The sequence below is a fragment of the Gambusia affinis genome, linkage group LG19, assembly GCF_019740435.1.
Source record: "Gambusia affinis linkage group LG19, SWU_Gaff_1.0, whole genome shotgun sequence".
NCBI lineage: Eukaryota > Metazoa > Chordata > Actinopteri > Cyprinodontiformes > Poeciliidae > Gambusia > Gambusia affinis.
The window spans coordinates 8,200,265-8,344,443 of NC_057886.1; the positions used below are offsets into that span (position 1 = coordinate 8,200,265).

General features: G+C 37.8%; 4 protein-coding genes and 1 long non-coding RNA gene across 13 annotated transcripts; 4 read left to right on the forward strand and 1 right to left on the reverse strand.

The window, feature by feature from the left end:
- The first annotated feature begins 3,576 nt into the window (after positions 1–3,576).
- On the forward strand, positions 3,577–7,652 carry LOC122822293 (deleted in malignant brain tumors 1 protein-like). Its single transcript, XM_044100850.1, has 6 exons — positions 3,577–3,600; positions 4,310–4,615; positions 5,271–5,564; positions 6,356–6,640; positions 6,721–7,003; positions 7,096–7,652. The coding sequence occupies exons 2-5, from the start codon at positions 4,453–4,455 to the stop codon at positions 6,894–6,896; spliced, it is 918 nt and encodes a 305-aa protein (XP_043956785.1). The 5' UTR covers positions 3,577–3,600; positions 4,310–4,452; the 3' UTR covers positions 6,897–7,003; positions 7,096–7,652.
- A 328-nt stretch (positions 7,653–7,980) lies between these two features.
- On the forward strand, positions 7,981–28,516 carry LOC122822291 (deleted in malignant brain tumors 1 protein-like). Its single transcript, XM_044100847.1, has 7 exons — positions 7,981–8,127; positions 24,204–24,367; positions 24,678–24,710; positions 24,788–25,099; positions 25,389–25,700; positions 25,990–26,301; positions 27,484–28,516. The coding sequence occupies exons 2-7, from the start codon at positions 24,343–24,345 to the stop codon at positions 27,783–27,785; spliced, it is 1,296 nt and encodes a 431-aa protein (XP_043956782.1). The 5' UTR covers positions 7,981–8,127; positions 24,204–24,342; the 3' UTR covers positions 27,786–28,516.
- A 2,823-nt stretch (positions 28,517–31,339) lies between these two features.
- Positions 31,340–36,981, forward strand: LOC122822292 (CD276 antigen-like). Of its 3 annotated transcripts, XM_044100849.1 has the most exons (8): positions 31,340–31,377; positions 34,208–34,240; positions 34,551–34,583; positions 34,661–34,972; positions 35,270–35,563; positions 35,656–35,763; positions 35,883–36,170; positions 36,680–36,981. In XM_044100849.1, the coding sequence occupies exons 2-8, from the start codon at positions 34,216–34,218 to the stop codon at positions 36,979–36,981; spliced, it is 1,362 nt and encodes a 453-aa protein (XP_043956784.1). In that variant the 5' UTR covers positions 31,340–31,377; positions 34,208–34,215. The 3 variants fall into 3 exon arrangements, 2 of the variants coding, with proteins under 2 accessions (XP_043956784.1, XP_043956783.1); XM_044100848.1 differs by lacking the exons at positions 31,340–31,377; positions 35,883–36,170 and adding an exon at positions 36,318–36,599 and having other exon boundaries at positions 34,102–34,240; positions 34,551–34,972; XR_006369126.1 differs by lacking the exons at positions 31,340–31,377; positions 35,883–36,170; positions 36,680–36,981 and adding an exon at positions 36,318–36,446 and having other exon boundaries at positions 34,102–34,240; positions 34,661–35,763.
- LOC122822294 lies at positions 32,900–33,476 on the reverse strand. Its single transcript, XR_006369127.1, has 3 exons — positions 33,352–33,476; positions 33,222–33,281; positions 32,900–33,135 (listed from the first exon to the last, which is right to left on the reverse strand). It is a non-coding gene; the product is annotated as an uncharacterized LOC122822294 (long non-coding RNA).
- A 1,869-nt stretch (positions 36,982–38,850) lies between the features above and the next one.
- On the forward strand, positions 38,851–66,737 carry LOC122822290 (protein NLRC3-like). Of its 7 annotated transcripts, XR_006369124.1 has the most exons (13): positions 38,883–39,455; positions 39,701–40,004; positions 40,651–40,682; positions 40,810–41,043; positions 41,654–43,499; positions 44,300–44,473; positions 45,841–46,008; positions 46,289–46,462; positions 46,886–47,059; positions 47,382–47,555; positions 47,691–47,740; positions 49,105–53,353; positions 53,518–53,779. XR_006369124.1 is itself a non-coding variant. In XM_044100846.1 (12 exons), the coding sequence occupies exons 2-12, from the start codon at positions 39,727–39,729 to the stop codon at positions 66,056–66,058; spliced, it is 3,834 nt and encodes a 1,277-aa protein (XP_043956781.1). In that variant the 5' UTR covers positions 38,851–39,455; positions 39,701–39,726; the 3' UTR covers positions 66,059–66,737. The 7 variants fall into 7 exon arrangements, 5 of the variants coding, with proteins under 5 accessions (XP_043956781.1, XP_043956779.1, XP_043956776.1 ...); XM_044100846.1 differs by lacking the exons at positions 47,691–47,740; positions 49,105–53,353; positions 53,518–53,779 and adding exons at positions 64,807–64,856; positions 65,529–66,737 and having other exon boundaries at positions 38,851–39,455; XR_006369125.1 differs by lacking the exon at positions 44,300–44,473.
- Positions 66,738–144,179: the final 77,442 nt, after the last annotated feature.

Genomic DNA, 144,179 nt, shown 5'->3' on the forward strand with positions numbered 1-144,179 from the left:
TCCTCGGGCTGACTACTGACCAGTTCTCTGTCTAACAGGTCCGGAAAATCTCTAAGACCTGGGTCTTACCCTGAACAAGATCTATAAGAGATAATCTATTTAAACCGGTGGCGAAAGGAACTCGTCTAGCTCTAACTACCTCCTATCCAGAAGTTATGACCCTTTTCAGTTAAGAAACAATCAACTGAGTAGCCGTCACAGCTGCCTAGCTTCAATAACCACTTCTGTTAACGGTAGTTTCCTTGCTGTTGTAACTGCACTTGACCTGGATTTGGTCCCGTGGCTCTAGCACGTAGGACCCGACTCCTTTTCCGAGTAGGCGGTTGACTCCGAGCAAGCAAGAAGCCATCTGATTCTTATCAGACAGCTGCATCCTTTACTCTCACATCTTCAGTCGTTTGGTGCCATCATTACAACCTTTTTCTTTCTTTTTTTAAAATACAGGGATTACACCTCAAGTAAATACAGAGAATACACATTTAATATTCAGCATTAATCAACATACAAGGCTGCGACAGTCTCTTAGGCCTTCTTATGATCGTTTTTCTGCATGAGCCTGGACAGATCTCACACACACATACCAGATTTATTGACAGGTCATGTATCTGGCTCAGAATTCAGTTTATACAAACATCCTTATTTTTGTGTAAATACTGACCAGGAAACAAAACTGTACCCTCTTCCCCCATTGGGTTGACTAAGTAGGCAACCATAAATGGTACCATCTGCCGTTCTGTCCTGCAGTGTTTGCATTATTGAGTAACCAACGTTTCAGGCTGCAAAGATGTTAGATCCGTTGTTGGGACTGATTTCAGGTGAGCAAAATTGATTTAAATTAAATTTATTTCATTTATAATTATTTATTATTAAAATGTTCACTATATGAAAATTTTAGAATGAACAAATGAATGTATTTTTGCTCGAGTTTTTCTGAATTAAGACAAAAGTAACATAGTCAGTTTTTCCAGCAAGACAGTGGAGCTAATTGATAAAAAGAAGTCCAAGTTCTACTGGCAGATTGTGGAAAGCACGTCTTGTAATAAGTCAAATTATCTGCCAGTGGAAATAGTACTTTGATCAATATAAAGGAGTTATTGACGTAAAACAAGCTTTAGTTTTATTTTATTTCAAGTGCACTGAGATGCAGTAGAAACTTGACCAAAAACACTTGGTAAGATTTTGTGCTTTTGCTGTGCAGTTGGACCAAATATTTGACTGGAAGGATAGGACTTTAGATTGTAATGCTGAACAATACATATAACGAGCAATAAATTGTGGTTTGAATAAACGAAATTTAATGGATATTTTAGACTTTTTTTTAACGAATAAAAAACTGCAAAGTGCGGCGTGCAATATTATCTGGCCCCTTTACTTTCAGTGCAGCAAACTCACTCCAGAAGTTCAGGGAGGATCTCTGAATGATCCAATGTTGTCCTAAATGACTGGTGATGATAAATAGAATCCACCCGTGTGTGTAATCAAATCCCCGTATTAATGCAGCTGCTCTGTGACAGTCTCAGGGTTGTGTTTAAAGTGCAGAGAGCATCATGAAGACCAACGTACACGCCAGATACCGTTGTGGAGAAGTTTAAAGCCGGATTTGGATTCGAAAAGATTTCCCAAACTTTAAACATCTCGAGGAGCACTGTGCAAGCGATCATATTGACATGGAAGGAGTCTCAGACCACCGCAAATCTACCAAGACCCGGCCGTCCCTCTAAACTTTCACCTCGAACAAGGAGAAGACTGATCAGAGAAGCAGCCAAGAAAACTTGTTGGAGTCTGCAAAAGACTTGAGACTGGGAGGGAGATTTATCTTCCAACAAGACAACGATCCCAAACGTAAAAGCAAAATCTCCAATGGAATGGTTCACAAATAAAGGTGTCTGGGGGTTAGAATGGCCAAGTCAAAGTCCAGACCTGAATCCAATCGAGAATCTGTGGAAAGAGCTGAAAACTGCTGTTCACAAGCCTTCTCCATCCAACCTCACTGAGCTTGAGATGTGCAAAACTGATAGAGATATACCCCAAGCGACTAGCAGCTGTAATCACAGCAAGTATTAACGCGTATTAACGCGTTAATACGCCACAAAGTATTAACGCATTAATGCGATAATATTACACGCCCCACTTTGCAGTTCTTTATTTGTTAAAGTTTAAAATGTCGAGTAAATTTCGTTTCACCTCACGACTGTGTCCCACTTGTCGTTGATTCTTCACAAATAATAAAAAGTTTAGATCTTTATGTCTGAAGAATGAAAAGCGGCAAAAGGTTGAAAAGTTCAAGTGGGCCGAATACTTTCGCAAGGCACTGTAGCTGTGAACTGTGGTTTTGTTATGGTAATATGTTGAAGAGCAGTTATTCTATATCTTGAAAGATGCTGACATGTGAAGAACTTATCAGAAAAGATATACCAAAACCATGGCCAGTATGTGCTCTAAATTTATCAGTCTTTGTCAAAAATAGTTTTTTTTTTTTTTTATGTTTTCAAAGCTTTTCTGGTGTTTTATTACTTTGTTCTCACATGATGAAGTGTTTTTTTTTCTCTCTCTCTCTCAACTACAGTTTCTGTTCTCCTGTGCTTATCTTCAGCTGCTGCAAGTCAGTCCATATCTCCAACTTTTGTAATTATTGTTTGTATAATACTTATTTAAAAAAAAAAAAAATTATTTCTTGTTTATTTTGTTTCAGGCAACATTGTCAGATTGGTGGGTTCGGGGTCAGATGGATATTGCGTTGGAAGAGTTGAAATCTACCACGATGGAGAATGGGGAACAGTCTGTGATGATTACTGGGATAGTAATGATGCTAATGTAGTCTGCAAACAGTTAGGTTGTGGTCCATCATATACTGTTCATACAGCCACTTACTTTGGTGAAGGCACAGGAAGAATCTGGCTGGATGATATTAACTGTTTAGGAAAGGAAAATTCTCCTTCTGAATGCAACCACAGAGGATTTGGAATCCACAACTGTGACCATCAGGAGGATGCAGGCGTCACGTGTTACTGTAAGTGTATATAGAAATACAATGTTTTAGGTAACACGCAGCACTCAGGATTCCTGATAAAGTCAGATCAGTCCTGTGATAATGATGGATGTGAGATTAGCTTGAGAATAGTAGCCAACTCACAGTTCTCTTTCGTTAAAGTGACGTAGTTATTCAGAAGGGTCTTCCTTAAACAGATATGGCTTGTTCCTGCTTCTTGTTGTAGCCACACCCATCTATGCTGCTGTGAAGTTAGTAAAACAGCATATGCTTACTTCTGTTTTATCTTCCCATAGCTCAACAGATCTTACCATTTCAATCATGCAGTGGAAGTGTCCATTTGTACCACGATGTTGGATGGCACCTACTCGGTTATAACAGCTTTGACATGAATGCTGCAAATGTGGCCTGCAGACAGATGGGCTGCGGTCCAGCAACATCGATCTCTGAATCGGGCCCATACTACAGCTACAGCTACAGCTACAGCTACAGCTACAGTGCCGTGCTGCCTGATTTGAGCTGTTCAGGGAGTGAATTTTCTCTAGAAGAATGTCAGCACAGTAAATCCGGGACATACCAAACTTATTCGTATACTCAAATTTATTGTTCAGGTAGCCTATGGCTCAGTTTTTTTTGTACTTTCCGTAATTTATTATTCATTTCTTCATGTTTATTATATGTCTATATACACATATTTATATTTGCTTTATAAAATACACAACCCTGTTTCAGACTGCCTGACATGAACTCAGACTGAACATTTCCTATTTCGGGTCAATTAGGATTAACAAAATTACTTCTATGTTCTGAATGCTACTATAGTGAGAATTTACTTATTACTTTCTTAACTGCAGTTGCACCTGTGAACTATTTGGGAAAGCCTATATTTATATGTCACACCTTTGTGAGCTTAATTCATCGCCATAATCAGAGGCAAAGAAATCAGGCAGTAAATTGAGAAAAGAACTGTAGTGAGGCACCAGGCAGTGTGCCAACCACACAGGCAACATCTTGCTTTAATTGTATTAATTTATAAAGTAAGATTTTTCTTGTATTTAGACAAAGGAAAATAATTTTGGTAATCTAGACTGACTAATCTAAACTAGACTGAATAAGAAAATTTTTGTTGTCATTTACTCACAGTCATTTTATACACTGCAAACATCTGGTTTCACCTGTACATCTTTTGTTTGTTCTAAGGAATATATGTATATTGTATACATAATGATTCAAAGTTACAATCTGACTTTGAGACCAATCCCTTTTTGCTCACTCTTGGTTCCTTTTCACACTTTGCCCCTCATCTTATGCACTTGACAGATTATCCAGTCCGTCTAACGGGGCCGTCTCGGTGCGCTGGACGAGTTGAAATCTACTATAACGGCTGGCAAACAGTGTGTGATGACGGCTGGGACTTGAACGATGCTCAGGTGGTCTGCAGTCAGTTGAACTGTGGCGTAGCCATGGCTGCTCCTCACTCGGCGTACTTTGGAAAAGGATCAGATAAAACGCTGCTTGACGATGTGGCCTGTACAGGGAATGAATTACATCTGACTCGGTGCTCACACAGAGGATTCTGGGTACAAAACTGCACTCATAATCAGGATGCTGGTGTGATCTGTTCAGGTGAGAAGATGTTCATCACTGCTCTCTAAATCTAGTTTTAGTTCAAAACCAACATGTAAACATGAATTCTGGTAGAACAGTTTTGTTCTCTGGCTAGTCTTTCTAATACAAGCTTCTTGAAGAGAAAGGCTCATCTTTAAGTATTATGTGTTAGCATTGTGTACTCTCATACATATTTGTTTTGTAAACCAGTGACCATCTTTTAAACTGCTCATCTGTAGATTTTACCAAATATTTGTCTTTCACAAACTCTCTTTGTCCCTATTTTAAATAGCATGTGGGATGAATGTTAAAAATATGCAAATATCTGGGGATGCACCGGTTTTCCACAAGCACAGAGGCCAGCTTCCTGTTCAGATGTTTTACTGTGACCAGCAAAATTTTGCTATTTGTTTTGATTAGGGAGCATATTTATTAAACTAATATTCAGTTTAAGCAACTTTTGATTACTCTTCAGTCATTTTGAGCCCCTTTATTGTAGAATTTCCCTAAAATGTGTTCATTTGCTTCATTTTGGTAAAGCTCTACTTTTTAGACAAATTTCAGAACAATGCTATTAAACAAACAAATCAGTCAAATTGCTTGTATATGTTTTATTACGTCCTGTTTTCCCCATTCAGCATTTGCTTATTAATTGTGCCTCATGCTTTCATAGCGGGCCTGAGCAGGTTAATCGGGCCAAGTAGATGCTCTGGAAGAGTTGAAATCTTCAACAATGGATCCTGGGGAACCGTCTGCAATAACAGCTGGGACATAAACGAAGCTCGAGTGATTTGCAGACAGCTGGGATGTGGCACATCTCTGAGTGTCCTTCACTTTGGAGAGGGAATAGGAGAAATTACTGAAGTGACTTGCACAGGGAGCGAAAGATATCTGCCTGAGTGTTCGTACAGTAGCGTTGGAGCTCAGAACTGTAATCACAGTCAGGATGCTGGTGTCATCTGTTCAGGTAATGAAGGTTTTCTACTAAGCGTATTGGTAAAAACTTAGAGTAGTTTAATTTAATTTAAATCCTCATTGGGAGAATTGGAAAAAAGTTCTACTGTAGTCATTATTTTATTAATTCAAATGTTGTTATGCAATCCTCCAAAAAATCCACTGTAAGTGACAATAAATTACACATTGACTGTATGTCTCCATAATTCTGGGAATGATTTAAAGAGATATATGCAGTATTTTAGGAAAAAAATAAAGCACTTGAAGTAACTTTAAAGGGAAAATTTAATGTAATATTGTGTATATTATGTCCAGAAACAGTGCAGTTTGTGCATCCATTGTGTAATACAGTGGTTCCCAAAGTGTGGGGCGTGCACCCTAGGGGGGGCGCAGTGCCATTGCAGGGAGGGGGTGGGGACATGGGAAGCGGTTTCGATGAATGAAAAAAGAAAAATACAGTTACACAAAAGTGTTTCACTGTAAAGATGGTTTGTAGTTTAGGGTTATCACACTTCAGGTGGCAACCGGAAGTATGACAAAATGAACGGTGTGTCTGCCCACAGGATTTTTTTTTTCTTTCTTGGAGTGGATTTTATTGTAATCCATAGGGGGCCCCAGAAAATCTTTGGGAACCACTGGTGTAATAAGTCAATCCCAGGCCTTTTGTTGACAAAAAACTGTATAAAAGTGCTGAAATAAATACAAGAAAATAGAATTGAAGCTTGGCAGTCCTTTATGAAATGTATTTACGATGTTATGGTGACACTATGTGACTCTAACACTATATACTATGTTTTTTGACAGGCCCTATAAGGCCCACTATTGGACTTACTCCTCAAGGTGACATCACCTTGGGTCATAATGTCAGCATCAGTTGTTCAATCACTGATGCACAAGTAAGAGGGATATTTGTCTTGACGAAGACCACAGGCTCATTCAGCCGGGCCGTGAACTCAAGCAGCAGCTCTGCTACTTTCAATATCCTTCAGGCCACATTCAATGATCAGGGATTGTACAAGTGTCAGCTCCAAATCATACTTCCCAATGAAAACTTCACCACTCTCTTTAGTGACACAGTCCAACTAAGAGGTATTACTTTTTTGCATTCATTTACTCTTAAAACCCTAAATAAATGTGTCAAGTTAATAACAACTGTGTCATATCCTTAGTGATCTTTCCAACACCCAGGATCAGTATTGAACCCTCTGGAGTGATTACTTTCAATCAGGATGTGAGAATGGTTTGTTTAGTCACTAATGAGCAAGGAGGAGGATCATTTATCTTCAGGAAGTTTCACCCAGACTGTGAACTCAAGCAGCAACTCGGCTACTCTGTATATTCCTAAAGTTACCTTTACAGATGAGGGAGACTACCAGTGTCAGTTTAAAGTGAGGATTTCTAATGAAGACTTCAGCACAAGCTTCAGCAGCAATGTCCCACTCTATATAAAAGGTATGTTTTTATTTTTAAATTGCATATTAACTGAGTTTACTATAGGGTTGAAAGGATTATAACAAGAGACTAATCTTTGCACCACTTTTCAGGTGAAATTGCAAAACCCAACATCACCTTGCAGCCTGCCGGTCTGGTTTCCTGGGGTCAGAGTGTCAGCATTGTTTGCAACGTTATGGATGGATTGAATGGATCATTTACATTCACAAACCCTCCCGGTTCTGTCATTCAGACTGTGAATGACAGAACCGGGAGTATGCACTGATGGAAGTGCATACTGGAGGTCAAAAAATTCAGTTTTGACCTCCATACAAAAACAGCATTGACTACAAAGGTCTGAATATAAACGCATTCTGCATTTTCGGAGAGAGAAAGAGAGAGAAACGACAAGAGTGTCAATTTATAGCCCAGTTTTTCTCCAAGAGAGGTGGGTAGACTGTGAGATTATTAACCAGTTAGCATAGTCAGCTGAGCTAGAGACTACAGTTTGCCTCCATTTCACTAGCATTTAATGAATGAAGGGAAGAATTTAACATTTTCATATATTTAACTTGCCCCTGTAAAGGGGTGCAACTACATATTTATGAGGTGGATGCGAACATCTCACCGGCGCCCCCCCTAGACATAAACTTGTACAACTGCCTGTGGGCTGCAGGTCTGAGGCTTTTTGTTAGCATGTTTTCTATCATTCTTACAGCTTTATAGCAAGCCTTATCCAAACTGGCAACCCACATTAATAAAATGGTGAAATAATATTGACCGCAAAACTACGGAAGAGGATTAGGGCCACTGAAAAAAAAAATATGGCCCAGAAAAAAAAAAAAAATCACAGAATTTTTATGTAAAAAAAAAAAAAAAAAAAAAAAAAAAAAAATCAGTGACCTCGAGAAAAAAAAAATTTCCGTGGCCGAAAAAAAAAAAAAAAAAAATTGCGTGGCCCAGCAAAAAAAAATCTCTGAAAACAGAATTCTGACTGATGGGCGTCAGCAAGCAACCAGCTTCAGAACCACGGACGTGAGTTGTGGCGGACAGCTAACGTTCTGGAGAAAATGTCTGATTTAAGTGACTTTTTACGTGCCAGAGGAGTCCCCGAAGCTTCTATTGCACTAATGGAAGAACAAAAGGTGAGTAAATCAAATGAGATAGTTTGGTGTCTAAAGCCGAACGGTTATGGCTAGTTGTTAGCATGTTTGTTAGCTTACGTGGTTATAGGAATAAACTGATTTACAAAGTTAAATCACACAGATGAACAAAGGATGTAACAGCTGTTGATTGCTGGAATTGTCCAGTAAATGTTTGGTGCGTTTATTTTATTTTATTGTTCTGTTTGAATGTTTTACAATGAAACTAAGGTCAGCTGAATGTCAGCCACCTTCTAAATAAGATGTCTGCTGTGTTAAATTGTGTAACTTTTAGTTCAGTGGAGGACAGAAACTATGGTATAAAGTGACATCAACGTTTATATATGCAATATTTAAAAGGAAAATGCATGACTTGCACCAATCTGCGGCTGGCTGTAGATCTGATCTAGGATCTCTTCACCAATGTAAAAGGTCACTTTAACTTTGATGTGCAGAGTAAATAATTGTCCTTTCTCATCTGTTTGTGTGCAGATTGACTGTGAAAAATGAGAAATAAAGCTATTAAAAAAACCAAAAAAAAAACCAACTGATTAAAATGAGCAACTACAACTTTGAAGTGCAGGTTAGCTGCTAGCTCAGAGCACGAACTCGAGCACGGACAGATAAGGATCCGTAAGGACAGGCCCCACAGAGAAAACAGACAGTACAGAGATTATTCAGAATGAGAAATAAAGCTATATATATATATTTAAAAAAAAATTACCTCCTGATTAAAATTAGCAACTACAAATTTTAACGGAACCACTGCAGTGGCGCGCTCCCGAGTCCGACACAGATCTTCACAGGTGAACTATATTTTGCTGAAGGCGCTAGCTTATACAGCTGTGTGAAGCTGACACCCCACCCACGTCAAAAAATTCAGCAAATAGTCTGAATGGTTAGTGCTCCGTTTGTGCAGGTTTGTGCCGTTAAAATTTTCGTTTGTGCAGTTTTGGTTTCTGAGATATTAAAAATTATTTTTTAGGTCATCTAGAGTTCACCATCCCCCCATATCGCTCCAAAACAAACCAAAGTGGGCTAGTTCGTTAGTGCTTCGTTTGTGCAGGTTTGTGCCGTTGAAATTTTCATTTGTGCAGTTTTCGTTTTCGTCACAAGTTTGCTGCATAATCAGCAGACAGTACGTCAACAATGTGAATATAATTTGTTGTGGACAGGCGGAGTGCGGGATCACGTGGGGTTATTAGAGATTATAGATCACCTGTTGTGCACCTGGTGACTTGAGTGAGTGGGTGATGGGGGAGGTTTTTCTTTTTGCTGACCGCAGCCGCCGCTGTAACGTCGTATGTTTGTCCTTGATCACTGTTAAAATGTCGGATCCGGTTTTTTATGCCTTTTGGACACCTTTCTGTCTTGGATGTCGATACAATAAAACCATTTTAAACCGCATCCAGGATTTGCGTTTTGATCAGCTGGCGCGTCAACAAAGATTCCCCTATTCAGCCGCTCGGTGACTTTATTTGACAGTCGCTGATATAATTGTTCAAACCACCTCCAAAATCAAAGCACAGTTGAACAGGTTATACACATTATGTTAGGGTCAGGGCTGCATGCCCTTTATTAGCAGGATTCAATTATTGTGGAGAGAACGCTACGTTCGTGAGAAAACATTGCTATCTTGAAACATTACTTGAAATGAGACATATTTTTTCTTGTTCTAAGTCTTTATTGAAGTTCAAAACAAAAGGTACACATTGTACAACAGCTGAAAATCTGAAGAATTAAAAGAAGTAGCCCACTTTGGTTTGTTTTGGCGCAAGATGGGGTGACGGTGACGTCATCGGCCAAAATTATAACTTTTAATATCTCGAAAACTAAAGTTGCACAAACGAAAATTTCAACTGCACAAACCTGCACAAACGGAGCACTAACGAACTGGCCCACTTTGGTTTGTTTTGGAGCGATATGGGGGGATGGTGACGTCATCGGCCAAAATTATAACTTTTAATATCTTGAAAACGAAAGCTGCACAAATCAAAATTTCAACGGCACAAACCTGCACAAACGGAGCACTAACGAACTAGCCCACTTTGGTTTGTTTTGGAGCGATATGGGGGGATGGTGACGTCATCGGCCAAAATTATAACTTTTAATATCTCAAAGACGAAAGCTACACAAACGAAAATTTCAACGGCACAAACGGAGCACTAACGAACTAGCCCACTTTGGTTTGTTTTGGAGCGATATGGGGGGATGGTGACGTCATCGGCCAAAATTATAACTTTTAATATCTCGAAAACGAAAGCTGCACAAATCAAAATTTCAACGGCACAAACCTGCACAAACGGAGCACTAACGAACTAGCCCACTTTGGTTTGTTTTGGAGCGATATGGGGGGATGGTGACGTCATCGGCCAAAATTATAACTTTTAATATCTCAAAGACGAAAGCTGCACAAAGGAAAATTTCAACGGCACAAACCTGCACAAACGGAGCACTAACGAACTAGCCCACTTTGGTTTGTTTTGGAGTGATTTGGGGGGATGGTGACGTCATCGGCCAAAATTATAACTTTTAATATCTCGAAAACGAAAGCTGCACAAATCAAAATTTCAACGGCACAAACCTGCACAAACGGAGCACTAACGAACTAGCCCACTTTGGTTTGTTTTGGAGCGATATGGGGGGATGGTGACGTCATCGGCCAAAATTATAACTTTTAATATCTCAAAGACGAAAGCTGCACAAACGAAAATTTCAACGGCACAAAGGGAGCAATAACGAACTAGCCCACTTTGGTTTGTTTTGGAGCGATATGGGGGGATGGTGACGTCATCGGCCAAAATTATAACTTTTAATATCTCAAAAACGAAAGCTGCACAAATCAAAATTTCAACGGCACAAACCTGCACAAACGGAGCACTAACGAACTAGCCCACTTTGGTTTGTTTTGGAGCGATATGGGGGATGGTGGCGTCATCGGCCAAAATTATAACTTTTAATATCTCAAAGACGAAAGCTACACAAACGAAAATTTCAACGGCACAAACTAAGCACTAACGAACTCTTTGGTTTGTTTTGGAGCGATATGGGGGGATGGTGACGACATCGGCCAAAATTATAACTTTTAATATCTAAAAGACGAAAGCTGCACAAAGGAAAATTTCAACGGCACAAACCTGCACAAACGGAGCACTAACGAACTAGCCCACTTTGGTTTGTTTTGGAGTGATATGGGGGGATGGTGACGTCATCGGCCAAAATTATAACTTTTAATATCTCGAAAGCTGCACAAATCAAAATTTCAACGGCACAAACATGCACAAACGGAGCACTAACGAACTAGCCCACTTTGGTTTGTTTTGGAGCGATATGGGGGGATGGTGACGTCATCGGCCAAAATTATAACTTTTAATATCTTAAAGACGAAAGCTGCACAAACGAAAATTTCAACGGCACAAACGGAGCACTAACGAACTAGCCCACTTTGGTTTGTTTTGGAGCGATATGGGGGGATGGTGACGTCATCGGCCAAAATTATAACTTTTAATATCTCAAAGACGAAAGCTACACAAACGAAAATTTCAACGGCACAAACGGAGCACTAACGAACTAGCCCACTTTGGTTTGTTTTGGAGCGATATGGGGGGATGGTGAACTCTAGATGACCTAAAAAATAATTTTTAATATCTCAAAGACGAAAGCTACACAAACGAAAATTTCAACGGCACAAACCTGCACAAACGGAGCACTAACGAACTAGCCCACTTTGGTTTGTTTTGGAGCGATATGGGGGGATGGTGACGTCATCGGCCAAAATTATAACTTTTAATATCTAAAAGACGAAAGCTGCACAAAGGAAAATTTCAACGGCACAAACCTGCACAAACGGAGCACTAACGAACTAGCCCACTTTGGTTTGTTTTGGAGTGATATGGGGGGATGGTGACGTCATCGGCCAAAATTATAACTTTTAATATCTCGAAAACGAAAGCTGCACAAATCAAAATTTCAACGGCACAAACATGCACAAACGGAGCACTAACGAACTAGCCCACTTTGGTTTGTTTTGGAGCGATATGGGGGGATGGTGACGTCATCGGCCAAAATTATAACTTTTAATATCTTAAAGACGAAAGCTGCACAAACGAAAATTTCAACGGCACAAACGGAGCACTAACGAACTAGCCCACTTTGGTTTGTTTTGGAGCGATATGGGGGGATGGTGACGTCATCGGCCAAAATTATAACTTTTAATATCTCAAAGACGAAAGCTACACAAACGAAAATTTCAACGGCACAAACGGAGCACTAACGAACTAGCCCACTTTGGTTTGTTTTGGAGCGACATGGGGGGATGGTGACGTCATCGGCCAAAATTATAACTTTTAATATCTCGAAAACGAAAGCTGCACAAATCAAAATTTCAATGGCACAAACCTGCACAAACGGAGCACTAACGAACTAGCCCACTTTGGTTTGTTTTGGAGCGATATGGGGGGATGGTGACGTCATCGTCCAAAATTATAACTTTTAATATCTCAAAGACGAAAGCTACACAAACGAAAATTTCAACGGCACAAACGGAGCACTAACGAACTAGCCCACTTTGGTTTGTTTTGGAGCGATATGGGGGGATGGTGACGTCATCGGCCAAAATTATAACTTTTAATATCTCGAAAACGAAAGCTGCACAAATGAAAATTTCAACGGCACAAACCTGCACAAACGGAGCACTAACGAACTAGCCCATTTTGGTTTGTTTTGGAGCGATATGGGGGGATGGTGAACTCTAGATGACCTAAAAAATAATTTTTAATATCTCAAAGACGAAAGCTGCACAAACGAAAATTTCAACAGCACAAACCTGCACAAACGGAGCACTAACGAACTAGCCCACTTTGGTTTGTTTTGGAGCGATATGGGGGGATGGTGACGTCATTGGCCAAAATTATAACTTTTAATATCTCGAAAACGAAAGCTGCACAAATGAAAATTTCAACGGCACAAACCTGCACAAACGGAGCACTAACGAACTAGCCCACTTTGGTTTGTTTTGGAGCGATATGGGGGGATGGTGAACTCTAGATGACCTAAAAAATAATTTTTAATATCTCAGAATCCAAAACTGCACAAACGAAAATTTTAACGGCACAAACCTGCACAAACGGAGCACTAACCATTCAGACTATTTGCTGATTTTTTTGACGTGGGTGGGGTGTCAGCTTCACTATACCAGTGTTTCCCAACCCTGGTCCTCAAGGCACACTGCCCTGCATGTTTTAGGTATTTCCTTGCTTCAGTGCAGCTGATTTCAATTGATGACTGATTAACAGGCGTTTGTTGAACTGCAATCAGTTGAATCAGGCACATTAAAGCAGGGAAACCTCTAAAACATGTAGGACAGTGTGCCTTGAGGACCAGGGTTGGGAAACACTGCACTATACAACTGGTTGTAACGTAGCAGAAGTTTAGCAACTCTTCCAGGCCTTATATTTATTCATATCAGTAGCAGATATTAGAATACCTAGCCTGAACCTACATGATTTCACCGCGGTTATGGCCGTAATTCAGCGTTGTATTTTAACAAAACACCTACACGTACATGTTCTTTATCAAACATATGCAAGAACTTACCTCGACGGAAAAAACTTCTCAGCAATCCGGTGAAACTCCTGGTTGAAACTTCAGATTGAATGAAAACTCGCAAGAGATATTCACTTCAAGGGGGTCTGTGAAAGACTAATTCAAATCTCAGTGCACAGAACGTTCAAGAGGTCAATCAACCAATCAGATTAAAGGGTGAGCAAGGCTTTATCAGAGGGGTCCATATATAGGGTGAACATATTTTCATTTGGGAAAACCAGGACACCTTGAAGCGGGCGGCGAGGGGGGTTGTGATTTCTGTAGCTAGCTAAAATAATGCTAAATTAAAAATAGATTAATTAAATTAATTAATATAACTAGTTAGGTTATAATTCAAAGCTTTCATATGACATAGCCTACTTACATTTCAGTCATTCTAAAACTTAACAATGGTTTTTCACATATTCTCACCACACACATTTCAAGCAAGAGCTGGGAGATATATCCTGGCCAAATGAATAAAACATTACAGGGCAGCATGTGCACTAAAACATGTTAAAAGAATCTGTCTAAAACACGATCTTTCAGCACTAGCATGGCTAATATAATAAACGAGGCACTATGGAGCGGTGTACAACCATTTTTTTTTCCTTTTTAGAAATGTATGACAAGTGCCGCGTCTCATTAGGAAGGTAACACAGCGTAGGTAACACTCCTCAACGGTGTACTCTAAAGCAGCGGGTGTGTTTTGGATCAAGCAGGAACCACATGTCAGCTTAACAAATGAACAGCGGCTACTGCATAGGGCTGCCTTCAGGGACAGTCGGAAATTACAGATTTCCTGGCAAATCTTTGCCGATCTCATAAGTATTATATTTTAAAATTACCATTTCCAGTGGGGTGGCAGTAGGGGTTGCAAGGGCTGCCTGGCATCCCTCTGGCTCCGCCACTGCTTCTCACTATCCCACCTGTTGCGGATGTTGTTGGTCCCTTTCTCTCTTCCAGCTTCTTACAACAACCCGTTCTGGTGTTAGTTCTTTGGGTTGTCCACCATCCATGTTGTTCAACAGTAAATATAGAAACCAACAAAATAAATAAAATCTTCCCTTCCAACTAAGCTCTGTCAAAACCACAAAAGTGTTTTGTGACATCAACATTCATACCAAACTTACTTTAGTCTGTAAATATCCCACTTGGTCCTTCACTCAAACTTTAGCTAAACTTCACATTAAACTACCTTTTACCCTAGATGGGTAATCTTGTTTTATCATGTTACAAAAATGTAAAATGAATCCATTCGCAAATATAGAAAACTTTTCTTTAATAAAACAACTTTAAAAAATGGATGAAATAAAAATGTAACAAATGTGAAGAAAAAGTAAGAACTTGCAAGAAACGAAAATTTTACAAATGTGAAAAAAACTGTAATTAAAGAAAAAAAATTAACTCTCATCCATCCAGCTCATATCTTCTTCTTTCTCTTGTTCCTCCTCCTCGTGCTCCTCAGTCTGAGTGACTGCATCTGCTTTTTCTGAAAGATTTTAGCATAAAAAAACCTATATCAGAACACATATAGCAATTCCAACTGAATATAGTAAAATAAATAAATTCTCAGGATAAACCACACCTTGAACAATAAAAAGAATAAGAAATACTGATACGTTGAATATGAACAGATAGCTAATAGGTGCTCACTAGATGACGGTGAATATTTATACAATAATTATTTCACCTCTAAATGAGTGAATGAATGTCATTATTTTGTACAGCTCAATCTTCATTTTGATATATATTACAGTTTTAGAGATTTTTTTAAATATAAAGTGAATCTCTTTCCTTTTATTCACAATACATTTGTAAAAACAACAAAAATACTAAACCATCCAAGAACCAAAAATACTTTCTGCAAACATTACAGATACGTCATGATATACCATTATACCACGTTAATGAATTTTACAATAAGACAGAAATAAAACTTATAAGCAACATGATATACTATACATTTACCTACCATCAGCACAGAAGGCTGCGACATTTTGAAGTGTCTCAATTTTCATGACAGCCTCCATGTGTTTCCTCCTCTCCTCTTCCAGCTGTTCTTGAAGAAAGGCAACTTTTTTCTCTGAGGCCTTCACCTGCCTCCCCTTTCGCTCCACCGTCAGGAGGCTCAGGCGGAACGCCTCATTAGAACTTTTCAAAATTTCCTCCCGTGAAGCGGCAGGGTCGGAGATGTGGTACTATAAGAAAAAAAAAGTTACATATTTTACAATGAACACTAATACTTTACTGAACAACATAAATAATAAATCATATTAAAAAAATAATATGGAGACAATTCCATCACTAAATACTTCATGTGAAAAATTCTTAGTTTGGGAAAAAAACTTTAAAACAGATAAAACATCTAAAGATAACTTAAAACTTGACACAGAAAATAAATAAATCTTTAAAGAAGAGAGTAACATATGAAACATGTCACAACTGACTCTGCAGTTGTGACGTGTTTAAGAAAAGGAAAATAAGTTTACTCAAAGCAGCGAGAAAATCGCTTTGTTGAATGATATGGAAAAAAACAAAATACTCATCTTGCATGTGACCAAAACAAAAGAGATAAACGGAAACATCACAAGAATCAGAATTACATCTAACAATATTTTCATCATGTGAAACGTACAAGTGATTGAGAAAAACTTTCGTACAAATATCATCTACAATAATTTTTTAAAAATCAATAAACTGCATTTCATAAGATATTGAAAGATAATTTATTTTTCTTCCTTAATTAAAAATTCAGAATTAACATAATTTTTGAATAATGAACAGTAATTTAAGCTTGAAAACACTTCATCCATTGCCACTAAAACCATAAGTAGACTGCAATTATAATATATTGCCTTAAAATCTACAAAATTTTAACCAGCTGAAATTATACCACAGAAATCCAAATCAAGGTAATACATTCATAATGTGCTGTCAAGCAACATTGTAATACATTTAAATTAAACAACATAAAAACGAAGATACCACAATGTGGTGAACAAATATGTATTCTATGAATCCCACCAGGAAAGAAATGCGTATTACTTGAAGAGCTACCCTAAATAAAATGCAAAATAAAAATTCAGTACTAAAAAAATGTTTCGACTTGCATCACTCAAAAAAATTCCATTAATAAGAATTCTTCACCAAAACAACCTATGCAACTTGAACATGAGCAAAATATTAAATAAAATTCTAAAATTAGAAAGTTAAAACAATACAAATTGTTTAGAAATATTATTTAGTAATCTACAACAATTTAATCATTTTAATATTGCTTCTGTAGTTGATAGGTCTTCTCCTTTGCTGAACTTTTTATAACACTTCTACCAAAACTGAAATAATTTATTACATATCAATATTTTGATTACATTTATCATGTTGGTGATGTTTAGGAAGGTAATAGCAGACCAGCAATTGTCTGCTGGTCTTTAATAATATAAAGTATGTTGTACGTCAACAAAAATATTGTAATTATATTTTTATGCAATATCAATAAAGAATTTAAGTACTTCGCTTCAAATGAAATAAGTCTTACATAAAACACAGTTAAAGCTGCCTTGATATCAAACGCATGTGATGCTTAAAGTTCGAAACATATGCACACAAAACACGCTTTGGTCGTCAGGTTTATATTAAAGTATGCAGTGTCGAACGCGCTCGAAGCATTGAACACTCCATACAGTTCGAATCGCGCAACTACAAACGTAATGCACCACAACAATCCTAGATGCAATTCACATAGACTTTCAACATGAAACACATGTGCCTGACAACTAAAACGCAACATTTATATTACCCACATGAATCCACACCGCCCTACTGGAAACCTCCATGATTTATAGCTTTTTAATATTTACCTGTAAGATCTCCGTATTTCCCCCCTTCATATTCGTCCCTGGTCTTGCTTATGTCTCCCTCCCACATTGCGTATTTTCATTATTCTGTCCCCCCGTCTTACATTTATCCCACTCCGTGAACTTACGTTCGTCTGTTGCTTAGTCTAATGGCGGCCCCCCTACCTCTCCACATGTCCCCAGTCCAGGCGAAAGTTACTAACCTAAAACTTCACAGGTATGTTTTTATATCCAAAAAGTATTACTGCAAGTCGAACTACTTAAAACTACAGAACCTCATACACAAATTTCTAAACACAATACTTTTTAAAATTAGTTACCAACTAATACACTTACACAGGCCAGCTGAGCTGCGTCCTGGAGGCCCTTAAGGTCCGCGTCGCTCAATTTCGGTAACTTCAATGGTGAAAAGTTTGCCATTTTCTAGAAAACACAAAATATATAGATAATAACAACTATAAAAAGGAAACACAATAAAAACATTAGCTTATTATTCAAATAATACCATAAAATACCTATATCTCTGTCAGTGACCGCAGAAGAAAAGAAAATGTCCGCGAATCTGAGAATATATAAGACCAAAGCTAAAGTAGGCGGTACTAAGAGAAAGACCGGCCCTTCTTCCCAAATTTAACTGGACAAAAATTTGTGATGGACAACAAGATTTCCTTTATTAATGGACCTTACCAGAGGGGCAGCTTTTCATTGGCTGATATATATGCTAAGTACAGCATAATAGCAGTACTGATACAATTTATACACCTTGAAGTTTGTCTGCTGCACAGTCTTACGTTAGCTAAACAGATCAATATGCAATGTGTATTGTATCTGACATACACTAAAAATTTTATTTTAGCAGAAAAGGCTTTGGACTAAACTGTTACTCATGTTAGCCTCTCTAGCACCAAGTACAGCTAGTCAATCAACCATCGCTGTGTTCAGGGAAGCACTGATTAATAATCTAGAAATAAATATCAAGCCTGGAAACTTGATATAGTAACGGAATGAATGTTATGTTTTTAACATAATCTTTGCTCGTCTTGCGGGACGCAGGCGGTTACCACAGTAACAGGTGTGCTTAAACTACAAAGAGAGACAGTAAAAAGGTATGAGTGGTTTTCAGTTCAGTGGTTATTTTACCTTTATTTAGCTTTGCTGTGGCGCATTACAGCTGCTGTAGTTTCTAAACGTTGGACTAATTACCTCGTTCGTTTATGAGTAGGCTATACGTCATTTACAACAAACATCAAATACAACAAATATATTTAATAAGATTTTAACAAATAAATGGCTTCTTTACCTTAACAGAGCTCTTTGGTTCCTCTTATCAGTCTGTAGCTTCTCATATTGACGTCACCAAATTTCAGATCTTCCATAACTGACTGACACCTGCTGGCCTCAGGTTTGCAACCACCTTGTGACTGAGAAACCAGTAACCTCCTCCCAGATGATGACATGAACTTTTTTGTTCCTCTGTCCATTCTAGTAGCTGATATATTGTGAAAATCCGGTAGAAATGATGCACTAATGGAGTTGTGTTTACATAGAAAGAATGCACTATGAGTCTTTGCAACATAGAATCAACAATCAAAACACAACATCAAGTCAGGTTCCGTCAATAAATTTGCAATTGATTACGTTTCAAATACAACTCTAAACAAGTGGGTTTTTAGTTGAGATTTAAAGAAAGTGAGTGTTTCAGCTGTTTTACAGTTTTCAGGAAGTTTGTTCAAGATTTTTGGTGCATAGATGCTGAATGCCGCTTCTCCTTGTTTGGTTCTGGGGAAGCACAGCAGAGCAGAACCAGAAGAACTGAGAGGTCTGGAAGGTTGATACAACAGCAGCAGATCTTTAATGTATTGTGGTGATAAACCATTCAGTGATTTATAAACTAACAACAGTATTTTAAAGTCCATTCTTTGAGCTACAGGGAGCCAGTGGAGGGACTTTAAAACTGGTGTTATGTGCGCTATCTTCCTGGTTTTAGTGAGAATGCGAGCAGCAGCATTCTGTATCAGCTGTAATAAATGTAATAAAGATGAATGTGCTTCATCTATACTCTCTAGTAGAACAATTTCACACTGATTTTGAGTTAATGGGGCACACGATTTGGAAGCTATTGAAGACATTATATTATTTAATATTAAAATTATTTATCCAACCATTTTCTTACACGAGGGGTGTCAAACTCCAGTCCTCAAGGGCCGCTGTCCTGCAACTTTTAGATGTGCCGCTGCTGCACCACCTGGATAGAATGATTAGGTCATTAGCCCCACCCACTTCCGACAGGAAGTCACCTTTTTTTCCTGCTGTATGTCTTACTTTTCTGTTTTTTATATGGATTTAATCCAGTGCAAACCCACTTAAAATGATAAGGTGATGACATCTGTCAATGCTGGCTGAACAGTGTTGGCGTGGCCAGATGGCAAATGTCAGACCCTCGCCATATTCATACGATTGTCTTTAAATCACACATGGATGATCCGATTGGCACCAAACTTGAAATGTAAGACCTGTGGTAACCTTTCAAGAGCTCAAATGTTTTGAAATGTAATTTGACTCCACTGCGCCCCCTAGGTTAATCCATCCGCTATATCTCCGCCGTAAATGGACTGATCTGCGCCAGATTTTTTTGTGAGTCGTCGGGGAGCGCTGCCGAACGCATTCATGTGTGTCGTCTGGCGGGCGATCGGGCGGGGAAGGTTCGCGACAGCTCCCGCTGCGGCGAGCGGGCGCCGGCTCTGGAAACGGTGCGAGGGCTTCCGCGGCGGCTGGAACTCCGCGGTGGCCAGTGAGCCGGAGCAGCGCTTGCTGCGAGGGCCGCATGAGGCTGCTTGCAGCTTTAATTACACTTATTGTTGATAGGTGTGTGATAGGTATGTCAATCAGACATTTATAGCAATACGGAATAAATCGCGTCAGGTATTGGACAACAACAACCAGCTGTCATTTTAGGCTAGCTTAAGCTAACCTGAATATTTACAACATTCTTGTTGATACACTGACATTACTTACCTATTGTCTTTCAACCACTTTGAAAAGCTTTTCTTCGTCTCTCCAACATCTTTATCCTTCCCCCTCTTCCGTTTTCTGTTTTGTGCCCCGGAGTTTTTTCTGCGCCCAATATTTAGCTCCCTTTTGCATTACAACAAATTTAAAAGAAAAAAAAAAAAACGCGCCTCAGCGCGTTCTCGTAGGGACGCAGCCCAAGCTATTTGTATGGGAGGGGAGAGCAGCTGGCAGGAGGGAGAGCGCCTTATCAGTGCTGTTCCTCTGTTATTGATCATTTCATGCACACACAGCTGTTAAGTACATAAATTGCTGACTAGAAAAAAAATCTCCCTCATCGTTTTTTGCGCCCCTCTAGTGCAGCTGCATACGCTGCATAGCTACCTTTTGCGCCACTGCCCCTGTACCTCTTCACACTTAACAGATGAGCAGCAGCTCTAACCCCGATACCAAAATAACCACTAACCCCTGTTCCAGTGAAAAAGGTGAACAACGTCGTGTTCAGTGCATGTAAAATTCACTTGTGAATATTGTGCTGGTATCAGTATTGGACCAAAGAAAGCAAGGCAGTTGCAAACCAAATTGTGACGCTTTTGATGGGTCAGATTGACTCAAGAAACTCTTAACAGCAGCTGCAAAGAGGGGACATGACTTAATTGTTTAAATTGGCCAAAACAACAGAATGAGTTGTTTTTATTGATTGCCACACACAGTGGGTGTATGCTTGGTATGCATCTCATGCAGGGGGCTGCCTACATTAGAAGCATGTCAACCTTTATGTGTTTATACATACTGGTATTTATGAACCTTTTCCATGAAATGTCCTGTTATTTGGTAGTGATTAAGATGAATTATCTGTGCTTCTTTATTAAAGCTTTTCTGAATGCTTAAACTTATAAGTATCTGCCTTTTGATGTTCTTGGCCAAACTCTAAAATTAAAATATTTATAAAAACAATAAAATATTGAAAATATAGTAACCATGGAAAACCCACCAATTGTTATCCCAATAGTACCTCTACATTTTCCTTCCTCTCATTGCACAGAATTGGGATTTATGCAGTTAATTTAGATTAACTGTGTATTATTTTTATGTTGCTTATGTAAGTTATATCTGACTTCATGAATTGCAGTAAACCAACAGCTGGTCCTGGTGGATGGCTGTGAAATTATTATTGGATTATTCCTTTACAAACACTCATTCATTCACAGCCCAGGACAAATTTACATGATTAGATGTTCATGTGATACTCTTGTTTTGTTTTCTTGCTAAATGCTATGTTGTTCCTGGTTTTCCCCACTCATATGCAGCTTTTGAAACATGAAAAGAATCTTTTGTTTCAAATGGTGATTATACACAGAAACTCACCAAACAAACACTCACAGTTGTGGCCAGAACAAAACTCAAGTGCTGCATGTGTAATGCTCTTAAAATCACTTAGCTATAGACTACAGTTTGTCTAAGTTATAACTGAGTTATAAACAATGTTTCAATCAAGTTTTGATAAACTGAATATACTGAATTCCTGCCACATGGGTCTAGCTCTGGAGACCAGTGATGATGACCTGAAGATTATTGGGACATGGTCCAGCATCAACAACTTGCAATATAATGCATCATGTTAGGAAGTAAAATTTCTCTAAAGGAATGGCAGAACATTGAGTCTTGAACACACCAGTGGTGTTTATACTTTTCCTACATCTATTTATATTCCTGCTGCTCCCTAAAACTTCAAATTGCCTTGTCGTGTGTGTTTAAAATCTTCGGTTTGTCAACAGAATTGCCACAGTAACAAAGATGTTTACTACTTAAACTGGTTTCAAGTCAGTGAAACTTGACGTTGATTATTATATGCAGAGTTAATACAGTTTACTTATATTGAGATATCAACATTTTAACCCGTAAATCAAAACTGACCAAGCTGACTGACAACAGCTTTAAACTAGTTTTTCACTGTTATAGAAATGCATGAATTAGTTCCTAAATGGGAACAAAAGGAAATAAAATATTTTAAAGGATAGAGTCTATTGTAAGTTGATCAAGTGAATGTTTATTGAGTTCTAACATTTTTTCCAGTTGGAAGATTATTAATGAAGCAGTACACTAGGCTTATGGGAAGGCAGGTTTAAAACAGGAACACTGCTCATTACTTTATTTGCAGTGTAAAAGTAGAAAATGTCTTCAGAACCAAAATATGTATGTTGGAAAAAGATCCATTACACATATGTAAATCCATCTGATACACTTGGAAAACAAGGTAGAATGCAATGTTATTCATAAATGTTATTTATTTGATTGGAAATCTTTCAGTAAGTTTTGCTACAAGCTGAATTTAGGATCTCAATGAAATGCTCTAAATCTCCTGGTAGATTGCGACACACTTTCCCCCTATTCTGCTTTCAATTAATACAAAACACTGTACAGCAAGATTCTTCTGCAATTATTTTATGGCTTACCTTCCATGTGGATAGGATCTTCTTGTAAACTGTCAAGGCACCCCCAGTTTCTACCTACGATTCTTATGATGGTCACAAAATCATCACTATATTGCACTACTGTGTTAAAGTTCATTTTTTGTTGTTCCTTTGTAATACTGTTTGTCTGAGAAACAGAACTTTAGGTTTTCATGACCTGTAAATAATAGTTGTCATTACACTTTAAATATCCCTCTCAGAGTAATGAATATATGAGTTTGGCTTTTCCAATAATCAAAACAAATTATCGATTGAACTACATCTTATTTATTGAGAAGACTTCACAGATAACCAAAAAATATGTATAGTAGGCTCTGATAGAGTTCAACAATAATACACAGAAAAAATGCTATTGGATGCTCTACATTATTACAACACAACACCCACATTAATCCAACTCAACTCAAATTTTAGGTGGGTTACTCACTCTGCAGAAAACTTCAGATTCATTCAACATGATCTACCCATCAAGTACCAACTCCTCCACATTCAGATTTCTTGAAGCCAGTAAAAGGCATGAGGGAGATTACTATTGTTATTCTGAGAAGACAGTGAGGAATCAGACCAAATATCTTGTATTGTCCAAATAAAAACTGCTGTTGTAAGAAAGTTTTTTTGTTTTTTTTTTACATTCTAGACAGAATTGAAAAGTTAGTGTGAATTCATATCGCAAGACAACATAGCTTTCAAGTTGTAGTTTGTTGTGATGATATTTATCATCACAAAAATCCAGTTATTTTCACAGAAGAGTGTTTGGCACTTCCAAGCACTTCTGTTTGGAGATCTTTTATTTTGGTAAAATGTAATGTACTGCAACTTTGAATATGCTATCGCTATGCAAATAATTGATTTAAATTAAAAATATACTTATATGAGTAGTCTTAGTAAAAACGTTTTCAAACTGAAGACAGAGAAATATTTTGTTTACATTTAGTAAAATCTCACATCCATAATATAACATAACAGTTAGAGTATGGAAAGTACTCTAAATGAATACACCTATTCATCCAAAGGCAGCTTCATCTACCGGTAATCCTTCACTAATGTTTTGTTTATAGGCAAATTTGTAGGCTAGAAAACCCATTGAAAACACACAGAAAAAATTCCAACACACCTTATTACATCTTACTTCCATGAATTATGCTCTTTGTAGATCTAATTATAATATGCCGAAGAGCCCTAGAGGTTGGTACAGGATACCTGACAACAAGCTCAGATGAAACCAGTTTCAGCACGGACTCTTCTTCGCTGTGCCTCAAGTTAATCTTCTGTTCATATGCTCAGTCAACAGGATGGTGAACAATCTGCTGCTTTTAGGTGAGAAAAATAGATGATTTGTTTATGATTCATGTTTAAAATTTCTACAGCGATCCTCCAAACATTATTGGTTATTCATGCAGATGTGGTTTAACACAGAAGTTGGAAAAAAATAAGGTTATGAAAATGACAATATAATTGTTCATAATATTAAATTAGGTTGAAGTAAATTAGAAATGGTAACAAATTATTTTGAGCAGAATTTCCAAACTTCCATCCCTCATCAAATTTTGTCCTCTGATGATTTATTTATCAAGTATGAAATTAACCACACTGAATGGATCATTTTTGCTTATTTCTTCTACTACAGTCTCTTGTTTCCTGTCTTCATATTCTGCATCAGGTTGGTTCACTTGTCACAAATTGTACAATTTCTGTGGTGGTTCATATTAAATCAAGCTTTGAGTTCTTTCTTTTTAGATAATCTGATCAGATTATCTGGATCAAACGAGCCATGTTCTGGACGAGTTGAAATCTACTACAATGGTGTCTGGGGAACAGTCTGTGATGATCTTTGGGACCTAAATGATGCTGCGGTGGCCTGCAGACAGCTAGGCTGTGGTCCTGCTCTGTATGCTCTACAAACAGCCCAGTTTGGGCAAGGAACTGGACCAATCTGGCTTGATGATCTGGTCTGCTCTGGAAGTGAAACTTCTCTAGCCGTGTGTGGGCACAGAGGATTTGGGATTCACAATTGTGGACACGTAGAAGATGCTGGTGTCATCTGTTCAAGTAAGATTATATTCTTTACATTCATAGATTTTTTTATTTAATTTATTTAATTGTTTCCATTATCAACAAAGTTTATAATAAAAAAAAGAGTAACTACTTTGGACAGATTTAAATTTGATTAGGAATAAAACCTGTGTGGCTTCAAACAGATCCATACTGTTAGGTTTAAAAAAGAAAAAAAAAAAGAAGCAAACTTTTGTCAATGAGTGTTTGAAGTACACTCACAGCAGACATTTCCATATTGTCTTTGTTGAATACTTTTGTTTTTCCATGTTGCAAAAATTTGCAGATCCTTCAATCAGATTATCTGGATCAAACGAGCCATGTTCTGGACGAGTTGAAATCTACTACAGTGGTGTCTGGGGAACAGTCTGTGATGATCTTTGGGACCTAAATGATGCTGCGGTGGCCTGCAGACAGCTAGGCTGTGGTCCTGCTCTGGGTGCTCCATATTCAGCCCAGTTTGGGCAAGGAACTGGAGAAATCTGGCTTGATGATCTGGTCTGCTCTGGAAATGAAACTTCTCTTGCCTTGTGTGGGCACAATGGATTTGGGACCCACAATTGTGGACACGGAGAAGATGCTGGTGTCATCTGTTCAAGTAAGATTATATTCTTTACATTCGTAGATTTTAAAAAAAAATTTATTTAATTGTTTCCATTATCAACAAAGTTTATAATAAAAAAAAAGAGCAACAACTTTGGACAGATTTAAATTTGATTAGGAATAAAACCTGTGTGACTTCAAACATATTCACAGAGTTAGGTTTAAAAAAGAAAAAAAAAAGAAGCAAACTTTTGTCAATGAGTGTCTGAAGTACACACACAGCAGACATTTCCATATTGTCTTTGTTGAATACTTTTGTTTTTCCATGTTGCAAAAATTTGCAGATCATTCAATCAGATTATCTGGATCAAACGAATCATGTTCTGGACGAGTTGAAATCTACTACAATGGTGTCTGGGGAACAGTCTGTGATGATCTTTGGGACCTAAATGATGCTGCGGTGGCCTGCAGACAGCTAGGCTGTGGTCCTGCTCTGAGCGCTCCAATATCAGCCCAGTTTGGGCAAGGAACTGGACCAATCTGGCTTGATGATCTGGTCTGCTCTGGAAGTGAAACTTCTCTTGCTGTGTGTGGGCACAGTGGATTTGGGACTCACAATTGTGGACACTACAAAGATGCTGGTGTCATCTGTTCACGTAAGATTGCATATATTACTGTAAAATTAATCCACCAGAATCACTACTCTGCTTCTACTGATAGAATTTGTGGATAAAAATGTTTTAAGCTCCAGCCTGCTTATAAATACGACAAAAACATCCGTACTTACCATATTTTTTATTTTACATTTTTGTCAGATTCTGTTCCCTTTCTGTGTTTATTTTGAGTTTCTGTGGCTCTGTGTTGTCCCGTCTTCCCTTGATTGTTCCCAGGAGTTTCTTGTCTCCTTGATTACCCTCTGTTTAACCCCACCCGTGTTCTGGGTTTCTCGTCATGTATGTCTTGTCTGCGTGTTGTCACCAGTGTGAGCATTTGCCATGTGCTCCTTTGTGTTGCCTGGTCTTTTGGATTTTGATTTTCATTAAACCATCTTATTTATCTATACCTGGGTCTGCTGCCTCTGCCTCACCACCCAAATCATGACAATTTTGGCGCATTGCAAACAGAAACTTGAATAAAACATAATTGTGAAGTGAAAGGAAAATGGCAAATGTTTTTTAATTCTCAGACATGAACGCCTGAAAAGTATGTCATGTGTTGTTTCTTGCGCTTTGAAATGATTTTGAAATACCACCACATTTTCCTGCATGTTCCTGATTGACACCACCTGCAGGATTATTGGGGTCACCTGGAAAGGGTTGTAGACAAGATATGTTTTCACAACAGTCTCCAGTCTGCCCTTTGTTCCTCTTTTCCATCTTTCTAATTTGACATTGTGTTATTTATCAATGAGCCTTCCCTTTAAGTTTTTAGATTGTTTATATATAGAAAGGAAATAACCTTTGAGTCCTTGCCCAGTAATATTTCCAAAGCCCAGCATCACCATTGAACCCACTGGTGTGGTTACAAGTGGTCAGGTTGTCCACATTTATTGTTCGATCACTGGAGGAGAGGGAGGAGAGTCAATGATCTTCACCAAGACTCCCGGTCCTCATAATGGGTTTGTGACCTCAGGCAGTAACCAGGCTGTTTTACATATTCATAACATTAACTTGGCAGATGAGGGATCATATCATTGTCAAGTTCAAAGAGGAGCTTCTAGCTCCGTCTTTAGTGATTTTGTCCATCTGAATCTGACTGGTAATGTTTTCCTAATTAATTCAAATTAATTAATTAATTGCAAAACTTTGTAATAAATAACATTCTCATTATGTTTTTAGAGATTCCTCCTAAACCAAGCATCACCATGGACCCTGCAGGCATCGTTACCTTTGGTGACCTCATTGCCATCACTTGTTCTGTCTCGACTCAATATCTAGGCGGATCATTCACCCTGCAGAAGACAACTGGATCATTCACTAAGACCCAACAATCAAGTACCAACTCCTCCACTTTCAGATTTCTTGAAGCCAATAATAATCATGAGGGAAATTACTATTGTTATCATCAGAAAACTGTGGACCATCAAACTTTGACCTCGCCTAATAGTGACAGTGTCACAGTTTCTGTTTCTGACAACTAAAGTTATGGCAGGATTAATAAACTTCCTTTGTCAGTTTCCCAAAATGTACCTTTTATTCAAGTTAACTATTTTTACCAATGGCTGCCCTAAACTAATCTAATCTAATGCGTGTTGTATGAGACAAGTGTGTAAGTTGTCACTGTTTTACCAGCAAAGTAAATGTTGGTGCTGATCCAGAGCAGAGGTGGTAGGTTCTATTCTGTGAATAAAAGCAAATTATTTACTATTCTGTAAATAAAAGCAAATAACTGTTTGACAAAATTGATGAGATTAGAATACATAACATAATCCACATTAAAACCTCTATGAGGAACAAACTTTGTGTCTACATCATTTGCCTAAAAAAAAAAAGTGTTTTGTATTATAAAAAAACAAAACAAAAATCAACAACAACAACAACAACAACACTTTGTTTAAATGTATTTTTGTAATTATGGTAGATAGCCCAATGAGAGCAAAAATAAAAAAGAACATTTGTTACATACTGAGTTCAAAAAATCTCCTGCGTAAACTTAAAGCTTTCCTGTGACTTTGTTCAATCATCTCTGTAGCCATTGATACTTAGAATTTTTCTTCATAATTCATTTTATGTAAAATCTTCTATGTGACAAAATATGATTGTTTTATTTTTATATTTTGAGCCTGTTTACATCTCTGACTTCATACTGTAATTACCATTGGTCTAAACTTGATGGCGTTCTTGTCTGGTGGTTCATTTCAATAAATGATGTAGCCCAAAATATGGTTGCTTTTGATTCTGACATTTAAAGAATTGTGTCAATCCTCTAACTTCCTTAAGGTAACTAAAAGAGTAGAATCGGATGAGTAGGAATGACTACATTCCTAGTCATATCTGACTTTATAGGACAGCTTAGTTATTTTGGGGGTACCTCTTCACATCATGCAGAGACTAAAACCTTTGCCAATTTTTGTATAAATTGGCAAAGACAGAGATTTTGTGGACATTCATTTTCAAGTCTTGCCACATATTTACAATGAATTTTGGGGCTTTAATTGTGAATCTGATCGCATGAATCGAGGCTTAATTAAGTCAGGATATGTGGAAAATCCCAGCTCAAACTGCTATCCCAGCTTTGAGAAACACCCCTCTGATTTTGTTCTGGTTGGCCATCATTTCTGGCATGTGTGAGAGACGGACTATACTGCCATCTTCTGGTGAGAGTGGGTAAGCTTCAATAACGGAAGGAAAATTACGTTGGTTGTCTGTACCATTGGTTTCCACGGGTACACAAGTATATAAATTTTCTTTTTATTTTACACGTGTAATCAATAGGTCTCAGCACATAGAAGCAGGGTTGGAGTGAGGTTAGTTTGTTAATGTTATTTTTAATTCAATACTATGATAAAAGCTGTGTGTGCATCCATTACTCCATAAATGCTAATTTTTTTAAGTCAGTTTCTGCACGTCTCTGAACACAACAAAACAATAAAAAGTGTTCAGACAATCACCATTTAGTGAGTCACTAAATGGTGATTCAGACTATCCTTTCACACACATTGTCATTGCACTTGTATACTATAGAAATAACCACTGGTCACTGATCTTTTCATTGTGCAAAAACAATACTACTGTACAGTAATTTTGTGTTATGTAGCTACAACCACGGCTAGTTAATACTTCACTGTGCTCCACCCCGTCGGTACAGTTACTCAGGTATCTAACCAAGTTATCAGACTTGTAGGGCATCGACACATTATATTATCTTCCCTTTATGTACAGTGCTCATCTCTATTCACCTTAGAAAAAAAAAGAAGTCAATTTTTCATGAAAAGGCAATGTGTTGTACACAAATAAATGTTGTGTAAGAAGTACTCTCATCCTCGCTATCCCTCTACAGGACTTTTGATATTATTCATCAAAGAACACCAGGATTTCATGAGCTTTTAGATGTCATAATGAGACTTACTGTTTTACTGTAACAAAAGGGCCCTCTAGTTTATGCTGGTGTCCCTTGTTGGAGAGGAGTCTGTGCAAAACTTTGCCATTATAAGTCGTGAGCATTTAGTTGACACGTTAAATATGACTCTATTAATTGCTTTAAACAGATGATGTGAAGCTCTCTTTTTGATATGAAACCAACAGCTGGCCCTGGTTGATGGCTGTGAAATTATTTTTGGATGATTCAAATTCAAACACTCATTCATTCACAGCCCAGGACAAATTTACATGATGAGATGTTCATTTGCTATTCTTGCTGATATGTAAATCTTGTTTTCTTACGAAATGCAATGTTGTTCCCGGTTTACCCCACTCACACACTGAATTTTAAACATAAAAAGAATCTTTCGATTAGAAATTGTGATTAAAAACTACACAGGAATTCACCAAACAAACGCTCACAGTTGGGAAGAGCAACACAGCAGCTTATCTGGGACCTTGAATGACTTATCGCACAACTCAAGGGCCGACAAAGCTTAATCACTACTTGTGTAATGCTCTGAAAGTCATTTATTTCATAAATTATAAACAATGTTTCAATACGGTTTTGATAAAGTTAAGATCCTCAATTCCTTCCATATTGGTCTAGCTCTGGAGACCAGTGATAATGCCCTGAAGATTAATGAGATGTGGTCCAGCATCCAATGATCCATTGTTATGGCAGCTATTGCTACACCATAGCCAACTTGCTGTGTAATGCAGCATGTCAGGAAGTAAAATTTCTCTAAAAGAATGGCAGAACACTGAATCTCGAACACACCATTAAGTTTTCTATATCAAAATACATCCCTGCTGCTCCCTAAAACGTCAAGAAATATCCAGTGCATTTCATGGCATATTAAGAATGAACTGTGTGAGAGGTGTTCCCAAACAAAGGACTGGAGACGGAAAATAGCCCTGGCAATAATCTGGTGTACTGGGATTATTTAATAAATAGAAGATACAAATATATGGCTAGATTTCCATATTTATCCAAGTTATTTAAAACCTTGTTTAACTCACAACTAACACTGTCAGACATACTGATGTCGGATCTCAACATATTAATATTCAAAATCCCCCCTCAAATTTGCTCAGAGAACAGTGAGATTACTGTATATGTGTATTTATTCAATACATTTCATATATGGACTGCCTTGTTGTATGTGTTTAAATCTTTGGTGTGTCGATAGAATCATCACAGTAACAAAGATGAAGAAGTGTGAAGAGGTACAGGGGCAGTGGCGCAAAAGGTGGCTATGCAGCGTATGCAACGCATAGGGGGGCTGCACTAGAGGGGTGCAAAAAACGATGAGGGAGATTTTTTTTTCTAGTCAGCATTTTATGTACTTAACAGCTGTGTGTGCATGAAATGATCAATAACAGAGGAACAGCACTGATTAGGCGCCCCCCCCCCCCTCCTGCCAGCTGCTCTCCCCTCCCATACAAATAGCTTGGGCTGCGTCCCTACGAGAACGCGCTGAGGCGCGTTTTTTTTTTTCTTTTAAATTTGTCGTAATGCCTCGATAACAGCGAGCTAAATATTGGGCGCAGAAAAAACTCCGGGGCACAAAACAGAAAACGGAAGAGGGGGAGGTATAAAGATGTTGGAGAGACGAAGAAAAGCTTTTCAAAGTGGTTGAAAGACAATAGGTAAGTAATGTCAGTGTATCAACAAGAAAGTTGTAAATATTCAGGTTAGCTTAAGCTAGCCTAAAATGACAGCTGGTTGTTGTTGTCCAATACGGGACGCGATTTATTCCGTATTGCTATAAATGTCTGATAGACATACCTATCACACACTTATCAACAATAAGTGTAATAATAATGACCAAAACAAAACACGGGAAATATTAGGGTCAGTTAAATTGTCGTTGCGGGACCTAAATAGGACCCCACGAACTGACGCTGTTGTCATGGTTACCTAGAGACGGACACTACGCAGCCGCAGTGAGCTGGTATCAACCAGTGTCTTTTTAAAATGTCCACCCGATACTACACCGTCCTTAGAAATAAAACCTCTGGCAAAAATACAGATGGTAGTGGGAAGACACAGGCTAAACATAAATGTGTCGGTGACATTTCAGTGGCACCCAGTGGGTTTGATATCACACAGAATGGATCAGGAGAGGAACCGCAGAGCCGTCAGAACCTAAAGAACCAGACATCAGTCTCTTCATCCCTCCGTCCTTTCCTGAGACCAAAAAATAATATAGATGGCAATTTAAAGAACAAATCAAAGAAATAGATTAATAGTAAATAAATAAATATTGTGAAGAGAACATTAAAAACGTTTGTTAGGATTGTGTAGGAAAAATATTGATATCTTTTATAAATAGTGTTTTGTGGTCAATATTATTTCACCATAACATTAATGTGGGTTGCCAGTTTGGATAAGGCTTCCCATCAAGCTAGAAGAATGATAGAAAACACGCTAACAAAATGCCTCAGACCTGCAGAGTTGCGCCCCTGAATTAAATGATCAATTCAACTACATGTTTATTTATTGAGAATACGTCACAGATAACCAAACAAACTCTGATAGAGTTCAACAATAAGACACAGAAAAATGCCATTGGATGCTCTACATTATTACAACACAACACCCACATTGATCCAACTCAACTCAAATTTTAGGTGGGTTACTCACTCTGCAGAAAACCTCAGATTCATTCAACATGATCTACCCATCAAGTACCAACTCCTCCACATTCAGATTTCTTGAAGCCAGTAAAAGGCATGAGGGAGATTACTATTGTTATTCTGAGAAGACAGTGAGGAATCAGACCAAATATCTTGTATTGTCCAAATAAAAATGGCTGTTGTAAGAAACTGATTTTTTTTTTTACGCTGCAGACAGAATTGAAAGTTAGTGTGATTTCATATTGCAAGAACACAAAGTTTTCAAGTTGTTTGTTGTGATGATTTCTATCATCACAAATATCCAGTTATTTTCACAGAGGAGTTTTTAAGCTATTTAGATCCACTGCACTTCTGTTTTGGAGAGCTTTTATTTTGGTAAAATGTAATGTACTGCAATGTATAATATGCTTTAGCTATGCAATTTTTTTATTGATTTAAATTAAATGTGTTATAGCCTTGACTAGCCAAAGCGCAATAAACAACAACCAGAATTAAGTTAATTATTGATATTTATTGTTGCATAGATAAAAATGATTCCCCGCTAGCTTCATCCGTTCGTTGTCAACCCGACATGGGGATCACACCAAACAGGATATAAATATTCAGGGAAGTGCCCAAAAACAAACAATTAAACAAAACAAACAAAATAAATGAAAGGTTGTTAGCCTGCCCTCACAAGTACTACAAGAAGAAAAACAATCCTAACTGGGCAGACTAACAAAAAATAAAACTCAAACGATAAAAGTACTGCGGGAGGCAGTGCAAAAACTGTAAAACAAAAACAGAAAAATTATTAAATGCTTATTAAATCATTTTAATCAAATCAACCTAATACATATTAAAACACTGCCTACCTGCATTGCATAAATCAACACTCCCAGGTCTAACCTTCGTGTAGCCGATCTGGTGCAACCCTAGCAAATAAAAAACAATATATAAACATACAATTAGTTCTGATTAAAAGAGACCATGTATAAAACCTACCTGCGGTGTCGAACAACCACGCCCAGGTAACGCTACCACCCGAACACCATCAGCAATGCAGTCCACAGCCAGCAAACAACACCCAACACACAGCTGGTCTAACACACAAGAAATTGATACTTCACCACCATCCTTCCAGCTTCCCTTTTATGGAGGCTCAGGCTGTAGAGAGAGCGACACCTAATGGTGCCAACTGTTACAAATGTATACTTACATTTAAAGACTACCAAGACTACTCATCTTTCTACATGAGTAGTCTTGGTAAAAACATGTTAAAACTTTTTTTCATTTTTTTTCTCCTAAGAGTTTTTGCGGTGCTAGTGGCTCATATTTTTGCAAACATGGGGCTTGCGAACCCCCTGTGCCACCACAGCACGCCTCTCATGTATTAAAACTTATGCAAGAGAACTATGAGGGCATAAAGAAAATCCCAAACCAAATTCCAGTGACTGAAATACCATAAAAGTCAAATTAATCCCTTTAAACAGAAACCATTCGTTATAAGAAAGACATTTAGTACAAACTCACATCTGTAATATAACATAGCACTTAGATTATGGAAAGTACTAAAAATGAATACTCCTATTCATCCAAAGGCAGCTTTATATTTGTATAATCCTTTACTAATGTTTTGTTTACAGGCAAATTTGTAGGCAATAAAATGCACAGATATAGGTCCAACACACCTTATTACATCTTATTTCCATGAATTATGCTCTTTGTAGATCTAATTATAATATGCAGAAGAGCCCTAGAGGTTGGTACAGGATACCTGACAACAAGCTCAGATGAAACCAGTTTCAGCACGGACTCTTCTTCGCTGTGCCTCAATTTAATCTTCTGTTCATATGCTCAGTCAACAGGATGGTGAACAATCTGCTGCTTTTAGGTGAGAAAAAGAGACGATTTGTTTATGATTCATGTTTCAAATTTGTACAGCGATCCGCCAAACATTATTGGTTATTCATGCAGATGTGGCTTAACACAGAAGTTGGAAAAACTTAAGTTTATGAAAATGACAATATAATTGTTCATAATATTAAATTAGGTTGAAGTAAATTAGAAATGGGAACAAATTATTTTGAGCAGAATTTCCAAACTTCCATCCCTCATCAAATTTTGTCCTCTGATGATTTATTTATCAGGTATGAAATTAACCACACTGAATGGATCATTTTTGCTTATTTCTTCTACTACAGTCTCTTGTTTCCTGTCTTCATATTCTGCATCAGGTTGGTTCACTTGTCACAAATTGTACAATTTCTGTGGTGGTTCACATTAAATCAAGCTTTGAGTTCTTTCTTTTTAGATAATCTGATCAGATTATCTGGATCAAACGAGCCATGTTCTGGACGAGTTGAAATCTACTACAGTGGTGTCTGGGGAACAGTCTGTGATGATCTTTGGGACCTAAATGATGCTGCGGTGGCCTGCAGACAGCTAGGCTGTGGTCCTGCTCTGTATGCTCTACCGTTAGCCCAGTTTGGGCAAGGAACTGGACCAATCTGGCTTGATAATCTGGGCTGCTCTGGAAGTGAAACTTCTCTTGCCGTGTGTGGGCACAATGGATTTGGGATTCACGATTGTGGACACCATGAAGATGCTGGTGTCATCTGTTCAAGTAAGATTGCATGTATTACTGTAAAATTAAAAAATATTTTAAGCTCCAGCCTGCTTGTAAATACAACAAAAGCATCCATACGTTATTTTTTATTTTACATTTTGCCGCATTGCAAACAAAAACTTGAATAAAACATAACTGTGGAGTGAAAGGAAAATGGCAAATGTTTTTGTGATTGACACCACCTGCAAGATTATTGCAAAGGGTTGTAGCCAAGATATGTTTTCACAACAGTCTCTGGTCTGCCCTTTGTTCCTATTTTAAATCTTTCTAATTTGACATTGTGTAATTTTTCAGTGAGTTTACCAAAGCCCAACATCACCATCCAGCCCATTGGTGTGGTTATGTGGGGCCAGGATGTCCAGATTACTTGTTCAATATCTGGAGGGGAAGTAGAAGGATCATCCATCTTCACAAAGACCCCAGGTCCTTTTACCCAGACTGTGAACTCAAGCAGCAACTCGGCTACTCTGTATATTCCTAAAGTTACCTTTACAGATGAGGGAGACTACCAGTGTCAGTTTAAAGTGAGGATTTCTAGCATAGACTTCAGCACCAACTTCAGCAGCGATGTCCCACTCTATATAAAAGGTGCGTTTTTATTTTTAAATTGCAGGTTAACTGAGTTTACTATAGGGTTGAAAGGATTATAACAGGTGACCAATCTTTGCACCACTTTTCAGGTGAAATTGCAAACTTGAGAGAGGAAGGGTTATACAAGTGTCAGTTTCAAAGGAGAGTTTCTGATAAATACTTCAACACCAGCTTCAGTGATTCTGTCCAACTAACTGGTAATCATGATTTAATTTACCCTTCTTATGAGATCTCTAAAATTTACCGTGTCTTCCATCACTGTCAATTATGTCAAAGGTCTTTGGGCAGTAAAGTTTTTCTTTTGTGTATTTTTCAGTATTTCTTCAAAAGCCCAACATCACTTTGGATCCTGCTGGTCTGGTTTCTATTGGTCAGACTGTCAACATCACTTGCTCTGTCTCTGAGGGCCAAGAAGGAGGATCATTTATTTTCAAGAAGACATCAGGACAAATCATTCATGTTGTAAATTCAAGCAGCAGCTCGGCTTCATTTCAAATCAATCAAGTCAGCTTGGTGGATCATGGATCGTACCAGTGCCAGTTTCAAAGAAAGTCTTTTAATCAAGACTTGAGCACCAACTTGAGTGATTCCATACAGCTAAATGGTAATTTCTTTTCTTTAAGTTTGTAGATTGTTTCTATTTAGAAAGGTGTCCTTGTCCAGTAATATTTATATATATCAATGAGCCTTCCCTTTAAGTTTTTAGATTGTTTATATATAGAAAGGAAATAACCTTTGAGCCCTTGCCCAGTAATATTTCCAAAGCCCAGCATCACCATTGAGCCCACTGGTGTGGTTACAAGTGGTCAGGTTCTCCAAATTTATTGTTTGATCACTGGAGGAGAGGGAGGAGAGTCAATGATCTTCACAAAGACTTCCGGTCCTCATAATGGGTTTGTGACCTCAGGCAGTAACCAGGCTGTTTTACATATTCATAACATTAACTTGGCAGATGAGAGATCATATCATTGTCAAGTTCAAAGAGGAGCTTCTAGCTCCGTCTTTAGTGATTTTGTCCATCTGAATCTGACTGGTAATGTTTTCCTAATTAATTCAAATTAATTAATTAATTGCAAAACTTTGTAATAAATAAAATTCTCATTATGTTTTTAGTGAGTCTTCCAAAACCAAGCATCACCATGGACCCTGCAGGCATCGTTACCTTTGGTGACCTCATTGCCATCACTTGTTCTGTCTTGACTCAATATCTAGGCGGATCATTCACCCTGCAGAAGACAACTGGATCATTCACTAAGACCCAACAATCAAGTACCAACTCCTCCACTTTCAGATTTCTTGAAGCCAATAATAATCATGAGGGAAATTATTATTGTTATTATCAGAAAGATTTGTACCATCAAACTTTGACCTCGCCTAATAGTGACAGTGTCACAGTTTCTGTTTCTGACAACTAAAGTTATGGCAGGATTAATAAACTTCCTTTGTCAGTTTCCCAAAATGTACCTTTTATTCAAGTTAACTATTTTTACCAATGGCTGCCCTAAACTAATCTAATCTAATGCGTGTTGTATGAGACAAGTGTGTAAGTTGTCACTGTTTTACCAGCAAAGTAAATGTTGGTGCTGATCCAGAGCAGAGGTGGTAGGTGCTATTCTGTAAATAAAAGCAAATTATTTTCTATTCTGTAAATAAAAGCAAATAACTGTTTGACAAAATTGATGAGATTAGTATACATAATATAATCCACATTAAAACCTCTATGAGGAACAAACTTTGTGTCTACATCATTTGCCTAAAAAAAATTTGTTTTGTATTATAAAAAAACAAAACAAAAATCAACAACAACAACACTTTGTTTAAATGTATTTTTGTAATTATGGTAGATAGCCCAATGAGAGCAAAAATAAAAAGAACATTTGTTACATACTGAGTTCAAAAAATCTCCTGCGTAAACTTAAAGCTTTCCTGTGACTTTGTTCAATCATCTCTGTAGCCATTGATACTTAGAATTTTTTAGATTTTGAGCCTGTTTAGATCTCTGACTTCATACTGTAATTACCATTGGTCTATACTTGATGGCGTTCTTGTCTGGTGGTTAATTTTAATAAATGATGTAGCCCAAAATATGGTTGCTTTTGATTCTGACATTTAAAGAATTGTGTCAACCCTCTAACTTCCTTAAGGTAACTGAAAGAGTAGAACTGGATGAGTAGGAATGTACAGTGCTCTTCATAATTCAGCATATCTGACTTTATGGGACAGCTTAGTTATTTTGGGGGTACCTCTTCACATCATGCAGAGACTAAAACCTTTGCCAATTTTTGTATAAATTGGCAAAGACAGAGACTTTGTGGACATTCATTTTCAAGTCTTGCCACATATTTACAATGAATTTTGGGGCTTTAATTGTGAATCTGATCGCATGAATCGAGGCTTAATTAAGTCAGGATATGTGGAAAATCCCAGCTCAAACTGCTATCCCAGCTTTGAGAAACACCCCTCTGATTTTGTTCTGGTTGGCCATCACGTCTGGCATGTGTGAGAGACGGACTATACTGCCATCTTCTGGTGAGAGTGGGTAAGCTACAATAACGGAAGGAGTTACGTTGGTTGTCTGTACCAGTGGTTTCCACGGGTACACAAGTATATAAATTTTCTTTTTATTTTACACGTGTAATCAATAGGTCTCAGCACATAGAAGCAGGGTTGGAGTGAGGTTAGTTTGTTAATGTTATTTTTAATCCAATACTATGATAAAAGCTGTGTGTGCATCCATTACTCCATAAATGCTAAATTTTTTAAGTCAGTTTCTGCACGTCTCTGAACACAACAAAACAATAAAAAGTGTTCAGACTATCACCATTTAGTGAATCACTAAATGGTGATTCAGACTATCCTTTCACACACATTGTCATTGCACTTGTATACTATAGAAATAACCACTGGCTTTAATTGTGAATCTGATCGCATGAATCGAGGCTTAATTAAGTCAGGATATGTGGAAAATCCCAGCTCAAACTGCTATCCCAGTTTTACGAAACACCCCTCTGATTTTGTTCTGGTTGGCCATCATTTCTGGCATGTGTGAGAGACGGATTATACTGCCATCTTCTGGTGAGAGTGGGTAAGCTACAATAACGGAAGGAAAATTACGTTGGTTGTCTGTACCAAAACTGACAACCACGGGTACATACAGTACAGACCAAATGTTTGGACACCAGAAAGTGTGTCCAAACATTTGGTCTGTACTGTAAGTATATTAATTTTCTTTTTATTTAACACGTGTAATCAATAGGTCTCAGCACATAGAAGCAGGGTTGGAGTGAGGTTAGTTTGTTAATGTTATTTTTAATCCAATACTATGATTGAAGCCTCAACTGTAGTGATATTTGTGTCTGCATCAATTATTGCATAAATGCTAAATTTTTTAAGTCCGTCTCTGCACGTCTCTAAACACAACAAAACGATAAAAAGTGTTCAGACTATCACCATTTAAGGCTGTAAACATAATTTATTTTGTTTACAGCCTTAAATCTTAAAATGTAACCTGAGAGACATGAGAAGCCAGAGCAAAAAGCTTTATATAAGTTTTATGGAAGCTTTTTTCTATTGTCCTTATGAACAAACGTTCTGTTAAAACCTGTTGTGGCAGAACATTTACAGGAACAGTTCTTATTATGCAATGAATCTATGTGGAATGCCTGAAACATCCCCTCCTCCCACCAGATACACTCACACACACACACACGCACACACACACACACCCACGCACACACACACACACACAGCGACACAAAGTCTTACAGCTGGGTTCGCCCTCAGTGGCTACTTCCTGTCTCCGGAAAAAATAACTGCTCACAGGCTTATAAGACTGAACACGTTATTTGATGTCCAGGTTTTCTGCTCCTGCTTACTACATGATGTCAAGGTAAAGTATTTTACCACATGTCTCAAATGAAACATTAATGTTAATTATTAACAGCTAAAATAAACCGAGTATGGTAAATTATTTATCTTCACTTGTAAAACATGAGACGGTCAAAGATAAGAAAGCAAGACTTTTACTTTTACTTTTAAAGACCTTGGTTAAACCCTTTGTAGACCTTGATAAACTGCATGTAAAGTTTCTTCGTTTGGATTGGTTTTTGCTTTAAAATATTTCATACCTGACAGAACCACCGTGGTGAAGAAATAACATCATGGGGAACCAATGCTGTGCCACCAGGAGGGATAAGGAAATGAGAAAAGGAATCCGTAAAACTGATAAAAGGAATGACGACTCTGACAAAGAGAAAAGTGGAGACACTCACTCAGCTGCACAGCCATCGCATTTAGAGGATGTGAAAGATGAAACGCAAACATCGATGGGAGAGACTTCATGTAGTCAAGCAGGACAGATGTCTATTGAGACAAGGGACTCTACTGAGAAAGTTATCAGTGAGGCAAATGATACATCTTATAAAGTTCACAATCCAAGGTAAGGTTTAATTTATTTTTTATCCTGCTAAGGATTATTCAAGGTGCATTTATCATTATGCATGCAGGGCAAGAGTTTCCAAGTCCAGTTTTTTAGAGCTGCCTACCTACCTAGTACCTATATTCCTTTCCCAACACATCTAAATCAAATGAGCTGCTCATTACCATGACTGCTGCTGGTGAGGGAATTCAGCTATTTGATGTGTAGGAGCAGGAATGCATTGAAAATCTGCAGGATGATGCCTCTTGAGAACTGGATTTAGACACCCCTGACAAAGTGTGCGACTATACATCCAGCTGTATAACTGAAAAAATGCACAACATTATAGATTAAATCAAACAAGATGTTATACAAGATTTCCTAAAAAAAACAACCAAACAAAAAAACCCCCAATTGTTTCCACTTGCTGCTTTATTATGCACTGCATGACAGGTGGATTTAATCCAGAGTCGGCTTTGTTCTTTGTCATTTAATTTATTTAAACTACTGAACTAGATCAATAGGCAGATTTCAATAAAAATATTATGTTTCTGTCTCATACTTTTATGACTTTATCACTTATTTGTTCCACTTAAATCATTGCAGCAAAACTTGTTTGAAGCCTCTCTAATATCTATACAGTTAAGTTGTTCTTGTCTTTTGTCAGCTCATCCAGACTTGTATCAGATGTGGAGAAAGGTAAGTAGATAAGATGAAAAGTCTAAATGCAGTCTGCTAATGCAGAATTACATAAGTATAACTGAGTTATTGCTATATTGTGCAATAACCTCTTTTTTTATTTATTAATTTTTTTTATTAAAACAAGCAACTTGGGTGGACAGTAACATGCCAGAGCTTATTCAGAGTGTAGTTCGAGTGATGGCCATAGCTGACAAGATTCTCAAGTTGAAGATAATCCACCAGGAGACGTTTGACCAAATCGAAGCCTGTCCTGTGAACCAGGATCGAATGAGAAAACTCTTTAGAGCACTTAATTCTACGAAGGCAAAAGCAGCTTTCTACGACATCCTTGGAGAAATTCAACCTGAGACTTGTGAAAGTACGTTATGTTTATTTCATGTCTATGTTTTTGTTATAGTTATGATGTTTGCCAAACGTAACTGTTACACTGTTACATATCTGATTTCTTTAACATTTCTTTTATTTTTATTTTTTACAAAAATATATAAATTCCATTCCCGATTTACACACTGATTCCAATAGCAGCACATGTAAATCCATTCCTAGCTAAGTCAAGCTTCCACAAAGTAAAATGCTATTATAGCTATATCTAACATGGTTCCCAAGCTTGTTTCCCTTTGTTTGTTCCCAAAGTTAGGACAAACCTGGCTAAGTGAGCATTGTAATATGCTGCACTCAGTGATTGAAATGATTTTCCTCAAGACTATACAATTTTAAATGTGCAAATAGCATAAACTTTCACACCAAGATTATCACACAATAGAATAGAATGTGCAGTGTATAGCAGGGGCAAAATTTTAGCCTAAATACTTTGCAGCTTATAGCGTACTCTGCTCAAAAGGAATGTGCGACTTTGTAAGTTCATCTAAAAAAATTAGCAAAATGATCATGAATAACAGGCTTAAAAATAAAATAATAGTACGATGTAAAAGTAAAATTTACAAATTTTTTCGCTGTTTTTCCCACAGCTGCAGATATCAACGATGTCATCAACAATAACAAAGAATACTTGAGGAAAAAGTGCAAATGGGAGTTGGAAGGCATTGAAAAAAATAACAATAAAACTAAGTCATTGTACCAAATCTATACGGAGCTTCACATTGTTCAAGGAGAAAATGAACATGTCAATAAGCAACATGAGATTTGGGAGATTGAAGACAAGTTTAGAACTCAAGCAACAGAAGGAATTAAGATAAACTGCAACAATATCTTTCAAAGCGCACCAGAAATGAGAGCTATTAGAACAGTGATGACCAAGGGAATTGCTGGAATCGGTAAAACTGTGTCTGTAAAAAAATTCATTCTTGACTGGGCAGACGGAAAAGCAAATCCAGACCTGGACTTCATCTTCATGATTCCATTCAGGGAGCTCAATTTGGTCAAAGACGAGTTCAGCCTTGAGACTCTTGTTAAAGAATTCCATCCTATACTCAAGAACATAGCAGTCAATTCAATATTTACTAATTACAAAGTTTTGTTCATTTTTGATGGCCTTGATGAAAGTCAACTTACACTGGACTTTAAAGAAACTAAAAGATTGACAGACCCAACAAAGGAATCATCTGTAGACATCCTGGTGACTAATCTGATTAGGGAACATCTTCTGCCCTCTGCGCTTGTCTGGATAACTTCAAGACCAGGAGCTGTTCTGCGCATCCCCAAAGAACATGTCTATCAATGGACAGAAGTCAAAGGTTTTAATGATCCACAGAAAATACTGTACTTCAGGAATAGAGTTCAGAACAAAATGGTCGCTGAAAAGATAATTGATCATATTAAGACGTCACGGAGCTTATTTATCATGTGCCACATACCCATCTTCTGTTGGATTGCCTCAGAGGTTCTTGAGTTCTTGCTTTTAAAAACAGACAACAGTCGAGAGAAAACCACTAAGATTCCCACAACTCTTATTGAAATGTACACACATTTCTTTTGTATTCAGATAAGGATCGCTGTTGAGAAATACGACAAGAAAATCGAGTCAGATATCTCTGAAATCTTCAGATTGAATGAAGATTTCATCTTCAAACTGGGCAGAATGGCATTTGAAAAACTGAACAAAGGGGAAATTATATTCAGCAGTGATGATCTAAAAAGTTATGGCATTGACATAGAGAAAGCTGGAGTCAACTGTGGGTTGTGTACCACAATATTCAAAGAAGAGAGCATCTTTCACTCAAAGGAGCTTTACTGCTTTGTGCATTTGACAATTCAGGAGTACTTTGCTGCCCTCTTTGTGTACAGAAGCTTTGCGAGTAAAACGATTGATTCTCAAAGCCTCAAAGATTTCCTTCTGATAGGATCTGAGGAAGAGCTGAAGACAATCTTGGATGTTCACCCAGTTGATCTCCCTTTGGATGAGCTAATGGAAATTGCGATAGCTAATTCAACTTTGAGAAAGACAGGAGAACTGGACATGTTTCTAAGGTTCCTCATTGGCATGTCCTTAGAGTCGATACAAAAACAGCTTCCAGGGCTCATTCAGCAAACAGAGAAACACTCTGAAACTGTTGAGAAGATCATGACAAGCATAACAGCAATTGATCTTATGGACTGCTCTCCAGACAGATGTTTGAACCTTGTTCACTGTTTGTCTGAACTGAAAGATGATTCCCTGTATGACAGCGTGAGACAGTTTCTGAATCCTAATCAGTACCCAGAAACACAGCTCACCCCTGTTCAGTGTTCAGCTTTGGCTGACTTAATGCTAATGTCAGCAACACCTATTGAGGAATTTGACCTGACGAAATACACAACAAAAGAAAAGGGCATTTTCAGGATTGTCCCAGCTGTGAGGAACTGTAGAAAGGTCAGGTGAGTTATCTTTCGGTTTTTGGTTATTGATACTATTAATTGATTAGGGTTAAATATGAATTGTTTAAAATGTATTTAAAAGTAACTTTCCAATGAAAGTATGTGTGGAAGTATTTGAACTGCTTTGTAACATCGGTCAAGATTGTGAGCAAGAAAAGGATCTTGACTTTTGTTTCACGCACTCACATGGTTAAAAACTAAAAAGTGTTCATATGTAAACTTCAGAGAAAATTAATTAAATGATAGATGAACTATGAGTTTCAGCCAGCAATAACTTACTTAGCTCAATAAGATTAATAATAAAAACTTTGATTTAAATCTGCTACCACAAAATTAAAATAACTTAATAAATATTAAACATTGTACTTGTGCGAGTTGGTATAATCAAACAAAACTGGTTAATACAGCATCATATCATGTTGGACTTTATTATATATTTAAACAAAAGATACATGGATAACAAATTATAGCTCTTCTAAAATAGGTTTTAAGGCAGTGTCCTGAAACTCTAGTCCTCAAAGGCCAGTGTCCTGCAACCTTTAGATGTCTTTATGTGCCAGCACACTTGGCTCCAATATTATCTCATTAGCAGACCTCTGGAGAGCTCGACTGCATGCTAACGAGGCAGTTTCACCATTTAATTCAAGTGTTTAGGACAGGGGACAGGTCTAAAAGGAATCAAGAACTGTAGTGGTCGACTATAACCACTTCATAGAACCCCATGTTTCCTTTTAAGTGGCATATTACTTCTTTGTTTGTAAAACATAATTCCATTTTAAAGGCTTGTCTCATTTTTGCAGAATATCAGGTGCGAATCTTAATCTCTGGATTTGTGAAACAATTTCTTCGGCTCTGTGGAGTCCACGCTCTCCACTAACTGAACTGCATCTTGTACATATAAGTTTTTATGATAAATGTGCTAATGTTCTGATTGATGGACTGAAAAACTCTCCATGTAAACTGGAGGCTCTCAGGTCAGTGCAAGTTCTATTTTTATGGTTGTTTTTCTTTTATACTGAAGAAACAAAATGATCACTTGTTTAAATGCATTGTTCTCACTGTTACTATACTGTGCTATACTATACTATACTTTACTATACTGTACTTTACTGTTAGTGCCATCTCTAGAAGATCCCGCTGCCTCAGGAAAGCCAAGAATATTTTAAAAGACTCCTCACACCCCGGTCACAATTTGTTCCAACTGCTACCATCTGGCTACAGATACAGGAGCATTAAAGCAAAGATTATTTGTTAGTAACTATAAAGTAGGTGAGGTATCAGAGACATCTAATGCAACCTGATAAAGGCTAAATTAGTTGCACCAAGGGTGCCTGAGAAAGAACAACTCCAATACTTTAAATGTTGAAGGTAATGTTCCATAACTTATTAGAAATATTGCTAAGCCAGGAAAAAGGTGCAAAAGCTTGAAAAAAGAGATAATTCCACTGTCTGGGTTTTGGCTAAATAACACTTTGCACAAGTTGCTCCCATCTATCCATCCATCCATCCATCCATCCATTATCTGTACACCCTTCTTCCCTAATGGGGTTGGGAGGGTTGCTGGTGTCAATCTCCAGAAGCATACCGGGCGAGAGGCGGGGTTCACCCTGGACAGGTCACCAGTCTGTCGCAGGGCAACACAGAGACATACAAGACAAACAACCATGCACACACACACTCACACCTAGGGGGAATTTAGAGAAACCAATTAACCTGACAGTCATGTTTTTGGACTGTGGGAGGAAGCCGGAGAACCCAGAGAGAACCCACCATGCACAGGGAGAACATGCAAACTCCATGCAGAAAGACCCTGGGCCGGAAATCGAACCCAGGACCTTCTTGCTGCAAGGCAACAGCTCTACCAACTGCGCCACTGTGCAGCCCACAAGTTGCTCCCTTAAGAGCTAAAGATAATTGTTATTAATCATTAACTTTTTTTTTTTTAAAAAAAAGGAAAACAAACCAAAAAAAAGAACAAAAAACTCCTACTTTAACCTAAGTATTTATTGGGTGACCCTACTATTGTAAGTCACTTCACCGAATGAAGAACAAGCATGTTTTAACCAGAAATGCTCCACACACAGGCATGCACCTCTAAGGATTTCTTTTCCTTTCTTTTAAAAAAAAGAGATTTCATTGTTATGATGTTTCCTGTCTGCTTATGCAGCATGACATATGAAAACAAACGAGGAACAGTCTTAGAGGTTTCAGGCTTTTATGGCTGTTATCACCTTGTTTTTGTGTAGAAGGCACCAGTTAAATAATAAATAGTTCAAATTGACCCAAATATATTGTGTTTATTCAACAGATTTGTCTCAGTTTTGCTCAATGTGTTGTGCAGTCTTTCAGGAAATGGACCCTCAATATCAAAGGCAGAAGAGTTGGCCTCGGCTGTAACATCAGTAATCTCCAACATAAGAGAACTGGAACTGAGTGAAAACATACTGGAACAATCATTACTGCCGGTGATCTCTGAGGCGCTTCAGTGCCAAAAATTGGAGAAGCTCAGGTCAGTGTTGAAAACGTGTTTTACTGGATGTAGTTCCCTCTGAATTTCTCCACATGGTAAACAACAAGATTTATCCTTTACAGACTGATGTCTTCAAATCCGTATTATTGCGAGTAATGTTCATTCTGTGTCAAACTTAATCAAATTTTATTGTCCACTATATAATTATCTTAGAAACAGAGAATTTAACTTATTTTTTCAGTTATAGAACTGAACCTACCATGTTGGTTTTACCCGTCTGTACATTAAATCTTCGCTTTTTTCCCCATTTCAATCTAAGGTTGAACAGAAATGGTCAGATTAAAAAAATCTGCAATGAGATAGGGAAGGCCTTCACAACCAACTCGACAAATCTGAGAGAACTAGAACTGAATTGCGTCAATTTTGCCGACTCAGAACTTGAGATCATATCATCGTCATTAATGAGCACAAGCTGTGGACTGGAGACCCTGAGGTAATATCAAAAATAAACTACATACTTTTCTTTACTCTAGCACACAGAGTGTACTGTTGTTTCAAAGAAATACAAAGCACATAAATCTAAAATTCCAAAACTTTAAATTTATTTTTATATGTTTATTTTTTTAATGCCTATAATTTCTAATGACTTTTTACATCCATGTTTTTATGTTTTATATCTTGTAATGTTTACAAGAGATTTCATTGTTATGATGAAACATAATGTACAAAACATTACGCTTATATCTTCAAGTTTTCTTGAAGATATACTTCTTATCACAACATAAAGTCTTAATTTCAACATGATTGATGTTTGCGATGTTATAAATTAGTCAGTGAATTAGCAAATCATTGCATTGTTTGTCCTTTTAAATGTTTTAATAACTACTCAGTTTGATGAGGTTTATTTGTCATTCAGACTCAGTCACAACAAGTTGACTGCAAGAGGTTGTGAGACCCTGGCTTTGGCACTCAGTTCCAGACCTACGCCTTTAAGAGAGCTGGACTTGAGCTACAATGACCTGCAAGATTCTGGAGTAGAGAAACTCTGTAGTGCACTGACAAGTTCACATTGTGGTTTAGAGATATTAAGGTTAGTCTACAACACAGGTGTCAAACTCCAGTCCTGGAGGGCCACTGGCCTGCAACTTTTAGATGTGCCTCTGCTGCACCGTCTGAATAGAATAATTAGGTAATTAAGGCTCTGGAGAACTGATCTACACAAGGAGGAGGTAATTAAACCGTTTCATTCCAGTGTTTTTTACCTGTGGCACATCTAAAAACTGCAGGACAGCGGCCCTCGAGGACTGAAGTTTGACAGTTTACAAGATGCTGTTTCTCAATGCTATCATTTTAAAACACAAAGGATGATAGACTTGGTCGACCTGTAATGTCAAGCTGGTTGATTTCTCCAGGCTATCTTTCTGTAAAGTGACAGAAGATGGATGTTCCTCCATGGCAAAGGCTCTGATGTCCGACTACTGCAACCTCAGGGAGTTGGACCTAAGCTTTAATCACCTGACAAATCAAGGAATCAAAACCCTGACTGAGAAACAGAGAAACTCAGACTGCAGACTAGAAAATCTTAAGTAAGAGCTCACTCGAGTCTGAACTTATTGTTCCAGCATTATGATGCAAGATAGAGTTTGGTTTTTATGGTTCATGCATATTTTATGTGATAATTGTATATTTTATTTTTTTTTAACTGTATTTCCTTCCATCAGTGTGGAACATAATGAAGAATGCTGGGTTAACCATAAACTACTGCGAAGGTGTAAGTATATAGTTTTTTATTACAGACATTTGTTTATCTTCCATTTAGCAGTTGCCAACATTATAAGCAGCAGCGGTCGTGTTACCAAGAGCTTTGAAAGTTTGTCTCCTTATCAGTGTGTTAAAACACGCCTGAACGCCTCAGATTACAAAAACGGTTTCTATTTTGCTCAGTCTAAGTGACCCACATTATCAGCAGTACTGTTGCTTTTCTATCATTTCAAACCAATCTGTCCATTCTGCTCTGACACTAAAAAGGCATTTTCATACAAATAACTGCTGCTCTGTGGATATTTTCTCTTTCTCAGCCCACTGTCTGTAAATCCAATTGATGGTTTGTGTGAAAACCTAGTGGATCTTTTAAAATACTCTGACCAGCCTTATCTTAAAATGAGCATCAGTTAAGACACTTACACATGTAAATGCATTTAGCTGCTGCCTTGCTACATAATTATTTGACTCCAAATATTTATTTTCAAATAAATTGAATTAAATAATCTTTTACTTTTCCAGGTTGCCTGGCTGTGGCACCTTTATTTTAGAGGTCTTAAAATAAATACTTAAGCTAAAGGAACCCCTTTAACAACCTTCAGATATGAATGTGTCTGCATTAGTTTGACAGTCTGAAAGCTATCTGTCTTGGAAACATTAAAGAACCACCTTTTAACATGGCAACTAAAACAATCTTTTCAAAAACAAAACAACAACAACAAAAACAATTACTTCTCAGCAGTTTGCTTACTGAGAAAAACACATTTGATCTACATTACTAGTCATTTTTGGTCCTGCAGTTTGAATGTGGCTTAAAAATTTACATTTCACTGTAACTTTGCCAACCCCACCCAAAATTGCTCTTAATAAATTTGCCTGTTTATGGTTCCCCCGATAATGAGATGGGGTTTACTCCCTTGACTGCAGACAACTAGGTCTTCTAGGAAAATAACAGCTTTCTGGAATTATCTGAAAGTTTTCTTTCAGATGAAATCTTTACTCGTTGGTATCCTTCACATTAAAAATTGTGGTTTCATGGATTTAGAAGATATCTGGACTATAAACTTCAATATGTTTTTGCACAAATACCTGAAATGTCCAGTTTATACAGCATCACAGACATCCACTAAAGAGTTTTGCAAGTGTGTGTTGAACCATTTTATTGAGTTTTTCTATATGTTAAAATCTCAGTGCGCTGATTCTGAACTTGTTTACATGTAAGGCAGGCAACTGGGGTTGGATTACTAGGACAAATTTTAGTTCTGTGTGTAAATTAGCGTTGCTAGGCTAGACTACTTGGATTAGCTAATATGATATTACCAGATTTTAAATGGGATGTTCAAGGATTAATAATGTTTATAATGCTGTTTATAGATGCCTGTGATCTGACGCTGGATGAAAACACTGCTGGGAGAAAAATCTCTTTGACCCAAGACAAGAAACAAGCACATTTTGGTGATGATGAGCAACATTATCCTGATCATCCAGACAGATTTGATTCTCCACAAGTTCTTTGTAAAGAGGGTCTGACAAAGCGCCATTATTGGGAGGTTGAGTTTGACCCTTTAGCAGACGGTGAGGTGGGAGTGGCATACAAAAGTATCGCCCGGAGTGGAGACGATGGTAGTGAGTCTTCTTTAGGAAGGAATGAGAAATCTTGGTGCTGGACCACAGATGGAACTTTTTTACATAATGGTTCCACTGAATGGTTTTTGATTGAGTTTAAAACACGGAACCTTGGAGTGTATTTGGACTGGCCAGCAGGTATTTTGTCCTTTTTTGAAGTGTCTCCAGATAAATTGACTCACCTGCACACAGTACGCACAACTTTTGCTGAACCACTCTGTCCTGGTTTTGGTTTGACATATGGATTGATGTACATAAAAGAAATAGAAATGGAGTAAAGAATGACCATTTGGTTAAATAAGGTTGCTGTGAAGCATAGACAATGCATGAAACTACGCAGTACAAGAATGCTTTTACTCAGTTTCGACAACCGCTAGTTCACCTTTAATGACTGGTGTGCGTACAGGATCATTAATGTCAGAGCATAGACACTCCTCCTGACTGACTGGTTGCTTTGGTTTGGAAGTTGTGTATTTTTCTAAATGCTGTTAGGGGCACAGGAAAGAGGCAGTGGGACTTATTCTTTTTCACAGATTAGCTCTCATATTCTACTTTCAGGATATAATGAGATTTTTAAACATAAAAGTAATATATCTTCAAAACAGTTGCATACTGCAGCATGAAGAATTGAGCTGCAGTGCAGAGAAGAAGACAGGTTTGGTAAATATAGTAAACATATCTTGCTTGTTGACTTAGAATATTCAGAAAGCCAAACTTGTCTGACTTGGTGTATGCATTGGGTTCCTGGAGCAGATGACTTTGCACATAACAGTGAAACATGTGACATTTGTTTAGTACTTTGACAGCTGTTTTTGAATAGAAAGAATGTAAGGCATTTTGCATTATTAAAAGGCATTTCATTCCTATTATAACAATGATGTATGTCAATATTGCATAAATAAGCAACTCATACTTGGAGGATGAGGTAATATTAGACCTTTAAGGCTTATAAATCTCCCAATTCATCAATAGATTTCTGCTGATTCCATCTTACTGTCGTTACCACACTCATTCACTGTCATTCATCTTGAACAAAAAGAGGAAAAAAGTGAGTCAAATTTTCCTTTTTGTATAAAGAGAGAGCCAGCGCAGGAGATAAGAACATAATGACTGAAATATCTAAGACAGCAATGCTTCAGTCGTCTATTCATTAACCTGTTTTAACCTGTTTGTGCATCCCAAATGTTAAAACCTTTGATGTAAGAAAAACCTATCTCACTTTATTCTTTAAAAGGTCAACGTACAATAGAAGCTGTAGATAAATGCAACTCTAACAATTTGTTCTTCTCACCTGATTTTGTAACACGTGTGAGAGACAGTCTGTGCTGCCATCTAGTGGTTAGACAGTTAAAAAGCCAGAATAACAGAATGAGCTATGTTGATTAATTGTACCACACTGGTTTTTACCTGGGCGTACATAAGAAATTTTTTTTATTTTAGACGTGTAATCAAAACATCTCAGCACAATGGGTTTGAGAGAGATCTTTTCATAAACTGGACATACATTAGTGATAATCAAGAGGCTAATCATTACAAATATCTTCTTTGCTGTGCCATTAATATTTCCTCTACTGACCTTTTGTCCTCTAAGACATTAGGGTCAGTTTCAACAACAGTAATGCCACATTTGCATTGGTTGCATTCGTGTAACCTGGCAGCTTTAGAGTAAACTCAAACTTAATGTGACCTTTTACTGACCTTTTGGTTGACCCAGTGCAAAGGGGAGTTTGCAGAGTTGGCCTTAAACTAATCCCTGCAACTTAATTTTAAACATTTAAATGCCAAAATAGATGCATTAAAGCACTTACTTATGTTTCAGTATTAAAAATCTACATGCTTATGGATGAACAGGATCAGATGACTAAAAGAACATTACATTGCAGCAACGATCAAATCCCTTCTCTGGGTGGAGAGGAGCAAAAGATGGGTTTTATGATGTTTTTCTTTTTTTTACAGCATAACTATGCTTCTTTGCTAAAGTTTTTTTTTCTGAATGCTTAAACGTTTGTGCTTGTCTTTTAAAGTTTCCTTCCAAGTCCAAAAATCCATTTATAAAATGAATAAATGTGAATAAATAGTAACCAGCGGACACCCACTGGCTCAATGTGCTTTAATATCCATACAGATCAAGATTCCTTGATGGTGTTTTTTTGAAAAAGTTATAAAAGACCTATTGACTATCACAATTTCCTCTAAGTCAGGGGTCATTTTAATTCAGTTTCAGTGCTTAACTACTATGAAATTGTCATAAATTGGGTCTTTGATTGTCCCAATAGTTGCTCTGCACTTTCCTCTCATTGTACAAAATTGGAATTTATTAGGATTTAATTTAGATTATATATATATGTGTGTGTGTGTGTGTGTGCGTGTGTGTGTGCGCGTGTGTGTGTGTGTGTGTGTAATCTCTTTTTATGTTGCTTGTGTAAGTTGATATCTGACTGAACTGCAGAAAATCAAGAGCTATTCCTGGCTCTGAAAATATTAGATTATTCAAAAACAATGAAAACAGTCATTCATTCCAGGACAAGTCCAGGACAAATTTACATGTGAGATGTAACCATGTTGGGTCAAATGTTCCATCTGCAGGATTGGCTCCCTTACAATTATACAGCAGAGACTTAATGTAATATGGAGAGGTACTACCGTAATTATAAACATTTTCAGAAACAAATGATCTATTCTTCTTTCTTTTTAATTTATGGTTGGCAGCACAGTTAACTGTGTTTTCTATTCAGAAGTCTATTGGTGGGTACAAAAACCTTCTTTTTATAAGTGCCTTCATTTTATTATTTAAATAAAATGAAGGCATCTTTTCATTTCTCAGTGGGCTCATATTTACGTAAGATTTTCATATGATCCTTTTTGCGGGGTTCTAAATAAAGGCTACAAAAAACATGGGGAACGGTGTGCGATAATGGCTGGGACATGAATGACGCTCAGGTGGTCTGCAGACAGCTGGGTTGTGGTACAGCGCTGGCTGCTCCTCACTCTGCCTACTTTGGAAAAGGAATGGATAAAATCTGGGTTGATAATGTGAACTGTACAGGGATGGAAACATACCTAACTGAATGTCCATTTAGTGGATTCCAAACATACTGCCGTAGCCACAGTCAGGATGCAGGAGTCATCTGTTCAGGTAAGGAAATGCTCTCAATTGTTACTTTAGCATGCTTTAGACATCCACAGTTTTTGCCCAAAACCATTATACATTTTGTCCAATTCTAGTTTTCTTTTAAATATAGTAAGAGAGAGATTGACTTAGAGTTATTGTTAGGCAAAAGCCTTTTCCCCCCATTTTTTGAAGAGACATTTCAAATACATCTTTTCACCAAGTTTCTAAAGGTTCTATTCAGTGCTGAACATGGAAGACGTTGACACTTCTGGTGTTTTATGAAGGCATTCTTACAAAAAGGAAAATATTCCTGCATAATAAGATTTTTTTTTGATCAAATGGAAGCATCAAACACTCCCTCTTGACTTGTTTAAGCATTATTGTCAGAATGTAAAAAAAAAAAAAAAGGGGGGTAAACAATTAGACTTCTTTAATCTACTTCTCATTTTATAAACCCTTTTTGTGATTAATATAAGTAATTGCTGGGGACCTGTCCACTGTATGATTATACTCACACACATTTTCTAAGTATTTGCTGTTTTCAGCTTTCAAATATCCCACATAATTATGTTCTCTGTTGTTTAGCTGGTGTACTAAGATTAGTCGGACTGAACAGGTGCTCTGGAAGAGTTGAAATCTACAACAATGGATCCTGGGCAACAGTCTGCAATGTGAGCAAAGACTTCAATGATGGCAGAGTAATATGCAGACAGCTGGGTTGTGGTACAGCACTGGGTCTCCTTCACTTTGGAGAGGGAGCAGGGCAAATCTGGCTGGATGATGTGACCTGTACAGGAAGTGAAAGAAATTTCTATGAGTGTTTGCAAAGTAGATTTGTGAGACAAGACTGTGCGCATAGTGAGGACCTTGGTGTCATCTGTTCGGGTAAGTGAGCATAGTAATTTAAAACAGATTTCCAATTCGTACAAACTGATTTAAGGAGTGCTGACTTTGCACAAGATGCACGTGTTAAATCTACTATCCTTGCTTTCAGTTTGTAAAACAACCCCTTATAACACAGAGCTTCATGCTACACATTTTCCCCCCAGGCCTAATGAAACCCACAATCACAATAAATCCTCGAAGTAACATTGCCGTTGGTCAGAATGTCAACATCACTTGTTTGGTCCCCAATGGACAAGTAGGAGGAACATTCATCTTCAATCGGACCTCGGACAGATTTGGTCAGACTGTAGAGTCGAACAGCAACTCTGGAACATTTTACATCCCTCAAATTGGTTTTGAGCATGAGGGAACATATCAGTGTCAGTTTCACACAAGAGTTTCTAGTGAGGACTTCAGCACAGACATTAGCAGCCCTGTCATTTAGTGATGTAACAGAACAATGGTTGTTTTACATGCAGTACCTTGCAAACCATTAGGGGGCGCAAGCGGACCACCAGTGATCCCAGGACCACAGTTTGAGAAAGACTGCACTAACTAAGCTATTTTGTGTGGCAGATCTTTAATTAAATGTTGTGGCATCATCAACGATCCAATCGCTTTTGATTGTATACACCGTAAAAACTATACTGACACCCATTTAGATATGAATAAATTGCTCATAACAGTTTCATAATTGTTATGAAATGCAGAAAATCTCAAGAGGTTAGTTTGTACAACGAAATGTTATTTTTAATTGATGCCATGATTAAGGCCTATGTCACTCAAAATAGTGATATTTTTGTGAATCCAATAATGCATAAGTGATGAATTTTCAAGTTTAGTTTCTGTGTTCTTAACACAACAAATCAAATAACTTAAGGTTCGGACAATGACCATTTAAATCTGTATTGTTTTATTGTTTAGAATCTTACAATCTATCCTGAGAGACTCGAGAAGCTAGAGTAGGGATCAGATTAATGTGAGCTCTCTTTCAGGACCTCATCAACACAGGTTTCTTAAAACCGGTTTTGGCAGAGCATTCGCAGGAAGAGATCTTGTTAAAACCTGAGAAACAATCTTGGTTTGCCAAATACACGCACAGACTGGAAGTATGTTGTAGGTGTGAGTACACGTCCACTGACTTAACACTACTTAGTGTGTTAGCAAATTACTATTTCATTTTATTCTGATGTGATAAAGAGACTGCAAAATCATGTTGATTTTTGCTGAGATTTAACAATAGGGTAAGTAAGTTTTGACTCTTATCTGTTTCTTTATTTGTGACACATTCGATTGTATGCTATAGTTTGACAGTCTGAAAGCTATCTGTCTTGGAAACATTTGAGAACCACCTTTTAACATGGCGACTAAACCAATCTCGGTGAAAGAATGCCAGCAAAACAGTTGTTGTAACCACAGACATGGGCATAAATCCCAGAGGGATCTGGATCTTGGAATAGTCTAGAATTGAGAGCGAGTTAAAAAAATTGTTGGGCTCAAAATGGCACTCCGTCTGTCACTCTAGTGGAGCGTCAGTTGGTTTCAATTACGGTCAGTTACAGTCTAATTTTCTGAAAAATCAAAAACTTTGGATTGCTTAGAGACAAGTTGTGGACAAATCGTAATTCGTACTGTCTTCACTTTAGAAGAGATCAAGGACGTATCTACAACATAAAATTTGAATGGCATTTCTACGGGAATTAATGACAACACAGAAAATCCTCAAAAATAGGGTATCTTAGGATTTTTTTGTTTCCTCGCTCCAGTGTATTTTGGAGCGCTGTTTTTCGCTTTTTTTGTTGCCATTGTAACTCCAATCCCACAAAAAATAATAGGTCCCCTCCCGGCATCGAGCCACACATTTTGATACCACTTTTGTGGGGGTTCACGCAGTGGTACGAGCCGCATTAATGGTGATGGAAGAAAAATAAATAAATAAAGAGACGTTCTATTGGGTGTAGAACAATAGGTGCCTGCCATGCATTGGGCAGGGCCCAAAAAACAGAAAGTTATGCCTTTATTTCTCACCGTCTTCAAAGTAGAGCTTTTAAAACCACAAAATAAAATTGGAATATTTTTCTATATAAACCCTGGTGCTTTAAGTGTTATGTTTAAGTTATGATATTCCCCAGATATTCATTTCTATCTACTTGTTGCTTGTAGTTTTGTACTTGGTGTTTTACATGCAGTACCTTGCAAACCCTTAGGGGGCGCCAGCGAACCACCAGTGATCCCAGGACCACAGTTTGAGAAAGACTGCACTAACTAAGCTATTTTGTGTGGCAGATCTTTAATTAAATGTTGTGACATCATCAACAATCCAATCGCTTTTGATTGTATACACCGTAAAAACTATACTGATGTAACCTGGTTGTTACATCAGACACGGTTAGTCTGTTACACTGACACCCATTTAAATATGAATAAGTTGCTTTTCATAACAGTTTCACAATTGTTATGAAATGCAGAAAATCTCAAGAGGTTAGTTTGTACAACGAAATGTTATTTTTAATTGATGCCATGATTAAGGCCTATGTCACTCAAAATAGTGATATTTTTGTGAATCCAATAATGCATAAGTGATGAATTTTCAAGTTTAGTTTCTGTGTTCTTAACACAACAAATCAAATAACTTAAGGTTCGGACAATGACCATTTAAATCTGTATTGTTTTATTGTTTAGAATCTTACAATCTATCCTGAGAGATTCGAGAAGCTAGAGTAGGGATCAGATTAATGTGAGCTCTCTTTCAGGACCTCATCAACACAGGTTTTCTTAAAACCGGTTTTGGCAGAGCATTCGCAGGAAGAGATCTTGTTAAAACCTGATAAACAATCTTGGTTTGCCAAATACACGCACAGACTGGAAGTATGTTGTAGGTGTGAGTACACGTCCACTGACTTAACAAGACTTAGTGTGTTAGCAAAATATTATTTCATTGTATTCTGATGTGACATAGAGACTGAAAAGTCATGTTGATTTTTGCTGAGGAGATTCAACAATAGGGTAAGTAAGTTTTGACTCTTATCTGTTTCTTTATTTGTGACACATTCGATTGACACAAAAGGAATTGTTTGGCAGAGATATCTTACAGAGTGAAAGTTCTTTCAGAAAACACAAAAATGATGCAAAAGTGCATCCTATTGGATTTATATTTTTGGCATTACTGAAACATTTCCATTAAATTATTACATAATTTATGACAGTATTTATTTTTCAAAGTGAACTGCTTTCACTTTCTTGTGAAACTTCTACTTTAATGAGCTAGATTAGGTTTTTATAAACACTGCAACATAAATAATACAATTATGTATTTCTACTTTTTTGGTTTGCTTGGTTTAGTCTGTTTTAAATGTATGTTTCCACAGCTGACGTAGAAGAAATTAAAACATGGGGAACAAGTGTTCTGCCCTCCGAAGGAGTACAGACACGGGACAAGAAATTAATTCATCTGATCAGCCCAAAAGTGAGGAATCTAATGAAGTTATAAATAGAGAAGATTCCCCTCTCATGCAAAGAGAGCCATATTTTCAAAAGGAGGTGAAAGATGAGAAGAAGGAAACATCATGCAGACAAGCAGAAGATATCTATCTTGAAAGCAGCAACTATTATGCAAAGAGTGACTTGGAACATACAACTATGGAAGAAATATCAAGGTAGGATTGTCTGACTTATTTAAAAGCAAGTCATGGGAGATTATTGACTTATAAGACAAGATTAGCAAAATAAACAAATGCAATGATACGTGGAGCAGGAAGAGATTCTAATTTTGAACTATTTCTTTTGTCTTTTGTTAGCTCATTTGAACCTATCCCAAACACAGAAGAGGAACAAAGTAAGTTGAAGTCAAAGCTCTAAGAAATTACTGCTGATGACAGTTGTTGAATATAAAAATCAAAATAGAAGATGCTTTGTCTACTTCTCAAAGCAGGAAAAAAGAGCAAACATTTTTAAAAATGAGGTGAAGTCAAATGTAGTGAAAAATTAAGTGAACTCGTTCTTTAACCATTTCCTGAATTAGAAGTTTAAGTCTGAAGCAAACTTCAGCTTTGTATCACAATTTATGCAGTTCTGAGAGGGCTCTGTGTTCTAAATAATAAACAGCTAAGACAATATTTAGCACAGACGGATTTAATTTATACATCTTTAGGAAGTATAAATTAATTTATCCCTCATCAAAATCATAAAAAAATTATATTAAATTTTGATGATTTAATAAGTGTTGCATTTCCGTGGTACAGGCAGAAGTTCTAAATAGCGGAGACGTGACAGTGACCTAGGAGTGGAATGTATGTGTAGAGTACGGAAGCCTCAGTCCTCTTCTCGCGCCATCACGGGTTCAAGTCCTGACCCATTGACCTTTGGTCCATATCTTTGCCCTCTCTGACAACCCACTTTCCTGTCTTTCCAATGTAAAAAAAGGCCCTTAGAGCCGAAGAAATCATTTAAATTTCTACACAACGACGCTGTGCACACTGGTGGTACTTCTGTTTTGCGTGCCCATATAGCGCCCCCTGCTGCACAGGCACACATACTACCCACAAATCACAAAACGTTTTACCTAACTTTCAACGAGAGAAATGCAAAACTAAAGCGCACAAAAATGGCGGTGTTGCTTTTTCTATTCACAGACTCCTGCCTGTGTTCAGGGGAAAAAAGTATAATTAAAAATGCGCCTGTGTGAAGATATTGACACATGTATTTTAATTAGTTTTGATCCAAATGTATTGGACTGAGTGAAGCAAAAATATTTGTCAGGACTTTCCTGTTTTGTGACTTTTAGAATGAATCTGTGTGCCTGTACTGAAGACTCTGTAAAGATATCAAAGTATTTGAGTAACAGAAAGCTACATAGGTATGTGGGTTTGTTTTGCACCATTTGCTTCGGATTATTTGGGTCAAAACTGTAAGTGTAGAATTTTTTAAAGTATGACTCAAGTTCGAAATTATTCAAATGTAGCTGAATTGAGGCTACGTGAAAAGTGGGTCAGAATTTTTCAGTGGCAGATTTTGCCACAAAGAGAAGCACAAGTCTTCAGGCTTAAGGGACACTTATTTATTTATTTATTTATTTTTTTATCTAGGGTCAAGCTTACAAGGATAGATTTTTTTCTTTTGATTAAGAAATGTAAAACTTTGAAATGTAAAATTTTCATTTAAAAACTGTTTAAATGGTATGTGTAAATATTAAATATTATGTGAGTAACTATGTACATGTATGGTAGATTTTACTCTGTCTAATTTATTTGACTTTATTTAAAAAGAAGCAAGCTGGGTTTGGAGCAACAGACCAGAGCTTATTCAGAGCATCCATTTAGTGATGCCCATAGCTGACCAGCTGCTCAAGAGGAACATACTCCATAAAGAGATGTACGACCAAATCAGGACCACCAGTAAGAGCCAGGACCAGATGAGAGAACTCTTAGGAGCACTGAATTCTGTGAAGGCAAAAGCTGCTTTCTGTGAAATCGTCAGAGAAATTCAACCAGAAATATGTCAAAGTAAGAAAAGTCTTCTAGGAAGTTAATTTCTCATAAGTCTTTTTCTTCAGAAAGATACTTATTGATATTTTAAGATTATTTCATTTGGAAATCATATTGCTATTATTTACGTGACACACAAAAAACTTTGGGCTACCTTGGTGCTGAAATATGCTATAGAAATAATCTTTTGTTAATTGATTTATAGATTTATTAATTGATACAAATGCTTTGTGTAAAACCTGTATGATACATTTATATTAGAAAAGCAATACTTACTGTACCTTTCTGTATCTACAGATGATGATACATTTAGAGATGTCATCAAAAAGAACAAAGACTGCTTAAGAAAGATGTGTAAATGGGAGAATGAAGGCATTGAAAAAGATAACAATAAAACTAAGTCATTGTACCAAATCTATACGGAGCTTCACATTGTTCAAGGAGAAAATGAACATGTCAATAAGCAACATGAGATTTGGGAGATTGAAGACAAGTTTAGAACTCAAGCAACAGAAGGAATTAAGATAAACTGCAACAATATCTTTCAAAGCGCACCAGAAATGAGAGCTATTAGGACAGTGATGACCAAGGGAATTGCTGGAATCGGTAAAACTGTGTCTGTAAAAAAATTCATTCTTGACTGGGCAGACGGAAAAGCAAATCCAGACCTGGACTTCATCTTCATGATTCCATTCAGGGAGCTCAATTTGGTCAAAGATGACGAGTTCAGCCTTGAGACTCTTGTTAAAGAATTCCATCCTGAACTCCAGAACATAGCAGTCAGTACAATATTTGCTAATTACAAAGTTTTGTTCATTTTTGATGGCCTTGATGAAAGTCAACTTACACTGGACTTTAAAAAAACTAAAAGATTGACAGACCCAACAAAGGAATCATCTGTAGACATCCTGGTGACTAATCTGATTAGGGAACATCTTCTGCCCTCTGCGCTTGTCTGGATAACTTCAAGACCAGGAGCTGTTCTGTGCATCCCCAAAGAACATATCTATCAATGGACAGAAGTCAAAGGTTTTAATGATCCACAGAAAATACAGTACTTCAGGAATAGAGTTCAGAACAAAATGGTCGCTGAAAAGATAATTGATCATATTAAGACGTCACGGAGCTTTTTTATCATGTGCCACATACCCATCTTCTGTTGGATTGCCTCAGAGGTTCTTGAGGACCTGCTTTTAAAAACAGACAACAGTCGAGAGAAAACCACTAAGATTCCCACAACTCTTATTGAAATGTACACACACTTCTTTTGTATTCAGATAAGGATCGCTGTTGAGAAATACGACAAGAAAATCGAGTCAGATATCTCTGAAATCTTCAGATTGAATGAAGATTTCATCTTCAAACTGGGCAGAATGGCATTTGAAAAACTGAACAAAGGGGAAATTATATTCAGCAGTGATGATCTAAAAAGTTATGGCATTGACATAGAGAAAGCTGGAGTCAACTGTGGGTTGTGTACCACAATATTCAAAGAAGAGAGCATCTTTCACTCAAAGGAGCTTTACTGCTTTGTGCATTTGACAATTCAGGAGTACTTTGCTGCCCTCTTTGTGTACAGAAGCTTTGCAAGTAAAACGATTGATTCTCAAAGCCTCAAAGATTTCCTTCTGATAGGATCTGAGGAAGAGCTGAAGACAATCTTGGATGTTCACCCAGTTGATCTCCCTTTGGATGAGCTAATGGAAATTGCGATAGCTAATTCAACTTTGAGAAAGACAGGAGAACTGGACATGTTTCTAAGGTTCCTCATTGGCATGTCCTTAGAGTCGATACAAAAACAGCTTCCAGGGCTCATTCAGCAAACAGAGAAACACTCTGAAACTGTTGAGAAGATCATGACAAGCATAACAGAAATTGATCTTATGGACTGCTCTCCAGACAGATGTTTGAACCTTGTTCACTGTTTGTCTGAACTGAAAGATGATTCCCTGTACGACAGCGTGAGACAGTTTCTGAATCCTAATCAGTACCCAGAAACACAGCTCACCCCTGTTCAGTGTTCAGCTTTGGCTGACTTAATGCTAATGTCAGCAACACCTATTGAGGAATTTGACCTGACGAAATACACAACAAAAGAAAAGGGCATTTTCAGGATTGTCCCAGCTGTGAGGAACTGTAGAAAGGTCAGGTGAGTTATCTTTTGGTTTAATTTTATTTCTTTTGTCTGACTTATTAGTAATAATTTCCTTTGTTTAAAACATATTTTAAAAGTAACTTTGAAATGAAAATATGTGTGCAAGTGTTTGTACTGCTTTGTAATATCTCAATGTGGATTTGCTGAGCCTCTTGGTTAGATATTTATGTTAGAAAGGACTGCAATGATCAGAATCATCTACATTGGTCAAGATTGTGAGCAAAAAAAGGAACTTGACGGTTGTTTCACGCACTCACAGGGTTAAAAACTAAAATGCATGCATATGTAAACTTCAGAGAAAAGGAACAATATGTGAGTTTCAGTAATAACTTGCGTAGCTCAAGAAGATCATTAATAAGAATGTTAGGTTTAAATCTAATAGCCCAATCACAGTGTTATCTGTATTTCCAAAGGGAGAATCAGACACAGGTGTAAATACATAAAAGATTTTTTATTTACTTAACCCAAAGAAAATACTTGGGGAAATAATAAAAAATTACAAAGTGAGGCCCATAGAAGAGGTTAAAGAAGCAGAATTTAACTCAACTGACAAAACTAACTCAAACAAACATACCTATTTAATTGAGACAAAGGGGAAACTTAAATACTGGCTTATATGGCCACATAGAAGACATAAAGGGGGCAGCACACAAAAAACTAACAGTGTTATATGATGTGTGGAATTCTAAGCAAAAACCAATTACTCTGTAAGTTGAATCCTATATTTACAGAAACAAATTATAAGTGTGGTAAGAGTTGCTACGAACTATTGTGTGTAGTGTGATTAATTGTTACCACATTTGTGTGGCTGTAGCTGCAGCCGTCACACAACTAAACTTTCAAAAAAAACATTTCACTCAGGCAAACAATGAGCAGAAACAAATCTGTACACAAAGCTTGACGTCATAACAGGGGACCAAGGACTAGGAGTCTCAGATTCTTTAGGGTAGTGATCAAAGATAACCACTTCATAAAACCCTATATTTCTTTTAAGTGGCATATTACTTCTTTGTCTGCAAAACATAATTCAATTTTAAAGGCTTGTCTCATTTTTACAGAATATCAGGTGCAAATCTTAATCCTTGGATTTGTGAAACAATATCTTCAGCTCTGTGGAGTCCACACTCTCCACTAACTGAACTGCATCTTGTACATATAAGTTTTTATGATAAATGTGCTAATGTTCTGATTGATGGACTGAAAAACTCACCATGTAAACTGGAGGCTCTCAGGTCAGTGCAAGTTCTATTTTTATGGTTGTTTTTCTTTTATACTGAAGAAACAAAATGATCACTTGTTTAAATGCATTGTTCTCATCGTTACTATACTATACTATACTATACTATACTATACTATACTATACTATACTATACTATACTATACTATACTATACTATACTATACTATACTATACTATACTATACTATACTATACTATACTATACTATAATGGTATACCAGACAAGACTAACTCACTATACTTTACTGTACTGTACTGTACTGTACTATACTATACTGTTAGTGCCATCTCTAGAAGATCCCGCTGCCTCAGGAAAGCCAAGAATATTTTAAAAGACTCCTCACCAACTGAGACAAATCAGCAGATTTGTCTCAGTTTTGCTCAATGTGTTGTGCAGTCTTTCAGGAAACGGACCCTCAACATCAGTGGCAGAAGAGTTGGCCTCGGCTGTAACATCAGTAATCTCCAACATAAGAGAACTGGAACTGAGTGAAAACATACTGGGACAATCATTAATGCCGGTGATCTCTGAGGCGCTTCAGTGCCAAAAATTGGAGAAGCTCAGGTCAGTGTTGAAAACGTGTTTTACTGGATGTAGTTCCCTCTGAATTTCTCCACATGGTAAACAACAAGATTTATCCTTTGCAGACTGATGTCTTCAAATCCGTATTATTGCGAGTAATGTTCATTCTGTGTCAAACTTAATCAAATAATTTGACCTTCTACTAAAACACACAATTTAACTTATTTTTGTAGTTATAGAAATTAACCATTGTGTTGGTATTACATCTGTACATTAAATCATTGAGTTTTCTTTTCATTTCAATCTAAGGCTGAACAGAAATGGTGAGATTAAAAAAATCTGCAATGAGATAGGGAAGGCATTCACAACCAAGTCGACAAATCTGAGAGAACTAGAACTGAATTGCGTCAATTTTGCCGACTCAGAACTTGAGATCCTATCATCGTCATTAATGAGCACAAGCTGTGCACTGGAGACCCTGAGGTAATATCAAAATTAAACTACATACTTTTCTTTACTCTAGCACACACGTGTACTGTTGTTTCAAAGAAATACAAAGCACATAAATCTAAAATTCCCAAAGCTTTAATTTTATTTTCATGTGTTCTTTATTTTTTATGCCTATAATGTTTAATGACTTTTTACATCCATGTTTTTCTGTCTTGTAATGTTTGTTATCCTTATATCTTTAGTTCAAATGCACTTTAAAACATTTGTCATCTGTGCTTTTACAACAGTAACAAAGGAAAGGATGATTTATTTATAACTAATTTAAATACACTCAAATGCAAGGTACAAGCAACTTTTTCAAATTATTGTTTCTAAAAAACAGATAAGAGTGAAAGATACTTTGTCTTTTATGGTTAGTTTGATTTTGAACTTAGTTAAATCAATTTGCAACTGATCAATCTGCTGTGTACCTGTTGGTTTTTGACAGACCTTGGTAGTAACTCTTAATAGTGAGTCTACAAGTGGGCTTCTATGTGCTCATAAAGAAGGAAAAAAGATTTCTTGACCCTGAAGCGTTCTAGATCTCACAAATGGTCCTCCCACTATAGTTGTTGTTGTCTGACTAACAAGGGAATGGCTTCCTGGCCTGTGCTGCTGGTGAAAGATGGTTGTGCTACTGAAAGTAAACCCTGGCCCACCCAGCCATCCAGCTCTCCGTCTCTCTGACATAATCACTGGAGCAACTGTCTAAGTATAGCTAGTCAGACATGTTCCTTCTGCCTACCTCTTCAAGCTCACCAAGCATGTTAGATGTTACATTACAAGCTGAAAGACAGACTCTCTCCAACAACTGTGGGATCCACTGAAAAGCATACCGTACTTCTTATCACAACATAAAGTCTCAATTTCAACATGATTGATGTTTGCGATGTTATAAATTAGTCAGTGAATTGCAAATCATTGCATTGTTTCTCATTTTAAATGTTTTAATGACTACTCAGTTTGATGAGGTTTATTTGTCATTCAGACTCAGTCACAACAAGTTGACTGCAAGAGGTTGTGAGACCCTGGCTTTGGCACTCAGTTCCAGACCTACACCTTTAAGAGAGCTGGACTTGAGCTACAATGACCTGCAAGATTCTGGAGTAGAGAAACTCTGTAGTGCACTGACAAGTTCACATTGTGGTTTAGAGATATTAAGGTTAGTTTACAAGTTGCTGTTTCTCAATGTTATCATTTTAAAACACAAAGGATGATAGACTTGGTCGACCTGTAATGTCAAGCTGGTTGATTTCTCCAGGCTATCTTTCTGTAAAGTGACAGAAGACGGATGTTCCTCCCTGGCAAAGGCTCTGATGTCCGACTACTGCAACCTCAGGGAGTTGGACCTAAGCTTTAATCACCTGACAAATCAAGGAATTAAAACCCTGACTGAGAAACAGAGAGACTCACATTGCAGTCTAGAAAATCTTAAGTAAGAGCTCACTCGAGTCTGAACTTATTGTTCCAGCATTAAGATGCAAGATTGAGTTTGGCTTTCTTTGGTGCTTGCACATTTTATGTGACAATTAATATTGTTTTTTTACTGCATTTCCTGCTATAAGTGTGGACCATAATGAAGAATGCTGGGTTAACCTGAAACTGATGCGAAGGTGTAAGTATATAGTTTTTTTTTAAATCAAAAATATTGGTTTAAAATTCAGAATTCTCTGAAGGTGTCGTGATCTGTGTTTTTTGTGTTTATTTTGAGTTCTTCTGAGTCTCCGCGTTGTCCTGTCTCCCCTTGATTAGTTCCCAGGTGTGTCTCGTTCCCTGATTACCTCCTGTGTATTTAGTGTCACCTGTGTGTCTGTGTCTTTGTCGGGTCCTTGTCTGATGTTCTCTCAGTCTGCTGTCAGTCCTTTTGTATTCCCTGTTGCTACTTGTGATGAGCATTAGCCTCCGCTCAGCAGTGCTGGCAGGTTTTTGGACTGTGTTCTGGATTATTTGTCACTGTTAAAACTCATCATCTACATTTCATCTGGGTCTGCTGCGTTTCCCTCACCGCTTCCACCACCACAGTTCATGACAGAAGGATTTCTTTCAGATTAAATTTTACTTGTTGGTATTTTATTGAGTTTTTCTATATGTTAAAATCTCAGTGCGCTGATGCTGAACTTGTTTACATGTAAGGCAGGCAACTGGGGTTGGATTACTAGGACAAATTTTAGTTCTGTGTGTAAATTAGCATTGCTAGGTTAGATTATACTTGGATTAGCCAATATGATATTACCAGATTTTAAATGTGATGTTCAAGGATTAATAATGTTTATAATGCTGTTTATAGATGCCTGTGATCTGACACTGGATGAAAACACTGCTGGGAGAAAAATCTCTTTGACCCAAGACAAGAAACAAGCACATTTTGGTGATGATGAGCAACATTATCCTGATCATCCAGACAGATTTGATTCTCCACAGGTTCTTTGTAAAGAGGGTCTGACAGAGCGCCATTACTGGGAGGTTGAGTTTCATCATTCATTAGATGGTGAGGTGGGAGTGGCATACAAAAGTATCGCCCGGAGTGGAGACGATGGTAGTGAGTCTTCTTTAGGAAATAATGAGAAATCTTGGTGCTGGACCACAAATGGAACTTTTTTACATAATGGTTCCACTGAATGGTTTTTGATTGAGTTTAAAACACGGAACCTTGGAGTGTATTTGGACTGGCCAGCAGGTATTTTGTCCTTCTTTGAAGTGTCTCCAGATGAATTGACTCACCTGCACACAGTACGCACAACTTTTGCTGAACCACTCTATCCTGGTTTTGGTTTAACATATGGATCGATGTACATAAAAGAAATAGAAATGGAGTAAAGAATGACCATTTGGCTAAATAAGGTTGCTGTGAGGCATAGACAATGCATGGAACTATGCAGCACAAGAATGCTTTTACACAGTTTCTATAAAGGAAAAGTTTTTCTGCTTTGCCCCAAAGCCTCAGCTTTCTAAATATTGTGTGCTGTTAAACACACTTCTATTTATTAATATTTAATCTGTTGAAATGTGCTGAGCTAAGATGACCCTGACTGTGCTCAGTGCATTGTGTGTATAAGGTTTATAAATAACAACAAGATCAGTTTGTGGGTTTAAACTGCCTCCTTAATTCTGTTATGCCTCCATGCAAAATCTGACTGGGGTGATTTTACTTCTTTAATTTAAATTTTTTGGTTAAAAATTATGGCTTTTCTTATTTAAGTGAACAATTATCTCACCGTCTCAGAATAAGTTTCTTTTTTCCTGTGATAACAGTTTCATTGCTTAATTTTTTCAGCTCACAAAGTGACAAATAGACTCAAGTGAGAAAAAACCCCTCAGTTTTTCTCATTAATTCAGCTGAATGCATCTGCATCTCTTTGTTTCAACCTGGTTGATCTTTGTTTCCTCTTTGTACAACCACAGCGATGTCTGTGGTTGTACAATTAAGCAGGGAATAAAGGCGCACTCATTCAATTCAGAAAAACAGTATCTGTAAAAAAAAAATTAAATGATAAGAGTCTCAAAGAATATTACAGTACAGTTTCATCAGTCTAAGATTATGAATTCAAGAATATGATGTATTTGAAATGCTTGAAAACAAGAAAATTGTGATATATCCCAAGAAAGAATCTAGATGAGTTCATCTCAGTTTATCATGAGGTTAGGTCGAATTAGGCAACCTAATAATAGGAAGACACCAATACACAACTCTGTGCTATAAAGCCCATGGAAAGTGTTTCCTGTATACAAACGAGAATTAAGGAGTCCAGCATAGAGATACCGATTAAACCGAACAGACAAAAAAACAAACAGATTTTTAAACCATTTTTACTTTATGACCTCTGAAATGAAGCTCTTTCTCTAAAACAATTATCATAAAATTACAGATTGTTTTTGTTTATTTCAAAATAACTAAAATATGTATATTTTCTTGATGTTAAGTGTATTTTATGATTCTTTTTCTTTTTTTTGTTTAATGGTTAAGTTAAGTTAATGGTAAAGTAATATGTGTTTTTATTATCAGGGGTTTTACACAGACAATTACAAAAGGATTTTGAACTTTTGGACTGAGGGAAATAATATATATGGTAAAATAACATACTTAAGCTATGTCAGTATCTAAATCCATAGTAGAATGGATGCTTGTTCAGTCATTCCTGTTGGAGTTATTTTAACTTTTTTTTTTTTTTTTACTAAATCTGTGAAACATATAAACTTGTTTTAGTTGAGAGGAATTTTGTTTTGACATTTTATCTTCTATTGTAAACGATGGTAACTTGAGGTCCAAAAATCTTGCATCTCAATTATTTATGAAGTTTAGAAGTTGCGGCATATGTGATGAAATACTGTACGAGTGTTGTGAGATCTGAACCCGCATTTGAAAATCTTTCTGTGTTCACTTAACAAAGTCAAACTGACCTTCACAGTTGAGAGAGGGAAAATAAACGAAATTGGTGAAAATTGAAAAAGCTTTAACATGAGTCTGACTTTTTCTTGAGCTCTGGTTTGTGGTCATTTAGTCACTAACATATTTATATTTTTGCACCTTGACATTTTCTCCCATCAATGACAGAAATGGCAAAATAAAGGACCAAATTTCTGTCACACCTCATGGTCTTTTAAGAAGATAATTTGTTTGATAATTTTAAAACAGCTTGACAGAGGTTCATAAAGAATAGGTTCATAAAGAAATACCTTTATAAGTATAGATTATTCTAAGGTACAGGCAGTTTGCAGGTTAAGCACAGCAATGGGTAAAAGTTTTGTTTTCATAATGGACCATACAGGAATGAAAAGAAGTCTTTATTCAATCATTTATATTTTGCTTCCAAACAATGGCAATCTCTAGTAATCTTTCAAAGACACCACAGTCAATAGTTTTACAGACTTTCTTAAGCTTTATTCCTCTGGTCTCTGGCTGGTATAAGAAGCCTCACAAATTATTTTTTTAGAAGCAGCCTCAAAGTTAAAGTATAATGTCAAACACAATGAAATGGTATGATTTCTTTGATTATATTCATCATGACCATAAAGGCGTACCTTTTCAAAACTGTGTTTTTCAAAACCTAACCAATCAATTCCTTTTCTAACATTTCAAAGTCCAGTCAAATAATGACTGTATTATTATTATTATTATTATTATTATTATTATTATTATTATTATTATTATTATTATTATTATTATTATTATTATTATTATTATTATTATTATTATTATTATTATTATTGGGTATAAGCTGCACATAAAGCACTTTCAAAATTTTCACTTCACTATGCACTTTGGTTTTTATACCAGGCAGCAAACTGTGTTGGGCTGCGAAATACCCAGAAGCACATTTTGGATACCCCTGTCTTAAAGGGACAAACAGTCTTTTGTTTGTCAACATTACACAGTCTGCATTCATAACAAAAGATGTGAGACAGAAACCTACTACTATCAGTCATTCAGAGAATCTCACCTGTTCTGAACTGTAATCCATTCATCTACCACTAGAGGGCAATGTTTTAAAGGATATGACATTCCAGCGTCCTAAAAGTCTGCAGGTGGTGTAGAAAACTGTAATCAAAGATGCATTTGCTGAATATACACAATCATTTTACAGAATAAAGTATGCACTAAAGATAAACTTTTTACTAATTAAAATCTGAGCTAAAGACATGTTCATAGCCTCCTGTTTGATTTTTGTGATGAAGTGCATTAATCTGTACTTTATATTTAGGATTAGAAGAAGACAGAAAGCTAACAGGAAGCACTCACTCACACGCACGCACACACGGCACGAAATATATGGAGCTAAAGCCTTTTAAAAATGACAAGACCAAATCCTTCACGCATGAGTCCCCCCTATTTTTGCATATCATTTATTCATATTCTCATCTTGCTTCTCACCATATGTTTTAAAGGTGAAGGTGTAGAAGTGTTTCAGGGGATTAAAAAGTTAGGGACATGGCAATAATAACCAAAGTTCTCCTGAGACCCTGTAGACCTTCAGATTATTCAGTAATAGATTTGGAACTGCTTAGTGTTTAAAAATAATATGTATAAAAAAAACCCCACAATTAATTCTCCTAATGATTAGCATCAAATAAAGTAACATGTAATGATGTATAAGTGGTCAAATTGCAACTTGCATCATGCTTTAAAGTCACATTGTCAGTCATGGAATGCTATGAATCCTAGTTGTTTATTATTATTATTATTATTATTATTATTATTATTATTATTATTATTATTATTATTATTATTATTATTATTATTATTGCTTTTAAATGTGGGATAAGTGTAAATGTTCAAAGCACACAAAGCGAATCATGCTGAGAGCTGAAATTGATTATACTACAGAAGATACACATTGTAATAATATCATACAATAATTGACATGTAATGGAGTTTTATTTGCCATCTATGCAACTATTAGAATTTTAAAGCGTCTTGTTAGATTGGACCCTGTCCACACTATAATGGACGTTTTCTGAACTGCCTGCTCTCCTGGCAGTTCAGAAACTGAGCTTTTCATACCAAAAATGTAAGATTTTTAAACATTTTTCTGAAAATGAATAGACCCACGTCTTGTACACTCTGAAATGTTTTAGATCATCAAATGTTTTCATGTCAGGCAGATGTTCTGAATTGACAAATAAGTTGTGAGTAACCATGTTCCAGTTTGACTAGTTTGCCTGGCCTTCATTGTAGATCACTTAGACAGAACCTGTTTGAACAACCTGAAATATCCTAAAAGATTTCTACATATCATATAATCTCTGATGTAAAAAAAAAAAAAAAATTCAAGAATAAGTAACAAAACAAACACTTTCAGTTTGTAAAGTGTTACAAAAGCATGTATCTCATTTGGGAGTACAGCACATTACAGCTGTAAGCCACTTTGCTCATGCACTCAATTATTACAGGGAAAGCAGCTTTTAGGTCTGTTTTGCTTTGTCAGCTCTTTTTTCCTTTAAACTTTAAATGTAAGCTCAATGACAGAAACAGAATAGTTGTTTCTGTCATTGAAACAAGTATTCTGTTGTTTAGTTGTTTCAATGACAACTAAACAACAAAAATATCAAAAATAAGATATTTTTGTTGATCTTTTCTAGCCTAATGTCCTTTAACCTTGCTCTTAATATTCCTTCTGTATTTTCTATGCAGTGAAATTGATATTATTGCTACCTGCTGGCAGCTGCCATGTATTACAGCATTTTGATTGGAACTCAACAGTGTAGATCATTTTTTAATTGTATAAACATCTGTATCAAAACAGTCTTGTTGGGACTTTATCTTAACTTAGACAAGGAAATACCAATTAAAGGTCTAATCTGTTATTTTTCTTCTAATTCAATGTGAAACTCAAAGTGAATCGGCATAAACGCTGCTTTTTGAATACAAATATATCTTAAGCTAAGTTTTGTTCCGTCAGCTTTTTAAAATACAGTACAGTTGAATTCTTTTCAGTTGGAAGTTGTAAATACAAGTTATTTATATATTGTATTTACATCTTAATTGCCGCAGGGACTGGAACATTCATATTTACAAAACTTTTTTTCACCCCGGTTAATCAATTTTTTACTCTGATGAAACTAATAAATTGGTCTTTTCGCTCCTAAAATCCGGTTTGAATCGGTGGTAAGGTGGAAAAGAACAGTGAAAGGTGATCTTTCTTAAGAATGTTAATGCAGCAGTCTTGTTTAACAAGATTAAACATCAATATTTCAAAAAGCAAGCTTTCAAAAGTAAATGCTGAAGGTAAAAGCCTAAATCTTTTAGGCCCCTTGAGCAAACAGACATGGGCCTAGATAAGAAAAGAGGGCAGGCTTTCTTTACACCTAATGCACGGTGGAAAAATCTCTCAGTTTCGATGGAAAAAATAACTTTTTTGTTCTTTTTTTATTTATAGATGAATGGATGGAAGAACAATACTTTATTTCTGGATGTAAAAATGTCTCATAATTCCCACTTCAATTCTTCACCTCTTCAAAAACAAACAAACAAAAAAGTGAGCCATACACATGTGCGCTTCAACATGTTTCATTTTGATTCTATCACATGGCAACCGTGTGCACACAGTGTGGGGCGCGGGGAGCGAGCTTGTAGAGTTTGATGTTTCCCTTTCTTTGCCATCATGAATATTTGATACCACCCAGAAGGTTCCATCCAAAAGGAGAAGCAAAAAACACAGCAGGAACAACAACTTCAACACCAGAGATGGTAGCAGCCGCGATAAACATGCAGCTAATCATCAACAGCCGCACACAGGCAAGGCGAACGCCGAGCTTTCTCTTTCTTGTTTATGACAGGGTCACAAAAGGATGCAAAATGAAAGCAACGACAGAAAAAAAGAAATCCTTTTTTTTTTTGAGGGTCACTGACAGAAATACAAAAATGGATGCTTTGAAGTCTCTAAAACGAAACATAGACCTGTTGTGATTACATCGTCTGTAAACATTCACCAACAAAATGGAGACAAATGAAGAGGTGAGAAAAAAGATGAAAGAAAAAAACAAATTGCATGCAGACGGCAAAGATAGAGAGACTAACAGACATTTGCAAATGGAGCTTTAATCACTGAACAAGTGGAAAAAAAACAAAGAACGTGAGCATGTGCATAGCAACATGTATGAAAATATCCGTGTTTCTAAAAGACTGAGAATGCGGAGGCACAGGTGCAAGTCTGAGTTAAGTTTGTGCTGTTCCAGTGGGTAAGTGAGCGCTTGCTGACTGTGTTTACAGGTTTATTGTCCTTGAAGGAAATAAACTGAGAAAGCTCCATGGAGTGATTGCAGAGCTGCGGATATGAATGACATAATGGGTTTTGAAGGAGAGTTTAGGAAGTGAGAGGAGACTTTAAAAAAGACAGGGGGATAAAATGGGAGGAAAAAGATATTACTTTATTACAAGTCACAGAGATAAATGTATAGCTCTTCTTTTTTGTTGTTTACTGGTGACATTTATGTTCACCTCCGGAAATGACAGCTGATATAATCAAACGCTGCCAAATAAACTGTGTTTATTTTCACGCTTAGCTGTGACAGGCACCTCTGTATCAGACTTATGTAACCAGTAAAAGTAGAGGAAGCTATACCAAAGGTGGCTTATTTGTATATTCAAAGTGCTTTACAGGAAAAAATTTGAAAATGTCAACAATTAAGCAAATGAAAAACTTAAATTTAATCGACGTAAACTCAGTGGAAGTTGTTTATTCAAGTTTCATAATAAACCTTATATATATATATATATATGTATCTTTAAAGTAGATAGATTTTAAAAAAGACACTCCATTTGCTGTGAGAGTCTTCCTCAGGTAATGAGTTATTTCACCTTGTAATATTAATGCATTGCAGCTTGGTGGCCAAAAACAGAATGTAAAATTCAACCAGTTTTTCTTTTAGTGCATCAAAATCTTAAAAATGTAACAACAACTCAAAGCTTTCCCTGCCAATGTGATTAAAACTATATTTACATTTATTTAACCTCTGGGTTGGAGGTTGTTGATTACACTGGGTTACAAAAAATAGTTTTTGGAAGTTGTCTATATTTGCTTTTTTACTGAATTAGGACTATTTTGCACTGCTGAATCCAAAAATGACATCAGTTTTTCTCAATCAGGTCAGGTTTTTATTCTAATTCGATTCAGGGAAATCCAATCTTCTGACTAAATTGGTTACATTTTTGTGACATTATCAGTTTATTTCTGTTAACATTTCTCATCCAAAAGAGGTTTTAGGAGAAAAAAAAAAGTTTTCTAACAGAGGGTATTAATTAAATGTTACAAGCTTGGATTTCTGTTAATTGAATAATGAACACTGATAAGGGTTAGTACTTGGAAACTGAACATTACGTCGTCATTATGTTAAATTCTCCGTCTCTTTTATGTCCTGATGGACTCTCTCCTCCTGCTCATCACTCATTGAGCTCAGATTCTCAGGAAACCGATCCACATGTGAGAGCAAGTCATACATTTTGATACTCATGTTGCAGCCGTAGTTCAGAAAGTTGACCTGATGGAGCAAAACCAATGTAATCCTTGGATTCAGCACTTCAAAATTGCCCTAAAACAGCTGAAAAAGCCCCCAGACAATTTGTTTTGGCTGCTGACCAATGTTATAACTGCTCTTAAACCTTCTTTAAAAATCCTAGAAAAAGGAAAAAAGGATATTACATACGGCACTGGACTTGACACAATGTGGTCCATATGTTTTGTGGAAACAGTTGTGACGATGACAGGAAACATGGAACTTTACTTATTCCACGTTTCAACTGCATGCATCAAAAATATGTTCCAGTGTGCTTCGCCAGGTTGATCTGAATCAGCTGACGGCGTGTTTGCGTGTGTGCCAAAGTGTACTTCCTGTGGTGTCCTAGTTTTTGCCCAGCACTCTCTGGGGTCAAGTAAGGAGCGAACTTTCCACACTGCTGACAGAAGAATCATACCCACAGGCATGCTCAGAGACATGCGTATACACACAGACAAAACACACGCTTGCACAAAATAAGACTTGTACACAACTATTATAAATTCTGTCTGGTCGTGCTGTCAGGACGCATCTTCATAGTTGCAATAACAGCAGCATCGTCTTCCACAGATACTGCAAGCAAAATAAAAAGAACGGCATTTGTTCCACTCGCGAAACGATCCATATTTGGTTGTTTCCCGACATAATGCACAATTCATTGGTCTGAGACGTCTAAGACGTGCCGCAAACATGGCGGACACACAGTCAGAGGACTACACCGTGTCACATATCATCAGCACGGACAATTCTGCATACGATGACGCAGCCAAAACGGACACCACCACTGGCAGGCATGTTGTTGCCAAACATCCCCACGTAGAAAACACACTCACACACACGCACACACACACATGCACGAACAATTTAATGCGAGCAAGGAGCAGACATCATGGAACCTGACGTGGGCCGGGGGTTTTCATCTGATTGGCCGTCAAATGCACTCTGGTTGTCTTGACAACGGTTGTCCCTGCAGGACAGTGGCAGCCTGAGCTCTGCATGGAACCGAGCTGTGACACTGACGGGGGAGCTGGAAACTTTTTAAGCCTCCGTGAGGATTTCACTCCGTGAAATTCACTTAGATTTGCGTCCTCACTCTCCCCCTGCCTTAAATGTAGAAGATAATTGCGTGAACTACTGAATCATAAACGCCGTTAGACTTTTGATACTGCAATTTACGTCGCTTTAATAGGACCGCAAATACAACGCTTCTAGAGAGATTTACTTGACCTTTTTCGTGTTTTGTCACATTACAGCCACAATGTTGGTTGTATTTTATAGGCTTTCTATGGAATGGACCTGAGAGGAGTGTGAGGTCCATCCATTCTTTACCAGCAATGCACACATTAAGACTAAAATTTCACCCATAATTATTAGTAACTCAGATTCGATGAGAGGTGATGGAAAATGCTTGTAAAGAGCAACAACTTCTCAACTGGATTGGAGTCTGGATTTTTGCTGGACAATTAAAGCACATAAAACTATAAGTTTGGAGTTGTTTTCCTACCACAATGCAAACTCCATGCCCCAGTTTTAAGTCTTTTGCGGCGTGTAATTAGTTTTCATCCAGGATTGACCTATATTTAGCTCTATTTTCTTACCGTCATCTCTTAGTATATTTTCTGTCCCACAACAAAAACCATGTTTAATCACTGGGATGGTTGATCAGGTAGTTAACAGTGTTAGTTTTTTTTTTGTTTTTGTTTTTTTGCCAAAGGCAATAATTTATATACATAGGGCAAACATTTTAATCATAACTTCAGTGTCTTCTTAGCAGATCACCTGCTGTGTCCTTTACGTGGCTTCTGTGAAACTACAAAAATGAGTTTTTATCACTGCTGGCTCCCTGTAGCGCAGAGAATAGACTTTAAAATACTTCTGATATTTATAAATCAGTGCATTACATTACAGATCTGTAGTAGTATCAGCCTTTCAGACCACTCACGCCTTCTGTTTCATGTCTACTCTGCATCCCCAGAATCAGAATCAAACATGGAGAAGCAGCATTCAGTTTTTATGCTCCACTAATCTGGAAGAAACTTCAAGGAAAGTGCAGAACAGTCAAAAAAACTGAGTTTGTGTAAATCAAGGTGTCTATTTGGAGCAGCTTTGAACTGGAACTTCAGATTTAAATCATACTGTTCTCCATTGAGCAACAGAAATCCTTTACTTCTCTGATTAATGTTCACCTCACCTAGTCTGTCAGATTAGGTGACAATTCATCTCATAGTTGCTGTATAGTTCTTCTGTACTTTTTTCTGATTCTTAATGAGGGACTGAATAATGTTCCAGCAGATATTCCAACACGCAGTTTTAAGACTTAAACCTAGTTTTGTCGTGTTCTGTGTTTTTCTGTGTATTTATTTCTAGTTTCCTGTGTGTCTGAGTCTCTGTGTTGTCCTGTCTCCCCGTGATTAGTCCCCAGGTGTATCTCGTTCCCTGATTTCCTCTTGTGTATTTAGTGTCACCTGTGTGTGTCTGTCTTCGTCGGGTCCTACGTCAGTGTACGTCTAGTTTAAGTCTGGTTTTTGCTCGTGCTGTCATTGTGTCCATTCGTTTATCCTGTTTGCTACCAGTATTGAGCCGTTTGCTTCCGCTCAGCTGTGCTGCCAGGAGTTTTGGACTTTTGACTTGTTTTTTTCATTATTAAATCTTCATTTATTCACTGCAACCTGGTTCCATCGTGTCTGCCTCACCACCTCATCACAATAATTCATGACAGAAGGACCCGACCAAGCTGAACGGTGAGGCAGACATTTATTTATTTTTTTTTCCTCCATCATGGAACCAGATGAGCTACAGGAGCTAACAGACACCATTAAGGAATATGTCGAGGTTAAAGCTAAGCCCAACGCCGACTGCAGACGGCTTGGTCTTGCTATTCGCTTGGGATTATTGCTGGAGTACTGGGTTCCACGCTTTCCGCACCCGCAGCTGGTGGAACTGCAAAGGGAGGTAGAGTGGGAGCGTGAGGCAGCTCTGGCCGTCATGGCCGGCGAACCTCTGCCTCCCAAGCCGGACAATCTTTCCGCCAGCCCAGCCTCAGCTCCTGTGTCTCCGAGCCCGGTACCTCCAGCCCCCGTTTCTGCCGCCGCTCCAGCGGCGCTGCCCAGCTCCGATTCTGCCGCCCGCTCCAGCAGCGCGCAGCCCGATTCTGCCGCCGCTCCAGCGGCGCACCAGCGCCCGATTCTGCCGCCCGCTCCAGCAGCGCTACCCAGGCTGATTCTGCCGCCCGCTCCAGCAGCGCGCAGCTCCGATTCTGCCGCCCGCTCCAGCAGCGCACCAGCCGATTCTGCCGCCGCTCCAGCCCCAGCGCCACCCAAACCGATTCTGCCCGCTCCAGCAGCGCACCCAGCGCCAATTCTGCCGCCCGCTCCAGCAGCGCGCTGGCTCCAATTCTGCCGCCCGCTCCAGCGCCCAGCTCCCAATTCTGCCGCCCGCTCCAGCAGCGCTTTCTGCCGCCCGCTCCTGAGACTCCCTGTGCTTCCCCCGAGACTCCCTGTGCTTCCCCCGAGACTCCCTGTGCTTCCCCCGAGACTCCCTGTGCTTCCCCGAGACTCCTGTGCTTCCCGAGACTCCTGTGCTTCCCCCGAGACTCCCTGTGCTTCCCCCGTGACGCCCTGTGCTTCCCCCGAGACTCCCTGTGCTTCCCCCGAGACTCCCTGTGCTTCCCCCGAGACTCCCTGTGCTTCCCCCGAGACTCCCTGTGCTTCCCCCGAGACTCCCTGTGCTTCCCCCGAGACTCCCTGTGCTTCCCCCGAGACTCCCTGTGCTTCCCCCGAGACTCCCTGTGCTTCCCCCGAGACTCCCAGTGCTGCCCCCGAGACTCCCAGTGCTCCCCGAGACTCCCTGTGCTCAGACTCGCTGCCCCGCCTGCGGCGGCCCCCGAGACTCCCTGTGCTCCCCGTCGCCGCCCCGTGCGGCCCCAGAGACTCCCTGTGCTCCCCGTCGCCGCCCCCGTGCGGCCCCAGAGACTCCCTGTGCTCCCCGTCGCCGCCCCCGTGCGGCCCCAGAGACTCCTTGTGCTCCCCGTCGCCGCCCCCGTGCGGCCCCAGAGACTCCTTGTGCTCCCCGTCGCCGCCCCCGTGCGGCCCCAGAGACTCCTTGTGCTCCTCGTCGCCGCCCCCGTGCGGCCCCAGAGACTCCTTGTGCTCCTCGTCGCCGCCCCCGTGCGGCTTTAGAGACTCCTCGTCGCCACGGACGGCCGCCGGACAGCCTCCGTGGTTCCCGCCTCCTGCGCCGCGGACGGCCGCCGGACCGCCCCCGGGGTTCCCGCCTCCTGCGCCGCGGACGGCCGCCGGACCGCCCGTTCTCGCCTGCGCCGCGGGACGGCCGCCGACCGCCCGTGGGTCCCGCCTGCGGCGCCGCGGACGGCCGCCGGACCGCCTCCGTGGTTCCCGCCTCCTGCGCCGCGGACGGCCGCCGGACCGCCTCCGTGGTTCCCGCCTCCTGCGCCGCGGACGGCCGCCGGACCGCCTCCGTGGTTCCCGCCTCCTGCGCCGCGGACGGCCGCCGGACCGCCTCCGTGGTTCCCGCCTCCTGCGGCGGCGACGCCGCCGGACCGCCTCCGTGGTTCCGCCTCCTGCGCGCGGGACGGCCGCGCTGACCGCCTCCGTGGTTCCCGCCTCCTGCGCCGGACGGCCGCCGGACCGCCGTGGTTCCCGCCTCCTGCGCCGCCTACCCAGTTGGGTTTGTTTTGTTTGTTTTGGACTCTGGACCCTTGTGTTTTCCGCCCAATTATGTTGGGTAGTTTTTCGTTGTTTTATGGACTCTGGACCCCCCATCCAGCTCCCCTCCGCCCACCCTCGTTGGGTTTTCCCGTTTTTGGGCGTCTGGGAGCCGCCCGTTAAGGGGGGGGTACTGTCGTGTTCTGTGTTTTTCTGTGTATTTATTTCTAGTTTCCTGTGTGTCTGAGTCTCTGTGTTGTCCTGTCTCCCCGTGATTAGTCCCCAGGTGTATCTCGTTCCCTGATTTCCTCTTGTGTATTTAGTGTCACCTGTGTGTGTCTGTCTTCGTCGGGTCCTACGTCAGTGTACGTCTAGTTTAAGTCTGGTTTTTGCTCGTGCTGTCATTGTGTCCATTCGTTTATCCTGTTTGCTACCAGTATTGAGCCGTTTGCTTCCGCTCAGCTGTGCTGCCAGGAGTTTTGGACTTTTGACTTGTTTTTTTCATTATTAAATCTTCATTTATTCACTGCAACCTGGTTCCATCGTGTCTGCCTCACCACCTCATCACAATAATTCATGACAAGTTTTAACTTTCTGCACAACATTTTCCTGAACAGTCTGCACTGTTTAGATCATTTTTTTAAATAAAAAAAGGGTTGAGACTGTACATCATTTTCTTTTGCTTCAAAATTGTGTGCTACATTTTTTTCTAGTAGAAACAGAGAAACCTAGATTTTAAGTTATTCCTTAAAAAAAACAAAGAATGACCTGGTGTGTTACTGACTTGGTAAGCATTGGAGAGTCAAACCCACAAGTGTTGCGTCAGTCCAACTTGACTGATACGACGTCTTCTCTGGAAATGTCGCATTTCTGCCTCTTCTAAAACAGACACAAAAAAGTATCTACTTCTCCTGATGCATTCCAACAAACAAAAGTTATCTATCCATTAAAAACACTCAAAATTAATACAAATGTGCTTTCACATGTTAATTATTGATGCAATCTGAATGGGTGTTCAGACTAATTGCATCCTGCATACAGGGGGCTAACTATCAGTAATACTAGAAGTAGAATAGCTAACATTATTGATAGTTGTGTTATTGAAGTGTACACTGTTTGTGTACACTGTGTAATGTTTCTTCTCCATTTCGCTGCAACTTGCCCCATTATAGGTGACTCTGCTGCCTCAGTGTGCGATTCTCCAGCTTGGATAATGAAGCCGCAGGGGAGGCGCATTCAGAGGAGGGTTAAGTCATTTCTCTCTCTCTCTCTCTTGCTCTCTTTGTTTTACACACACACACACACACACACTCCCACAAACAAAATGCGAATACAGTCTGCAATTGATGTTACACCACTTGACCTCTGACCTCAATCGAGACCAGAGTGAAGTACGCAGGCCCTCAGGTGCAGCCCCAACAAAAGCCTATAAATAGGAAGGCAATTACGAACTTAAGACCAGTGGGGCATTTCAGAAATGAATGGTTTGTCTCTCCGTGTATTTCAACACATTTTTATTTAGTGTTGTATTGTTTTTTTTTTCTGCTTGTTGTTCTCATGCTATGAGAGTTTAAGTTGACTTGTTTTCTGCTCTCCCAGTGGTAAAACAGAACTTTGCAAAGTCACATTATGTTTTGGTTGAAGGAGCAATACTACTGTATATCATACTGTACTGTACTGTACCGTGCTGTGTTGTGGGATGCTATTCTAAGCTATACAATAAAAAAAGACTTACACAGTGAACAGACTTTGGACATCTCATGTAGAAAGAGTTGCATCATTTTTCCTGAAAGTCTTCACTCAGTCTCTGTGTGTGTTTCCACGCGAAACAGACACACAGTTCACACAGATTTACTGAGACCATCCTGCTGGTAAGTACCCAAAATAGCAATAAATTAACTGAAATGATTTAGTATTTTGTCAGGTGATGTGGCTAAAGATAAAGATTGGGTCATGTTACCTTCTTAATGACAAAAGTTATATGCAAGGTATGTGGATAATTTTTCTTTTTCTTTGGTTGTACAATTATAGAAGAAAATACACAATAACTGTGTGCTTCTGCTCCAACTTTCAGTATGTGGCAGTTTTTAAGTTACCTTATGTTTCCTTTAGCTCTGCAATAACTCTAATAGTAAAAATAAATAAGAAGTCCACTGCCTTGTCGCATGTGCAATGAGATTATAGTAATATGATTTAAAAAACTGAAAAAAATGACAAATTTCAGACATATTTTGTCTTCTGGCAATGAAACATTAACACATCTTGCTGAGAGAAACTGTTTTGGGAATTCAGATGGTGCAAAAAAAACGGTTTAGGTTTGCAAAGACAACAGGAGAGAACAAAACAGATGCTAGTAGGAAGCCGAAAATCATAACAACAGAAGCAAAGACTAGATACACAAACCCAACAATTAACTTGGGCTTGGCCGTCAAAGACTTAAGAGTTAACGTGGTCATGAGAAAAATGACTCATTAACATCTCAGTTATGCGCTATTGGTATGTAATTTACTGCAACTATTGAAAAAAAAAGCTATTTCAAATGTTGCAGTAATCACCCAACATTACTTAATTTATGCAAACACTTTGTATGCACCAATGAAGACTTATTTACCTTACTTATTATATGCCGATGATATGTCAAGTAAATAATTTAACAATTTTTTTGTCATTTTGGGCAACTCATGGAGGAATAAAATTTCATCACATACATAAAAAGACACAGTGACATCTCAAGAGAGGCAACAAACTTGCATCCTTATGCAGAAGAATACTTTTCAAAAATGGTGAGCGTAATGACTGATGCATATTTCATATTTATGACATTATTTGATGGTCCAAGAAATTTGCTTCATTACCTCAGATTTAGACCCACTTAAGTTGTATTTTTCAATAAGCCAACACACATGGCAAAATAGAAAGCAGCTTGACAGCAACTGAGCAGGAAAAAAAAACAAAAAAAACTTCACTTATTTTAATGAAAACTTGCTGCTGACCCTGTCAAATGTTATATGACACACGTGGAAGACTGGGTGTTTCAAGAAAAAAAAAGTACACTCAAAAATGTGCACTCTAACAGAAATAAGGGTTATAATAAGCTATTACTTTGGCCTACTTTTACTCCCGACCTATTTTTGACATTTGGCGTCAGGGATCCTTGACAGGCCCCCTGATGCACCACCAGCTCACTGAATCATCACCACACTGCATCTTCTCTGGTTGCATCTCCCCTCCTTTAGAACTTTATAATGTCGGTAGGAGTCAGTGAGAATAACACTGCATCGCATCCTGCAATTCAGTTGCCTTTTTTCTTTCAAGTCTCGGGTCATTTTTCAAGAATCAATAGGAGGAATCTGAGTCTAGATTCCTCCTATTGTAAATCCCACACCTGTTCTTGCAAAATCTATCTCCCCATCTGTATCACCGTCTATTCGTGTAAAAAAAAATTGCACTGTTTTCTTATAAAAGCTTTACAAATCTCATGATATCACAATCATAAGAAACATGGCGAAGCATCAAGCTGAGTGAGGCTGTCAAACTTAAGCACACTGTAGAAAGAGAAAAACATGGCGGTGGTGACATCATCTTCTGGGTTTGGTGGTGCTGCTATTAATTGCATGTTGAAGATAATGATTAATCAGTTATGATTTTGTTTACTGATCTTTTCAACAAACATTGAATAATATAGTTTTTTTCTTTGCTTGTTCAGTTTTTTTTTCTTTTTTTACTTATCTAAAATATGCAAAACACCAATTGATTTTGGCTTCAAAAGAATGACGAAAGATTGGAAGTAAGATTGGTCATTGAGCTCCGTGTCTTTTCCTTTCAAGTGAAATGGAATCACCAATTAAATAATTTGGCATACATGAATCTTTGATTATTTCTTTTTGCACAAACTCTCTAGATTGTCCAGAGTCGTCTATTATACTGAATGGAGCCACAAACCTCTGGCTGCGTTTACACCAATCTCCCTTTGGAAGCAAATTCCTAATAGTCACTCACTATTCTGTTCACAGCGCACGGTGGTGAGATAAATACAGGTTCTGGTACAATTTTGTGATCAATGGCTGAAAGAAATGAGCCTGTGTGTCATGTCAAATTGATACCCAGAGGACTCAAAAATGCATGGTTTTAAATTTGTCAAGTGTGAGATTATGCATCTGCGGTAATGAATTTATTTGAGATATTTCTACATATCTCTAGCCTGAGTGCCAAACATTCATCCACATATGTTTAACCCATGAAAAGTTTGATATGAATAATATTTGGTTGACATGGAGAATTTCTGGATCTAAGACTATAAATGTAACTCCCTAGTGAATTTCACTATTAACTGCCTGGGGCTTCCAGAAATATGACCACCTTTAACCCATTCCTTATGTTCTATTGTTGAACATTTTGGGCTGTACAAAAAAGCAGCAACTGCATTAAATGTTAAATGTAGCACTTTATTGCTGCCAGAGTGCAGGTGTAAAAATGGCTATGTTACAACTTTTAAATATGATCAGCTGCTTTCTATGTAGAGCAAAAATCAGGAAACAATTTTTTTCTATTATTTTGTTTCACTATATGTCCTTGTAACAGCCATTTTTTGACATTTCATGAAGTTTTTTGTTTTTTTTTGTTTGTTTTTTTTACAGTGCAGGTCTTTCTTTAGTGAGGCAGGCTCTCTAAAGCCTGCCTCACTAAGACTGCATCTCATTGGATTTGTAATATCTTGCTTCAGACACCGGGTAATAATGAACAAACATAAAAAGAAACCAAACAATTGAAAATAATCTACAGTTTATGCTTTATTATGCAATGGAGCATTTTTTCTGATCAATATTCCCTCTCTTTGTGTGTCAGTTGCCTATGAAGAGGTTAATTTTCCACTCCAGTAATGAGCTCAGCTCGTCACAGACCATCTCTCAGGGGCTTCTCCGCCCCCGGCCCTCCATGCCCTCTAGGCTTTTTTTAGTATTTAACATTACAGAAAAGTGCAGTGATTAAAGCGAAGTCGGGGTGGATTTGATTAAAACAGACGCAGAGTGGACCTGACTCAAGGGGTTTTATTTTTTTATTTTTTTATTTTTTCTCCCTCCCTATTCTGATTAATTAGGATATTTCTTATCCCACTCCAGAGGCCGTGGCAGAATGCAGCGTCAGAAACTACAACCCACTGGAGTGAGCTTGCCGAACCATTTGGGTGCCTAAAGTGTGGCTTTAACGCAATGCTGAACAGATGAGAGACGATCGATATCGAAAAGGAGGCGGAGGAGGAAGAGGAGGGGAGGAGGAGGAGGCGCTGGCAGATGCCCAGATTCAGTGAGTGAGGGAAAAGTTCTTAAAAGTACAACAATGCAATAATGGAGACCACAGTAAACTGAAAGCATGCTCACTCTACTTTAAATCCAAGGTTGAAAAAATAAAAATAAAAGAATGTCGTGACCTGATTCTTTCAAAAGTGTGTTTTATGATGAGATATTTGCACCTCTGAAATATGTTTTTGTCTACAGTATTGCTGAAAAGTAGAATGGTGGCTTACCTTACGTTAAAGATGGTTGCTCTTAAATTAAACATTTTTACATAAACTCACCTTGTGGTATTATCTAGATAGGACAAAAGGATGTCCTGTGTGAAAATGGGAATGAAACTGAGGGCTACGCAGGTCATGGAGTTATAACAATCTCACAGCGGCTCTGGCAGTTTTAAAAATATATATGCTGCTGTGCAATAAACAATGTGCTAAGCTCATCATACAAAGGTACATCAACCATGTTCTTCCTGCAAGGCCCATCTTACTCTGAGCCCTGAGTTTTGTAATTCCATACAGATATTTTGGATCCACTGCACTCCAAGAGAGTCCTGTGTTTTGTAGCCAATGTACCAAATTAAATGATTAGATTACGAACGTAAGACAGCCCTTCTTTATCTTTTCTATGAAAATCTGACTCCATTGCACCAGTATTAGGTCACAAGCTGGAGTTGTCCTTATTCAACATTAATTATGAATAGAAAAGTGGAATACTTTTGAATCCTTTAAAGGATTATTTTGGATCTGTTGGCATCAGCAATATTCTGGCAGTCTTTACATTACTGAGATAAAAAAAAAAAAAAAAAAAAATCCATTAACACCAGAAATATAGATTTTGATAAATTGGGAAGGGCTAAAATAATACAGAATTCAACTTTTTTTTTTTCTTTTACTGTGTGATCCACAACAATTTAGGGTCAATGTTTGGCAAATAAAAACTTTGTTGGAGATGACTATGACAGTAATTTATCTAAGATGTCAAAATAACATGATTCGCTTACTTTCAGACAACTTCCCAAACTATGCGAGTTGTTCTCTTCTCAATGAATTTCAACGTTTTGTCTTGATCTCCTTTCTGTCTTTTGTTTTTTCTTATGGTTGGCCTGATTTCCCTTGCTCAGTGAAAGAAATAGCTTTTTTCTGCCTTTTGCTTTTCTGACGGATCATTCAAAACCTATAATGGAATTGAAATAAACCAATTGCATTTCAGAGATCTAGGAAAACATCAGTGCTTATTGTTGAAGCAAAATTGTGCTTTAGAAGTATTTAACTCAGCCAGGGTGACTAATCATCATCCATCCATCCATCCATCCATCCATCCATCCATCCATCCATCCATCCATCCATCCATCCATCCATCCATCCATCCATCCATCCATCCATCCATCCATCCATCCATCCATCCATCCCTCCCTCCCTCCCTCCATCCATTTTCTAACACCCTTGTCCCTAACGGGGTCAGGAGGGGTGCTGGTGTCTATCTCCAGCTAACGATCTGGGCGAGAGGCGGGGTCACCCTGGATTGGTCCACAGTCTGTCGCAGACTAATCATTGTGAAATTAACGAATTAATTAGAAATAAAGGAAATCAAAAAATCCTTTTCATTCCTTTCCGTGGGCGTTAGCTAAACCCCGTCCCTACAGGACTCTCTTTCCTTTTTTTAAAAATTGACACCAACACGCTGTCCTGTAGGTGTTGTCACAGTGTTTCACGCAACACTGCAGAAAGTTATCAGCCCTAAGAGCTCCACGCTGGCATTCTGGGAGATTTTGAGAGCGTGAGGCACTGGCTGCATGCTTTAATGAAATAATATTACATCACATGCAGCAAGTTTTGATAATAAAACAAGAGGAGTTAATACTTACAATGGTTTTCTTAAGGTTTTCTCAGTGATCCCACACTGAGTGAGCAAATAACACTTTAATGTAAAATACCAATTAGGCTTCCGCTTAATGGAAAACCCACACTGAATCTCGTATGCTTCATTGGGACCTTTGGTCATAGGAGCAACACTACAATGGCTCACCAGATAATAAGGAGATGTAACAAGCTGGACTCTGGATCAAAAGCCAAATTAAAAAGAGAAAAACAAACTTGTCTTGAAATGCAGATTTAAAGAAAATGAACTCTGTGGAAAAATCACCGCATGCCACCCGAATATAACCAGCAGGCTACGACTAGTCGTAATATACATCATTGATAAATACTGAAGAGTAAATCTGAAAAACAACAAAAGAAATGATGCTTTCACTGACAGAGAAGACGAGACGGCCAATTAGAATAAAAACAGCAGAACAAGAGAGGCAGAAACAAATGTCAGAGAGAAAGAAAGAGGGGCTAAATATTGAAACTAATTGGTGTAAGGTAGGAGGATGTGTGTGTGGCCGTGTGCATGCCAGCTTGTATAAGCAACAGTAAAGCAAGTAATTAGGTCTCAGAAAGCCCCTCATTATAAAAAGGCTCTCGCATCCATAAAAGCAGAGGTCTGGCACAAAGTGACACGCAGAAGATTGCTACCAATCACTGACTGACTATTTATCAAGTTCACAAGCAGTAAAGTGAGGTGACGGCTTCCCTTATTCTTCTGAAAATGAGATTGAATTTTTCTCGGATCGATGACCACGTCCACAGTGGCACCAGAACTTTTGTCTCCTCACAGAAATCAACCCTGAGTGAAGGGGAAAGAAATCATGCTGCGTCTAAAATGTATATAGAACGTCCAAATACTGATTTCTGTAACGGTTGCTTTGTTGATACGTCACGTTAAGGATCATAATATGGTCATTAATATTGTACTGAACAAAAATACTTGAGCATAGGATCTGGAAAAAATTTCAAGAAGGATATACTGTACACCATACACACAGAGTGAAGTTTTTCTTCACTGTTCTTATTATTAGCTCTAGTTCAGCCAGAGGAGATGAATTCACCTGAATCAGATTTTCAGGTGTCTCTGAAAATCATGCGTCCATTGCTTGCCGCAGATTCTCAATTTACTTCAGGGATGAACTTTGACTGTGACCATTACATTGGGTCAGATGTTTGAACATCTAACCCAGTAGCTAAACAGTTTTTCTTCATATGACTTTATTTTCAATAAAGGTTTTCTTGATGTCACTCTTGCATGAAGGTCACGTTTGATGGCTTCTCTGTTTATTGTTCATTCTGCCCATTGTTACCCTTAGCAATGCTCTTAAAAATTTTGCTTAAAGTTAAAGCTGACCTGGGTGTTGCTGAGCTGTTTTTGGCTTATGTCCTGTCCACACTAAAAAGCAGTTTCAATACAATATTTTCTGTTGCAATTGAACATGTCATGCACTTTTCAACAGCTAATTGTGTTGTTAAAGTGAAAAAGTTTTTGTAATGAGAGTAAACGATGGATATACCGTTGGTTAAGTTCACGGATGGACAGTATATATTGTGAGTGGTTTGACAAGTTTTTACTTTTAAGAGACACTTTATGTAAACAACCAACTGGCAATATTGTGAGTAGAAAATAAACATGGTAATTTTTACAAATACAATGCTTAAAAAAAAAAAAAATCTGTTTTGGTATCACTGGATGTTATTGCTGCGTTTCTTTTGGATGTGGTGGTCAAAACAGAAAAGTAGGTTGTATTTTCTGGTACTCTGCAAACACCTATTTATATCATGGATGCCAACGGTTTCCAAAGAGACCACCAGTTGGACTAAAAGGCCCCAACATCCTTCTTAAGATGTTTTGGACAGTAGTCTTCATCTTCCTGTTAGCTGCCATGTTCTTCTCCAGTACTCTCACTGTTACTCTTTTTCATAATCAGTCCTCCTTACAATCAATGTAATTACGGCTACCAGTCACTTTTCTCCACTTTGGTTCAGTCTCCTGTCATCTTTTAGTCATGACTAACAGTGCTGTCATGTTCAATCATACTACAAATGTGTGTAATAAATCATCCAAAAAACAAATTACAACACATACAAAGCAATAAACATCCAAAATGAACAATTTCCATCATTATTGCAACATTGCAGCACATCGTGAAGCTTAGATGGAATGGGATGGCCACATTTTACAAAAAAACAAAAAAAACAAAAAGCAAAAATCTGTTTAGCCATGGAGTGTTTCTCCTTTTGGCTTGTATAGAGACATTAATTTCAAGCCTCCTTTTAGTTGCTGGTGCAGGGAGTGAAAACCCCCCTAAGGTCCATTATCCTTTGCAGAGCTCTCCGGTTTAAATAATTCTCTGTTAACCCTTAAAAGCCTTTAGACGAGTAGCAGCTAAAATTTGAAACGCAGCTCAGGATGAAGCTATTTGCAGGTGTGAAAAATAAGTTATTCAGTTTAAGGAAAAGCCTGGGGTCACACAATCTTTTTTCATGCTTTGGTTGCTGACAAGCAATTTTAAAAGTACCTGAGAAAGAAATATATATATATATAAACCTGGGAATTCAAAGTGACAGCTATTTTCAATAGAATTTAAAAACAAGCAAAAAGAAAAATAAAACAGAAGGAGAAAGGAGACGAACGAAAACAGCAAACAGGAAAACACAACTATGATTACTGTAATATTTATAGCTTAAAGTTATTGCACAGTTGGCATAGAACACCTATACACACTCACACACAGAGCAGTCAGCCCATGTTCCCTCTTCACCTCAAACATTCCCTTGTGAACTCCTGAATGATACAATACAAAGTGCACTCGACCTTGTGAGTGTGAATGTCCCTGTCTGCGTGTTTTCCCCATATGCAGGCCACAAGGGTGTGGTTAAAAAGGGGTAAATAGAAGGTTATGTCAACATTCTGTCTATTGATTTCTCTATAGGCCTGCTCTAACCTTTTCACTTATAGCCCTGTTAGCCTTGTAGCCATCTGATCCGTCTGTGCAGTTCCCTTCTGCACCACATGCTGGGAGTATGTGATGGTGAGTTCACACAAGTGATACAAGAGCATGAACAGGCCATTTACCATCCTCCTCCACAAGGTGAAGGAGACTGAAATGTCCTACTTAGGGAATCTTGCTTGTGGGTCTCTTAAGGTGTTTCAAATAAATTGTTGGTTGGCTTCCTACAAATTTAAGACAAGCTCATGGCCCTAGGTTTTTTTCTGCTGCGTTCTTGTCCACGTCACAATGCTACCACTATAGTTATTTTGTCTGCTGTAGAATGTTTTCTGAAAATCAGGAAACGTAGCCTGGAAAGACAGTCAAATTTTGTTACGATTTCAAAATCCTAAAAATGACTGAACAATCCTACCCACACAGAGAAACAGTTGCTATTCCCACCGAGTTCCTGTACACTACCAACATCCTGTCACCATGATAATGAACCAGCACAGACACCGTCTGTGATCTCAAAAGCAACATAGAAACTTTAATGTGTCTTAATTCACAAAAGGGGTTGCTCTGATTTAGTGATATTTCTTAGAAGACCCCTTCAAGGTCCTGCAAATACCATCCACGTTCTGGTGGATTATGAGTTCAATTTGAGGTCAAGCATTAAAAAAGGGGGGTTTTGACACTTTTAGGGTGTTCTGATCAAAATGTAAAGATAAATCTCCTTTTTAGTCAGATTCTAACAGTGTGACATTCTTCAAATGTGGCGTCATTACATATCTGGACCCTTCTCTCCACACAAGGAGGTTGGTGAGACCAGTAAATACCAGCTAGGACCCCTACAGAGAAGCAGCCTGTGGAGAGCCAAAGAGGGGCTAACGGTGCAAACATGTAACTCTCTGCAGGTCACTGTGTTATGTGATGAAAGTGCTGCAGGTAGCGCTGTCTTAACTTTCAGGGGCCAACATATCAGGTGGCAGCAGGAAACGTAATCGGTCCTGAAAAAATTTAATCATGAAATAATGGATCGTCAAGAGAATTTGCAAGAAAACAACGGAGCACAAAGCATGAACACTGGTAGTGGATGTTGGAGCACTTGTGAAAGTGGGTACACTGCTTCTACAAGTGGTGGGAAATGAAGATGATGACTCATTTTGCTCAAAAATATGCCATGATGCTTTTCTCCAGAAGGATCACAGTTTTTTTTTCCCTCCATACTAAACAGTGATTGGCTTTCTGTAACATTTGGCAGGCAGCTGAGGATATTATCCAATAGATTAGGAGATCAACTATGAGCCGCTTAGTAAACAAAAGATGTTCCATTAAAAAAAGAAGACAAAACTTAGAAAATAAAAAGTTTTTCCTGTTGCTAAATAACTCATAAATGCATGTATTTAAATGCATTCATTGTCAATTTTTTCTTCTTCTATTCTTCCCTGAAAATTTAACAATACCAGATCAGAGAAGGACAGAGACATAAGAAAACACAGAAACTCAGATAAAATAAAAAAAAATCTGACTAAGTGACTTCAGTGTGATTATAAACTAATAAAAAGTTTCTGCATTTGAAACTGTACATATTTGTATGAAGTTATTAAAATAAAATTTCCATCTGTTTCTTCTGCGAAGGAAAATTAACAAACAAACTTGATCCAGTAATTGCAGATGGGTTGCATAAAGGTTTTGTCTATTTTTGTCAAGAGTAACCATTTCCAATGAAATAAACCAGGAGGCCTTAGTAGTTCTCTGTGTCAAGCTTGAAGTTCATGTGCTGTAAAATATACTGTTTTGTGACCTGTAGTTACAGAAATAGAGAGGAAACCTTCTAATTCCTTCAGGGATGTTTTCTGCCAGGTCAGATCTGCAGGTCTGTTCCTACCAGCGGGAGATAGGGCCAAGGAATCACTGACCTTTGCAATCATTTTTTAATTATTTTTGCCTTTCATTTCAAGGCTCTGCTGCTTCTTTTTCACATCACAAGCCCCAGCTTTGCATGAGAACATTTTCTGTACTCCTACAAAAAATAGAAAAACCTATTCTTTTTTGTACTTAATCTCAAAGGTACTGAAGCATCTCAGACTTGTCTTATCTGTAAGTCCTCAATACATCAAGGGCAATTTTCAATGTATTTGACTGTGTGTGCTTTTAAAATGTGAAGTTTTTCAAATTTGTGGGACTGTGGAAGTCTGCTTCAGTTCTTCCACAAGAACACTTGAATTAACGCTTCAATAAAAACCGTCTTGGAGAGCCTATCAGTAATTTCTCAGTCTCTTCAGGATGGCACTGCAGAGAATCGACTCACAATTCAAGATAATTAGCGTTATTGCTAGTCTGAGCATCACTAGAGGACCAAGGTGCTGCTGGTGTGTATGGAAGGGGAGTTAACACACTTTTGACTCCTTGGTTGCAATGAAGCATTTTGTTGTACCCATCTCGGGACGGCTCCTTCCAGTCAGATAACAAAATATGTCACAAGGCTCCAATCATTTCAGACAAGCTTTTCAACATAACAATGACTTCACAAAGACCTGACAATGAATTCACCAGAATGAATTCAACAGAGCACCATTGAGGTGGGGAGATTTTAATCATGGATGGTACACCGAAGAAAAATCTGCAGCAACTAAGTTACAATATCCGGAAAAAGTCTGGAGGAAACTTTTTGACACCTTGTTGAATCTGCCAAGGACAACAAAGGTGTTTAGTTGTACCTAATATAGCGGCCAATAAGTGTTTCTAAATGGGATCCTAGAGTGCTTGAGTTTTGGGTTTCATTTATGTTTGTAGTCCATTATTATTATTATTATTATTATTATTATTATTATTATTATTATTATTATTATTATTATTATTATTATTATTATTATTATTATTATTATTATTATTATTATTATTATTATTATTATTATTATTATTATTATTATCCAACAGGCCTTGCCATGTACCTTTGTGCGTTTGGTTTTGTTGTCTTTAATTCGTGTTATTCTTTTCCTCTTGACTTGTTACTTCTTCTGAGAAATAGTTCAACCTTTATGTGTTTATTCTTCAAGCCTGCCAGTTTGTTCCCTTCCACAGCTGATCCCAATCACCTGATTTCCTCACTTGCCTTCAGTGCCATTCTCCACCCCATCCTCAGTGTACATATAGCTCTCTGGTTTCATTGACTAAAATTGTTTCCCTCCTGTGATTATAGTCAGTTATTAAGCCTGCTTCTTTCCCTGCTCCTACATCCATATGCTTAGACCGCTGCACTTTGTGAGTTTATTGTTTATTATTAAACTTGATGATGTAATTCCCATAATTTCTGTTTGCCACTTTTCCTTTACCACCCCAAATATAGCAGTTAACTTTTGCTTAAATCTTTAAACAAAACAATACTGGACGATGTTGGTGAGTTGAAGAGGTGTTATGTATTACAAACACAACACTCTGTCAGGAAGCACAATGTAGCTCTGGCCCAACCATGAAATCTGTTTGAATTTAGTGTTTAACTGCATCATTTTAGGCTCACTGATGGCAGGATGACTCATGAATGTAAGGAGGAGGACAAAGAAAACCTCTTGTGCTAATTTGGCCCAGCAGGAGGAAGTTTGCAGCATCCATGTCGGATGTGAGGATGTGCACATTAAAGGTAAAGGTTTCCTTTTAACGAGCACAGCTGACTAAAACTGACAGTCCATTATCAGATTTTTAATTTGTCAAGAATTAGATTAACAAACAGTGTTATCAGCCTGCTGTAATCGCACGGTTTAGATTATTGGATTATTGGCCATGAGGCAGGAGCAGATATTCCATCATGAAGGTGCTTTTATTTTTATTTTTTTATCCGGCAGTCATTTTATTTCAAAAACTTTGAAGTGAAATTTATAAGTCTTACTCTAAGTAATAGAATAGAAAGACATGAACCAAATTGCACAAGTTAACAGGCGATATCTTTGCTGCTGTAATGCAATAAAGACCCAGCAACAGTAAGTTATTTTACAGTTAAAGTTTAATTGTAAAAGCCTGTTTTCATTTGTCCTACATGGTTTTGATTTAAGGAGTGTAAGGTTTGTCTCAGGCTGACTCATCATCTTCCTCCTGAGTGGGTGATTTCTCTGCTGTGGTGAGAGACATGGATGAATAATGGGAGACATGAAACTGAGGTGTCTTATGTTTTACCAATGGAGTGAGGAGAGAACAGACTATCAGGTTATATTTGCATCATTTAAGATATTCCCTTTACCCTTAAAAAATGTATGTTTAGTATGTGTAGAATCACATTAAATTGTTTTTATTTTATTTATTTATTTATTTTTGATTTAAGATGTAAAGAGGATTTTTGCCTGAAAGCCATACTGTAATGCTGTATATTAAACTTTAAACACTGGTTCTGAAGTGCCTTTTGGTGAATCAAGGGATGTTTAGCAGGTTGCAAACTATTGTTCACAGCTAGGTGTCACTAAACCCTTGTCACTACTTGCTTTGCAAGGCCCAACACTAAATTTGGGGAACTAAGCATGTTTGATTCAATCTTTTTCAAAGCCTTAGAAGAAGCAAATTATGCAGCTTTTGTTTTACCCTTAAAGAATACAAGAACATTGCATCAAAGACTTCTACTACAGTTAGTTCCACCATGAAGGGTGATTACCATTTAAGTTCTGCTTTATTTGCATCAAAGCACCTTATATTGTCTGTATAAAAAAAGGCATTGAAATAGACTGAGCAAAATAAGTAAAGTAAGGCTAAAAAAATAAGTTAAAGTAAATGTAAAAAAAAATGTTTCTTTTTGTTCTGGATCTTGTTTTGGACCGACTCCTGGGGAATGACCACGAGAACTGGGGTGACAATGCAATGCCAGACTGAGGTTGTGTTAAGTATTCTTCCAGGTGAGTTTTAATTGTCTTTAGAGAGGAGACTCGTTGCTTAATAAAGATTAGAGAGAGTTAGCATGGTGTTGGGGTGGTAAAACCAAAGCATGTCTCCAGCTTTTGACCGGACAGGAATGTGAATGTGCTTTAGAAAACAGTCAGACCAAACAACAAAATCTGTATGTCAACTTTTAGTCGTTCATCAATGATGACAGTTGGACACTTGGCAGACTGTTTTATGCCAAAATTGCCAAGTGAAAATGTAATTTGGAGACTTTTTTTAATGTGATTTTAATTTGACAGAATTAAAACCCATATGTTTTGTTTTTCCTGCTAAGCATTGCTGTAGAGTTTTGTGTAATCATGCGGCTTTAGACATAATTATCTTGGTGTCATCAACATAACCTAGATAAACTACATAGCTAAAATTTATAAGGAGGCCAGAGGAAAGCTCATATAAGAATAAAGGACTTGTCCTGTTATTGACCCCTGTGCTACGCTACATATCGGGTAAGTCATTTTCATCAATTATGGTCCAATACTTCGAAAAGGAACCAGTAAAGAGCCTTATTAAATATCCTGCACCACTTTTATGCAGTTTATCAATATATCGTGGTCAACATAATTAAAATATGTTTACAGATCCATTAAATTAAGGAGCTTGTCACGAGTAGGTGTGCTGTCTTTCTGCTTTTGCTTTGACACTGGAGAGAAACTAGATATTGTGAGACAATGGCACATTAACCGCTAACCCTAAACAGATTAGCTCATCTGCAAGATAAGGCAGCGTCTTCAATGTTCATATTAGGAGGAACTGCATTTTCCTTCTCCCAGGCAGAACTAATTGTTCAGTGAGGCTTAAGAGAAAACAAGGGCACAAAGTAGTCTGTCAGAGTGAGGTCATGTGTGTCAAGACTTTGATAAAAAGGAGGAAATTTGTTAAATAAACTGGCTGACGAGAACATGGTCTGATCAAGCGAAAGGACTTGATTTGAAAGGTGACAGGTAAAAACACTCTAAAAAGCTTTGGCAGATAACAAGAGATGCAAAAAAAAAGATGAGAAGGATATATTAAATCTTAAGAGTGTCCTGCATGATGTCAGTGTGTGTAACGGCTGGAAGTGTACGTGTAAGTGAATCTTCTGCCCCAAAAGACAGAAACTGATGGACAAGACAGAAGGAGCAAAGGGAGAATCAGGGGAAGGCATCGGGGTGTGAATACTAATAGTCTCCTAGATAAGACTTCCATGGCATTTCTGCATCTAATTTATCTCTTGTCCTTACCTGACTCCCTTCCCTTTGTGCTGCTCTCTCTCTCTTCTTTACCTCTGCAACCTCTATTTTCATTCTTTTTCACTTTTCTTTGCCTGCTTCTCCCCTTCTAGTCGCTTTCCTCCATCACGAAACATGCAGGCGTTATTGGAGAAAGAACCATGTTACCGACACCTGCAGAGAGCAAAATTTTTTTCAGAGGGTGTTTGTTTTAACTCGGGGTGAAGCATGGGCCCTTATATATATATATATATATATATATATATATATATATATATATATATATATATATATATAGATATAGATATATATATATATATATATATATATATATATTTATTTGGGACCTAAGCACTGAAATTACAAATAAGAGGAGTGTGTGGGTTATATGCATTTCTGCCCTGACAGGAGGCTTTACAGCAATCTCCAGTGCTGCAGGCACTGAAGAGAGAGTGGGGGAATGTGCTTGCCACTGCAGTAAACGAGAAAAAAAAAGAAGTGGAAAGGCGAAAAAAAAAGTGCTGCAAAAGTTGCTGAGACATACAGAAGAGAGGAGATGGACAAAAAAGAATCTTATCCTTAATTGGAGCTTCCTCCTCTTCCTCTTCTGTTGAAGGAGCACAGAATGAACTTGGTTGTTCTGTTTCAGCTGCTGCAAGAAACGTCCTAAAGCAATGTCTTCCACACTTTGTCCTATTTCTTAATGTAACATTTTAACTAGGATGCGTATATTTAGAAACACATGGGACATTCACATGGACCTGCGACACAGACCAGAATCTTTGCCATTGCTCTTGAAGGGAGTTCATTATTTCGGAGATGCACAGGAACTTACACCTACACACATCCAGATAGAGGAGCGCAGGTTATACAGGGTGCACTCATGGAAAGAGCTATACATCTACCCTCCAATTTTACAGTGATTTGTATCAGTACTTGCCAGTTTTTTCATCTTTACTATGAAATAAATTTAGATTACTTTTGATGAACATTGACATTTGATATTGATATTTAATCTTGACCCTTTTTTCAATCGCCACAATGCAGAAATTGACTGTCACACTTCCCAACAATACGGGTTACCTGTAGCAAATCAGTGCAACACCTTAGTCAGCAGCGTGTTTCCACCAGCCCATGCTAGTTGCCATGGTAGCCAATCCATCTGCCAGCTTAGGGGTTGGTTACCGAGGAAGTTCTGGTTTTACTGTGCACATTCAAAATAGCATCACAATAAAGGTTTTGCTCCCACATCCACCATTTTGTTTTCTGGATGCACCATTACCAGCAGTCTCATACTTGTACCTGACTTGCCTGAGCTGGAAACAATCCAAGGGACAAACCTTAGCGGATAAAAGCAGCTCAAAGAAAGATAACTGTTTCTCTGCCCACCCTTCATTTCCAAGCGCAATGCTTTCCATCTGTCATCATTTGGTCAGTTCAGTCTATTGGCTGCCTCCTCAGAAGTTGGTTCTTTGGCTTGTCGTCATAACAAGTCATCTATCATTGTCCATACATCAACAAGAACTCTCCTTGTTTTTAAAGAGAAAAAAGAAAGACACTAGAGCGTTTGTGAAAGCTCTCATTCAGGTCCCCCATCCCATGATGCTACTTCATTCAAACTGTGGTCTATTTGTTGTCCACTTTATCATACTATGTGGTACCATGTTGAATGTAATTTAAATACTCAAGATGGTAACAGTCTAAATTATGACTCTTTGATAGTGGGAATTCTTCATAGAGGCAGGATAAAGTTTGTTTTCTAGTCATTTTTTTTATTGTGCCTGAACATTGTTGTCTTTTGCTACGGTTTACAGACACTATTTCATGATAACCTGATCATTGGAAAATTCTTAAAATGATAATAAAAAAATGAATATTTGCCCGTCTTATATGAAAACAAAATCAATCCACTCCTATTAGTTTTCAACTGGTCATCATTTTCGCTGTTCAAGATGAAAGATGTCCCCGGTGGCAGGTCATTATCACCTCCATGAGAGTATTGATGACAAGCCGCACTGAAACTAGCCTCATGCTGGATCATTAGGTTGGCTGCAGCTTATATTTGGCCAGACAGCCTTCGGGGTAATTTTTAAAAAAGAGAGAGAAAAAATATAAACAGCCACTTTGCAGGACAGCCATGAGTCTTCTTGCGATTTTGAACAGATTGTTGCCGTCTCTCCAGTCGATCACAGTTATTTAAGATTAATGCTTTTAAATTGTTTGTAGGAATGATTGAGATACTGAAATGATCATTGACAACAAAACGAACCAGCTTGTTTACACACAGGGACTGTCAGAATGTAGTCAGGCAAGAAGATTGAGAGCTTTTTTTAAAATTTGTATTTATTTTTTTGAATTTCCTCCATACTTCCTCACTGTGGATCAGAACAGCACACTCATTGCTCTAGACGAGGTCTTGATCTGTCTACTCCTACTCCATTCTACCATCACTCATGACTACATGAACTCTTCTTCTTAAGTCACCAAACCTCAAGGCCGCAGTTCACCTTTCTCCTTAAGTTTGTAATCTGACTCGGGAGCAGTGATGGTATAGTTACTTTGAAAAAGTAACTTTAATTGGACTACTGATTACTCCTTGAAAAAGTAACTTAGTTATATTACTGACTACTTGATTTGGAAAGTAACTGAGTTACACTAAAAGTAACTTTTTAGTTACTTTCAGCAGTTGTTAACAACGCTCCGCCTCCTGTGAAAATAACATTGATCTTTGCCAATACTTTTTTATAAGCTATTTTATAATGGTAACATCAACAATGTGTCTCCACTGATAAGGCTGAACTGAAGAGGAGATTGTAGAAAAAACAGTGCAAAAAATAAAAAACGTGAGTAATTTGTGTGGTCCACTGTTGTCTGGAAAACTACAAGAAGGATTTTAAAGCCCCCCCTCCCCCAGCCTCCAGGTTCTGTGTTACGGCCCTGCGTTTGGTGTCACAGCACAGAGCTCCTCCTGCAGCTCCACAGCTAAGATGGCTGCACAGATTTGTGACACTTATCTTAATAATTATAATGGCGTTAACTTGCCATTATAATTATTGGCAACCACGGACACGTTCATTCGTGGCTGTTTTCACGTTTATTACGCTGTTCATATTGCTCTCGATGTTTGCAGTTTTCTGGAGCGCAACGCGAAGCTCGACGTAATTCAGTGGTAACACATTAACTTGGCATTAACAAAAAAACAGCGGGACGGATCATCAGGGAAATGATGGACAGAGAGAGACTGAGTAAAACTACCTTAATGACGGACAAATTCTGGGATTTATTATGAGTCTCTGCTTATTTCCAAGCCCAAATGAGCAACTTCACGTTCAAAAATGAGCCCAAAAAGGCGCAACCCGCCGCTCATTAAATCTGCAAGCGACTTTAAAAAAATGAAGCCCAAAGCCGCTTATAATAATCGGACTTGGCGATAGAAACTCAAAATAGTTCCAGTTTTTCCACCAACAAAATGCGCATCTCCCTCCATTGTTTACATTTCTGTCGCATAGAGACGTCGGTCACTCGACAAGACGCGTCGAGGAAATAACGATTAAATAACAAAAGAAGATAGTAACGCAGTAACGCAAAAATGATTTTGATAAGTAACTGTAGTCTGACTACTGGATTTGAAGTAGCAACGCGTTAGATTACTCGTTACTGAAAAAAGTGGTCCGACGTCAGTAACGCGTTACAAATTAACGCGTTACTGACATCACTGCTCGGGAGACCATGAAAATCAACCATTTAATACAATAAACAGACAGGAGCAGGAGGAGCCTCAGGGAGTACAGCAGACAGGAACATAACGAAGATGCTGAGAATGGAACAAGAAACAAAGGAAACTCTGGACTGTATCTGCACAGCAAGCTGCAGAGGTAGCAACTACCACCCAAAAGTGGTAGTATCCATGGAGACATGGATAAAGGATAATAAAACAATTCTATCAAAATTATAAAGAAGCCATGGCGAAGGGGAAGTAAAGCATTCATTTGTTTACACAGATGTCTTTAATCAGCCAAGCACCTACTCTGAGTAGACTCCTTCCTATCCACTGCCTTTACTCTTTCCTTTAAGTACTGAAGAATTTGTCATCTTTCTGGTGTTTAAAAATAATCCTGGCAGCAGCTGTTGTCAAGTCAGCCATAAAAACGGAATATTACCCTTCTTACACATTCATGGTCTATCCCCAGACGGACATGAAATCAGAATCAAGGCAATCACTGAACCATGCCAGAAGCTCAGGATCTTCACAAATATTATCTGGAATAGTCACATTTAAATACACAACACATCAAAAATAGGTTATGGGTTTTCCCTTCAAAGGGACTGGATTTTCTTTTCTTTTTCTGCCTTTTTTTTTCTGCAGAGCCACATTGACTTTTTGCAATATCTGTCCCTCAATTGCCCTTTGAGTAACCAAACACCCATCAAGTTATTAAAATAATCTCCTCTTTATATTAATGAGTGCGTAGTTTCACAACTATTTTCAAAATTATTTTGAAGTAAGTGATTGTCATTTTACTGTTCTCTATGAGTGAATTAACAATTTTTTGTGTATGCTTGACAACATAGAGAGTCTAAATTTAACCTAGCAACAAGGTAAACTTTTAAATAAGCAGCAATTTAAAACAACCGACTACTACTGGAGGCAGAGGAATTTGGATTGACATTATCAGTAATTTACTGATGAAAACTTGTAAATATTTTCTTGACAATTGCAATCATCCATCCATCCACCCCTCTGCTCATTCGTCCGTTCGTCCTTACATCCATCCATGAATGAATAAATGAAAGAGTAGGTTGCAGAGGCAACAGCTTAAGCAGAAATTTCTAGATCTTCTTCTCAACAGCTACCTCTTTAATATCATCATGGGAATCTCAAATGTGATCCCAAGCCAGATATAATCTCTCCAGCAGGTTCAAAATTTACCCTCCGAGGTTTTCCTTGGAAGGGATCCAGAAGGCATCCTTCCCAGATTCTCAAATCACCTTAACTGGACTCTGTTGTTGTACAGCGGCAGCGTGCGCGCATTCATCTGCTGACAAATGGAGGCGCTTGTCACCCTGTCCCCGAGGATGGGTCGGGCCAGTCTACGAAGGAAAAACATCCAGATGCAGGAATTTGCAATTTTATTTGGTCATTTTCCACAGCTGATGACCACACATCGGGTTAGAAACAAATTTAGAATGTTGTTTTTAGAACTAAATCAAGAGCTTCACTTTTTGATTTAGTTCTTTCTACATAGCTATCTTCGTGGCAGTGTAAACAAAAACAGGAGACTAAGTCTTGGCTGTGGACAAATTAGGTTTTCAAGCTATTTCATAAACTACTGAGAGACCATGTTGGGTTTCATCTGACAACCCAGCAGCAGAGTTCTTTCCAAAGCTACTTTTTTGTAAATGGTGCACAGCCTGGAAGAGGCTTTTCAGGAGGACAGCCACTGCAACTACAGAGGTTTATTTCCTACCTTGTCATTCCTGCAGAAACTTGTTCTATTGCTTTACAGTTTTCACCAATTATGCTGAAGTTTTCAAAGGAACAAATATTTTCTTCTTGAGATCAAGTTTAAAAAATATATATATATATATTTTAATTGAAATATTGAAACACAGCTAAAATGGGTCTCAATCTTTTTTATTTATTTTTTTTAAACTAAGCTCCCTCAAATACTATTTAGAAGCAAAGTCCAAAATTAGACCTAAAAATGTAACTGGCTACCATCTCCAAGAATTTCAACAAATCATGAGTAGCAATTTTTTGGAACAATTACAGAAAAACGAAGAATACTAAAGCATCGTATTTTCCAGGCATTTAACATCCTGTTAGTTATCAAATATATCTACTTTATTTAAATTTCCTCAACATCCAATCCTTTAAATGTGGCAAAACATTAGACATATGACCTTTTTGATTACATTGATGCATTAAAGTAATTAAAAATGCATTTCAAGATTTTTTTTTGCCACAAGATTTATTACAGTTAGTCATTTGACACAGAAACTTGTGTTGCCCTGAATAGTTTTGCCAAGCAAAACTTTCTTTACAGAAAATCTTCAAATTTCAATTTTCTTATTATATCAAAACAATATCTACAAAAGACCTTTGCTAACATCTTTGTGGCAAATGTTTTTCAAGTACCTGTAAAATCCAAGTTTATGAATCTTCCTATGTTTATGCATGAATGTGTGATTGTGTCCTGCACTTTCCATTTATTGTATGCATACCTCTCCCTACAGCTGAGTACAAGGGACGACGGTGCGCTTTGAAAATGAAGTCAGTTTTTGTAGCCATTGACAGTAAAGTTTATTTTGCATAATGGTCTAGAAACAGCTCACTATGAGTAATTTCAGTTGAGACGAAAGCCCTGGCAGGATACTCAATAAGCACTTAGTCTGCTGTGCTGGTGAAACGGCGTGCACAGGGAAAATAGGAAGTTAATGAAACCGCTTACACAGAGGGTTGAGAGATTCACACAATGCTGATGAATGAAAATGCAGGACGGACATCATTTGCAGGCTCTAAAATATGAGATTCAGAAGCCTTCAACATTAACAGTCATATTAGACTTGGCACGCTATTAACACCCAGCCTCTTCTATCTGACTGCCTCTCGCTTTCTATGCCTCTCTATTTGCCACGGCTCTGTCTGGTCCTTCACATTTTTTCCCGCTCTTCTTCTCAACAGACGTGACGTCGGTACCCTAGGTCAAATGGAAACGGTGTGAACAGCTACGCCTGGCTAAATTTGGGCTTTTGTGCAACCAGGGTCATCAAAAAGGTGCACAAATATGGGAAAGACATTATTACCCTTCTCAGTCTGCAGGGTAAAGCCAATGTGTGCATCAAATGCTCAAAGTATGCAACATATTCATGAACATTTTTGAATATTCTGCCAGCTCAGAACTTCACGTGCAAAGTTTCAGAAGAAAAAGAATATTAAAAAAAAATGGGTTTGAAATGCGGATAAAAGGATATCTGCACTTCTGATGTTAACAGTGATCTTATATATCACTGTTAATATCAAACTAATAAGCAAAAGTTATAATCATAAGTAAAATAAATTAAACGACTCATAGCATAGGATTTTTCTGCTCAACAAATGGCAGAAAAATCTGACAAGGCTGGACAGAAATTGAGCACTTTATGAATTCTATGGAGGTGCTTGGTGGAGCAATGATCAGGTCAGTCTAATCTACTAAATGCCCAGTAGCTGTGGGCAAAATTAAAGAGGAAATGGAAATTGACAAATGATAGAAAGCTATGAAAACAAGATGACAACACTATTAAATCAGAGCTAAATAATAAAAAGAAAAACAACAAAAAAAACCCCTTCAGGCACAAGAACCTGTTTCAGACAGGACAAAACGAAATATCTATCACCACTTTCTGTGCTAGAAACTACAGCTGCCTCGCTTTGTCCTAATTGTTTCCATCCAAGGTTAAGTGTGAATATTTTAAATGAATGAATGAAAGTGAAACTTTCAATTATAAATCTTAAATAGTTTTACAAATTGTCATCTAATCCCGGAGTAATTGATTATATTGAGATGTATGGATTCATTTTTTTTATGATTTGTTTCTCATCCAAATCAACCACTAATCTGCCATAAACCAACAAGCGAAACTAAACGTCAGTGTGCATTTTTGAATCTTCATTCGTGCAGACATTAATGGGTTATTGCTGCAGGTTTTGAGAAACATTTCCAATCCATTTGGCAGCTGTGGCGCACGCTCACATTATATATGGCAACTCCCAATCAAGCCTGTGAATTTCATCATTTCTAAAATGTCTGTGACAGCCCGGCTTGTGCGGAGGTCAGATCACATATGCATCAGATTAGTGGAAAGGTGACACTGGGGCGTTATTTTAATTAAATTGCATACTGTATCCTTATATGCCATGGAAACACAAGCAGGCATGCCACACTGTGTCAGGGAAATAAAAAATAACATTACTAAATTTAGACACATGACCCTGATTTCATTATCTAATTAGCAGTTTAGTTTGACAAAGCTTCATTAAGGGGATATTTTACGCCATACTTTAGTTTATAATATTTAGAAATGAATCAACATTGTCTTCTGACCTTGGAAATCAGAACGACAGAGAAAACCAAAAGGCAGCCTCACTGTCAGTCTTTCTTGCCGCGTTTCACCGTGTCCACCTCTGTCTCTCTGGGATATCACGGTGATTAATATAGACCTTCGGTTCACAGTGGGGTCCAAAAGCTGTGATTAAAGAAGATTGCACCTGTCACACTCAGACACCCAACCGAGCAGATAAGCGTGACCTAAACAAAGACCTGTCCATATCTCTTTTTCAGATACAGACGAGGAGCTGGAGGTCGTCAATCCGGCATTGACACCAGCCACTCTGAGAGGTCACTGTCACAGATACAGATTGTACAGCAGCTGTGAAAACGTTGAAGCAGGCCTCCTGGATCAGACGGGAGTGTTTTCAACTTCAGTTTCATATCTCCACACCTGCTGTGCTTGTTAATATTGTTTTAGTCAGTCTTGGGGACAAACTTTACAGCGAGTGGATGGACATCAAATCTTCATATAAATACCATGTTGGTACTTTCTGGAATAACAACATTGCGATTCCTAATGGTAACCAAAATCAGTAAAAAAAACAAAAAACTTAACATTTCTAAAATGTTGCTTCCAGTGGATTGTGATATTAGTAAAGTGTTTGGATTTGTTTTCCCAGTGCTGGCACTATTTGGAGTTCAAACAAATAATCCCATTGTAGGAGTTTACATCATCAGTGTCATCTGTTGTTTGTGCAACGATATGCAACTGATATTTGGTTTAATTTGTGAATGACTTGTGCAGACGTTTCTCACACATATGCAGTTATGGTGAAATGAAAGGCAATGCAGGCTTGCAGTCATAAGACTTCCCAAACATGCACTGATTTTTGAGGTGACAAATGTGAATGATTTCAAGGCGTATGTATACGTGAGGCCAGTGAAGGAAACTGAAACATGAGATGACTAAAAATGGGATCAATTATCATAATTACATTCTTTCTCAAATTATGACTTCGTCCACCTAAGAAACTGATTTTTAAATATAGCTGTGAAAGGCTTCTTATCATTAAAAGGATAAGAATGAGATTTGAGCACTTCTAAGTGTCTGGTCAATCCTCTCCCAAGGCTTTCATTAAATGATTTCAATGATTGATGATCCTTCTATCAATATTTATTGATCATCAAGGCGCTGAGGCACAATCTGATAAATGTTTAATCTCCCAGTCTAAGAAAAAGGCTCAGATTCTTATTTTCATTCAGATAGAATGAAAACATATAAATTACACAACCTCCCAGAAGGACACACGCAGATAATTATAGCAAACAAATCTCTGCAAAATTGAAGCCATCATTTATCTCTTTAAACTGATTATGTATCGCCGCGTTTATGGATTTTAAGAAAACCTTTGGTTTGTGTAAGATTGATGCGCTGAGTGCTGTCTGAATTTTGCATGTCCAAGTTAAAAACGGCTGCGTTGTACCAAATTACTGTTCAGATGTGCTTCATCATGTACACTGGGGGTCCTAATTGTTTTCCAGGCAAAGATTTAAATGAGTAATTCAAGCTTGTGCTTTGGGAGTCAAGCCATGAAAACAACTTGCAAATGAGGAAATTAGAAGGGAAAGCTTCTGCTGAACTGAGCCTCGGGCATCATTGCAAATCTATACAATGTCCTTTTCCCCTGCATGTCAGACAAACAGGAAAAATCTAAATACTTTAAAAGAAAGAAAGAAAAAAAAAAAGCTCTCATCCATCCGTATTAAACTAACATAAGGGAAAACAGTGCAGCAGACACACCTCACATCTGTGCTTTCTGTTTAATTCAGATTTACTTTCTGGGAGACCATAAAACAAATTGCCCCACAAAATGTTTTTAAGGTGATTTATTTACCACCAGCCCAGGATGCAGAATATTGCACATCATGCCTAATCAAGTCCCTCAGGTCACCGGACTCTGTAGATAGAAAATCAAGACTGCAGCACAAATGCAGCCAAACCGAACGCACTTTGCCACCTTCAGACGCTTTTTGGATTGAATTTGCCTTCGCCCTTGAGACTGCCTCCACGCCCTGTTAATATTCTTCCTGCCATTAACAACGTTTATTGTGCATGTGGAAATCTCGGAGGTCCCGCTCCTCATCCCACCATTCCCCTCCCCCTTGTTTAAATAAGAGCTGCTGGTAATAACTCTATGTTCTGCGCTGGGGGAAAAAAAACGAAAAAAAAAAAACAAACATTCCCCACGCACTTTCCAATCAGCTTGAATCGGCTGTCCGCATGTTTGTCGTGTGTGAGTTTCCTCGCTCGCTTACATGGCCTAGTTGAACATGCGAATGTTTTGTATTCCCATCTCTAATTACTTGCTTCTGCTTTGCCTGTGGCTTTGCTGGTGCAAGTCGGCAACCTTATTGACTTGAGTTGAGACAGCTATGCTTAAACCTTGGGGTAACATCAAACTCCCACACTTAAAGGAGGGGTAAAAGTGCCAGAAAATTGCAGACATTAAGCTAGACAGTGATAGAGGAAGTAATAACAGGGGTAGGTCGGGGGCGGCAGTCATAACTGACCGATCCCTGAGCATTTGTTGAAGTTGCTCTCTTGTCCTCTTGCACCCTCAGCGTTCTCTCCAGTCAAGGAAAAAAATGTAGCCAGCACTTTACGGCTAAAACTTTAGGAAAGTTTATTTATCTTTCTCTACCTCTCTGTTTTCTTTCTGCAATTTTGATGTAATTTTGAGTGTGTTTCTCCAAACACCTGTAAATTCTTGAGTAAGGTCTAGAGAGGAGAGTGGGTTTACCGAAAGCTCACGTTCACTCACTGTCCACTTTGTTAGATATGGCCTCCTTGTACAAGGCTGGAGCCCTTGTTGTCTTTAGAACTGCTTTAATTCTTCATGGCATAGATTTAACAAGGTTTTGGACACACTTTATGCTGGCTGATTTGTTGGCTGGTCATCTGTGTTGCAAATGTTCTGCTTCACCACAATGCCAACGGCCTTTCTTTGGATTGAGATCAGGTGACCTAGAAGGCTAATAAAGTACTCTCTTGTCATTCTCAAGAAACCATTTTGAGATGATTTGATCTTCCTGTTTGAAGCAGTCAACAGATGGGTACTCTATGGTCATAAAGCGATGAAAACAATACTGCAACAATATTCACGTAGACCGTACTGTTTATATGATGTTTGATTGGCATTGAGGGATGCAGGGTGGACCAAGAATGTGTTTAAGTTAGGACCATGGCCAGGATTGACATGAAAAACTAAAGTATAAATGAAAATCGCTGAGGCTATTTTCTCAGTGTGAGGTCATTCAGATTTTTTTAAATATTTTAGTCAGGCATACTAATAAATTTGGTGCCCACTGTAATAAGTGTTTGATTTTTCTTGTCAAATTTAGCATTAGGGTTTGCGTCCATCTATCCATCCATCCATCTTCTTCTTTTCCTCTTTTTGCCAGGCTAAGTCAGATCTGTACCCATGAACAAAATACACTGATTAATCCTTTCAAGTTTTGCCATTTGAATCTCCTCCGCCTCCAAATTTGTCTTCTTGTCGCTCTCTATTTGCCTCAGTCTTTTCTTCCCCTGTCTCTTTCTCTCAGCCTCACAGCGTGACGCATTGGATGGGTTGAGACATGCAAACGAGTGATGGGATGAAAGTCAGATGTGATGAAAGCTGATGGAGCCAACAGCAAACTCATTTACAGACCAGGCCTGTTCCTCTGGGCAGGTTGCTTTTTATCAGCGAATCTTGGCGTTTGGCACGTTGTGAAACCTGATTTGGAAATTCAAATTAAGAGATCATTACCGATAAAAGAGCAATTTCTACAGTAAAAGCAGGGGGGTAAGATATTATTGCTGATTTGGTGAAATCTTAAAGAACACAGTGGGAGTTTAGTGTTGTGTGCTTGGGTGAAAATAACTGGGCTACTATATTTAAGTTGTTTATGCTTCATCTGACATGTTAACTCACAACTTTCAGAAGATAAATATTACTGATTCCTATGTTATTACAATACACACATTTTATGTAAGTCCTGCCATATTTGAAATTAAAACACAAAAGTACTTTGTGTGTGTCCACGTAATTACAGTAGCTCATTGACACGACTTCAGGATAATGTTGTGCTTCTTTTCTGGCTGTTCCAATGTTGCGTATATGGAGCTGAAACACTCATCAAATGACCCCTCTCTAATGTTCCCATCCTAGATTTCACCGTAAATGGCCATGATGGCATAATGTTCTTCAGGTCATTCTCAGCACTCCTTTTCCCCCCAAACAAAAAGGGTGTGTTGATGGAGCCTTTCAGCTTCTGGAGCAGAGCAGAGCACAATTTCAGCCCATTAGTGTAGCTGGTTATCAATGTTGTTGGTGACTGTTGTTCTAACTTTCTGTACATCGTTAACGAGCTTCTTCCATGTAGCTCTGTGCTGATTCTTCAGCTACCTCATGGTCACTCTCACCCCATGAGCCAAGATCTTGCTAGAAGCCCCTGAGGGTGATTGATTGACATTCTTCATTCTTTCTATTTCAAATTAATGTCCAAAAGAAGTCAGCCCTTTGTTGCGCTTCCAGCCTAGGGGTCTCAGTCTCCTGTCCTTTGAGGACCAGCCTCTTGTAACATTTACACTAGTCTCTGTTTTAACACAATCCAGTCAAACAATCAGTACAGTGTACTACCAGGACTCTGCAGAGATTGACTGCACACTGAGGAGGTAATCCCGCCTTTTTATTCAGACGCATTGACTCATCTAAAAGTCGCAAGGCTAGAATTTGAGACCCCAGTTCTCGCTGACAGAGCTGTAGCATAACAGTCTACTTTTCTCCATCTGCTCATCCGTCCATCCATTGTCTATACCCACTTGTCAATGCAGGATCTGCTGGTGGCTGGTGTGTATCTACAGTGGTCGTTGTGGAAGAGGCAGGGTACACCCTGGAAAGATTGGCAGTACCTTTCTACGTACATTTTGATATACTTCAACAGTTTGCACATGCTGGAATCCATTTGAATAATATAACAAGCTCGAAAAGGAGAAGAGAGTTGTCCGTCTACCCTGTGACACTAGAAAAGATGCAGTGTTGACTCTTCTAAGCAGGTTGTTGACCTCCTGACTGAAACAAAGTAATGTTGTGGTGTTTTTATTGGGCAATTTGGTTAACTCTGGGGTTTCTGTGCTACATGAAAGTGATTGCTTTATTGTAGGTGACAAAAATTATCAACAGTAGGTTGAAGCTAAACATTACCTCCTGCAAACAGGCAATGGCAGGTAATATGATGGAGACTACTCTGACTGCAGGACACTGGACTTGACTTGGATATGCCGAGTCATATTTATCTTTAGACATATAACAGGTCCTGCAAAAGCTCCTGTTCGGAGAAAATATCTGCAGCTGTCATAGAAGATGGAAAGCAGACTGCTGCATACTGAATGTCAGTGGTGATAGTCCATTTAATACTGATGAAATATACGGTGTTTACTTCGCTTTGAAGCCACAGAATCTTCAAGCGAATACTCAGCATTGATTTTAGTTCAGCATTGCACATGGAGCCATTAACCCAAGCTGAATTTATTCTCGAAGAAAAGCGTTACACGTGAAAGCTCTCAACTCTAACCAAAACACAGATTAAAACTCGGTTCTACACTGACCCTAGAACTCATAATTAGTGGGGAAATTAAACAGTGAATCAGTGCTCGATTAGCAATTAGAGGTTTAATAAGCAACTTTGTAGAATGGTGAAAGACTTGATTCAAAAGACGAAATAGGAACCTGTTAGATGTTTTTGCAGTGAAGTTAAAGCATCCACATCTCTGTCCATAAGGCCATTAAAGTTTATTTACTTATCTGCTTCTTCAGCTTTTTTGGTGCTGTTTTGAATGTATATATATATATATATATATATATATATATATATATCTAAAAGAGAAGAAGAAAGTGTCTCGTCTTCTTCAGCCAGATGGAGCGACACAGACTCTCACACGGGAGTCGGTGCACATTTCTGCTTCAGTGAGTGGTTTCAGTGAGCAAACGCATGATGTGTGTAACGTGTTTGTTCTTTAAAGCAGAAATCAGTTTGGCAAACTACACAAGTGATTGCTGTGTGTGTGTGTCGTTCATTGAAGAGCAGGAAGAAGTCGGAGATTGCCATAAAATTATAGCAAGAGTTCATTTTCTACATGATGGTAAAAATTAACACCAATTTCTTTCTCTGGTCTCAGGGGCTTTTTATAGTCTCTGTTCTCTCTGTTTGCCAGATTATCTTGTTCTTTGCCTTTATGTCCCATCGCAGCTCAGGCAAATCATGAGGCAGACCACATCTCATCCTTCAAGCCTAGACACATCAAAGTTCAGCTGTAAATCCTAGGGTGATTGTGTTTTGCTCATATTTGAAACAACTTTTTTTTCTGAGAAACAAAATTTTATATTTATGATTTCTTCAAATTGTGGCAGGCAGTTATTTTTTTGTATCCTCCCTTTGGTCTCGTTGGAAATGAATTTACACATTTAATATATTATTAAAAAAATAGCTGCTTTCACTGGTTTTCTTCTTTTATCTCCTAAATAGAATTCATGAATCATTTGAATACATTTTATCTTATTTATATTCAAATAGTAGGAGGACAAGTGTGTAGCAAAAGTATTCATATCTCTTAACCCCTTTTTACATTCGTCTCTACAGGCTTTGCTCATCTCAAAGCCCAAATTCAGTCAGATTGGATAGAGACTGTCTGTAAATGGCAATTTAATGTGTTGAAGATTAGATTATGCAGATTTGGCAGACATTCTATTTTCTCTGTTACATTTTGAAATAGTGCATTCTATTTATATTCCTCAGAGTTGACATAAAGCTTTTGGTTGCCTGTTTGATTATCATGTCCCAGTAAATTCATAGTTGTGGAATAGTTTCTCATATTTTTGCTTTTTTTTTTTTAACAAGCTAATCAGGCTTTACATTTCTTCATTCCTTGCAAAAGAAAAAAAAAAAAAGTAAATCCTGTATCTTTTCACATCCTACTTCACAGTTATGCACATTGTGTTGGTCTATCACATAATATTCAATAACATTTGTTGACGTTTGTAACAAACAGGACAGTTAATAGCACCTGATATGCTTTTTGTCACACAAACAAATTTCAAAGGTTAGAAGCAGCAGCTGAATAAATAAACAGAACATGTAGGGAAAATGAGAACTGCAACTCTTCAGAGGTCTGACAATAAATCTGTACATTCACACTGATGCTGCGAGTTCTATTCAAAGCTGTTTCATCTTGAAATTTCTTATATTATATGTGAAGACTAGTTTTTCTTCTCCTGTTAAAAGCTCTCTATAGAGGTTTGCAACAGTTAACCATTTTGCTGTAAAACCTACAGCTTTATACTGACCCGTCTTTCTAAAATACGACAAATGATCAAAACTCTTTAAGATGTTTGCAGAAACCTTGCTTTGCAAGGGTGGTGGCAGTTTGCATTGAGCCTAAGTTACCATATGGAGCGATCAAATGAAATGCAATTAACTGACAAGTTCATGAAAGTTAATAAAATCTAACTCTTATCACAAAAACTTAATTTGAGCTTAGTTTTAATCCTGCAACAAAATGACCTGCAAGTGTCATTTCAATAATCACATGAAAACACTTGCTGTCATTATCAATTGGCATCAAAAGTGCTTGACAGGCAAGGATATATTACAGGGAGGAAGGATGAACCCAGGATATATTGAGGCATTAATGAGAGTCAGAAAAGAAGTTCACTAATTTGCTGCGTAGAAATCTTAAGGGAAACCAATAAAGTCTAGAAACTGCAAAGACTGTATAATGATGATTCAACTCACTGACCAGGTCCCACCAGTGCAGAGCTTGCTCTGTAAGTCCAGCTGTCAGGGGTCTCTGCACACAGTGAGGGGGGCAGTTTTGAACGCTGGTCTGATGGTAAAGAAGAGAGCAGAAAAGACTTTCCTTTGAGGAAAACATGTAACGCAGACTGTTGTTGAACAGGGTGTCCCAGGAACTTTAGCAGACTGGAACTCAGTTTTGTGGTTGCTTATTGGGAAACTGAGTGGGATTAACAGCAATCTTCTCCTTGTAGTCCAAGAGCCACTCTATCCAAAAGTCCAGAAGCTAATATATTTTTCTAATCCCTTTAGATTTATTTGATGAAATCGCCCGTCCAGGCCTACAGAATTTCAGGGTGGCAAAGATCTCAGTAGGTCATAATTTTGCTTGTCAAACCTTAAACACAACTCCTCCTACAGCCGCTACTTACAGCAGCACATCAAATTTGTCTGACAGGCAGAGCTATATTTATCTCCTACCTAATTGCAATGTTACATGGTTGATTTTGGAGCACTTTTCTGTGACACAAATCACCCTTAAAATCAGACGCTCCCTTTAATTAGGCTCACAATGACTAGACAGAGCTCTGTTTTTTTTCTGTTCAGTGAGCAAATTGTCCCAACTCTAAACAAATACGCTTCAGTTTCATAGAAATATTGTTCAAATGCAATGTTTATGACTATGAAACTGTTATGATAAAATGTCACATGGATGCAGGTGAATACATGTCAAATTATGGTTTTGCTTTACCTTTTTGGAGCTAGAGAGTCGTTTATGATCAGCAACAACTTTTAGACTCTGAACTGAACAATCTCTTCTTTACCTACAGTAGACCTTGGAGGAATACAGTCGCTTCTAGGTTTGTTATTTAACTGTAGTCGCTTGGGTGTATGTGAATGGTTTTAAACAAATAGTAAAAACTGTTTTCCTGATGGCTAAGTAGATGTGGCTCGTTGTGTTGAGTCACTGTGGAAAAGATGAAGCAGGGAGAGAAACAGAAAAAGAGACAATGATGGACTTGGAACCGACGTGTTGTATCCGGTGTGGCAACTTGGTTAAAATTTGGTTGTGTTTTTTTTTAATCGACTATGACGTTTTACCTTTCATTAACATTTAGTTTAATGAATTGCCTCAAGTACAGTTTCTATTTCTAAAGTAAGGAATTGCTGCCCATCCAAAGCCGGTGCCTAGATGGAAACAACCAGTGCTTCCCTAAGAATTGGCAGAGACGGACCAATGTCATCCCAAGATTTTACATTCACTGAATCTAGGAACGGGATGTTCAGAACTAGAGGTTAAGAGACAAAGGATATTTTTGGGCATCAGAATTCAAAGTCTTTCTGTCTTTGAACCCTTTTGTTCTAAATTCTTCCAAATTTTCTCTAAAGGTGAGACAGGTTTTTGAAAGAAATCCAAATTATGCCTGAAAAGCATAAGTTCACTTTTCAGAAAGAGAGAGAGAGACGTTGATAAATTAAAACCTTGAAACGGCTAACAGTAATTTGAACAAGCCTTCTCAAATTCTCTCAGTTCTCTGTAAGTTGGATTTTGCATTTGTGGCTAGTTAATTATTTGTTATATTAATGTGATTCCTAACAAGCTGTTTACTTTTTTTAATTGACTGGATCCAACTTACTCATTCAACTTACAATTAAGTGTTAATGTGTTTCCTAGAATAAATGTTTCTACCAAATATTTAATTCGGGCTCCCTGAAAAACAGAATGTACCCTTGAGACCGATTAACATATTCTAACTAATGGGACTGACATGATGTTTAATACTTAACTATAACCAAGTAGTTAATCGGTTACGAGATTTAATGAGCCACCATTCAGATTTTGGATTCAACAAATATCACCACACTGAGCAAAAACATGTTAGTGGTGTATCGAAGCTGTTTGTCATTTTTTCTGCAACATTTCGATTTGTTGCATCTGGGCTCATAAAGCATGCAATTAAACAGAGATAAACAAAATAATTGTCCTACAAGATGAAGCTGGACTGCAGCTTGATGAATAATCTTAGTTTTTACTGTGAAAACTACACGACTGACTTCAGGTAAAGGTGTGTGAAAATTACACAAAGTTGTGTTAAAACCCACATTTATTTGGTGACTGTCACATCTTTGAAAGTGACAAACAATTTTAACGATCCTATTTGCACTGAGAAATATAAAGTAAGGAGGACGTGTTGAAATTTGAAACATTTATTTCCTTGTTTTTTCCTTATCTGTCTACCTCATTTGAACTTCAGGTTTTAGAATATCCCACATTTATAGTAAAAATGTCACTTTACACAGGAAAAAGTGACACTTGCTACCATAAAGTAGCAAGTGGAGTTGGTATTATTAGTAATGTGATTGAAACAATTTGTCATTTTATCACATAATATGATAATGGTTTTGGAAATTCTGTTTTAGAACTGCTAAAATCACGAGATATAGATGTGGTCAGATTCAGTAGTTCTGAATCTTTGCTCAGATTCAGAACTACTAACAAAGCTGCTATCTCTTTTTTTATCCACATAAAATAGAAAAAAAAAACTATTTGAACTTATTTTGTCAGACCCTCTGAGTCTTCCCCTATTGTCTTGGACTGTGGGTAGTGACTGAAAAAATGAGATCACCGCATGCAGCTGCAGGGATCTTCCTCCACAAAAGTGGCTGGATTTATGCTTCAGAATAGAGTCAGGAACTCGGGTATTGAGCTCGGAGCAGCATCAAGGGGAGTGTATTCACAGGGCTTTGTGCATCTTGTGCGGATGCCTTTCCAGGGAGATTCTGTTGACTTATCCCACTGGGATGAGGACTTGCTGGGGAAATTGTGTCTCAGCTAGGAGTTGCCTTGGACATGCCAGAAGATGTAGCTGAACAGAGAGACGTCTGGGGATCTTCATCTAAGCCTTTAACCTTTGTCTGTTCCTCAGATAAGCAACACAGGACAGATGGGAGAAATTAATTCAGTACGGAAATATGGCCTTATCCATTGTTTCCTTCTTCTTGTGGTTGGAAAACCACTTTTGCAAGAAGGAAACCATTGTTGGTAGTTGTTTGCAGTTTCACATGAGGTGGAAACAGTAGAAATGTGGAAGAAGGTGCTCTGAACCTTTTGACCAACATGCAAACGTCTGTGTGGTGGGAAACTAAAATTGCATATCATGTTGAACAAATCATCTCCAGTGTGAACTGTGGAAGTGACATCATCATAATGTGGTCAACATTTCTTCAACAAGATCCATAAATCTAGCCAGTGTTATTAAGAAGAAAGTTAAGTATGCACCTGTTGTGAAAGAAAACCTGTAAGAGCAATGTTGTCCAGATTTTTGGCCATACGAGACAAAACCATTAAGATGAAAGTACTCGAGAGTACTTAAAAATGTCTATCTTCATTGGTTTCCCATAATGGTCAAATTTCCACCATTTATCAACTGCAATGGGGGGGCTGCAAAAATATTATTTCCAAGAGTCACCCCCATCTTGGAGCATGCAAAAAATTTCATACTGAAGTATATGTTTCATAAAAAAGTTCAGATCAAAGGATATGATCCAGTTCTAACTGGGATGCTGTGCACACTATCCAATCTGACTAAATCTGAGCTGTTTAGCAAAGCAGAACTGCTGAGAATAATTAAGATTTTCAAAATAGGCAGAGAAATGCATCGAATGACTCGCAGCTGTGATTGCAGCCAAAGGTGGCTCTACTTTACTTCACTTTATTTTTAAATGGAACAATTCACAGCTTCAACATAAATGTCACCATTTCAAACACAATGCAAGACTGTAGCTTTATGCTAATTTACATCTGTATTCTGTCAAAATAGGATGGGGAATCCTTAACAGTGGTTAAGAATAATGACTACATGGACAAAATCATGCAGGAGGCAACAATGTTTAACAGGCATGTTCATTTAATTATATGTTGTACACTTATCTACTAACTACTACTAAAGGTCTTGATTAAGGGACCCTACAGATCAGTGACGTGCGGTGAGGTTCATAGCTGGTGAGGCACTGACGTCATCAGAATCAGATTTGCAAATAGATGCATAGATTGACAGCAGTTTACAGGTTATGTTTCACTTCTGCATCCTTACACATACAAACTGTAGCTCACAAAACACACATTTCCTTAAAAAACAAAACAAAATAAAATAATCCATGTCGAAAGTCGGGATAAGCGAGAGGAAAAAAATCACTATCTCTATTATAATCTATCGCTGCACTTGACTTGCTTCCCGAATCGTTTAGCCTAGCTCGCTGTCACTTACTCGGCAGTTGAGGAGTGAACAAGACGAACGTCTGGGATCTTGAGCGCCCCCTGCCATGAGGCAAGAGAACTGCCTGCCTCACCTCGAACCTGTTCTCTGCCGTTTGTAATCGCTCATTACACGAAACACGTTACACAAACACAGTTGGTGACAAAAAGCACTGTACATTATATACATAAGCTAAATTATTGGAAATAAGTTCACATATTAAATTTGTTTAAACCATTTTATTGACGCCGTACAGCAACATGCTCTCTCCGCTTAGCAGCCAGCGCAGAGCCAGGGGTTGCAATCCAAGGTGAGGCAGAGCTCGCTGCTGCCTCACCGCATCGCTTCAAGCATTTGAATGGGAAAATAAGAAAATTCAGCGATTTTGAACAAATAAAAATCGAAATTGGTGAAGCTACATGAAAAATAAATATTTTTTAGTACAAACCACCGGATGAATATAACAATTTAAATTACTTTATGATTATATATTTTCTTTCTTTCCATGATGGCTGGTGAGGCACTGCCTCACCTGCCTCCCCTGACCGCACGTCACTGCTACAGATCTTTAAATGTAAGGTAATTATTTTTAAAGCATGTGTTCTAAGTGGTGCATGGAAAGTTATGTACCACTTTCTATTGGTTTCTATTAGAGAGAGAGAGAGAGAGAGAGAGAGATCTGTGGTGACAAAAGTTCAAGGGGTGAGAACATGATCACCTATAGGTGCTGCTCAACATATGCTTTACATGAGTGGAGCACTAATGATTTATTTAATAAATTGCAAAAGATACAAAAAAACCCATTGTGCTCTTATCATGCAAGGCTAATGGTTTTACTTTAGGTAAGTTAACCAAAGAGTGGGCTGAAAAATAATAACAACAATAAAAAAAGATAGACACTCTGCCCTCTTGAACCTTTAAAGCCAAATGAATCAAAAACCAAACAGCTGCTTGTTTCCTCTTTAGCTTGAGGCTGCAATCAAGCCCTGTTCATCAGGATCAGCAGCAGGGTGGAATATTTTCACCCAATGGTCTTTTTGGTTCAAGTCACTCCCTCAAGAACAAACATCTGCTCTGCTTAACTGCCCTTGAGCAAGGCGCTGCACTCGCAGCAGGTTTATGAATGGGAGTTTCGCTGCAGCCACACACAAACAAGCAGAAACAAATCAATATTCATTAGGGTTCTTAACCCTGCTGAGGCTCCTGCCATCAGAGGTCATTTCGATTCCAGCTGCCATGAAATGTAGCTGGAATTGTTCACTAATGTTTGTGACTCCACAACAACTGGAATTACCCGATTTCCATTTGTTTCAGCAAACGTCTTAATTCTCTTAGCCGGCCATTTTAATTCCAATGATTTAAATGTACTTTGCGGTGAACATGAAAACCGAAAATTTTAGGTAACGGTGAAATCAATCCTTCCACGAAAAAATTCTCATGAGACTTCAAAATTGTTTTGAACAAATCCTTCATGACGTATGAGTCACAAAGTTAAAATATAACTATCAAAACATTGTTCTATCATAAGGCTTGATTTATTTTTTTTGTACAAAGAACAAACCAAAATCAGTCAATTTGGTGATTAAACAAGCAGCAGAGTTTTCTGTTGGTAAATGAAGGATGTCTGCCAGAAAAAAATTTACAATTTTGAATTTACCATTGACAACTATCTGTGTGCTAAGTCTAAGGAATCTCTAAGTTAAAGGGAAATTATTTAAATATTTCTGCATTTTTATTTGCAAGACAAAGACAACCAGAATAAATATAAAAAGCATTTCTAAAGTTATGATTTCAGTAATTAATCAAATAAGGTTGTCACATGAAATTTTGAATTTGGTGTAAAAACCCAAATTTTTGGTTTCATTTCAGTAGCAACACCAAGACCTGTTTACTAACTATGTATTTTGCCATCAGTTTGTGATGTTATGGAATACCAAGCATATCGGCAATTCGGGCTCTGGATGAAGATTTTTGAATAGTCTAGTCAAAGTCCGAGCTTAAATCCAATTACAATGCTGTTTTTGGTGCATCTCTGTGACAGTGTTGCAGCCAGCCATGCTATCTTCAGAGTTTTGTTTTAGGTGATTTCAAGGAAAGAAGAGTCTCGGTGAATTTGCGTACCTATAGAGCAAGATTTAACCTTTCTCTCATGTGTTGGCACATACTTTTAAAATGTTTTTAATGTTTGATTTTTTTTTTTTTTAGATATTTAAATGTATGATCTTTAAAATTTTAATTGTTTTGAGATTAAAGTTTTAATTTACATAGCAAAATTCTTTGAAAACAAATGTTTAAACTGAACCAATTTGAGCATGTGTGCACGTTTAGAATAAGACTTTTGTAAAAAGAAAATAAATAATAAAAAAAAAAATTAAACAATGCTCCACCCAAAGAATACCAATCCCAACACTTCACTCATGAGGAGCAGACAGTAAAGAAAGCAGAGGTGCAGTACTCCTTTTAGACCAGTAGATGACGCTTGATGTCTCTGTTTATGGAAAGATGGCAAGAAGGCTCTGCAGTAAAAAGAGGAAAGAGTGACCATAGGGCTTCAGTGGGGGCTATGGAAAAAAAAGAGAGAGAAAGCCTTCTGAATCTTAGTCCCAGTGGAGGAGAAATGCTGGTTTGAGGTCAAGATCAAAAGCCTCCTTAAAGGTTGCCTTCTCATCCTAGACTGAGACTATATAGAAAAGCAGTGGGTTTTTTTTTTTATGTTTTTTTTTTTTTTTTTTTTTTGTCTGTGACAGTCAGTGAGGGTGAGTTTTTCTGCAAGAATGAAAGACAAAGATTGCAATCTGGACAGACAAACTGGCAGGCCGAAAGGCAAATGCTCCCCAGCCACATGCGCAGGTATTGTCTGACAACCCAACAGCAGGCCATCCAGTGGGACGAGACGATGTGACATTAAGGCGAACAGAATCGAGGGACAGAGAGAGATAAAGATCTGTACACAGGGGGGACTATCTAGCTTCACTGACCTGTTACCTGTTTATAGAAACAACAAATTTCCACAACAGCTTTGATCCTTCTTTAAAAAGGAGGGATAGATTATGAAAAAAAGAAAAGAAAACTGTTAACACAGAAAGCAAAATTTCTGGATCTTGTGATTCAGTCTGGACAACATTCTTACAACATCCCCAGCCTCTTAAACCCCTTCTTCATAACGCATCATCTGTTTAATATTTTAACCGACAGTCAACAAGACTTTGCTTCGGTTTCTCCCCTCTGGCCGTTTTATAAAACTGGTTCCACAGGCACGGCATCACTCCGCGGCTTACAGGCCTTTAAAGAGAGTTTGACAGAGGTGTAACTTGGCAACAAGTAAAAAGCATTATGGGGAAAATATTATTATTAAAAATGACCCCATTGTTGAGGATAAGCTGACATTTTTCTATTGAGAGCAGTCCACATGATCCCCGTGTGGTTCTTAAAAAAAGCCAAACTGCCCACGTCAGGACTTGTGTGAGTTGGTATGTGTGTGTTCTCTTTTCCTTCTTTATAGCCTACTTTCCACCAACTAGGTCACCTCGTGTACAGTGCCTCACCCATAACCCCCTGTCTGTAGCATAAGAATAGCATTTCGGTACATGTGCATGGTACAAACTGATGTCAAAGTGACCACCTATTTATACGTGTCCTGAAAATAACAGCCTGGTGCTGGCTCGTCAGCCCTGCTTTTTCCTCGTTCTCCTCCTTCCCATCTGCATCCGGTTCCCTCTCTCTGTTCGGTGCTGTCCACTCCACACAGGGCTTTAAAAAAAAAATCATGACAAAATATTCATGGGGTATGAAAAGTTTTGCAAAAAATACGTCTACGTATTTTGTCTGGATTTATTTATTTATTTATTTTTTTTTGATAGACTGACACAAAAAAGTTAGCTGACAGGAAAATGATAGAGGATTTCACAAATAAAAATATGACTTGCATTCAGGCCACTTGGGTTTGCTCTTTATAGAACCTATTTTTTGCTGCCATCCCAGCTTTAGAGTTTATATGTTTCTACCAGCTTAGCGCATCAAGAAATAGAACGATTTTCATATTTTATTTCCAATAAAGTTGAGTCAGATTAGATATTTTCCAAGTCTCGCTTCCTTTGACTAGACCATTCCAACAGATTAATTAGCTTCGATCCAAATCATTATCCCTTTTCTATGTCTGACTTCTTTTGGGTTGTTGTTCAACATGATGGTGAGCCTCTTGGGTGCTTTGCAGTTTTACATTGGACTACCACCATTATGAGCTCTTCTGTTTTTGTCTTTAACAGGTTTTCTCAATTAAGGGGTCCTAAACCAAAAGTATGTCTCAGACCTCATTGCAGTGGTGGGCAGATGTTTGTCTAGGTAAATACTTTCCATCCAAAAAAATCTAAAATCTCTTTGATAACCGCATCTCACACTAAGAGAAGTTAATGTTCTGTACATTGACCCCCATGGTTTCAAATCACAAAAGAGGTAGAGCTTAGTGTTGTGTTCCTTCAAAGCACAAAACCTTTCACCATTCAGGCCCTGAAAGGAAGCCACGTCTAGCTTAATTTTGTAAAGTTTAGCTGTTTTTAGTTTGCATCTTTACTTCACTATTTAAATTATTTGTAATCTGTGGTCTCGGTTAAGTTTATTTATAGAACAGCATTCATTCCTCCTCGATGAGCAATGTAGTTACTGCAGACAATTGCTCGCACTGTCGACTTTACAACAATCACTCACACTGAACAGGTATGTAGCGACAGTGAAAACAGAAGAAACCTCCAGAAGATCCAGATCCTGGTTCTGCTTCAGGTTTGACTTTGGTAACCATCTTGTCAGTCAGTTGGGCGGTACCTTGGCGAGGAATCTCGACCAGTTGAGAACTGCTGTTTCATATTGTAAATCATTGGTAAAACCGATTGGAGCTTGTTGTAAAATGAGAAAAACTTCAATACAGTAGCCAAGCAGGTCAAATTTGAAGAAAGACAAACACTGTTTTGCATGTTTTCTTCTCCACTGCTATTCTGTTGTTGGCATAAATCGAATATGTTCCACTTAATCTTCAAACATAAAGCTTTCTCTTTGTTATTTTCTGCAATGCTTGACACAGAAACCTCTTCCAAGATAGTCAATCCATCTCTCGCTTTTTGAACACTACAATCGCATGACGACTCTTCCAACTCTCATCTAGTCTCAGATGTGATGAGGCGAGCTAAAGGCTGATATTTCATGCACTAGATGCGCCAGTAGTCCTGCTGTAGGGCTTGAGCATAATCTGCTATTGCGGCATGGAGAAAGCAGTGTTTAAGCATTAGCTAGATGCAGTCAGATCATTGGAAGTACCGGGCCAAATTGCCTATGCAGTACAAAGTGAGCGTGTGTGCATCATCTATTTGCTAAGTGAAACCTTGCTCAGCAAATAGACGATGGATATGTGTGCTGTTAGGTTCATGGTCTTCCCATATCGTTCTGAAGGCAATAAGTAAAGCAATAAATTCTTATTTAAGGATATGAGCTCAGAAAATGTTACTTAATAGAGCAAAATGCAATTTAGACAGAGACTTTAATCTAGGAACAAGAACACTCAGGTAGCAGCTCTGTGGAAAACTGCAGAAAATGTACCTCCAGAGATGAACTAGAGGCATGAGGTAACAACACAATGAGCTGCATCTTTATTGAGTGTTTTGGATCCTCAGATAAAGACAAAAACACAGCATTGTGTTTTCAGTCAAAACACATCCAACCTTCTAATTTTTCATGGGAACAATAGCAAGAACACTAGTTAACAAGTTCCTTAGGTTGTTTTTTTTTCCTGGGTAGTTAAATTGCACCTCTGCCTATGGTAGAAAAGAACAACAACAATAAAAACACTCATCCTTTTGTGCGCTTTCAATGAATTACCTGCTAGACCTATCAAACGTTTGACTTCAGAAAGTAATAAATATTGTACCTGGGATTCCTAACTTGATAATTCACACCGTGGACTCTGTCATGTTCAGCATGTAACTCGACTTCAAAACAACATTGGCAGTAAAACAATTGGCCACATGGTCGATGCAGGCAGACACAGCTCTCTCTGCTGGATGTAAGTGGGTCATTCTATGTAAACGCCTGTTGTGTCCCGGCTGAAGTGGAGTGCAGGCCGCACTACCTCCCCGCCAACTGGTAAATGGTACTTGGCCAATAACTATGCAAGTTTGAGAGAGAAAAAAATTAAGACAGCAAGAAAAGTCCTTCTTATATTTGTCCTAATTCACAAGCATACTACAATTTTGTGATCATTTTTAAAGTTTATTTTGAATATTTTATCATTTTATTTACCAAAATGAAGTTTGTATTTTATAGACATTATTTTGAGTTTTGTATTTGGTTTGCGCACTGCTTCGTTTTAAATGGAGTCAGCAAACTTTGTCTTTGCCGGTTTGTAGCTGACACAACCAACTGAGACACTTGAATTGTTCTTGTTGAATACGGGGTGCCGTTTGTAAAGGTACCCAGTCAAAAATCATCAAAACCCAATAACCTGGGTTGATTATCTTGTCGTAGCAGAAAACAATGAGGACTCATGTTTGAAAGTCACATTTTCACTGTTATTCTTGTATTGATAAATGTCAGTTTCAAACGAAAACTAATCATTTACTTTTCACACCAACCCTTCAGAAAGACATATATTTAAACATTACCATTCAACATAATAGAAAAAGTTACTTTCACATAGCCAACTAAATTTCCCTTTTGGTAAAGTTACATTTACTCACATTGCAATTTTAAGTGAAAATCATTTTTTTTTTTTTTTTATTGTAGAGGCTCTTGCCTCCAGACTCACCTACCCTGTGGATACCCTTCAACTGCACAAACTAAAAAAAAAAATACATTTTCTGTTCAGCTGTTGATGCAATCTACCACATGGCAGGATAACTTCATAAAAAAATAAAAAAAATGACTGACCTTCAGGACACAACTCTCATTTTAAAAGTATATGGAAACGTGTTGCCATTGCTGACAATATTCTGTCCATGTCATTCTGCAGCCTTTTGTTTTTTCCTCTCCAGGGTTAGGTTTGTGTTTGAACTGTGGTGACATACTGACTATATAACGTGACTTATTTCTAAACAATAATCTCTTTAAAATGTGTGTGGGTTTGGTGTTCCAAGGTTAAATTAGCTGATGTTTGATGCCAAGCACAGTGCTGTCAGGACAAATGTTTCACCTTTTGCTCCTTTACTTTGCCCAGAGTTTATCCTGCTTCTCTTGTGCTGGGCAGAGCCTCATGCAGTCTGCTAAATATATCAACACAGCATTACACTAAGAAGCTGGTGAAGGCTATTTGTCTGAATCCGGTTCTTAGGTTGATGTTCACTTCTTTAACTTAAATTATAGCCTCTTCTTTTACTTCTACTTTCATGTTTGAACACAAACTAAAACACCTTCATGGGTTAATGCAGAATCCAGTATCGCATGAAACAGTGTGCAGACTGTTGATGCATAACATCATCATGTGCACACCGGTGTATTGTAAAACGTTTACACACCATGAAATGCACATTTGAATAGTTTGGATTAAATTGCTCAAGAGCAGCTGTGTGGGTGTGCGGTGCAGATTTTATACCCCTGCATGCAACGTCAGCCGACCTATTCAAAAATTGTTATATTTGAAACTGACTTTTGAGTCTAATATTATTTTTTTATATACTTTAGCACCTTTTAAAAAAATTTGACACTTGTAATGCATTCAGACGTGGTAAGAATTAAGTTTTAAACGTTGTACCTGAAAAGTCAGAATGAAAACATGTATGTAAAAACAATAAACTGCATTCCCCTTTCTGGTGCCTCTGTGCCCCATATCAAAAACTGCCACTACTTACAGATATACGTGGAATAGGCTGAATATATTTAATAAGACCCTTGGTTGTGGTACACACTGTTCTTGCATGAATTACATCGTCATGTTTCTTTAAAAATAGCTTTTAGGTTACAGTGGACTTACAGCTTTACTTTTTTTTGGGTGAAACAAAAATTCTGAAAAATCAGAGGTTAATTTCTGCAGCTTTTCTACACTCAGCTTCTAACATCTCATTTACTATATCCTGTTCCTCTGGCCCAGAGGGTTAGGGGTCACAATCCTTATAATAAATCAAATCCACCTCAAAATTAAAACTATGGACTACTTAGAGCCAGTACATCCTGAGATATACACTTTAAGCATTTTATTTTTTTTTATTTTTTTGTTGTTCTTGATTATGACTTGCAGCCAAGCAGGCTTTTTCTCAAACAGAATGTTATGGCCTACACCAGGTGATGTCCAAAGTGCACAATAATTGTGATTGAGGGGACATTTCTGGCCCTCGAACTCAATTCAAGAATGTTACAAATTTGGCCCACAAGGACAGCAAGTTGATATATTTGGGAGAGTTAAGGTTTTCTCTGATGTGCTGCATAAAGAAAACCAACTCAGCATTTCCTCACTGTTGCTTAAAATGGGAGACTGTAGGTGTCTCCCATTTTGTCTGACTGTGACAAAGGGCCCAGGTCTCCAAACTTTTCATAACACACATAAAAGTAAAAGAAGCTTAAATTAAGTACATGCAGATTTAATTTTCTTCCATTCGCAAGAGAAACGGAGAAAAGAACTGGTCTCGATAAATATTATTCCACTAGTAAAGTCATCTGACATTTAAGAATCAGCCATTCGGAGCCACCCAGAACTGTGTGTCGGTGTACGAGTGTGTTTGTGTGTATTGGTGGGTAGACATGAGGGCCCAGAGGGGACGCAGCTCAGACAAAGTCATTATTTAGTGACACACAGACGATGGCATGGCCTTATACACACACACACACCTCTATACAAATATTAGATCACGAAGGCCTGAGGTGTCAGGATTTTAACAAGAAACGCCAGTTCCATTACCTGTTGCTGCTCTGCTTTATTGCTGCCGTCTACTCACAAAAGAGCAAAGGTTATCATCAAAGCCAGCTGATTTCTTTGTATTTTAGGAAGACAGAGACCTACCACTTCTCCTCTGTTATGCTGTGCATTAAACACAAATATTGTGCTATGAAAAACTATTTGTCACCTGGCTGGTTTTTATATATATATTTTTTTGTCACAATTCAACAATTTAAATATTCAGCAAATTTTTACATCAGGCAAAGAAGAAATACAGATTTTCATTTAATTTAACCATTCACTCCCAGTCTTAAGAACTGCCCAGTCTGCAAAATCAAGATTTCTCTTAAATGTAATTATTCTGACATGTAGGATGAAAGATTTCCTAGACATCTCGCCAAGATTTAAAGAAATTCAACCATAAAGTCCTTGATGTATGTATCAGTCCAAAAAGGGTTACAAAGTCTTTTCAAAGGCTTCATGCAGAGACCAACCTACCAAATAGTATAAAATCATCCATCATAGAGTTTCCAAGGGAAAAACCACTGCTGACCAAAATGAACTCAAAGGCCCATTTCACATCTTCCAAGAAAATAGCTTGATGATCTAAAAGACATTTGGGAAAATATTTTGTAGTATCTCATTATATCTCATTATAACAAGGTGATATATTATCTCATTGTAATCAATATTATATCTCATTGTTATGACACATCTCCAAATATGATCTTTTTTTTTTTTTTTTTTTTCAGTTCTTTAGCTAAAACACAGAAGCTGTCTTTACCCCGCCGTGTTTTAGATGTCAATTCTATAAGTGAACTGCGTTAGCTCCAGTTCACACTCCTGCCCAGATGGTGGCAGTAATGCATACTTTCAGTCTATTTTTAAAACCACCATAAAAAGAAGAGCAGCATCACCGACAAAAATTTGGAAGTTGTACTTTTTTCTTAGCCATTTTCTGCACTCTTTAAAATACAAGTACTTTCTTTGTTTAATCTAATGGAGCCAGAATCCTAGTTTTGACCTGGAAGAGGGTTTTTGGAGGGAGTTATTACATTTTTCAGCGGCATGGATATTTTTGACATATTCCCATAAAAAATGATGTAAAGTCTTTTTATGAATGGATGAATATTTGTTAAAAGTGTCTGATATTAGAATATGAAGCAGAACATCGGTGAAAGTTTCTCATTAAATTGAGATTGTAACTCATTATAATGATAGTATCTCAGTCTGAGATAGTATCATATCTCATTATCTCAATGTCATGAGATTGAGATAAAGATTATATGAGATAGCACTTCATGTAGTGCTACCTCATTTTATTGAGATTGCATCTCGTATAATGAGATAGCATTATATTGAGATACTTATATCATTATAATGAGATACTTTTTTGAATGAGTACATCTCACTGAATCTAGTGTAAACGTAGCGCAGCTTTTGAGAAAAAAGACCATCAATCCCACCAGTCACATTTGAGTTTACAGGGGATAGAGTGGTGGTCTGGGTCTGCTTATGGACCTGGATCACTTGCTAGGAACTGAAAGAGCATTAAAAACTGCTTCAGAAAATACAGGATGTCGTCAGTTTGCGACCTTGAGCTTGAGGACCCTCTCAAGCTCAAGCACACTTGGGTCAAACTTCAGGACGACGATCTGAAGCACACCAGGAAATCCACCCGTGAATGCCTGAAACAAAAGTTTTGGAGTGGCCCAGTCAAAGTCTAGACTTCAATCCAATAGGGATGCTGTTTAAATTAAAACAGTTCATGTAAAAAAACAAAAATCCCTAAAATGTGGATGAAATTAAACAATTTGTAGAGAAGAGTAGGTCAAAATTCCTTTACACTGATGAACAGGACCCACTTCTGGTTAAGACAAACATTTCACGCCACAGCTTTTTTTCCCCTCTATAATTGAGATCATTTGTAACCTGCAGTTTGTGTTTTACATCATCATTGAGTTGAAAATAGTTTGATCTGAAACATCTGAGTGTGACAAAATATGAAAAAAACTGACAGTTTTTAATGGGGAATATAATTGTTTATGGCACTTTGCTATATGTCTTTAAATTCTCATTGCAATTTGTGTAAGAAACACTTCACACACACACAAAAAAAAAATGCAACTGCAGATGCACATAACACCTATGACAGCGTCTCTAATGAACAGTGAAAGCTTCTGTCTTAGAAGTCCCTTAAACTTCCTGTTAACAGCGGCAATGGCAAGGTTGTCCATCCGGTGTGCTCTTGGAATGCGAATTAAGCCATTAAATTTTTAAAGCCAGCATTCTTCCACTTTCGTGACAAAAACCCACAGAAGAAGTCCAGGGGTCTTCAAGGCTCCTCACCTACCTTTGATCAAAGGAGTTGGTTTTGACATTCTATGTGAGAAATTATTTATGAGCTGCATTTCTCAATGCTTTCCCCATCTGCTCAATGGGGTGCCTTGACTAATGACTATACATATGGGATTTTCTGGATTAGTCCTTCCAGAAAAGACGAAATTCTTGACTTGTATGATGCAAAGCCTTTGCATAGTGATAAGGGTGTACATAAAGCACATATGTTGTTAAATAGATTCTGTGAACCTCTTTTTAAATGTATATATTTTTTTGGCTGGTTAAGGCAATTGTTTTGATTTAAATTTGTTTTTGACCTTTTTGACAACCCTAAATGTGTAGAGCTCTTATCATTTTGTTTATTTGGTTCTGGTATTTATTTCCTCACAACAAACTATGTTTAGATTATCAAAAAATGTCTTATCGGACTTACTTTTATTTCTAGTCAAGCATAGATATTTTTTTTCTTCTTGGTACAATTACAAAAAAATAAAATATCTTACCAGTCCCACTCAGCACAAGAAAATTAAGTCATTAATTAATTGACAATTGATTGACAATTGCAAACAATTACTGAGTTATAAGTATCTTAGATGAAATTCAGAAGAAACAAAATGTCTGATTGTTAGAAATATTCCACAAATGAGACCACATATGGTGACTGTTAATATTCAGCTATCCAATTTAATTCAGCTGCTTTAGGTTTCACAAATTAACACGACTTAAGAAATATTTTAATTTATTTTGATTATTGTAAAAATGTTTTTGTGATAACAAATATGTCATTGTTTGTCTTCAGTTTATGCAAACCTCTGCAAACTGAAATCAATGTAAAAAAAGAAGAAAAAAAAGAACCAAAAGAAAAACCATAAACATGTTTATGTGAATAATGAATGGTTGCTTTTAGTATTAGGTCTAATATTTTGGTTTTACCTTTGAGCGTTGAGCTTAAAACCAATCACACACTTTGGACACCAAACTGGGGAATTTTAACCAGTGAAAGTTAAAACATTAATGTTAAACTCAGTTCCTATTTAATCCAACCCTCTTCTTTTGTTCTTGCCAAATATGTCAATGCTATGCCTTCTGCTGATGGTCTCCATGGTAATAAACTCAAAAGTTTATTTGCCTTGCTGCATGTCACATCATGTTTGTTTCCCACCGTCTGAAGGGGTTTGATTGACACCCCTAATGACAGTGTGTAATCTCATTACTCACTCGTCTTCTGCCAATCTGACTAAAGGAAATCTGCCAGTTATTGCTTATCTGAAAGAGGCAAATCTTAATAATGGTATCATGGCAGGAAACAAAATTAACATTTTAATTTCACTTAATTTCAGAAAATTCTACAAAGGGGTTTACAATACTTGGAATTTAACAGCCAATATTGCCAAAAGTTTATTTTGCAACATCTCCAGTTTATGACGCCTTTACTGAAGCTTCACCTTTGGCTCTACATTTGCCCACTTCTTTTCAACCTTGCCGACAAAATCACTGCAATCTCTAAGCAACCTACATCTCTGCTTGCCCTTTAGAGACCGTACTCGGTACGCACAGCCTCGACCATTATCTATAATTTTAAAGACCTTTCCCCCAAAAAGCTTGAAAGTGATGGAGCCCTTGTTACTTTCTGCTTTGGAAAGACTGAGTTCAAGCTCTGTCACACCAAACTAAAAATGCTTTTATGTTACTCATACTAGAGTCTTAAAGAAGACTTTCAACCAAGCAGTGAAAGCAGTGCGAAGTGGACTGAGATAAAAAAAAAAACAACAGAAAAAAAATATTACCTCTTTTGAAAGCATTCAACAATGTGGAATGAGTCCAGGAAGATCAGCTCCATAGAAAAAAACCCAAAGATGTGGATGCATTGTGATCAGTGCACTGGTAAAGGGTTTGGGTTTATGTGTGTAGTGAAGAGATTTAGAAATATATTTGTGATGAAGACTTATCCTCAGTATGACTCTATGACCTTACCCTGGGAAAAACTGCACAAAAAAAAACAGCAAACACACATTCAGACACACAATCAAACAGACTCTGCTTGAGGCAGTCGTTGATTTACACCGTTCTGTAATCGTAAGCCAAAGGGGCAGGAGGAAGGGAGGGAGGGGAAGGCAGAGAGAAAAGCCCAGAGAGTCAGCACAGCTAAAATTACAGTCCTGTCACACTGCATCAGAGGCGAAGCCCGTGAGTGTGTGAACACGTTTGAGACGGGAAGTGTTGGGTTTTACTCTGCCTAAAGACACCAGGAGAAAGTAAGCAAAGCAAATGTGCACATTTACATTTTTTCCCCACTCATTATGGGATGTGCATCAGAGAACAAAAGTGAGTCCCAAACACAAAAGTTTCAGCTCAAAACTCTTAAAAGCGTTTCCAATGTGCTGCACGAGCATTTTGAAGATTGCCTAAATTACTAATGGGTTTGGAGTTTGAGTGCATCAAACAATGAAACCCAAGGACTGACTGAACTGAAACCTTGTCTTGTCATTCAGTTTTTCATCACCATATTAAAGTCACAGGTCTGACAGCTGATTTTATTGTCAAAAAACATGTAACACAAGCTGTGGCCTAGTTTGCAGGGAGTTGTAGTTTCTCTCTTGTCATCTGATGAACAGAAATTGTATTTTGCTCTCTTCTCGTTAAAATAAAGTACTCTTCCTACATTTTTTATTTAAATTTTTTTGCAAGTGTGAAATTATTTAACTGTAAATAAATGTTTAAGTGTGTTCTATTGTTGGGGAGCAGCTTGAAAATGCATACGTGGGGGACTGTTGCTCAGTGGCAGAGTAGTCAGCTGCAATTCGGTCTACGATTCCAGCTTCCTCCTGTGATGATTTGAAGGCATTTGGGCCCAAGTTGCCAACTGATCTGTGTATTGGTGAATGATTGAGTGTGACTGGAGGAATCTGGTTGTAGTGTGGGTTGAGTCGTCAGTATGATTGGGACGGTGTTATATAAATTCAGTCCATTAATAAAGACTTAGCTGTTTTTATATGGATCACTGCTAGGAAGCCCTCTACCAGTGAGAGGAACAAACATTTGTGTTTAACTAGTTGATCCAGATTGCACCCTGAGCTGGTGTTAGTACCGGTACTGTAGTCCAGTTAGGTGATGCAGGAAGTTAGAACACTTTCTGTTTAAAACATTACCACATTAGCCATTGCAGTTCAAAGTCAAACAATAGATATTTATGATTTGTTTTATTAATTATTTCTCTGTAGCTGCTGTGCATGTACATGCATATTGTAAAGAGTATGTTATATTTTTTTCATACATTACAGTTGCTGAGGAAATAGATTGAACTATTCCTCAGATACTGTAATATGGATACTGAGTAACACTTTATTTGATGGGTTGTCAATAAGACTACCATGACACCGTCATAAACATGATATAACACCTGTCATGAACATGAGTAAGTCTACATGAATATTTATGACTGTTGTCATATAGTGTCATTTGGTAAATCATGACACTGTTAATACACATTATTCAAATGTCTTTGTTATAACAAAGTATTACTAATTAAACTTTAGCTTTAATAACATAAAGCGACATAATTTTCAAAGTTTAATCATTAAAACTTTTAGAACAAATTTATGTCAGATCATAATTTCTTGGTTAATGACAAATTGTCAAAACAAAGACATTTTGAGTAATGTCAACTTTGTAATAAAAGTGTGATGATTTACCGAATGACACTTTATGACAACAGTTATAAATTTCAATGATAGAGCGTCCTCAAACATTGTCCTTCCTGCCTGTCTTTAAGCAGACGGGCAGGAAGTTTGTTTGAGGAAGACCATTTGGCAACATCGCATTTGCATGCAGCTCCTAGAAAAGATGTTAGGAAGAAATTAGGAACCCTTTAAAAACTCTGGGATGTCTGAAATCACTTTGGGCCAGGAGCCGTGAAACACCAAAATTCTTTTATGGTTCTGAGCGCTTCACATTATACCCATGTGTTGGCAAGAGAGTCTTTTCTCAGGGTTGTGTGTGAATCTGCAATGTAGGTCTGTGTGTGTTGACAAGGATGAATGAGCTGTACATAAGAGCAATCTGCTACCACAGCTCTATAAAACTATCACAAATCACCTCAGGAAACAGGCTTTTGAAGAGCGCCTCCAACATCAGCTGTTGTCTCATATGAGTACAACTGTCTGGGAATTAGTGGGAATAGGTCGGTGTAAGCATGTGGGATCCAGAACGATTGACTTCATAGTTTCAACGTTGGGTGATTCCCAATATTCTTAGATTGCATTCAGTGAATTGTCTATAGCAATCAGGGTAATCAGGGTATCCCCCTTGGTGCTGCAGGACTCTGCAGGGACCTCATGGCATGTAGAAGAGATTATGCAATCATCTGAATCAGTTGTGTTGGAGTGGAAACTCATCTAAAACCTGCAGGACAATGGTACCTGAGGGCCAGGGCTCGGAAACACTGGTCTAGAAAAGATGTCAACATCCCCAAGCAACGGTTTATGTCTTATTTTTGATGCATTAAATAGTTAGTATTAGCATGTCTGCAGTTATGCTTTGTTAACCAGATCATTTTGCATCGTGGTCAGATAATTGCACTGTGTTTTCAAAAATGTCACTCAACATTTCACATGAATGATCACTAAACTCCCACATAGATCTTGATTTGACTTACATAAATAGTTTTTGAAGAAAAACAAAATATTGCTTTTATAAACAAATGCACAACAGCTAAATGTCCATCCATCCATCCATTTTCTTTACACCCTTCTTCCCTAAATGGGGTCGGGAGGGTTGCTGGTGCCTATCTCCAGCTGCGTTCCGGGCGAGAGGCGGGGTTCACCCTGGACAGGTCGCCAGTCTGTCGCAGCAACAGCTAAATGTGAACTTTAAAAACATACCTATAGCATTCCTTAGTGTAACCGATATGTTCTTTGAAATTAATTATAGAAATGATGGAGAAAAAAAGTTAGTTCAGCTTCATCACACTCATAAAAGTGTAGGATAAATTAGCATTTTTGGCTAGTGGTAACGGAGGGGTTTCTTGTCTCACTTTGAGTCCATAGTACCAAATGAGCATCATTCAACCTCCAAGTACTGTTTCCGACTGTGTTCATATAATCACAGTGTATATTCTCTCGATTACTTTCAGCAGTTTAATGCAGCGTGTCACAACACCTAAGTACCCTAAAACTGTTTTCTTAAACTTGCACTGAGTTTCTTATATGCCCCTTCAGATTGTGGGTAAGCAAAAGATTTATGTCTTGTTATAACTTATATTGGCTGTGAATGAGTTAGTGATTTTGCTTTAACACACAAAAAATAATCACATGTATGCTGTGTATAAAGGTCTAAGAAAATCAAGGTCTCTGTTCTTTGTCTGTCTGTCAAAGAACAACTTTGATAGTGAGTTTACTCTCAGATGAGATTGTCTTTATGCTAAGAGTCTCATGAATCATTCATAAAAAATACATCTTTTGATTCGTATCCTGGGACACAGATTTCTCCAAGCATTTTGTTTGCTTTCTTTTGTGCATACACATAAATTGTGTATTATGCAAATAGGAATGCAATCTTGTGAAATCATGAGATATTTACTTATCAGCTGTATGAGGAAAAAAAACTGGAGTCAGATAACTTTGATGGTGAAGTAATTTACATTAATCATTAATGCCAGAATCGTTTTTTTTTGCTGGAGAAGAGATCTTAAAGCAGCTGACTAAAGAAAATATGTTAGTGACTTTTTTAAAGAAAGTTTATATTTGACAACACATGCCACAATCATCTCACAAAACACAAAACAAAGTACGAGCAGAATTATTTTTGAGAAACACAATTTACTGGTTTTAATGTACATTTTTAGCAAAGAAAGATGTGTCAAAAATTCATTTATGCTCATTTAGGTAAACAACAGAAGTGGAACCTCTTTGCCAATAGTCTAAGTTTTGGCTCCCACCACAGACTTAGTTTTGAATTCACGCTGGAACGCTGCCTGAGTTGCAACAAACATCAACATTACTTCAAGTCAGAACAAACATGTTAGTAAAAGTAAAAAATACTTTCAATTAAAAATATTCCGAGGTTATAATTAAGTGTTTAATGGTACTTTCACATCAAGAGTAAAATCTGTACTTCTGTAGATGAGCTGCTAAATATGAGTGACCCCTAAAACTCCATGCTAACAGCACATTGAGGTATTTAGGGTCATTTTCAAGCAATTGTTTTCGAAAATCATATGTTCATTGCCTTTTCAATATATATATATACCTCATAGCCCTTCCTATCTTCCATTGACCCAATAAGTTATTCTCATCCCCCAACTAACCACAAAGTTTCTCAATGACATGCCAGAGCTGCTGACTGTCCAAAATAGCCAACTGGGGCTCATCTGAGTGCCACACAAAAGGGAGGGGAGTGCTTCTGGACTGTTCCCCAGAAGATGGATTTGAGTAAAACACAACATCTGGCTCGGCCATTAGCCTGCTAAAACAGCACCTTGGCTCTCTCTCTGCAGCCCAACTGGCACATGTGCAATTGTGAAAGGCTTGATTTTGTGTGCAGCGACTATTTGAAGCTTTGACAGTGGTCCAAAGCCAATGATAGATATCTAATAGCTTGGCTCAATTAGATCAACCTTAGGCATTGATTAGTTGACAAAGCCTGGATTTACACATTATATAGAACAATGTCATTTTTAAACTATGTAGTAGAGATTCTTAGGGAAAGCTCAAAAGATGACGTACGACTTTGTCAGGTTTCAATAAACTTAAATTACAGATCACCTCAGGATGTATTTTAAGGCTCATCTGAACGAAACAGCTTTGGTTTCAGATCTTAGAAATTAAATTGCAATTTGCAGCAAAGAGGTGATATTCTAACATGTCTCCACTGTCACTGCAATCCACAACCACAACAAGATTCCTTAATTAATTTCCCCATTCACTATAAATTACTCAAAATTAATGTATTCACTACAAAATTAATGCTTTGGAAAGATGGACAGCATTTTTGACCCAACTCAAATTTTTAACAATTCAATTCTACTTCACACTAATGAAATATATATAAAATTCTGAACTTCAACCAAATAAAACATTCCTAAAACGTTCCCTCACTATTTTATCATAAACCACAAGAGAAAAGATTGTTTTATACAGTCCATGTCAACATCTTGTTTCAGCCAAATGTTCGTTGAGGCTTCGTGACATTTTTCTAATGTCTTAATGCAGTGGTTCCCAACTCTGGTCCCTGTCCTATATGTTTTGTGAGCGTCTCTGTTCCAGCACACCTGAGTCAAATTTTTGCATGATCACTCAGTTATTTAAAGCGGCAGGTTTGTGTTTTTTCCAGGCACATAGTGTCATGTAACAGTACAATAAAGTAACTATGTTAACCTTCAGTTATTACAAAAATGCCATATATATTTCAATATGACTTGAAAGAAATGTGATTTTGTATGTCAATGCCTCAAAATTGGAGTGTGTCTCTTTAAAAACTCCTGCTCTTTCCAAAACTCTGACTTCAGCGAGTCATCACAACACCACTCATCTATTTAATCCTTTAACGTTTTTGCGAGCGAGGAGTAGCTCATATAATGAGCTCAGCAGACGTGACGTTACACCAGGTGTCTGCTAGTTGCTGCTGGCTAGTCAGAAGGAGCTGAGAGGCCTGCTCTGTGACACTTCATCTCCAAGGAGGAGGAGGTGCGGCTCGAAGGCGGTGCTTTGTTCTCCCAGGTGTTTTGTACAGCTGAGTGGTTGCCACTGGAGACTAACGGATTTCTTAAACATGCATGACAGAATCAAAGCAACACTCCAGGTATGTTTTTGATGAGGGTGTAACATGACATGATATAAAGCTCAAATAAGTCGAATTTACATAATACCGCCCATTTAAGTCAAGTTTGCGCCAGCAAGGAGACACCTAAACATGCAGGACAGGGGGACTTGAGGACCACTGTTTTAATGAGATTTTTTTCATTTTCTTGTTTTTTTTTTTTTTTTGCCTTTCTATTAAGATTCTAGATGCAATTTAATACATAGCGCATTTTCATTAATTATAAATTAAATCTAATAGACTGAAACATTGCTGTGCCCTTGACAGGATGCGAGTGTGAGGACTTGTGTATTTAGATGGGAGGCAGGCAACCAGGGGCCGCCGGGGAGCGAGCGAGGGGTAAATAAGGTCCACTGACAGCTACCTTTCCTGTGAGCTGAAGGGCAAAATCTTGGTGTTGCATAGTCTCTTGGGGAATTGTTTTTCATCTCCAAACCTGGAAACTAAATGTAGATTGCCCGTTTCAGATTCTCTCCCTCTTGCTCTCTATTTTTCCTCTAACTCCTCGTTTCGTCATTCCCTCCCACCCCCAGTTTCTCCCTCACTCTGTGAGAAACAGCACCTGTAAACCCTGTGTTTCCCCCTAATCAAATGCTAATGGGAAACGACTTGCAGTTGTCAGTACCAGTTAACGCTCACTCACACAAGCACACGCATGACTTTCAAACCAGACCAAAAAACAAGACTGCCTGCTGTTTTTATGCACTCATAAATTGCGATCTGAGGCGGAACGAGCAGTTACGAAATGACTTGTAAGCTCTAGGTCAGTGATTTGAACATTACATTATGGTCAATACATTTGCAGTTCGGAGTCAAGCTGCTTTGCGTCAGCACAAACACATTAACCTTGTGTGTTTGGGAGGGCGATTAAATTTATTCTGCTCACTGGAAAAAACATATTTAGCAAACAAGTTATCATGGGGCGAAACAGAATTAACAGCAATTCACCTCACTTGTCTACGTGGTGCCAAATCATACAAACATAGGACATCCTTTTGCCTACTGGTAAAACGTCTTAAGGTCACATTTCTAAAAATAATGTATTTTGATTTCTTTTGTTTTTCTACAAATAAAGGAAATGCACTGTATTGGCTTGGTTTGAACAACTTATTTCAAACAATAGAGGAGGATGACCTTGGTTTAAAAGTACAAATTAATTCCCTGAGAAACATGGATATGATGCATAGTCTGGAAACTCTTATCAAACCCTTTAGTTTGTATTTGCCTTTAGCTTTCAATTTACAACTTTAAACGCCAGAACTTTGAGTTTCGAGCAAGTTCTTTTAACCAACCTGACATATTTTGCTTTTAAATCATTTACCATATGCAATCATCTGTTACCTAAACTGTCTAACCATCTTCGGAACCACCTTAAAGAAGAAGATTTAAACAAGATGTCAAAAATCTTCAAATGAACCAAGATTTTTAGATCTTGGTTCATTTGATATGGTGGAGTTAAACAATTGCTTTACAACAATGTTGTGGTTCTCCTGTTCCTCCACATCCCAATGGTCTTGTATTAGATAATCATCCGTCAACTGTTGAAAACATTACAATACAGTGAACTCGATATCATGTCTAAGAAATTGGTGTTAAATGATTTGAAATAATACGTTTTTTTTTAAAGTAGACATAAGATGAGAACAGTCAATGAAGGGATCCACTAGAAGCAGAATGCGTTGGCCTAAGTACATTTAATGTCCCTATTAACTTGAAAGTAGTTATGTGAAAACTCATAATTACTTCAAACATTTTACGTATTTATTTAATTTCTGTCTTACAGAAGTCGCAATGTTTTCACCTGCTCAATGCATACCGGGCCAGTGATGCTGGGTATTTTTTAAAACACAAAGAGCTCTTTGACTGAAGCCTTTATTTCTGAAAGCCATTTTTTATTTTTTTTTGCAGCAGGAAATAACCTACCTATTTCTAATCTTTTTATATAATTTTATTAAAACTCAAATTAAATTACTGTCCCTTCACTTCTAAGCATTGCATTCAGTACAATAAATGTTATTCTTCTTTGCTAAATATTGGCAAACGTACACAAGACCTTGAGCTGTCAAAAACTGAATATAAATAAACTAAGTGGCTTCATGTGAACTTGTCCACAACCCCAAATTAGAATCCATCTTATGAAATATCTTATTCTCTGACTTTGTTCAGGCCTTCAGTTCTTGATCCAAACAGAAGCAGGGTGCAAAATTAAATGTTAATGAGTGTGTGTGATGGGATTCTCTGTGACCCCTCCATGGGCCATAAATGCCGACGGTATCGCCCCTGTCAGAGGCATGGCTGCATGATGAACAATTTGCTGTGAAACTGAAGTTAAATTCTGATTGCATTGGTACACTTCATCAGAGCTTAGTGTAGATTTAGTGTAAGGATATTCTTTTGGAACAGTTTTGGGAAGTCTGTTCATTTAAGTTATTAGAAATTTACTGTATCTTTAAATAAGCCTCCCTCTCTCATTGTTCTCCTCTAGTTCCTTTCAGTCACCTTCCACTTTCTCCTCATTGGACTCCTCAGTGTTTTGCAAGTACATGTTCATTGGTGTCAATATTAAAATTAATTCTTATTGTGTTTTTATCAGATTAGTATATGCATAAAATGCTTCTTTACATTCTGCAACATCCAATTTCTTTGCTTCATTACACACACTGTGTGCATACTTTGGATATATTTAGACCTTCTTCATAAAGTCACGTGTCTGGTTATGTGTTGCAGTGTGCATTTCATGCCATCCATTTCACACGGGCTAAAAGCCGATATAGAAGAACCTTGAAGGTCTTCATGTAGAGTGGAGCGTGGAATTGACATTTCCTCCTTATTACTTCGCAAATCATCTCTTGTGTGCATGGGTGTGTCCGTATTTAGTGCTGCTCACAGTGTATAAATTTATTACAAGTCACGGCCTATACAAAATTGGGCCCTGTGTTTCATGTACAGTAAATGTCTGATATCCACTTTAGGTTTTTCAGTAATGTAGTACATGCATCTTTAAGAGCCACCCATGTTGGAAGATTACCCGTGGTTCAATATCTCTCACATGTAAAATATTGTTAATCTAATGTAAACCTTAGCTCTTGTTTTCTAGAAATTCAAACTGACACACGGCTAAAGAGTCTTGCAAAAGTATTCATGTCCCTTGAACGTTGTCACTTTTTTTGCCACGACGTTTAGTGGTGGCCATGTCATACGCTGAGGATGCTTTTCTTCTTCAGAGACAGCAAAGCCAGATGAAGTTAAATACTACACAATCAAGCTACAATAGAGTAGGTCTGATAAAAGAATATTCACTTTAGTGGCACAGTCAAAGTCTAGACCTAAATCTAATTGAACATTGTTTTAAAGACTTGAAAGTTGATACTAGTAGATGCCCTCTATCTATGTTTCAGATATTTTCAAAGAAATATGAACCATGAATTATTTTCTTTGTGTTATGACAAAATTTGATTCATCTCACAAAGAATCGAGGGCAAAATATTTCGCATAGATTTACAAACCTGGGTGAATCATACCTTGGATAAACTAAAATTAGCAAATATTTGCTTGCCTTGTGTTGGTCTTTCAGACCACAAATAATCAATTTAAAGGTAGTTGTTGTGAAAGATTGAATGTGAAAAAGTTTGAGAGGTATGAATTATCTTGCAAACCACCTCAAACAGAAATAAATGTCTTCCAAATCTTAATTTCACATTTCTGTCTTGATACTTTACAAGACAATCAAAGGTGACAGCAAACAACAATCTTGGGATCTGTGCAATATCACGTCTTTGTTGGCGTCATTTAAAATACATGCTACATATTTTTCTTTCCCTTTGTGCTCATAGAATATTTTGTGTGCATGTCTGTGTCTTTTGTGTGACAGGGCCAAACTGTTTCTAAGTCTAAGTGACAACTGTGCCTTGAATGTCAAGCAAAAGTGATGCAGGGACAGAACCTCAGGGTCACTAAGCCATCTGCTGTTTTCCCTCATGTTTATGTATAGATATATGTGTGTGTGGGTGTGTGTGGGTGGATTGGTGTGATGCACAGTGTCATTCTAGCTTACAGTATAAGCACAAAACAGAGAAGAACTTCAAATATCAAAGTATCTATTTTACTTGAATGCCTTCATGAATTACTATATGAGCACAAGGAGTTGTTCAGAAAAAAGACCAGAGAAACAAAGCACTTGTTTAATACTATTGACATAGCTAAATAGTATCAAGCTATTTAATGTAGCTTAATGCAGTTCAGTTTTCATTCACTCCACAATGTACAATTTTGTACATCGAGTATATTTGATAGCAGATATCTGTCCACAGTGACGTGCGGTGAGGTTCATAGCTGGTGAGGCACTGACGTCATCAGAATCAGATTTGCAAATAGATGCATAGATTGACAGCAGTTTACAGGTTATGTTTCACTTCTGCATCCTTACACATACAAACTGTAGCTCACAAAACACACATTTCCTTAAAAAACAAAACAAAATAAATGTTATTACTGTCTTACCTTACCTAAAAAATTACTATCTCTATTATAATCTATCGCTGCACTTGACTTGCTTCCCGAATCGTTTAGCCTAGCTCGCTGTCACTTACTCGGCAGTTGAGGAGTGAACAAGACGAACGTCTGGGATCTTGAGCGCCCCCTGCCATGAGGCAAGAGAACTGCCTGCCTCACCTCGAACCTGTTCTCTGCCGTTTATAATCGCTCATTACACGAAACACGTTACACAAACACAGTTGGTGACAACAAGCACTGTACATTATATACATAAGCTAAATTATTGGAAATAAGTTCACATATTAAATTTGTTTAAACCATTTTATTGACGCCGTACAGCAACATGCTCTCTCCGCTTAGCAGCCAGCGCAGAGCCAGGGGTTGCGCAATCCAAGGTGAGGCAGAGCTCGCTGCTGCCTCACCGGCATCGCTTCCAAGCATTTGAATGGGAAAATAAGAAAATTCAGCGATTTTGAACAAATAAAAATCGAAATTGGTGAAGCTACATGAAAAATAAATATTGTTTTAGTACAAACCACCGGATGAATATAACAATTTAAATTACTTTATGATTATATATTTTCTTTCTTTCCATGATGGCTGGTGAGGCACTGCCTCACCTGCCTCCCCTGACCGCACGTCACTGTCTGTCCAGCAAATACAATTCAAATAGCTTTGATGAAATTGCACTAAAACGGGAGAAGGAAGACAAGGAAAAAGGAGTCTCTCTTTGCATTTTGTCGCTGGGCGTAGATCTGTCATACATTATGGCCACAGAAAGAGACCTGAAGGGCTTCGGTTATTGCACTTGTATTCAAAGAAATGCTTATTAATAACTCTGAACTTTCTTCAGGTAAGTCTACTCTTACCATAACCAATTGTTTATTAAATAATTAAGAACTTCAATGGGAAAGGTTAAGTTCTTCATAAGACAAGAGGAACCTTATGAACATATGTTACTAGTACTTGATTGAAAAAAGATTGAGTATAATTTCGCAATCTGGTCATCAGTCTGGTGTCATGACAGGAAACCCTGTTGAGACCACGCAGGTGTGAGGTTGTTTCTAATCCTCATTGGAGGACTTATACATAGTTTTGCCTAATAATACTATCGTTATAGAAGACGGGTTTCCAGACATTCTTAATGACAATGATCTAGGAGCAATTTGGCAAAGAACAAAGTTTTTCTACAATGAAACCTCAAGTCATAAAACAAAAGTGACAACTTCAGGTCCTGATCCTGTCATGGATGCTCCTCTTAAACTGAGTCAACAACAAAACTGAGCAATTCCAAGGCACTGATAAACTAAGAACAAGGTCACCAACAGTCAGGTTTAGGTTTGGGAGCGGCTGCTCCTTACTGCAGTAAACCTGCGGTACAAATGAAGAGCACCTCTTATCTGCTGAAATACTCAGAGAACTCTGCAGTCCTGGAGTAAATTTTTGGTGAACACAAGCACAAGAACCAGTGTGTGGTTTTAAAACTTGATCATTCTTGTTACTAAACAACAACCGAATATCCATTTGATTAAGTTTGAAAGGCAGTCCGTGTAAATGCGGGTTCCTGATCTGATAAGCACAACTTGGCATCCTATTCTCAAAAGGAAGCAGTACAGTGTGTGTCCTTTGCATGTGTGTTTGTGTACATAATCAGCATGTGAAAATAAATGATGCTGACAATTTTATTTCTTCACCCTTACTGTGTAATCTCTTATCACAGCATAATGGCAATTTGAATGGGATTCTTAAATGCTTGCTTGCACACTTGTGTGTGTGTATTTGATAACGAGCTAAATGGGAATGAAGACGTTAAATTGCCTTGCCGTTTGAGCGCAGCCATTTAGGCTGCTTATGATTATCGTAGCGGTGGCGCTTCTCATAAAGTGATCTCCAACATGGCACAGTAAGGCTGCTGTCTTTCTGATGCTCTTGATAGCAATACGCAGAGGGTAATTGGTAGCAAATCTATACTATACAAAAAATGAAACTATAGATGCTGCAGGTTTGAAAATACAGCTCTCCAATTCCAAGATTCCTAAATATTTATCAGCTAAAAATTATATAATTTTCCAGAGCTCCCACCTCATGCCTTTAAAGAGCAGGAGTAAGAAGTAGGTAACAAGTGAAGATGAACACAAGGAGGTGGGACACAAAAACAAAAAAGAAAAGGACAGAGAAAGGACATAAATAAGGAGAGGAAAACAGTGCAAAGAAAAATGGAAGGAAGACCATGGTGAAGGAATAAAAACAAAATGAAAGGGAGGAAGAGAGACATAGTGGAGGGAGGAAAAATGAAAGGGGTGAAGGAAAGACACTGGTAGCAGATAGAAATAATGAAGTCATGGCACAAATATGGAAGGACAGATAGAATGAAATACACAAGAAGAGAAACAAATGAGTATTCAGGAAATAAATGAAGGATTCAAGGACACAAAATTACAACAATAGGATTAAAGTCAAGAAATACAAAAAACTCCCATAGTCCTGTTTCTTTTTCAGTGTTTGCCAGTCATTTTCAGACTTGCTTTTAAGAAATTCAGTCTGATTGATGTAATTGTTGTCATGACACACTGAACATTATGATATTTCCAAAAAAACCAAAAAAAAAAAACAACATAAAAACAAATACAGAATAATAAACATAACAAATGGTGAGCCTTATTACTGCTGCAATTAGTAATGTAAATTAATCATAAACAGTTTTTGAGTCATTAACTACGTGCCTTAATGGCTTCATTAGCAAATATTTCAATTTCAAGACCATCAACGAAAAGTAAATCTGCCTCACTGCTGCTGTTCAGCTGCAGCTTTCACAGCTGAGTCAACAACCATGAAGAATGAAAGTCCCAACCTGTTGAAAACACCTGTGTCCTTCATTAAATATGTCAAAGAGCATTTGAAGTGTCAAGTTTGCAGCTGACTGGTAAAGGAATTGAACAGTTTAACTCAGTTTAACACATGCCATTCAGAATTAAGTAACTAATCATTGTTTTCACGTATGTTTTATTACATGCTGGCAGCTTTCAGGGCTTTCGGCTTAAGAATTTCAAGAAGTTATTATTTTCTTTTTGGCGACAGTCAGTGGAAAGTAGATCAGGCTAACTTCTCTGTTAAGATGGAAGTTTGAATTATTTAAAAAGAACAACCACCAAAAAATCCTGTACACATGCATTGCATTAGGACAGAGACTGAGACGCTGCTATTAATTTCATGCTCCAAATATTTTTGAAATGCTGTCGGTCATCTGCTGGCAATCTGCACTTCAACGCTAAACCAACTCAAACACATACAGAAGGAGTAAACATTGAATGAAATTCTAAACTGTAATTAATTTTACTAGTAGTAATGCAACACTCAGAATATAATCATTACATATTGATTGCCACAGAGTGTATGTTGAGCAAGATACTTTTGTAAAGTAACCAGTATGAGTTATAGTTACCATTTTTTTTTAAAGTAATTTATTTGGTAACTGATTCACTATACTGTAAAACTAATTACTGGGGAAAGTAACTATTGCATTACTTATAAATATGGAACACCATTGTTGATCCCCTCTTTCAGGAGCTTTAAAATAAATGAATAATAAATTATAAATTGTACCAATAAATTGACTCTTAACAAAAGAAATTTCAAACAGGAAACACTGATGTTGTGGCTGCAATGTATCAGTAAAATTAAGCTTAGACTGCTTGAACAGCGTCGCCACAAGTGCTTTGTTCCTTAAGCTTGTGTTAACCTGAGCTCAGTTTAGGATGCGAATACATCATCACTGTTGATGACTATTTTTTTTGAAGCATGTAATGTTGATAATAAATTAATTTTCACATTTAGACTTGTGCCCTTTATCTCCAAGATAAAAATTACAACTGTATTTTTTTTAGGTAATATGAATATGGTAAAATATATATAGTTTTAGATTTTTATTCAATTGCTTAAAAAAAAAAAATACTATTTAATGGTCATGAGAACTGTGGTACAGCTATTCTCACTTTTTTTGTCAACAAGATTCTCTAAACCTTCTCAGCAAAGGAAGACCAGCAGGAGTCTCTGCCTTTGCAGATTTCCGTCAACATTATTTCCTCCATAGAGTATCCTCAAAGTTTTCAGGTTACTTCCTAGTTGTTTTAATCTGGCCTCTGATTCATTATGTTCCTTCACAATCTCACTCCTTGGTCGTTGGTTGCATTATGGGCTGCCGTGATTCACCACTTCACTCCCCTAATTACAGCAATGTAAACTCTAAGCTCACCACATGGTTTACTGCATTACGTTTCAAATGAATGCTCAAACATATGAGATATGTACCATCCACCAAGCTCACTGCTGGCTTTATTTACCTTAATTTACTTACTCACCCTCATAAGTAAATGGGAAACATTCTGCATAATTCGAGCAGAAGAATCATCCAATCCATTGCTGCATACCTCTCAGCTAATATTGCCTCTTCTCTGGAATCCAATCAAAATAAATTGCACGTTCAAAAAAACAAAACAAAATAAAACAAACAAAAAAAAACGTAACATTTTTATCTATTTATTTATAAATAAATTATTCAGTAATTTATTCTTTGAATAAATTACTCTTTACTGTTCATTAGAACATCTATTCATAACCATTATATCATATTAGCTTAAAGATAAATAACTGTAGAACTTCTGTTTTTTATTATACTTCTGATAATTGTGATAACAAGAAAGTTGAGATGCAGGGTGATAAGAAGAAGGAAAAACGAAAGAAGCGATAATTGATTTCCACTCTTCTTCTACCAGACATGCTCCACCTGATGTCTGGAACGAAGAAAAGGGAAATATGGAAAAGAGAATCAAACAAAGGTCGACAGAGCGGAGAGTCGGATTCCTTTGCATGAAAGCGCTAGAAGGTGTGTGTGAGTCTGTGTGCGCGTGGCCTTGTGCTTGTTTGCATCCATTCATATGCTGCCGGGTCTTTACAAAAACAGTATCTCTGTGTCTTGGTCTCTGTTTGTGCGCTTGTTTGAATCTTCAGATATTTTCCTTTTATGAGCTTGTATGGGTGTAAGGAATCACTGTGGTCAGCAGAGTCAAATGAACACAGAGTGTACTTTCAAATATCAGGATTACTCTCTTGAGGTTATATTTGAACTGGATTGTGCACGCTTTCTTTTTAAACACCCTCTATTAAGTGTGTGTCTGTGTCTTCTTCCGAGTTATTTTTAACCATGCATCATGTCAACAGAAATTTTCCCCAACTAGGTCATAAGTGATGATCTCACCATGGCAATAATGTGTGATCTGGTCATCTTTTCAAACATGTCCATCTCTCATTGGATCCATCCTTTCCCGAAGTGATCACTCCATCTCAGGGTCATATCACAGCAGCACTTGGAGTCTACATGCTCAGGGTTCTTTTTTGCATCCCGCAGTATTTTCAGCTCCTCCCAAGGGAACATGCCCCTTCCGGGGCTCATGGGAGCTAAAATCCCTTTGGTGAGCCCCAGGTTAGTGACTTTGACAGTGATAGTGCATCATATCTAAAAGAGCTACAATTGACCTCACTTGGTACTTCTGGACCACTGTAATCTTTTTATAGCTGGTTCCTAATATTATTATTTCTATTTTGTATCCATTTTGCCACTCAGTCACAGTTTCTAGTATTTTCAAGCTCCTGCTTCAGTGTCAGTTCTTTAACAACAAGTTTAACATAAATGTTTGAGGGGACAGGATTGATTCAGGGGTCTATGTGTGTTGATTGGAAGGATATTTATAGGTTTATTCAACCTATATTTACTTTCATTTTTGGCAATGAAGTTTATGAATCTGAAGTTTCTGCAATATTATCAGTCTGTTTGCAGAAATAAATCCACAACTATTGTGGCACCATGTGGTATTGTAATAGCAACCAAAAAATGTTGTTTTTTATGGGAACATTTATTCTAGTTATTATAAACTTCCACAGTTTTTTATCCACCAACACAATTCCAAAATGTTTCATCACTTTACCTAAAACATCTGCTGCTAAAATAAGAGTCATCAAGCTTGTATTTTGTTTTTACCTCAATACAATTAGAAATAATAGAGACTTTATTTTGTTTTTGGTACTCCAGCCTTTTTTTTAAATGTATTATACTGTATTGCTTCCTTTGTGCCCATCTGGCCACCTGAAGCAAAGAAGCTCATTTTCATTCTCATTTGTTTGTGAACATTTCTTGTAGGTGTTGCTATTTTGATGTCAAACTTGATGGCCCTGCTCTAGAAATGGACAGTTTGTTTACTTGTTTCTTGCCTCCTATCTTTTACTTGCTTGTGGGTTTAGTTCACTGCTGATTGTGAATTGCTAATGAGAGCCAAGTCCTCCATCTCTCAGTTCACACACATATTCAAAAGCTGGCTATTTATTGAAAATGCAACCATCCGTTACAGCCCAAATTTACCATTTCTGAGCTACAGAG

Excerpts from the sequence above, each read along its gene's own strand:
- LOC122822293 (XM_044100850.1), top strand. The coding sequence starts at position 4,453 with ATGGCTGCTCCTCACTCGGCGTACTTTGGAAAAGGATCAGATAAAACG. Across the intron at positions 4,616-5,270 it reads TGCTGGTGTGATCTGTTCAG|CGGGCCTGAGCAGGTTAATC; the intron begins GTGAGAAGATGT and ends ATGCTTTCATAG. Across the intron at positions 6,641-6,720 it reads TGACACAGTCCAACTAAGAG|TGATCTTTCCAACACCCAGG; the intron begins GTATTACTTTTT and ends TCATATCCTTAG.
- LOC122822291 (XM_044100847.1), top strand. The coding sequence starts at position 24,343 with ATGGTGAACAATCTGCTGCTTTTAG. Across the intron at positions 24,368-24,677 it reads GAACAATCTGCTGCTTTTAG|TCTCTTGTTTCCTGTCTTCA; the intron begins GTGAGAAAAATA and ends CTTCTACTACAG. Across the intron at positions 25,701-25,989 it reads TGCTGGTGTCATCTGTTCAA|ATCATTCAATCAGATTATCT; the intron begins GTAAGATTATAT and ends AAAAATTTGCAG.
- LOC122822292 (XM_044100848.1), top strand. The coding sequence starts at position 34,200 with ATGCTCAGTCAACAGGATGGTGAACAATCTGCTGCTTTTAG. Across the intron at positions 35,564-35,655 it reads TGTCCCACTCTATATAAAAG|GTGAAATTGCAAACTTGAGA; the intron begins GTGCGTTTTTAT and ends ACCACTTTTCAG. Across the intron at positions 36,600-36,679 it reads TGTCCATCTGAATCTGACTG|TGAGTCTTCCAAAACCAAGC; the intron begins GTAATGTTTTCC and ends TTATGTTTTTAG.
- LOC122822290 (XM_044100842.1), top strand. The coding sequence starts at position 56,744 with ATGGGGAACAAGTGTTCTGCCCTCCGAAGGAGTACAGACACGGGACAA. Across the intron at positions 57,010-57,150 it reads ACTATGGAAGAAATATCAAG|CTCATTTGAACCTATCCCAA; the intron begins GTAGGATTGTCT and ends GTCTTTTGTTAG. Across the intron at positions 64,404-64,502 it reads TGTGGTTTAGAGATATTAAG|GCTATCTTTCTGTAAAGTGA; the intron begins GTTAGTTTACAA and ends TGATTTCTCCAG.